Source organism: Moschus berezovskii, chromosome 4 (genome assembly GCF_049115385.1).
Source record: "Moschus berezovskii isolate FMDL1 chromosome 4, NW_MosBer_1.0, whole genome shotgun sequence".
NCBI classification, from domain to species: Eukaryota; Metazoa; Chordata; class Mammalia; order Artiodactyla; family Moschidae; genus Moschus; species Moschus berezovskii.
In genome coordinates this window covers 94,916,058-95,060,236 of record NC_142463.1, presented here as the reverse complement: position 1 = coordinate 95,060,236, position 144,179 = coordinate 94,916,058, and the positions used below count along the sequence as shown (strand labels likewise).

At 44.1% G+C, this 144,179-nt stretch overlaps 1 long non-coding RNA gene and 1 pseudogene across 1 annotated transcript; one reads left to right on the top strand and one right to left on the bottom strand.

Annotated features, from left to right (window-relative positions):
* The first annotated feature begins 44,452 nt into the window (after window positions 1-44,452).
* Window positions 44,453-115,045, top strand: LOC129540895 (uncharacterized). Its single transcript, XR_008682723.2, has 3 exons — window positions 44,453-44,531; window positions 53,666-53,874; window positions 112,939-115,045. It is a non-coding gene; the product is annotated as an uncharacterized LOC129540895 (long non-coding RNA).
* Window positions 115,046-123,576: 8,531 nt separating this feature from the next.
* On the bottom strand, window positions 123,577-125,563 carry LOC129540409 (ATP synthase F(1) complex catalytic subunit beta, mitochondrial-like; annotated as a pseudogene).
* Between the last annotated feature and the right edge of the window lie 18,616 nt (window positions 125,564-144,179).

The following is a 144,179-nucleotide window of genomic DNA, read 5'->3' as shown; positions in this document are numbered from 1 at the left end:
ACATGCAATAAATGCTGGAGAGGATGTGGAGAGAAAGGAACCCTCTTACACTGTTGGTGGGAATGCAAACTAGTACAGCCACTATGGAGAACAGTGTGGAGATTCCTCAAAAAACTGGAAATAGAACTGCCATATGATCCAGCAATCGCACTCCTGGGCATACACACCGAGGAAACCAGAATTGAAAGAGACACATGTACTCCAATGTTCATTGCAGCGCTGTTTATAACAGCCAGGACATGGAAGCAACCTAGATGTCCATCTGCAGACGAATGGATAAGAAAGCTTTGGTACATATACACAATGGAGTATTATTTAGCCATTAAAAAGAATACATTTGAATCAGTTCTAATGAGGTGGATGAAACTGGAGCCTATTATACAGAGTGAAGTAAGCCAGAAAGAAAAACACCAATACAGTATGCTGCTGCCAAGTCACCTCAGTCGTGTCCGACTCTGTGTGACCCCATAGACGGAAGCCCATCAGGCTCCCCCGTCCCTGGGATTCTCCAGGCAAGAACACTGGAGTGGGTTGCCATTTCCTTCTCCAATGTGTGAAAGCGAAAAGGGAAAGTGAAGTCGCTCAGTCATGTCCGACTCATAGCGACCCCATGGACTGCAGCCCACCAGGCTCCTCCGTCCATGGGATTTTCCAGGCAAGAGTACTGGAGTGGCTTGCCATTGCCTTCTCCACCAATACGGTATACTAACGCATATATATGGAATTTAGAAAGATGCAAATGATAACCCTGTATACGAGACAGCAAAAGAGACACAGATGTATAGAACAGTCTTTGGGACTCTGTGGGAGAGGGTGAGGGTGGGATGATTTGGGAGAATGACACTGAAGCATGTATGTTGTCATATGTGAAACGAATCACTAGTTCAGGGTCGATGCATGTTATAGAATGCTCGGGGCTGGCATGCGGGGATGACCCAGAGGGAGGATAAAGGGAGGAGGGAGGTGGAAGGGGGGTTCAGGAGGGGGAACTTATGTAAACCCGGGGCGAATTCATGTCAATGTATGGCAAAACCAACCAATATAATATTGTAAAATAATTTGCCTCCAATAAAAAATAAATTAATTACAAAAAAAATCATCATAATAAAAATAAATAAATAAATAAAAGTAGTCTTTGGAGACTAACAGGCTTCGCTGGTGGTTCGAATGGTAAAGCATCCTCCTGCAAGGCAGGAGGCCTAGGTTCACTCCCTGGGGAGATCCGCTGGAGAAGGAAACGGCAACCCATTCCAGTATTCTTGCCTGGAGAATTCCATGGACAGATGAGCCTGGTGGGCTACAGTCGTGGGGTTGCAAAGAGTCGGACACAACTGAGCAACAAACACTTGGAGACTAACATATCCGAATTCAAATCCATGAAGATGTTCTCTTTCTCACTTCCCCTATCCAGTCAGACTCAGCTGTGTGACTTCGCCTCTGTTCTCCCTCTCCCCCGCTGTCCCCAGGCTGCCACTGTCTTCCCCTGGACTTCTGGAACAGCCAGCTCCTGGTCACCCAGCCCCGCTCCCGCCCCTCTTCCATCTGCTCTCCCTGCGCCACTCGGTGTGATCTTCTTAAATTACAGTCTAGATGCTGTCATGTTGCTTAAAACTCAGTGGCTCTTCATGGATCTTAGCGAAAGTGAAAGCCACTCAGTCATGTCCAACTTTTTGCAAGCCTATGGACTATACAATGGCACCCCACTCCAGGACTCTTGCCTGGAAAATCCCATGGACGGAGGAACCTGGTGGGCTGCAATCCATGGGGTCGCGAAGAGTCGGAAACGACTGAGCGACTTCACTTTCACTTTTCCCTTTCATGCATTGGAGAAGGAAATGGCAACCCACTCCAGCATTCTTGCCTGGAGAATCCCAAGGATGGAGGAGCCTGGTGGGCTGCCGTCTATGGGGTCGCACAGAGTCGTACACGACTGAAGCGACTTAGCAGCAGCAGCATGGACTATACAGTCCATGGAATTCTCCAGGCCAGAATACTGGAGTGGGTAGCCTTTCCCTTCTCCAGGGCATCTTCCCAACCCAGGGACGGAGCCCAGGTCTCCCACGTTGCAGGCAGATTCTTTACCAGCTGAGCCACAAGGGAAGCCCAAGAATACTGGGTAGCCTATCCCTTTTCCAGCAGATCTTCCTGGCCCAGGAATCAAACTGGGGTCTCCTGCATTGCAGGCAGGTTCTTTACCAAATGAGCTATCAGGGAAGCCTCTACTTAGGATAAAGCCTAAATAAGCCTTTACTTAGTGTAAAGACAAATTCTCAAAGGCCTTGAGAGGCCTGACCTTTTTCTTCTTGAGAATTTTCTGGACCAATCTTTCTGTTCACTTTGGCCTTACTGACCTTTCAATCCCTTGACTGGGTCATGCATGATGCATCCCACCATGAGCTTTTCACATACTGGTCCCTCAAATGAGTCTCTTCCATACCCTCTTAACCTAGTTACTCCTGGTCACACCTCAGTCTTCTAAGAGAAGCCTTCTCTAACCATCTTCACTCATGTGTGTTTGCCCTGGCCTCTGTCAGGACGGGCTCTCTCTGCACTCTGCACACTGTTGTTTCCAGGAGAGGGTCTGGCAGAAGGCAGGTGTTTAAAGAATGCTTGTTAAATGAATCAATAAATGACCCCCACGTCTAGCTGTACGAACTTGGTACTTAACCTCTCCAAGCCTCAGTTTTATCATCAGGAAATGGAAGTGATGACAGTGTCTGCCTCACAGGGTGGTCACATTAAATGAGGAAACTGGAGAGGTGTGTTTCATAGACATTAGCTGTCATCATCACTCTCACTATCAAGGGTTCTCGCTGGCCAGGTGTGTGCAAGAAGGCTGAGCAGGGCATCAGTGCATCATCTGAAGAGACAGGAGAATCTCTTTTCCTGATGCTCAGTATTACAGGAGAGTAATAACCCAGAAACCTCTTCTATCATCCAGCTGCATGTGCCCCTGGGGGACAGGGGAGGGGTTGGACCCACACATATGTGTATGTACTTGTGACTGATGTGGGATTTGTGCAAGATACATAGCCCAGTGAGATGGGTAGATATTAGGGAGACAAAACAACTTAATGGGAGAAATGTTGGTCCCTCTTTTCAGAAACACCTGGATTCAAATATGAGATTTGTCAACCTTGAAAAGTTGCACACTTGCCCTGAACATCCATTTCCTCATCCATGAGGTGGGGAGAATAATTTAACTTGTTTGACAGCACTGTGTTGAAGGCTAAGTGGGAGGTAGCTCCATGGCCTGATATGTAACAAATACTCAATGAATGGCAGCCAGTATTGGTTACCAGCAAAAACCACAGTCACAGTCCTATTTGAGAATCCCTCTCCTTTCTGGGATGATGAGGCCAACGTGAGGTGCTGGGGTGCTGGCAGACAGCACATGGGGCAGTAGAGAGAGGTTCTGCTCTTAGCAGCATGCCAGTCAGTCTCTCGGGATCCAGGCCAGTCCTGTGCTGGGCCAGGGAAGAGAGGCTCTGATGAACGAGGTCATGACAGGAGTTCATCCCACCAGGGTCTGGCCTCTGCCTGCATAAGCAGCACTTACTCCTGTGCTTGGGGAATATTTGAGGGCCATTCTTATCACCTCTCCTAATCAAAGTTTATTCAATCCCAACATTCACAGTCTTTTTCTATGCTGTCCCCTGGATCTTACCAGAAACAGTAATAAATTACACCAGAGCTCTCTCTCCCCTGAATCTTTCTAGGTCCTTTCCTAGAGGAACCAGGAGAAGGCAGATGATAAATAGTAGACACAGGCCTGCTCTGCTGTGGAGGACCTAACCAGGAGCCACCCTGCCCTGCCCACCACTGAGCCAGAGCACCTTCCTGGCCCTGCAAGTATGACTGGAGACATACTTTGTAGACTCCTCATTTAAAAATTATTAGGCATTTCAAGATGGTGATAGCAGAGCATTGAACCAAGCACGGCCTATGTGATTGCACAGGTCACATACGCAGGAAGTCCGTCCTGACCAACAAGGCCATGAGATTATGACAGCTGTTAAGTGAGACTGCCAGAGAGACTCTGGGTGAGCAGGAGAGCCTCCTGGGCCCATGTTTATGCTTGGCTGCAGCAGAAGGAGCAGTGAAGATAGAGGGTTGGATAGTCTTGGGAAAACTTTGTGAAAGGCAAAGCCTGGGTGTCTGCACGCCCATCTGCCTGCTTGCCCAGACTGGGCCCACCTTCTCATGTGGGTGACCTGTCATTACGGGCATCCGCATTTATCACAGTGGGGTGGGGAGAACACAGGTTCTGGCTGGGGGAGACTGTAACACCCATGTGATTTCCCTTTCCTGCTGGGATTTTTGATATCTCTCTTTATCCCTCCCCAAAATAAAATGAAAAAAAAAAAAAGAATGAAACCAACCAACCAAACCTCAAGACAGACTCCTTCACATTCCCCAACCCAAGGGGTGGCCAAGGTCTTTTCGAAGGCATCCATGTGTAACTCTTTGATTTAGGGTCAGCCTTAAAGTGAAACTTATGTCTGTATTGAGGGATTGTAATCCTCCAAAACACTTCGAGAGAATTGAAGATGTAAGGGGGCTACACACATGTGGAATAATTGCAAGCCATCGTTTCACATGATCCACAATTTTTAAGATATAACAGAAATCAAATAGCCAATTGTTGGTCACAGTACAATAGTAAAGAAAACAGAAGAGACCCACTAGCTTCCCAAACAAAGATCTTATTCAGCTTCCCGATCACACATGTTGAAATCTCCATTCTCTCATAACGCTTGAAGCTGCTTCAACCCATTATGGGGCCAAGGATCACTCCCTCTGGAGGCTTAGACAAACAGCCAAGTTCCTTAGGTGAGGGTCATCATCGGATCTGTTTCCCTACCAGATGGTTTCCAACCGCCTGGATGTCATCCCTCCCACTCCAGGCCTGCAGCTGGGGTGACCACTCTTACAGCCAATTTTATTCTGTCTCTTGTGAGCCTCACCCTTGGCAAATCTCCCAAGAAAAGTGAAACTTGGTGATGGAATTTAAAGTCTTTTTTTTAAATAAGTAATTTTTATTTTAGCGCTAAGTTTGAAATATTTGATCACACAGCCATAGATAATTTTTTAAAAATATTTATTTATCCATTTTTGACTGCTTGGGTCTTACTTGTGGTACTTGGGCTCAGTATTTGCACAGTGTGTGCTTAGTTGCCCTTGGCATGTGAGATCTTAGTTCCTCAACCAGGGATCAAATTCCAGTCCCCTGCGTTGAAAGGCGACTTCTCAACAGGACCACCAGGGAAGTCCCTGGAATTTAAAGTCTTTAGAAATAGAAATTCAAGTTATTTGACACAAAGCAAGTGCTGGGTAACAAGAGTGAATGAATGAGTGAATCTACCACGTGAACCAACAGCTTCACTAATGAAGCAGGTAAAAACTGGGCTTCAAGTTTGTTCCTCAGGCAGGGGGCGCTAGTGGTGAACAACCCACCTGCCAGTGCAGGGGACAGAAGAGATGGGGGTTCAATCCCTGGGTCAGGAAGATCCCCTGGAGTAGAAAACTAACCCACTCCAGTATTCTTCCCTAACCCCATGGACAGAGGAGCCTGGCAGGCTAAGTCCATAGAGTCACAAAGAGTTGGGCATGACTAAAGCAACTTAGCACTCATCAGTTCAGTTCAGTTCAGTTCAGTCGCTCACTCGTGTCCGACTCTCTGCGACCCCCTGAATCACAGCACGCCAGGCCTCCCTGTCCATCACCAACTCCCGGAGTTCACTCAAACTCATGTCCATTGAGTCGGTGATGCCATCCAGCCATCTCATTCTCTGTCGTCCCCTTCTCCTCCTACCCCCAATCCCTCCCAGGATCAGAGTGTTTTCCAGTGAGTCAACTCTTCGCACAAGGTGGCCAAAGTATTGGAGTTTCAGCTTCAGCATCACTCCTTCCAATGAACACCCAGGACTGGTCTCCTTTAGGATGGACTGGTTGGATCTCCTTGCAGTCCAAGGGACTCTCAAGAGTCTTCTTCAACACCACAGTTCAAAAGCATCAATTCTTCGACGATCAGCTTTCTTCACAGTCCAACTCTCACATCCATACATGACCACTGGAAAAACCATAGCCTTGACTAGATGGACCTTGGTTGGCAAAGTAATGTCTCTGCTTTTTAACACACTGTCTAGGTTGGTCATAACTTTCCTTCCAAGGAGTAAGCGTCTTTTAATTTCATGGCTGCAATCAGCATCTGCAGTGATTTTGGAGTCCCCAAAAATAAAGTCTGACACTGTTTCCACTGTGTCCCCATCTATTTCCCATGAAGTAAGTGATGGGACCAGATGCCATGATCTTAGTTTTCTGAATGTTGAGCTTCAAGTCAACCTTTACACTCTCCTCTTTCACTTTCATCAAGAGGCTTTTGAGTTCCTCTTGACTTTCTGCCATAAGGGTGGTGTCATCTGCATATCTGAGGTTATTGATATTTCTCCCGGCAATCTTGATTCCAGCTTGTGCTTCTTCCAGCCCAGCGTTCCTCATGATGTACTCTGCATATAAGTTAAATAAACAGGGTGACAATATACAACCTTGATGTACTCCTTTTCCTATTTGGAACCAGTCTGTTGTTCCATGTCCAGTTCTAACTGTTGCTTCTTGACCTGCATACAGGTTTCTCAAGAGGCAGGTCAGATGGTCTGGTATTCCCATCTCTTTCAGAATTTTCCACAGTTTGTTGTGATCCACACAGTCAAAGGCTTTGGCATAGTCAAGAAAGCAGAAATAGATGTTTTTCTGGAACTCTCTTGCTTTTTCCATGATCCAGCGGATGTTGGCAATTTGATCTCTGGTTCCTCTGCCTTTTCTAAAACCTGCTTGAACATCTGGGAGTTCACGGTTCACATATTGCTGAAGCCTGACTTGGAGAATTTTGAGCATGACTTTACTAGCGTGTGAGATGAGTGCAATTGTGCGGTAGTTTGAGCATTCTTTGGCATTGCCTTTCTTTGGGATTGGAATGAAGACTGACCTTTTTCCAGTCCTGTGGCCACTGCTGAGTTTTCCAAATTTGCTGGCATATTGAGTGCAGCACTTTCACAGCATCATTTTTCAAGAGTTGAAATAGCTCAACTGGAATTCCATCACCTCCACTAGCTTTGTTCGTAGTGATGCTTTCTAAGGCCCACTTGACTTCACATTCCAAGATGTCTGGCTCTAGGTGAGTGATCACACCATCGTGATTATCTTGGTCATGAAGATCTTTTTTGTACAGTTCTTCTGTGTATTCTTGCCACCTCTTAATACCTTCTGCTTCTGTTAGGTCCGTACCATTTCTGTCCTTTATTGAGAGCATCCTTGCATGAAATGTTCCCTTGGTATCTCTAACTTTCTCGAAGAGATCTCTTGTCTTTCCTATTCTGTTGTTTTCCTTTCTTTGCACTGATCGCTGAGGAAGGCTTTCTTATCTCTCCTTGCATGCAAATCTGTTGCAGCCTCAGTAGGTCTGTTAACACTGCAAATTTCTGGGTCCTACCCCAGACCCGGTGGGTCAGAATCTTTGGGAGAATTTGACTCAGATTTGGCATTGCTAGTAAACTTTTCGAGGAGTTTCGAGGATTAACAAAGTTGGACTAGCAACGTAACCCAGGCACTGTAGTCACTGGACTAGCGTTATAGTCCACAAGCACTGGACTAAAGACTGTCAGGGAATTCTGCCATCGTGATAAATGTCAAGTGCTTCCTTTTCTTGAATAGCAGTCAGGGGAAATATTAATGGATACTTACTTTGGTTTGTGCGCTGAGCTAAAGTAAAGAAGAGCCTAGAAGAGCCAGCTGCTGCTGCTGCTGCTAAGTCACTTCAGTCGTGTCTGACTCTGTGTGACCCCATAGACGGAAGCCCACCAGGCTCCCCCGTTCCCGGGATTCTCCAGGCAAGAACACTGGAGTGGGTTGCAGGACTCATAAAACCAAGTACCTGAAATATACTACTTTGCATCTCTGCAGTGAAAGAGATCTCAACACCACTATGACCCAGACAAAAGCAAATAATGTTTAACAGTGCTTTAAAATGGTGCCTGGTTCCTAGTAATTTCACAAGGAACCCTGAATTTCAGTTCAGCCAGACAACAAGCAGAGTGGCTTCAGAACACTCTGATCTCAGAAGACAGGAGGGTTTTCCTTGAACAATTCCGTTCCTTTCCCTCGCTCAGTCGTGTCCGACTCTTTGCGACCCCGTGGACTGTAGCCTACCAAGGCTTCTCTGTCCACGGGATTCTCCAGGCAAGAATACTGGAGTGGGTTGCTATTTCCTTCTCCATTCTACACTTTTACACGTTATCAAAACATGATTTTTTTTTTTTTTTGGTCAAAATGATGCAGGAAGCAATTTCGAATGAGATCAAGGAGCTTATGTTCTCTAGAAACACATTTTCTGGTTTTTGTACTGAAGGTTACATAAAAAATAAGGAAGGCTGGACTCATAATTTCTTGGAGCCCAATGTCATTAAACTCCCCATGTCCTCATGCTAGGAAAGGATATGGTATTTAAGTACACTATTAAATTTAAAAAATATGTTTCCAGTTCTAAAAGAAACATTTTTTAAAAAGGGCTGAGGCAGTGCCCTTCACTTAGCGGAGACCAGCCACTGACTTCCTTCCTTTGCCAGCTTTCCAAGATGACACCAAGTGCGTTTTTGCCCTGATGTTTTGGCCTCGGCTCTTGTGGGGCTTCTCTTCTTTGTGTACCTTCACGTGCTGCCTGAGGTGGGAGCTCTGGCTGAAGCATCGGCCACACTCATCGCACTGGTAGGATTTCTCCCCGGTGTGAATTCTCTGGTGCTGAATGAGGTTTGAGCTCTGCTTAAACCTCTCCCCACACTCGTCGCACTTGTAGGGCTTTTCCCCGGTGTGGACGCGGCGGTGCTGAATGAGATTAGAGCTCTGAAAGAAACTTCTCCCGCAGTCCGCACATTTATGGGCTTTCTTTCCAGTATGGATCTTCTGGTGCTGAAAAAGAGTTGAGCTGCTCCTCGGCAAATACCTAGCACCAACTACAGAGCTGATGTCTAGACTCAGCAGAATGTCGCCACCAGCTGGAAGGTCTGTAAGGAATATTTCATGTCTGCTAATAAAGCCTGTGATGTTAACACAGCTCAGTTGCATTCAGTAGAGCTTGCTTCCCATAATTTACCTTCCTGAATAAAAATTTATCACTGCTCCACAAAGGGACCATCTGCAAGGAGTTCCCAGAGTCTCAGAGGGGTTTCCCTGTTGACCAGTGTCCTTGCTTTATTCAGAAATTTTAGGGACACAAACCATAAGTTCCTACTTGCTTGACAGAGAAAAAGCACTGACCGCTTAACTTCTAGGGAGCAGAATATTGTGAAGTTTCATAAAGGCATAAATTCCTACTTAAACTTCTCTCGCCTGTTCTTTGCACTGCTCATTGATTCTCCACCACCCCTCCCACCCCCGTATCTCGGCCCTACTCTTTCTTCTGTGGATTTCTCACTTTAGACAAAATTGGGAAATAGGTGAGCTTTGCCTTCAGAACTCCTCACCACCCCTCCTCTCCCGGTTTCCTGCCTTTCTTCAGGGCTGGAAGCCCTCGTGTTCTCCCTGTGTTCTGCCTCCGTCCCTGAGGCTCCGGTCCTCTGAGTGGCTCACAGCTTGCTATATACTGCTGTCCACTGTATTTCTTGAGGACAGGGTCTAAATGTTAGTTACCACCCTCGTTACAAGGATGAGTTCTAAGTCACCCGTGCCCTGGCCATCCCTCTACATCTCAGATACTCAACCACTCATGGCACACAGGTGAGCTTGAAAATGGGGCCAAATTAAAGCAGCCTCCCCCACCCTTAGGAACACCTCCCTGACGTCACTGTTGGCCACTGGCAACGATGTGAAGAATCAGATTATTTCCATGTTTTCCTCTCCATACGCCCTTCCTCCCAGCTCTAATGCCGTCTCTCTGGTGGTCTCTCCACTCTTGCTCCACTTCACTCACCATAATACCTGTTATCTTGGTGTCTCACCTGCGTAGCACCCCTTTCACCCTTGGAAGTGATGAAACAGATAGCTATCCTACTTATAAGAAAGGATCTAAAAGATGAGTCCTTTGACCTCAGTGTGAATTCGAAATAGTTCTCATTGCATTTGTACTTGAATCTTTTTCTGTATTTGTAAACGGAAATTAATTCCTGCTTGACAAAAAGGCAGACATCAGTAGATTGGATGAATAAGCATTTTGAGGTACAAAGAAACAGGTTGTTCACGGTGACTTTAGAGGCTATTGGAAAATGAAACAGGCCAATCATAGCACTTGTCATACTGCAGAATAATATCTGTTTACTTGTTGATGTCTCCTCTTTGATGTAGCACTTGACGGCAGGGACCATGCTTATTTCTCTATCTCTTTCTATATATAGACAACTGGCACATAATAAGCACTCATTAAATATTTGTTGAGTAAATGAATAAAGCAATGATCAAAGGAATGGAGAGGGGAGCAGAATGAGTCTACTAGTCATTAATATGACTAATGTAAATAATAGTCTCATCACATAGAACTTAATCAAAGGCATAATGGAGAGTTGCCAAGAAACAACAGCTCTTGCAGGTATGAAATGGACAGATATGTACATAAATGGCAACAAGGCCTTTCTATTCCTACAGGCCTTTAAAGACAGCTTTACACACAGAATATATGGGCTAATCATTTGAAATAGATAATGCTTTAAAGCTAATGTAAAAGCAATTTTTTTGAGTAAATAACCAAATTCCAAACATTAAATGTCCCTGATAATTGAGTATCTGTTATTCAGAATGCCCTCAAAGAGTACCTTCTTATCTTCCTTTTAATGTATTCCTTCTCCCCATAACAATCATAAACTTTGGATAGGATTTGCCATTTTCTTTCAGAATTTGTCATTTTCACCACTGATCATAGTGATTGCTTCAGAGGTCAATATCTAGCCTGAGCCAGGCCAACCATGTCACCCCTCTTCCTTGGCCACTAGGGGTTATTCAGAGGCAGACACGAACCAAGTCTAAGACGGGTCAATGAGAGCCCTTTGCTTGGGAGGTCTTACTTGGAGGAGTTCCTTGGAGAACCTCATATCTCTGGGGGTGGAGATGTGAGCCAGTGGACTGACCACACTGCCCACATGGCAGAAGTTGCTGTTCTCAGCTGGAGAGATGGATGCTGACTTGAAAAGAAGCGGAATCAGAGATGGCTGGATGTGTATCCCTGGGTGCTTCCTGCAGTACACGAAACCTCTGTCTTCCAGAAAGTTTGAATAGGTTTCTGTCATCTGAAGAGACCTAATTCACTCTGCTTGATGCTCCAGACTCGGTGATTTCAGGTGAGGTTAATGCTATTCTTGATCTAAAAAATGGTTTTCTTTCATATACATGTGTTAGCATTGTCCTCATGCAATCATTAGCATCCAGTTGGTAAAATGAGTAGTTCTCCTTGTAATTCAACTGCTTGTGAAACTAAACACGAATGACTTATTTTCAAAATTTGGTTTTGTTTGTTTTGAAAAACACAGCTTTATTTCTTATGTCACTGCAACATTTTATTTTGATGGTTGAAAAATTCACTTTAAAACTTTCAAATGACTCTTGTCTACATTAAAATATTTCCTAGACTACATCAATCAAATCTTGATTTCTGTTTCTTATGTATCTTTTGTCCTCTAGGAACTTCTGCAGCTGGCTGTTTCAGCTTAGCTACTTTACCAAAAAGAAAAAAAGAAAGGTAATATCCTCTCATGGATTTCTTAGATCTGGGCCACACATTCCTGTTTCATTTCTGTGAAAGACAGGAGAAAACTAGAGGTAGTGAAATAAATAATACCGAGATGTAGAGGATAAAATTTTTTGTTTGCCTACAAGATTAATGCACACTATCAATTATTGAGAGTCAAGAAAGCTAACTCATTCTTAGGCAGAATAATGAAAGAATATTTTCTACAACAAGAAAGAAGGCTGATAGTTCTCTACTTTTCATTAATCAGTTCCCTGTATACTGTTATGATATGCAATTCAGGATGCCATGTCTGAGGAGGGATATTCACAAATAAGTGATAAAGGGCCAGTATCTAGGAAGTTACAGATCTGAAGTATGTGACATTCTGAGGAGTGATTGAAAACATAGAGGATGAGCCAGAAAAGAAACTAAACTGTACTAAAGTGAATACAGTGGTCCTGTCAGATGGAAGAGAGTAACTATGCATCAAGGGCCTTACAGAGGGCCTTTGGACAGAGTGTGACTATTGCTTGTGGAATCCCTCCCGCCTGCTCTGAGTTGTGGCTGGCACAACATAGTGAGAGGCAAGGAGAGACCAGGGCTTGGGACTTACTCTGCCACATTATTTATGTAGTTCCAGGCAAGTTTTTATGTGTTGGGGAGTATCTACTTTTTCATATATTAAAATAGTAATAATAATATTAAACCACTGTGATTTTGTGACAATTAAAGAGGATAAGGGGACTCCCCTGCTGGTCCAGTGGTTAAGAATCCGAATGACAGTGCAGGACATGAGTTCGATCCCTGGCCCAGGAAGATTTCCCATGCTGCAGGGAAACTAAGCCTGAGTGCCTCAACTACTGCCCCAGAGGCCATGCTCTGCAACAAGAGAAGCCGTGGCAATGAGAAGAACATGCACCACAACTAGACAGTAGCCCCTGCTCATCGCAGCTAGAAAAAGTCCAGGCGCAACAACAAAGACCCAGGGCAGCCAAAAATAAATACATAAATAAAATGAAAAATAAACTAAATAAGGCAAGTATTACCCCCAAACCCCCAAGTTTGTTCAGCCTTCTGGGTCCTTCATCCTTCCCTTTTGCCCAAGTATAATTTTCAAAAGTTAAAAACAGGTCTTTCGTGCAGATATAAAATGCACACACATCAGAGACTTACATAACTCACTGACGAGGGAAGCACCGGGATAACAAAGCTGTTTCAAAGGAGCACAGTAGAGACACATATTCACAGTCACTTAAGGGAAGACTGGTGAGTTAGACTGCTAGATTTGTGACAAAGCTGCTTCATGAGCCACAGGGAAACAAAATGGTAACCTTTAGGGAATATCTTTGCTCTGGGTGGAAATATTTTCATTTCTTTGTGTAGGGAGGAAAAAAAATCTTTTCCTCCACCCATCTTAGAATATCCAGCTGAGGCTCTGTAAAGGAGACTGTTCAAAGAGATTAGCGAGTGAAAAACAAACAGAGGTTTATTAGCCCATGGTTGTGCTTACACATGGGAGTACCCAGAGATGAGTAACTCAGAAGGGTGATTAGAACTTGGGTTTATATATCTTGTTAGGGTATAACAAAGGAAAAGGGGGTTGGGGCTTCTGGGTGGTTGGGAGATGGGGAGGGGAGGAGTAGTGGGAAGGTGACCAAGAAAAGCATGTTAAGTAAGGGTCACGTCTTTGTCAAAGAGGCTTATTTTGGAGTAGCATCTTCTTGTACCCCTCATATCAGCCAAAAAATGTTTGCATTGCAGTTAGATAAGAATCATCTTCAGCAAGTTAATGCCCCCCCTTCCAGAGTTGTAAAATAACCGAATCAATAGTAAATCATGAGTCCAATACTTTGAAGCCTGCAGAGAATGAGCTAATCTTTGGGTGGAGCTGGTGGTGCTTCAGGATGATACTCACAGGACATGCAGTCATCTGTTGCCTATTTCCAAACTGTTTATCTTTTTTTCCTTACTACTTCAATAGACAAACTGTCTCAGACTCCATCCCACAAAAGTCCAATTTCATTCTCAATTTTCTGAGGTTCCTGGGGTCTCAGAGCCTTAGGTCATTTCGATTTCCAGCCTGTGAGGGGCAGCTCTGTGTGTGACCCTGGTCAGATTATGGTTCGTGATCAATCAAACATGAATCTACGAGTTGCTATGAAGGTGTTTTGCAGATGTGGTTAACATCCACAGTCAGTTGACTTTGTGTGGATAAGATGAGTGGGTCTGATGCAATCAGATGAAAGGCCTTAAGAGGTAAACTGAGGTATCCCCAAGAGAAGAAGGAAATGTGCCTCAAGACGGCAGCATCAGCTCCTATCCGAAGGTGCCTGGTCTGTGGGTCTGTTCATAGGTCGTGGACTTGACAGCTCCCATAACCATATAAGCTAATTTCTTGAAAATATATTTATGTCAAGTATACATACATGTATATGTTCAGTTCAGTTCAGTTCAGTTCAGTCGCTCAGTCGTGTCCGACTCTCCGCGACCTCATGAATCACAGCACGCCAGGCCTCCCTGTCCATCACCAACTCCCAGAGTACACTCAAACCCATGTTACTCTTGTTTAATTGCTCAGTCATGTCCAATTATTTTGCCAGCCCATGGACTGCAGCCCGCCAGACTCCTCTGTCCATGGAATTTCCCAGGCAAGGATACTGGAGTGTGTTGCCATTTCCTCCTCCAGGGGATCTTCCCAACCCAGGGATTGAACCCGCATCTCCTGCATTAGCAGACAGATTATTTACCATTCTTTCCCAATATATATACTGAATTCTCTATTTATAAATATATATTTATATATTATTTGTCTGTCCATATAAATATATGGGCTTCTCTTGTAGCTCAGTTGGTAAAGAATCTGCAGTGCAGGAGACCTGGGTTCGATCCCTGGGTTGGGCAGATCCCCTGGAGAAGGAAATGGCAACCCAATCTAGTATCCTTGCCTGGAAAATCTCATGGGGCAGAGGAACCTGGTGAGCTGCAGTCCATGGGGTTGCAAAGAGTCAGGCACGACTGAGCGACTAACACTTCAGTCAGTCAGTCAGTCACTTCAGTTGCTCAGTCGTGTCCGACTCTTTGCGACCCCATGAATCTCAGCACACCAGGCCTCCCTGTCCATCACCAACTCCTGGAGTTCACTCAAACTCATGTCCATCGAGTCAGTGATGCCATCCAGCCATCTCATTCTCTGTCGTCCCCTTCTCCTCCTGCCCCCAATCGCTCCCAGCATCAGAGTCTTTTCCAGTGAGTCAACTCGTCGCATGAGGTGGCCAAAGTTACTTACTTATAAATATATAGATAGATAGATACCGACATAGGTATGGAAATATTGAGCCACTGGTTCTGTTTATCTTGCCAGCCCCCTGGCTCCCTGTGGCTGCCGTCCTCACTCTACAAAAGTTTGCTTAACACATGGCCACTGTCAAACTTCACTAGTCTAAGGCTGAGTATGTCACTAAGTTTAACAGAAGCTTTGGGGATAATGGAGGAAAATGCAGCAGACCAGGCAACTGGACTGCTGAAAATCATTTTTCTTAATAGCTGTCAGCAACACAAAAAGATTTCCCAATGATCAGCATTTTTCGATTCCAACCTGCTACTATATTGGAACCCACTTTCCTAAGACCTATCTTCCTTAGCTCTCTTCTTGGATGCTGGACCTCAAAACTTTAAACCTCTTGCAGCTTCCAAAAGAATATTCACACACATGCATACAAGGAAACTCACAACTGTCACCATTCATACAAATAATAAAAACTCCATGGAGACAGGAAACTGGGTCTGTTTTGTTTCCTGGTATATGCCAAACACCAAAAACAATAACTTGTAGTAAGGCATTCAGTCCTTGTTCAGGAATGAATTGAATGAATTAAATGAGTGCAAATTATTCTTCTGCCAATGACTCCCATTCTAGTTTAATACCAAATGGGCTATTTTGCATAACTAAAGATACATATACAATCTTTGCAGAATAAAATATTGGCTTTTGTTAGCGGTAGTAGATGTGATGGTCAGTTTTATGTATCAGTTTATCTTAACTATAATCCCCAGTTATTCAAACACCAGTGTAGGTGTTGCTGTGAAGGTATTTTGTCAATGTGATTAAGGTTCACAATCAGTCCATTTTGCAAAGGAAACTATCCCTTAGCTCATTTGAAAGGTTTTAGAGCAGAACTGAAGCTTCTCTAAAGAAGATGAAATTCTTCTTGTGATAGCAGCTTTGGCCCATGCACAAGAGTTCCAGCCTGCCTCTCCTGAAGGCATGCCTTATGGATTTCAGACTTTCCTTATCAGCCCCGACAATTGCATAAGCCGTTTCCTTATATTAAATCTCTTAATATACATCTCCTGCTGGTTCTGTTTCTCTCATTGAAACTTGACTGAAAATAATAGGGTTGAAGTTGGTGGCCACAGTAATATTCTTTAAGACAAATTTTCTTCCCCTTTTCATGTATAAACACTATACGTGGTGTTCATGTATAAACACTCCTGTCAGTGCAGGAGAGGCAGGATATGCAAGGTTTGATCCGTGAGTTGGGAAGGTCCCCTGGAGAAGGAAATGGCAACCCCCTCTAGTATTCTCACCTGGTGAAACCCACGGACAGAGGAACTGGGTGGGCTACAGTCCATGGAGTCACAAAGAGTTGGGCATGACTTACAACAATTAAATGGTAGCTATCATGACAATTCTTGAACTGAGAGAAAACCATCTAAATCCAGGATATATTTGGATTTCATCAGACTTTGGAGTTCTAAATATTTCTGCCAGAGAAGCTTCTCACATGTAATTCGCAAATTGTTAACTAGGGATGGTGCAGATCACTGCTCCCATTCATTTTCAGTGTGACACAGCAAATTTTGGAATAACTTTTTTTCTCTGATAAAGTACGTTTAATTACTAGGATCCCAGAGGAGGTAATCTGTAGAACCGTGTAGTGGATGTCTATCATAACTGCCTTCATCTTTTTAATTGCATCTCTCGACATCTTGATTTTTCCCACATCGTGAATTCTACCTTTCTAAGGAAGGTTTTTTTTTTTTTTTTCTTTTCATCTTTATATTTCCTACCTCCTTGCTAGATGACAGACATGTGACTGAGCCATAGGTCATGGCTGACTGAGTGAGAGGTGGTTTGGAGTGAGTTTCAGGCTGGGTCTGGGCCTGGACAGTGAGGGTAGTAGCAGTTCCCTCATCACAAATCTGTGGCTGTAGGAGTCATTCCTCAAAATCTGGTCTAGAACCCAATGCTCCATGCCTTCCAATGATTCTGTGAGTTATCCAGTATCTCATAATAAACGTATTGCTAGTCAAGTAGATTTTCCTCCTGAGAAATCTGTATTCAGGTCAAGAAGCAACAGTTAGAAATGAACATGGACTAACAGACTGGTTCCAAATGGGTAAAGGAGTATGTCAAGGCTGTAAATTGTCAACCCGCTTATTTAAGTTCTATGCAAAGTACATCATGCTAAATGCAGGGCTGGATAAAGCACAAGCTGGAATCAAGATTGCTGGGAGAAATATCAATAAACTCAGATGTGCAGATGACACCACCCTTATGGCAGAAAGTGAAGAGGAACTCAAAAGCCTCTTGATGAAAGTGAAAGAGGAGAGTGAAAAAGCTGGCTTAAAGCTCAACATTCAGAAAACGAAGATCATGGCATCTGGTCCCATCACTTCATGGGAAATAGATGGGGAAACAGTGGAAACAGTGTCAGACTTTATTTTTGGGGGCTCCAAAATCACAGCAGATGCTGATTGCAGCCATAAAATTAAAAGACACTTACTCCTTGGAAGGAAAGTTATGACCAACCTAGATAATATATTAAAAAGCAGAGACATTACTTTGCCAACAAAGGTCCATCTAGTCAAAGCTATGGTTTATCCGGTGGTCATGTATGGATGTGAGAGCTGGACTATAAAAAAAGCTGAGTGCCCAAGAACTGATGCTTTAAACTGTGGTGTTGAAGAGTCTTGAGAGTTCCTTGAACTTCAAGGAGATCCAACCAGTCCATCCTAAAGGAGATCAGTCCTGGGTTTTCATTGGAAGGACTGATGCTGAAGCTGGAACTCCAATACTTTGGCCACCTCATGCAAAGAGTTGAATCACTGGAAAAGACTCTGATGCTGGGAGGGATTGGGGGTAGGAGGAGACGGGGACGACAGAGAATGAGATGCCTGGATGGCATCACCGACTCGATGGACATGAGTTTAAGTGAACTCCGGGAGTTGGTGATGGACAGGGAGGCCTGGCGTGCTGTGATTCATGGGGTCACAAAGAGTCGGACATGACTGAGCGACTGGACTGAACTTTGATGGGCATTTACATTGTTATTAACTTCCTACTTTTTCAATACTGCTACAAAATCAATTATAGGTTGGTATAATGATGTGTGTACACCACACACACACACTTGCATACTTGTGCACATTTATCTATAGAATAAATTTGCTAAAGTGGAATTGATATTTCAAAGAATATTTAAATTTTATATGTTGAAGATATTGCCAAATTCCCCTCCAAAAATGCTACTAAAATGTATTTTATACTCAGCAGTTTTCCCCACAAGCATTAATGAGCTTTAAACCATAGCAGCTGGATTTTTGTTTGTTTGATTGTTTTTAGAATTTTGCCTCTTAAACATTGCTTTCTGGATTTATTCTCCTATTCAAGCAAAAGGGCAGAGGCAAGGAGATGGAAATGAAGCAGAATGAAGGGGAGACAGACAGGTTTGGACCCAAAAGCTGAGGAAAGCACAGTCTTAGAAGCAAGGTTCAGGCAAGGAAGCTTGTGTTTGTAACATGGTAATCAGGAAATGGGTTCCTCAGACAAGGGGGCAGTCTGTAGGGCTTGCTTCAAATCATCACGTGTAGTGCTGCAGACACAATAGGCTTAACTATGTGAAAGATATTGGTGCATATGATATAGGAGCTACATGAAAGCAATCCACACTTACGTGTCCTATCCCATGGTGTGATCCAATACTCTGTAATGTGAACAAAACAAGCTATGTGTGTCCCGTGCCTTTGGTGAGATACCCGAAGCCTGGACTGTATGAAGTGCTGTTACTGAACTCAGGTTCAATTACCCACCTCTTGAAAGCCAGTACTTGAGACACAAGTGTTGGTAGGAAAGGAAATCTTGCCTCGTTGTTCAGGAGGCTGGTAACCTGGGGAGAAAGCAGACTCATGTCCAAGAACCATCTCCCAAGATTTTGCTTGACTACATAGGTTTTTAAAGGGAGAAAAGGGAAGTTAATCACAGTTAATCATGTGGGCTTCCCAGGTGGCCAGTGATAAATAATCTGCCTGCCAATGTAGGAGTGGCAGGAGATGCCGACTAGATCACTGAGTTGAGAAGATCCTTTGTAGGAGGAAATGGCAACCCACTCCAGTACTCTTGTCAGGATAATCCCATGGACAGAAGAGCCTGGTGGGCTATAATCCATGGGGTCACAAAGAGTTGGACAGACCGAGCACACATAGCACCTGGGGAAGGGGTCAGATTTTGTGTTATCTTCCCCTGTGTGCAGATTTTCTTCTGATTGATTGGTGGTAAGGTAATAGGGTGGTGCTCCAGGAATCTTGTGCTCAGCCTGAAATTATCATCCTTCATCCTTTACCTGGGTGGTGGCCTTAGTTCTTGCAGAACAACTCAAAAATGTTGTATATGTATATATATTAATATATATATATCCCTTGGGGAGGAACCAGCGTCCTTCTTTATTGCTGCAAGAAACTGTTGTTTCTGGATTGCTCCTCCCTTATTTCTGCATTCTTTCGCTTTTCTGATTAGCGACTGTTTGAATCTGAATTTTGGACCTCAGGCAAGGTCAAGGAGACTGAATGAAGCCCATTTCCCACAAACAAGAAATGAGAGACACGAAAAGGATCTGTAGCCTGGAGAACCCCCACAGGGTCCTGTTTTGATTCCGTGCCACCGACCCTCCCACATCGCTCACATCCAGCTGGTGGGTAAAATTAACACTGACATCCGTGTTTCTCTGTCTCTGGTGCTTTCTGCTTTCTAGTAAGACTACCTTTTCTCCACTCATCACATGTACGGTACAGCCCTTTTTATTGATTTGGCTGCTTTGAGTCTTGGTTGTGGTACGTGGGATCTTCGATTTTCGTTGCAGCATAGAGGATCTTTAGTTGCAGCATGTGGGATTTAGTTCCTGACCAGGGATCAAACCCAGGTCCCCGCACAGAGAGTGTGGAGTTTTAGTCACTGGACCACCACAGAAATGCCCTCCAGCCGTTCTGACTTCCTCAGGCATTGTCCACATATACTCAGGAGAATAACTCTTTACATACATGGAATCATCTTAGAGCCTCTTCTGATTCTCTAGGGAACTGTGATGGTGTCTTCTCTGGCTGTCAGTACCCAAAGACGTGATTATATTATCTGATAGTAAAAGAAACTAGAATACGTTACCCCCAGATATGCTACTTTGGCATAAGATTACTTTGAGCGGGAGGTAATGAGAAGTAGATATAAGAAAAGTGCCTTGTCCTTCCTCTATTTGCCTAAAAGCAGGTTATAAAAATACAAAGATATCCCTCCTTCTCTGTACCAGGGAAAATAAAAGTTAATCACTAGGAACAATTTACCAGCCTGAAGAAAGGATGAGAGGAGGACCACATAACAAGCTTTACTGATTAGCCTTTATCTACCACTGGATCCCCGGATATTGACCTACCCACAGTTTGCTGCTCTTGAAAGCCTCTTTCCTTTGTTCTGTCATTTCTCTACACAGTTATTGTTCTTTATTGAAGACACTTTATGAGCCTGAATTCTAAACTACTTCTTTGAGTCACTTATCTCTGAATACTCCCATTCGTTACAGATGCTAATAAACTTGTTTTTCTCTTGTTAATCTGTCTTTTACATAGAAGCCAAGACCTTAAGATGGAGAGAGGAAAAAATTCTCTTCCCCTCCAGTAGAAAAACTTCTGGGTAGTCTTTCCAGAGCACAGAATTACCCTCAAGAAAACCCCCATCACTACAGCTGACTCATAGAGGTGCAGATGTAGAAAACAGAATTTGTGGCCAGGAGAGCAGGCAAGGGGGAAATGGAGAGAGTAGCACTGACATACACACACTACCACGTGTAAGGCAGACAGCTCGCAGGAGACTGCTGTATAGCACAGGGAGCCAGCTTGGTGCTCTGTGATGACCTAGAAGGGTGGAATGGGGAAGTGGAAGGGAGGCTCAAGAGGGAGGGGATGTGTGTATTCAGATGGCTGATTCACTTTGCTTTTATAGGAGACACTGTACTCTTGCCTAGAAAATCCCATGGATGGAGGAGCCTGGTGGGCTGCAGTCCATGGGGTCGCTACGAGTCAGACATGACTGAGCGACTTCACTTTCACTTTTCACTTTCACACATTGGAGAAGGAAATGGCAACCCACTCCAGTGTTCTTGCCTGGAGAATCCCAGGGACAGGCGAGCCTGGTAGGCTGCTGTCTACGGGGTCACACAGAGTTGGACATGACTGAAGTGACTTAGCAGCAGCAGCAACACTCAATTTGAGTGTAAAGCAATTACACTCAAATAAAAAGAAATAATATCCCCAAAGTTCACATTTCACAGTTTGCAATTTCTCACAGTTTCCTGGGATGGGAAGCCAAGTCTAATGTAGAGGGTGGAGGCATTTTTTTTTTTATTAATTTTGTAATCTTTCAAAGACTCTTATCCCTTCCAAACAGCTAATTTTCAGCACAGAAAGGATTCTTTTAGACAGGGAAGCAGAAATAAAACAGGATCCAAGGAATCCCACTGTTTCTGGATTGTCCATCAGCACTGCACTATGGGAAATGGAGATATCTTACTCTCATGAAACTTCCATGGAAGGTGGGGAGGAGAGGCAGAAAATTAACAAAGTAAACAAGTAAATTACTATGTTGGAAGGTGATAATTTCTATGAAAACAAATAAAATGGGGGAATGGGATAAGAATGAATTTTAAAACAAGTGCAAAGAAGACTCCACAGAGAATGTAAACACATTTAAATATTTTATTATTTTTTCCAGCTTTATTGAGATATAGTTTACATATAACACTGTGTACATTTCAGGTGTATATCTGTTGATTTGATATACTTATATATTGCAAAATGATGACCACCATGGTTACATAAGCACCATTTTTCTCTCGTGGTGAGAACATTAAGACCTACTCTTAGCGATCTGAAGTATATGACACAGCATGATAACTACAATCTCAATGCTGTATATTAGCTCTCCAAAACATATTCCTCTTGTAACTCTAAGTCTGCATCCTTTGACCCACATTGCCCAATTTCCTCCTCCTTTCTCTGCTCTTGCTACCCTTCTGCTCTCTATCTTCTCCCAGATTTTCTTCATCCATCCACTGATGGACACTGGGTTGTCTGTCTCTTGGCTATTGTGAATAATGCTACAGTGAACACAAGAGTGAAGTTATCTCTTTGAGATCCTGTGTTGATTTCCTTTGGACATATACCAAAAAGTGTGACTATTGGGCTGTATGCTCTTCTGTTTTTAATTTTTTGAGAAACCTCCATACTGTTTTCCACAGTGGCTGTAATAGCTTACATTCTCACCAATATTGCACAAGACTTTTCTCTTCTCCACATACTCACCAAAACTTGTTTTATCTTGGATTATTGTTTTACATGTGAATATCCAATGTTCCCATCACTATTTATTGAAGAGGCTGTCTTTTCTTCATTGAGTATTCTTGGTTTCTGTGTCAAATACTAGTTGGCCACAAGTGCATGGGTTATTTCTGGACTCTCAGTTCTGTTCCACCAAACTATGTCTATTTGTATGCTGTGACCACATTGTTTTGACTACTGTATCTTTATAATATAGCTCAAAATTAGGAAGTGTGATGGTTCCAGCTTTGTCCTTTCTCAGGATCGTTTTGGCTATTTGGGGTCTCTTGGAGAAGGCAATGGCAACCCACTCCATCTTGCCTGGAAAATCTCATGGACAGAGGAATCTGGTAGGCTGCAGTCCATGGGGTCACGAAGAGTTGGACACGACTGAGCGACTTCACTTTCACTTTGCACTTTCATGCGGTGGAGAAGGAGATGGCAACCCACTCCAGTGTTCTTGCCTGGAGAATCCCAGGGATGGGGGAGCCTGGTGGGCTGCCATCTTTGGGGTTGCACAGAGTCGGACACGACTGAAGTGACTTAGCAGCAGCAGCAGCAGCAGTTCCATATAAATTTTAGGACTTTTTTCTTTGTCTGTAAAATATGACATTGGAATCTTGGCAGGCATTATATTGAATCTGAAGATGGCTTTGGGTAGTATGGACATTTTAACAATATTAATTCTTCTGATCCATGAACATGGGATATCTTTCGATTTGTGTCTTCTTCAATTTCTTTCATTAATGTCTTATGATTTTTAGTGTACAGGTCAATCACCCCCTTGGTTAAATTTATTCCCTAAGTATTTTATTGTTTTTGATGCCATAGCAATGGAATTTAAAGTTTCCTTTTTCAGATATTTTACTGTCGATGTATAGAAATGCAATTTTTTTTAATGTTGATTTTTTTATCTTGTGACTCTGTGGACATGAGTTTGAGTGTACTCCAGGAGTTGGTGATGGACAGGGAGGCCTGGCGTGCTGTGATTCATGGGGTCGCGGAGAGTCGGACACGACTGAGCGACTGAACTGAACTGAATTGAACTGAACTTTACTGAGTCCATTGATTAAATCTAAGAATTTTTTGGTGGCCTTTTTAGAATTTTCTATATATAAGATTGTATTTGCAGACAAAGGAAATTTTACTTCTTCCTTTCTAATTTGGTGGCCTTTTAATTTTTTTCTTGTTTGCTCATTCTGGCTAGGACTTTCAGTACTACACTGAATGGGAATGGTGAGGATGGGCCCCCATGTCTTATTCATGGTCCTAGGGGAACAGCTTTCAACTTTTCACCATTGATTATAATATTAGTTGTGGGCTTGTCATACATGCCCTTTATTGTGTTGAGGTATGTTCCCTCTGCACCCAGTTTGTTAAGCGTTTTTATTGTAAAAGTCTGTTTATTTTGTCAAGGGATTTTTCTGCATCTGTTGAGATGATTTTAAGATTTTTATCTTTTATTCTATTAAAATGGCATATTCCATTTATTGATTTGCATTGGTTGAACCATCCTTGCCTCCAGGGGTAATTCCCAGCTGTTCATGGTGCATGATCTTTTTAATGTACTGTTGAATTCAGTTAACTAAGTTTTTTTTTGAGAATGTTTGCATCTATACTCACCAGGGATATTAGTCTCTAGTTTTCTTCCCTTGTACTATCCTTATTTAGCTTTTGTGTCAGGGTAACGATGGCCTCATAAGATGAGTTTGGGAATGTTCTTTCCTCTTCAGATTCTTGGAAGAGTTTGAGAAGGGTTGACATTAGTTGCTCTCTAAATGATTGGTAGAAATCACCAGTGAAACGATCTTATCCTAGGATTTTCTTTGTCACGGAGTTTTTGATTACTGATTAAATATCCTTATTCTTACTGAACTACCCAGATTTTCTCTTCCTTCATGATTCAGTCATGGTAAGGTGTGTGTTTCTGGGAATTTATCCATTTTTCCTAAGCTGTCTAATTGTTGGCATGTAACTGTTCATGGTACTCTCTTATGACCCTTTGTATTTGACCCCCTTTTATTAGTTGTAATGCCTCTTTTTTCATTTCTAGTCTTATTTATTTGAGTCTTCTTTCTCTATTTTTCCCTACAGCAAAGGAAATAAAAGCAAAAACAGTAGCTAATTAAACTTAAAAGCTTTTTCACAGCAAAGGAAACCATAGACAAAACAAAAAGACAAACTACTGAATAGGAGAAAATATTTACAAATGATATGACTAATAAGGGGTTAGTATCTAAAACGTATGAACAGCTCATACAACTCAACATCAAAATAACAAGCAATATATTAAAAAATGGGCCGAAGAACCAAATAGACATTTTTCCAAAGAAGAAACACAGACGGCCAACAGGCACATGAAAAGATGCTCAGCATCACTAGTCATTGGGAAAATACAAATCAAAACCACAGTGAGAAATCACCTCACACCTGTCAGAATGGTTTTCATCAAAAAGAACACAAAAAATGTTGGCAAGGATGTGGAGAAAAGGGAACCCTAGAATACTGTTGATGGGAATGTAAATTGGGGCAGGCAGTATGGAAAACAGTTTGCAGGGTTCTCAGAAAACTAAAAATGGAACTATCATATGATCCAGCAATTCTGCTCCTAGATAAATATATGAAAAAAGAAAACACTAATTTGGAAAAGTACAAGCACCCTAATGTTCACAGCAGCACTATTTACAACAGCCAAAACATCATATGTTTACACACACACACAGGAATATTACTCAGCCATAAAAAAGAATGAAATTTTGCCATTTGCAACAACATGGATGGACTCAGAGGGTATTATGTTAAGTGAAATGTCAGACACAGAAAGACAAATACTGTATGATTTCACATGTGGAATCTAAAAATAAGACAAACCAGTGAATATAACAGAAACAGGCTCAGAAATAGAAAACAAACTAGTGGATAAGACAGGGATAGGAAATAGAATTTATACTATTCCGTATAAAATAAATCAGCTACTAGGACTTTACAATACAAGGAGTATAGTCAATATGTTATAATATCTATAAATGAAGTATAACCTTTAAAGTTGTGAATCACTATGATGTATACCTGAAACTTACATAATACTGGACAACAACTATATTTTGATTAAAAATTCTTCCCCCACCAAAAGATGCTAAAGAAGTATGGTACCCAAAACATACAAGAATAATTTTTTCCCTGAAAATAACTTTTGGGGTGCGTGATTTTTCCTGAAAAAAAAAAGTAGTTAAGATAATCTTACCTTTCATGCAATTATTCTTTTTTCTTCATAAATTTTATTTTATTTTATTATTTTTTTTAAATGAGGCTTTTAATTAATGTTTGACAGAGCTGATTCAAGTTGAACAGACTAAATTTCTTTAAACAAACTTACTTATACTCCAGAGTCCTTTAAAAACTTAATAGCATTTATACATTGAAGGTATTTGATTTTCTTGTAACTAGCACTTCAAATGCAACAAGCATTTGAAGCAACAAGCATTTGACCCAACAAGTAAAACTTTCTACAGTTCATAACTTTTACAAATAAAATAAATTAAATGAATTCCCTCAGCTTTTTCTTGTCTGTAAAGCTTTTGATTTCTCCTTCGTATTTGAATGAGATCCTTGCTGGGTATAGTAATCTGGGCTGTAGGGTATTTTCTTTCATCACTTTAAGTATGTCTTGCCACTCCCTTCTGGCCTGAAGAGTTTCTGTTGAAAGATCAGCTGTTATCCTTATGGGAATCCCCTTGTGTGTTATTTGCTGCTTTTCCCTTGCTGCTTTTAATATTTGTTCTTTGTGTTTGAGCTTTGTTAATTTGATTAATATGTGTCTTGGAGTATTTCGCCTTGGGTTTATCCTGTTGGGGACTCTCTGGGTTTCTTGGACTTGGGTGATTATTTCTTTCTCTATTTTAGGGAAGTTTTCAACTATTATCTCCTCAAGTATTCTCTCATGGTCTTTCTTTTTGTCTTCTTCTTCTGGGACTCCTATGACTCGAATGTTGGAGTGTTTAACATTGTCCCAGAGGTCTCTAATATTGTCCTCATTTCTTTTAATTCATTTTTCTTTTTTCCTCTCTGTTTCATTTATTTCTACAATTCTATCTTCTAGCTCGCTTATCCTGTCTTCTGCCTCTGTTATTCTACTGTTTGTTCCCTCCAGAGTGTTTCTGATCTCATCTATTGCATCATTCATTGTATATTGACTCTTTTTTATTTCTTCTAAGTCCTTCTTAAATCTTTCTTCCATATTCTCAATCCTTTTCTCCAGGTTATTTATCTGTAACTCCATTTTGCTTTCAAAATTTTGAATCATTTTCACCATCAAAATTTGAAATTCTTTATCAGGTAAATTCCCTATATCTTCTTTTGTTTGTGTTGGTGGGCAATTATCTTGTTCCTTTACTTGCTGGGTATTTCTCTGCCTCTTCATCTTGCTTATATTGCTTTGCCTGGGGTGGCCTTTCCCTCTTCTTGCAGTTTGTGGAGTTCTCTTTATTATGTAGTTTCTTCGCTGTGTGTGGGGTTGGACGGGTGACTTGTCCGGGTTCCCTGGTTAGGGAAGCATGTGTCGGTGTTCTGGTGGGTGGAGCTGGATTTCTTAATGGGCTGCTTTTCTGGGAGCCTGATGTCCTCTGCCAGTATTCAGAAGTTGTTTTGTGGACTTTACTCCGCGTTCAAATGTTCTTTTGATGAATTTGTGGGGGAGAAAGTGGTCTCGCCGTCTTATCCCTCCGCCATCTTGTTCCTTCCTCCCCAGAACACTGGATTCTTATATTCCACTTGGTCGTGGAGTATCTCTTCCCAGCTGCTCCAGCAAGGTGCAGCCGCTGTACCTTACTTTGGACGAGGGGTATCTCCTCAAGGCTGCCCCTCCTGCTTTGAATGTGGATCAGCTCCTCTCGGCCCTCTGGTGCCCAAGCAGCCACCGCCTCCTGGACATGGTACAGCTCCTCTCGGCCACCGCCCTAACCCTGGGCGCAGGGTAGCTCCTCTCAGCCACGATTCTGCACGTGGTCGGTTGCACCAGAGCTGGGCATCTCTCGCGTCTGCCTTCATAAATTTTAAAAAGTTCACAAGGCAATGTAATAAATTTCTGTTATACAACTAGCTTATACCAAATTGTGTAATTTAATTTTAATTATAGATTTAACTTGAAGGTTGTTTTCTAAGTTTAATTACTGTAATTGACAATACAAAATTTTATTAACTATGTTGAATAGTAAAGCTACTCAAATAATAAGCCAAATAAAAATACAGCCTAAGACCACTTTATACAAGACTTTGAAAAAACATTTTCTTATTGAGACATGATCAGACTCCAGACTCAAAATAGGCCTAGTTTTTATAATATTATTATGTTGCATTTTTGGCTTAAAAGTTGTCTCTTCATTCTCACAAGTCATCTTCAAATATTGTCATATTGGACAGTCAGCGATATTTATAAAACAGATACTAATGATAAATACTTAAAATGAGAAAACTGTCAAAAGTACAAATATTTTACAATACAGTTCATTTGTAACTTACAAAAACCATGGTTTTCCATATTTACAGCAATAATCAAACAGTAGGGAGGTAGCTGAGTACATAAAAATTCCTCCTTAAAAGAAAGACTCCCCTCTGATTTGCTTTCACACCTGTAGGGCATGCTTGCTCTGATAAGCCTGTGGCTGGAAGGTTGAGTCTTCAGGAGGTAATTCAGAAGGGAGAGGTTGAGGTCAAGAGCCTATCCTCCTTCTCTCTGAGCAGTTCAAGACTCACCAGTTATCTGTCACGCCCAAACCTGAGAATGGACTCAACCACAGGAATATGTACACTGTCCCATGGGGCTGAATGACCTCTAATGAAGCTACTACCTGGGCTGCTCAGTCACGGTTAATCAATCACTGTGAGTACTAACATTCGGTTACACGATCAGTTAAAAAGAGGTGGTTTTCATTTTCCAATCTGGTTCTAGTTTGAAACAGTGCTAGGGTTCCGTGGAACCCTGTTTGAGAAACCCTTCTCCATAGTGTTACTATGAAGGTCAAACAAGTCCCTCTTTTGTGCAAAGGTCTCAGAAGATAGTCTGGGGAAGAGTGGTTGGTAGCTACTGCTTCACTGAGAACAAAGGGATTTGCCATAGGAAGGAGACTGGCATTAATAAAAAATTAGGATATAGCAAGATCATTGCCATAAAGGAGGCATGTAGACAGTTCTCTGGACACATTGAGAAGCAGCACCTGTTTGTTCTAGAGTTAAGAGATAGTTTTACTTAGTAGATAGCATTTGACTGAAATTCAAAGAGTGATTAGGTGCTTTTCTAGTTAGACATTAGAGGGAGAGGGTGCTCTAGACAGAGAAATCATATGAATAAGTAGCTTCATTATTCATGTTGTGAATAATCACCAGAAAGGGAAATGTATGTATTATGCTTCATTTTGTCTTCAGTTGGCACAGGCAATCATTTTCACAGACCATTTTGCCTTAATTAGAATTGCTTTAATTAAAAAGTATATGCTCCTAATCTTATACCACTAAAAATGTAGATCACAGCAGGGTTCTGGCTTATTTGCCTTCTTATAGTCTCCTGTCTGAAAGATTTAAACTATATACCTTGTACAGAGCATGCATGCGTGCTCAGTCCTGTCCAACTCTTTGCTGCCTCATGGACTGTAGCCTGCCAGGCTCCTCTGTCCATGGAATTTTCCAGGCAAGAATACTGTAGCGGGTTGCCTTTCCTAGTCCAGGGGATCTTTCTGATCCAGGGATCAAATCCATGTCTCTTATGTTTCCTGCATTGGCAGGTAAATTCTTTACCACTGAATCACCTGGGAAGCCCCTTGTATATCGCACTCCTGCTCAATTTTGACTTCTGAGATGAAAGTATTAATATTTACTAAAATAAACAAAGAAACCCAGTTAGCTTACTTTTTTCCCCTAAGCAATGAAAGATTTTAAGTATATATTTAATAATTGTAAACATACTAATAATTACTTCAAGAAATAAAAACAAATGACTTTGTCCTAGTATGACTCAGAGAATACATTTGTATTAAAGCATAAAGGAGTGCTAATATAATTTTTTTCCTGATAGGTTATAAAAGCATTATGACTTGTGACAAATTTTCTTATGCATCATTTTCAAACAGGTTTCAGTTCAGTTCAGTCGCTCAGTGGTGTCCGACTCTCCGCAACCCCATGAATCACAGCACGCCAGGCCTCCCTGTCCATCACCAACTCCCGGAGTTCACTCAAACTCATGTCCATCGAGTCGGTAATGCCATCCAGCCATCTCATTCTCAATCGTCCCCTTCTATTCCCGCCCCCAACCTTTCCCAGTATCAGAGTCTTTTCCAGTGTGTCAACTCATCGCATGAGGTGGCCAAAGATCGATCTCCCTTAGAATGGACTGGTTGGATCTCCTTGCGGTACAAGGGACTCTCAAGACTCTTCTCCAACACCACAGTTCAAAAGCATCAATTCTTTGGCGATCAGCTTTCTTCACAGTCCAACTCTCACATCCAAACATGACCACGGGAAAAACCATAGCCTTGACTAGACGGACCTTTGTTGGCAAAGTAATGTCTCTGCTTTTTAATATATTATCAAGGTTGGTCATAACTTTCCTTCCAAGGAGTAAGCATCTTTTAATTTCATGGCTGCAATCAGCATCTGCAGTGATTTTGGAGCCCAAAAAAATAAAGTCTGACACTGTTTCCACTGTTTTTCCATCTATTTCCCATGAAGTGATGGGATCAGATGCCATGATCTTTGCTTTCTGAATGGTGAGCTTCAAGCCAACCTTTTCATTCTCCTCTTTCACTTTCATCAAGAGGCTTTTGAGTTCCTCTTCACTTTCTGCCATAAGGGTAGTGTCATCAGCATGTCTGAGATTATTGATATTTCTCCCAGCAATCTTGATTCCAGCTTGTGCCTCTTCCAGCCCAGCGTTCCTCATGATGTACTCTGCATATAAGTTAAATAAGCAAGGTGACAATATACAGCCTTGACGCACTCCTTTTCCTATTTGGAACCAGTCTGTTGTTCCATGTCCAGTTCTGACTGTTGCTTCCTGACCTGCATACAGGTTTCTCAAGAGGCAGGTCAGGTGGTCTGGTATTCCCATCTCTTTCAGAATTTTCCACAGTTTATTGTGATCCACACAGTCAAAAGCTTTGGCATAGTCAATGAAGCAGAAATAGATTTAGAAGACATAAAAATGTGTTTTGCTACATGTTATATTTAAATCTGTTAATATTTTTGCACTGCCTTTTTCTATAAATGCACATAATGTATAAGAGATTGGATAAATAATTTTCATAACTTAAAAATACTTGCTAAATTTAACTCACCTAAGTGAACTAAACAATTTGTAAAATCCAAATTTTAGTTTCCAGATGGCCATAGTCAGAGCACAAGTGTGTACTGAGTAATATTTGGTTTAGGGAAAAGACAAACAAGAATGTAACTAGTTCACATTTCTAGCTCTTCCCTGTGCAGACTGAAACCGGGATTCAATGAGCTGTTGGGAAAAGCAGAAACACACACGTGTGTGGAAGTGATGCCCTCTAATAATGGCTCAGGAAATTCATGATCCTGTTACAATGTTCCCACTGAACTTTCAAAACTGCTTTACACTGAACAAATTTGAAGCTATTTCAAGTGTAACTTGTTGGGTTTTGAAAGCAAATCAGCTCTTGAGAAGAATGAGAGATTTAAGAAAGTATGGAGAGAATGCTGAACTGGATCCAGAATATCTTTTTAAATGTATATTGAAAAAAATAATTCAGCATTGTTTTCCAGTCATGATTTCTGGAATGAGGAGTAGAAATTGGCCAGCCTTAATACAGGCTTGGCCAAAATTGTCCTCCACTCTTTGAAGAGTGGGGTTTTTTTTTTTTTCCCCCGTCTTAAGTGAAATCTCTGCTGCTGTCTCGAGCTTGTGAGTTCTTTGAGTGGAGTTCTCTCTCTGGTTAGAGAACAAGTAAGGAGTCACAGTGGAATTCATACTGGAGAAAGTGGGCCCCAGGGACGTGGACAGAAAAGAAGTGTGGCTGCCCCTCTCTTCATTAGCCTGACGGCTGCCGTGGTGGCAGCCAAGGGCCTGCTGTCCATGGCACCACGGTGGGCCCTCATCAGGGCCCCTGCAACAGCATGGCTGGGACAGTCCAGGAGCTTCCAGTGTCATCCAAAGGAATCAGCAACATGGAGCACGGGAGGCAGGGCGAGAGATGTTTGGGAATGTTCAATATCTGACTTCCCACAGATTCATCCTTTTGTCCAAAGCCCTGAGGACCCCACTATGAAACACACTGCACCAGGAAGAGGAGATAGAGGAAGAAAAAGGCAGAAGGGTGGGGTGGGAAAGGACATGGTGTGAGAGAGAAGGGATCGAGGGACAGATGAGCTAGGGGAAAGGGCAAGAAAGGGACGAGGGAATTCTGCTGCAGCAAAGGGCCTCGTGGAGATCACCATTAGCTCGGAGCATGCTTGACCCTAGGTGGCGCTGTGGAGTTAGCAAGTTCGGAAAAATAGACCTCAGAGCGCAGAACCCCATCTTTCCCATTGGTGCCTATTCTGTATTTGGTGCTTGATTGGATCAGTTCCCCCAGGCAGCTCCCACCCCCATATTAACTTCTAGATGCTGCTCTTAGTTCCTGTCTCCCCGTCCCCCCAAACCCCTCTCCATGCCCCCCCCCGCCCCCGCAATTCTCTGCTGTTTCTCAGCTGCTGTGCGCTATGCTGGGTACTCAACTGTGCTGTCTCCTGGATGCTTACATAGGAAGCATTATCTATTTTATAAGCAAGAGCACTGACACTCAGATATATGAACTTAGAAGCCCAAAGTCTCTTATCTGTAAGTTCAACAGCGGGAGGCAGGGCTTGAATCCGGATCTGTGGCACTGCAAGGTCCGTGTGCCTAGGAGTCTCCCCATGGCCATCTCTGTCTGATTCTGAGTGTGGTTGGGGTCCTCTTCACTGCACATTCACCAGGGGCCAGTCTGGTGGCCGTCTGGCCCCTCAGTCAACCAGCACTCTTTGTTGGTTGAACACTACGCTGTGTACAGAGCCCCCTTCTGAGCCCACGGCAGTGAACAGCACAGGCGGCTTCCACTGGAGGGAGGTGGATGCTCTGAGTCATGGTTTCCCCCAGAAGGACCCCAAGGTGGGTGCCCGGCTCATGGGTCATCAGAGTTGACACAGCTGAGTGTGAGTAACAAGAAACAGGGAGGGAGGAAGTAAGGGAAGAAACAAAATAATCTAAATCATCCTTTCTTCCTTCTGTTCTGACAAAGACTTTATTTTCCATTTAGAGTTATACCTCTTTAGACACATGGGAGTAACAGGTTAAGGATCCAAAAATAGATCCTATTCTCAAACAATTAGTAGTTAGTGATTCAGTTCAGTTCAGTTCAGTCGTGTCAGACTCTCTGCGACTCCATGAACCACAGCACGCCAGGCTTCCCTGTCCATCACCAACTCCCGGAGTTCACTCAAACTCATGTCCATCGAGTCGGTGATGCCATCCAGCCATCTCATTCTCTATCATCCCCTTCTCCTCCCGCCCCCAATCCCTCCCAGCATCAGAGTCTTTTCCAGTGAGTCAACTCGTCGCACGAGGTGGCCAAATTATTGGAGCTTCAGCTTTAGCATCAGTCCTTCCAGTGAACACCCAGGGTTGATCTCCTTTAGAATGGACTGGCTTTATCTCCTTGCAGTCCAAGGGACTCTCAAGAGTCTTCTAAATTATAAAAAACTCAAAACTAACTAGTCAGTGTTATTCAGGTGATAATAATCTTGGAAAAGAAAGCATAACCATTTGATGCCATTATGTAATTTAAGTTGAGACAGTGAAAAGGAAAAAGAGGGAGAAATTAAGAGGAAACAGAAGCAGAGACAAAAGAGAAATGAAAAGAAAATGGAACAAGAGTTGAACACAAAAGTCCCACTTGGGAAGTTATATCTTTTCTCAGGATCCTTTGACCTCCATTTTTGTCTGTTTTTTCTCGTGTTTCCATGTCTTTTTTCTCTGCACGTATTTGAAAATGAATACGGAAAGAAAATAGAATTCAAAGGTAATTTTCCCTCCACATCTCATTGTTCAAATATTAACTACATGGCCACTTCACTGCATTGAAAATTGATCAATTATCAATTCAGGCAACAAAATAAAATTAAGAGTACTGTAGCCTGGGCTAACTGGCTGTTAAAAATTTATGAAGTAGTTGAATGAGTTTTGGGTAGCTGAGTAAGTACAGAAGAAAGAAATGAGTATTGCGATTTTGGTGGTGGTAATGACAAGAAGACAGTTTTTAAAAAAAATGTCTCCTATGTGTCTGGTACTGTAAGAAGCAACTGACAAGTTACAGAAGAGAATAAAGTGGAAAAAGTTAAGAGAAAAAGCAAATATGAGATGATGAATTATTAACATGTATCCTTACCTGAAACTTCTTTATGGTTCATCAAAACCAAAGGCAATCTTGTCTTCCCTGAGGGGAAAAAGAACCACTTCTGTTACATCTGGTAAATTCATCTGTTGTTGAAGAAGGTACAGACAAGTGTTCAGAGAAATAACCTTCTTCAGGCCCTTCTGTAAACTGTCTGGCTTTTATCAATAGTCTTGACTTCATAGAATAGGACAGTGTGAGAGGCAGGCATCCAAGTGGGTTAGCTTCCAATTTTCAGGATATGGAGAGGCAAACGTCCTTGAGTCAAGCAGCTGTGACGCATGAATAGAAGGCCTTCAAAATCCATTTGGTTAAAGTGTTAGATCAAGTAAGAGAACAGTTAACTTTGTGTCAGTGCAATTGCAAGCTCAATGAGATTTTATCTTTGGAGTGAAAGATTAGGGGAGACTAAATTTATTGTCATTCAGAGGAAGTATTTATATATTTGGCAGAGCCTCATGTGAGAGCAGAACAAAGGCTGCCAAGGAGGTTCATAAATCGAGATGGATGTTCTGCAAGTATTTTCCACATATGCTGCACACATATGATGATATACACACTGCACGGCCCAAGCTCGGGGTTGAATTGCCCTGCACAAATACCAATGTTGTCTCCTTTACGGGCATGGAATGATGGGGTAGGGAGGGCAGGTGGAGCTTGAATCAGTGTCAGGGTTAGAACTGGGATGGAGAAGAAAGAATGTTCTGAGGATGAGGCTGCGTAGTGGGTTGAGATGGGGGAAAGAGGAAGATGGCAAGGAAAGGGGGTGGCAGTGAGGGCAGAAGTCTATTCGTGATAAGTCATGTGGAGGAGAAGAAAAGCCACGAATGTAGGGCTGGGGGAGAAGATATGAGAGGGGATGATGGGGTATGCAGCATAACACAGAAGAAAAAATAATACCATAAAGGGAAAGGATTCAGTAGGGGGAACAACGGTCTTGATCAAGCTTGACCAAGCTTTCCCTTTTATGTCTACACAGTAGGACAAACCAAAATTGCTTTATTGTCTTTCTAACTCAAATTCATCTTGAAGGATTACTCATAAGCTGTAGAAGTCATGAACCCACTTTGAAGATGTCATATCCATTAGGGATGTGATTGCCAAAAGGAGTCTCAGTAAGGCACATGGGCCAAATTTGGCCTGCTGCCTGATTCTGCAAATAAAGTTTTATTGGGATACAACAGTCCTCCTTAGTTTATAAATTGCTTATGGTTGCTTTCATGTTGTAGCAACAGCAGATGAGTAGTTATGTCAGAGATCATATAACCTGCAACCCCCCTAAATATTTACTATCTTGTCCTTTACTGAAAGGGCTTCCCTGATATCTTAGTTGGTAAAGAATCAGCCTACAGTGCAGGAGACCCTGGTTTGATTTCTGGGTAGGGAAGATCCCCTGGAGAAGGGAATGGTTACCCACTCCAGAATTCTTGGGCTTCCTTTGTGGCTCAGCTGGTAAAGAATCTGCCTGCAATGCGGGAAACCCGGGTTCAATCCCTGGAAAAGGAAAAGGCTACCCACTCCAGTATTCTGGCCTAAAGAATTCCATGGACTGTGTAGTCCATGGGATCTCATTTGCCCAGCCATAGCCTTTACTGAAAGCATTTGCCCAGCCATAGCCTTGACTATGGAGTCTGCACCCTTCTCTGCCACTCAAATGCCCCTGACCTCTGCCAGGCTCTAGTCACATCAGTGGCAAAGCCTGATTCTATTCTACATGGCATCCATTCATATTTATTTTGTATATGTTGAAAGCTTTGATAGATTATTCTTGGGAAAGGAAAGGATTGTGATATTATGGAAAGTAAGTAGGAGCTGCTAAGGGACAGGAGAGCATATATAAGAGGCCTCTAATGCTGTGTCTCCTGAGGACGCTCTTTCATTAGACAATGGCTCATTGCAAATTTATATGCCGAATTCCTAGCCCCCAGGACCTCAGAATGTGACCTTACTTGAATATAGGGTTGTTGCAGATGTCATTGGTTAAGGTAAGGCCAGGTGGCACAATGGTAAAGAATCCGCCTGCCAGTTCAGGAGATACAGGTTCTATCCCTGGGTCGGGAAGATTCCTTGGAGAAGGGAATGGTTACCCACTCCAGTATTCTTTCTGGGAAATCCTGTGGACAGAAGAGCCTGGTGGGTTACAGTCTATGGGGTCGCAAAGAGTCGGACAGGACTGAGTGACTGAGCACACACACAGGTCACTAGAGCGGGGCCCTAATCCAGTAAGACTGATGTCCATATAAAAAGGGTGGATTGGACGATGTGTATAGGGAAAATACCATGTGAAGATGGCAGAGATAGGGTGATGCAACCAAAGCCACAGGACACCAAAGATTGCCTGCAAACCACTAAAAGCTAGGGGAGAGGTCGGGCACAGATTCTCCCTCCCAGCCCTACTAACACCTGGATCTTGTACTGCCAGTCTCCAGGACTCTGAGACAATAAATTTCTGTTTTAGCCATTCAACGTTGGTACTTTGTTACAGTAGCCACAGCAAATTAATAAACACAAGTACAGAGTTTCCCACATAGACGTTCCTTGCTGGCAGCGACCATCTCCCTGTGGACCACTTTTATTCCTAGAGGGACAGAACTCACGGTCTCAGAGTCTTGGTTTTTCTTTCTCTCAAAAAATTCCAACTCGACAGGCAAGGCTTCCAACACCTAACCTTTAGCTCTGGGATTGCCTGTTTCCAACAATTCTTCTTCCTTTGACAAAGACTCTAGAATGGTCACAAGATTTATTTTTTATGTCCACAGAGTGGACAAACCGAAAATGCTTTATTATCTTTCTAACTCAGACTCATCTTCAAGGTTTACTCATTAGCTGTAAAAGTCGCTAACCTGCTGTGAAAATGCTGTATCCATTGCAGTTGCCAACAGGAGTATACCAGACTCCCAAGAGGCCAGGAGTTACAGCCACTGACCTAAAAATCTATGTGCTCATCAAACTTTGTGTGTTGATTCAGTTCTGTTTGGGCTTCCCTTATGGCTCAGACAGTAAAGAATCTGCCTGCAGTGCGGCAGACCCAGGTTCAGCCCCTAGGTCGGGAAGATTCCCTGGAGAAGAGAATGGCTACCTACTCCAGTATTCTTGCCTGGAGGATTCCATGAATGGTAGAACCTGGCAGGCCACAGTCCATGGGGTCACAAAGAGTTGAACACAATTGCATGACTAATACTGTCACACTGTCAGTTCTGTTTAAAAGTACTATACTTCTAAGACCATCGGGTCACAATAAAATTTTTATCTTCAAATATTAAAAATTAAACTAGTGGTTTGCATGTGGGTCCATGAAATTGTTTGATTTTGAAAGAGAGCTCCTTATACTTAAGCAAGGCCTCTATTTTAAAGGAATGACTAGCAATCGTCATTTTAAAAATTATTGATTCTCCCAACCCTTCCCTTATTTGTATGTATGATAAACATCCTAAACATAGGTAGCAGGCACTCTGCTAGACACTAGGACAAGAAAGGAATGGGACACTGTCCCCAAGGGTCTCAGAGTCTAGTGGGAAGGAAAGATAAGGAAGTCGAGATGGACCACAGAGAAGCCAGTAGTGGGTTGGAAGCCTGTGCCATGGGAGGACAGAAGTAAAAATCCAACTCGGCAGGAAATGGCTAGGTCAGCATAAGGCACTGGAACAGGCTTTAGAGTTATAGATGTTTAAATGGGAGTTACTTTGATAGCAGAGCAAGGGCTTTACAGAAAGAAAAAATTTTAACAACTTTGTGAGCACCTGCTCTATGCCAGCATCGTGCCAAATATATTTCAAACATTTATGTATCACTTGACCTTCTGAGACAGGTACTGCCATTAAATTTTTTATTGCAGTAAACTGTAGTAAAATGTACACAACATAATACAACTTTAAAAGGTATAGTTCAGCGGCATTAAGTACATTCATACTGCTGTACAACCATCCCCGTTCAGTTCCAGAACTTGTTCATCTTCCCAAACTGAAACTCAGAACCTACAAAACCACTAACTCCCCACTCCACCACCCTCCAGGCCCTGGCAACCACCATGTTACTTTTGGTCTCTGAATTCGACCACTCCAGATAATTCACAGAAGTGTAATCATACCGTATTTGTTTTTTCATGACTGGCTTATTTCAATCTGCATAATGGCTGCAAGGTTCACCCATATTGTAGTGTGCCTCAGGATTTCATTCCTTTTTGATCCCATTGTATGTATATGCCCCATGATGTTGATCCATTCATCCGGCAATGGTTGCTTAGGTTGTTTACACCTTTTGGTTTTTGTGAATCACACTGCTGTGAAAATGGATGTCCACATATCCAAGTTCCTGCTTTCAATTATTTTGTATATTCCCAGAAGGGGGCTTCCCTGATGGCTTAGAGGGTAAAGAGTCTGCCTGCAATGCAGGAGACCCAGGTTCGATCCCTGGGTTGGGAATATCCCCTGGAGAAGGAAATGGCACCCCACTCCAGTACTCTTGCCTGGAAAATCCCATGGATGGAGGAGCCTGGTCGGCTACAGTCCATGGGGTCGCAAAGAGTCAGACATGACTGAGCGACAACACACATGGCAATTCTGGAATTACCTGCAAAAACAGATTCTTAAGTTTTTTCAAGAACAACCATACTGTTTTTTCAGAGGCTGCCACTATTTTACATTCTCAGAAGCAATGCCCACTTTCTCCACATTCTTGCAAGTGCTTGCTATTTTCTATTTTTTGGATATTGGCTATCTTAAGGGGTGTGAAGTGAAATTACACTATGGGGAGACAGGTACCATTATTATTAGCTTTTTTTTTAAGATGAGAAAATGAAAGCTTAGTAACTTGCTTACGGTCGTCTAGCCAATACATGGCACATGCAGAATTTTAACCTGAGTCCATTCTACTTTGGCTTCGTGTCCAGATTGCCTGGTGGGGACCCGGGAGAGAACCCAGGAAGCTTGGGGAATGTAAATAAGGGAGACGGTGTTGGGAGGGGAGGTTGTGAATAGAGCTGAGACTACACAAGTACACAGGGGTCAGATCATAAAGACATTTGGGTTTTTTCCTGGAAAAAATTTCAGTTCATATAAACAACTTAGAAATGTAAAATGTATATGGTAATCATATAAATCTAAGGATACATGAGATGAGCCCATAAAAAAACCCAAAAGGAAATATGAGATGAGCCCATAAAAAAAAAAAAAACCCAAAATCTGTGTTTCTCAGAAATGTAATCAGAATAGCTGTAGGTTAAGTCCTAATGTAAGGAATAACTTATTTTTCCGTCAAAGTACAACTGAAAATAACCAAGAATAATAAGATGTTGGCTTCACATTTTTCCGTTTGTACTAAGTAAGGATATTTTGGGGCATCTTATGGAAAATATAACCTCAAGGGTTAAAGGGGCATTCACCAGGCATCTCAGCAAATTCCTGTTGGGAATCTTGTGCTTGTATGAGGCAAGGAGGCCCCCAGGCTGTGATCCTGGATGAAGGACCTAGAAAGAAGGAAACCCCGCTGTATACTTTGGGTTTCAGACTGTCTAGGCATGCATAGACGGTGTGCACCATGGAGCAGGGAAGAGAGGGATCTCTGTATGGGAGGGTCTGGAGCCTGCTGGTCAGAAGTCAAGGTGGTCTGGGGACCTCTGAGCCTGTGGCTGGTGGATTGAGTAGGAGGCATTTGCTACACTAATAGTGTTATCAGCAATCTAGCCCAGAACAGTGACCAAACCTGACGTTCCTCAGCAAGGTGGAAATATATATGTATAAATGCAGAGACAAAGGAATAGTAGCTGAGAGTACAGGCATTAACTAAATGGTTATACTCCAAGGCAGATCTAATACAACATGTTGTAAGAGAGCTCAGAGCAGGTGGTGATGTTATCTCTTAGCTCAGTTACATGAGATGCCAGAATAGGTGGAGCCATATATCGTTGGGACCAATCTTGCTTTTGGAACCTGCCACAAATAGGCTTCCCTGGGGGTTCATTGGTAAAGAATCTACCTGCCAATGCAGGAGACGTGAGTTTGATCCCTGGACTGGAAAGGTCCCCTGGAGAAGGAAATGGCAACACACTCCAGAATTCTTGCCTGGGAAATCCCATGGACAGATGAGTCTGGCGGGCTGCAGTCCATGGGATAGCAAAAGAGTCGGACACAATTTAGTGACTAAACAACAACCACAAAATGATCAAATGGAAGTCTGAAAACCTGAATGATATTTTGGTCATGTGACATGACAGTGAAGTGGGTTAACTGCTAATGAGTGACTGGGACTCCGGTAATGTGCCAGCGTCTTTTTGTCCAGTTGTGTCTTCTTGGTGAGATGATAATGCTGATGTTGATGCTCCAGTGTTTTGGGAAACTGAGTGAAGCCTCCTCTCCTTGCCCTACGCTGGATCCTCCAAATCCTAGGCATATGAAAATGACCATGGCCAAAGGCTGTGTATTGTGAAGATTTAACTTTACCTAAAGCGAGGTCTCATGTCTCCCTTTGGCTTCTGAGCTTCTGGAGCAGGAGAGTTGTGATGCTGACCTTAAAAATCTTCTAAGAACCCACATGGAAAATTGAAGAAGCATAGGACATGCTTTGTGGGGACTTCCCTGGTGGCTCGATGGTAATGAATCTGCCCGCAATGCAGGAGATGAGTGTTCAGACCCTGGGTCGGGAAGATCCCCTGGAGAAGGAAATGGCAACCCACTCCAGTATTCTTGCCTGGAGAATTCCATGGACAGAGGAGCCTTGGGGGCAAGTCCATGGGGTTGCAAAGAGTCAGACACGACTTAGGGACTAAAACCACCGCCACCACCCAGGACATGTTTTGTAAAGAAGGAGTAAGGGAATTTGAGAGTTTTTTAAGTCTCTGGAAAAGAAGAGACTTGGGGAGAACTCCAACAGGGTCTTTAAATCCCAGAACTATGGAAAATACTTTTTCTATGTCTTGAGGTGAAAACAAAAGGAAGTGGACTTGCTTCGTTGATGGAGGGCTTTCAGTCACTCATAGGAAGAGCTGAGATGCAAGGAAGAGGCAGCCGAGGATAACTGGGTATGGAGAGTAGGATTGTGGGGAATAACCTCAGAGCCCAGCAGCTGATAATGACAACAGCAGTAGACACCACCTGCCCTATGCTATGCTGCTCAACTGCATTTACTCTATTTCTCTGTGAATATTTATCGAACATCTGCTATGCTCCAGAGTTTATGCTAGACTCAAGGGCTACGATGATGAGCGAAAATAAGTATATTTCCACCATACTCTGGGTGGGGTGGGGCAGGTCCTCTGGGTGACTTATGGGATGAGTCAGAAATAAATTAAGTGTGTAAATGTATGATTACAATGTCCATGAGAATGTACAAATGCCATTAGAGTGTAAAATAAGCACAGCTGATAGGCTTTGGGATGTTAGGAATGCTCACTCTTCTCTATTATTTTTTCTTATTCTCATTCCACTGAGGAGGAAACTGGGGCTCAGAGAAGTTAAGTCATTTTCCCAAGAGTGCACAGCAATCAATGGGCACAGCTGAGATTTCTATCTACCTATCCAGGTCTGTCTGATCCCAAAGTCTTTTCTCTGAATCTCCTGACTCTAGACTGTCAGTTTAGAGACTGGAGAAAGGCACAGTTGATCTGTTTTACCCTGGTGTGACCTGAAGACCTTCTGATCATTCATAATCTACCTTTCCTGCCCTGTCTTGGAGTGGATTATAAGGCCCCTCCCAACATGCCTTCAGACTGTCATTCTTTCTTCCTCTGCCCCTCCTATACCTATATGACCCTGCCAGGAGTACACAGCCCTTTCTCCAGGCCCTGTCAGGTTGTAGATTAAGCTGAGTTCAGCAAACCTGGGCAGCTTTCCCAGCTCACAGCAGTCCTCAAGCATCTCTGTTCCCAGCCTGTTCAAGGCAGACAGCACCGATGTCCGTCTGAGTCAGTGTTTGCACACGTGTAAAGTGGCCCTTGTGTGTGCATCCCACCTTGCTTGGGAGGTGCTTGCTGATATCTGCATTCAGGACAAACATGCAAATGCTTTTGTGCACACATGGAAAAGTACACATATATTCAAGCACATGATAGTCATCCATGCTTGTGACAAGTGTTTGTGGCAGGAGGCCAAGGGTCATCAGTCTATGGGCCTGTTTTGTGAAGGGCTTAGGCAGGAGGCTTGGGAGCCCATTCAAAGCAACACAAAGTATTTTCTCTTCTGGGGATTTAGGGACTGGGCTTGTCCTTGGAGCAAAAGGAAGCTGGATCTGGAAGGGAGAGAAGACTCCATGTTCCTTACGGGGCCACAGGCCGTTTTGGGGTTGTGCTGGGAGAAGTGGCTGTAAAGTGGGGAAGAGCAGCTGATGAGAAAACCCCAGGGGCTGTGCCCCATTGCCACTGTGATGCTGCCCTTCCCAGGTCAAGGTGAAGCCCAGGACACAGCTCCTAGGATATCCCAAATGATGGCGGGTGGCTCTGATCTGCCATACTTCACCTCCCAGTATGCAGGACAATAACTTACTGGATGCTCACGTGTAATATTAACTCCTCACAGACACTGGTGAGGTCTGGGTTATCGTGCCCACTTTACAGATGAAGAAACAGACTCAGCGAGCTCGGTTTGCCCTAGGCCACTCAAGTCAGGCAGGCAGGGCAGGAATTTAAACCCAGGCTTGTTGGACCTAAAAGGCTGTGAGTCATCTAAATTCTGTTCCATGGACTCCCCCAAATAGCCCCTGTTCATAGAAGAACCTGCAAGGGGTGCTGTGACCTGTGCAGGGACAGGCAGCTTCTAAGTGATGGAGCAGGGACAGCACGAGGACCCCTTGCTTCCACCCACTCCACTCTGGCCCCTCATTTATTCTGTCACACTTCGCTCCTGCACCTGCTCCACGGCTGGGACACCACGGTCTAGAGCCCACTGCTGATGCTCCTCATGGAGGGTCTCCATCTAATGGGCTCCTGATGACCTCCTCGAAGCTGTCAGCAGGCAGGGAGCGGCTTTGATCTTCTCCAACAAGCCTGTGCTTGGGGAAGGAGGGAGGAGGCCCTTCCCTTCTCTGAGAGGGACCGGTTGGGTCTGGGATGTTGTTCCTCCAGCAGTAAATGGGCTGATAAGCGACCGCCTGAGAAACAGTGTCCAGTGCCTGCAGGTGACTCAGAGCCTGTGGGAATGGAGGGGCCTGGGCCTGGGTGGCAGGGTTTGGCGGGGTTGACTGGTGGGTGCCAGGCCCTCGGGAATTGAGCCCTGCAAGCCAACTTGGCTGATCACCAGAGCTGTTTTCTTTGTTACCAGGTGCTATGCTGGAGGCCATTGTGGCTCAGCTGGTAAAGAATCTGCCTGCAATGCAGGAGACCTGGGTTCGATCCCTGGGTTGGGAAGATCCCCTGGAGAAGGGAAAGGCTACCCACTCCAGTATTCTGGCCTGGAGAATTCCATGGACTATCCATGGAGTCGCAAAGAGTTGGACACGACTGAATGACTTTCATTTCATTTCATGCTGGAGGCCAGAATGAGCCATCAGAGTCCAGAAGGCATCCACTCACTATAAAGATACTATGGCTGGAGGTACTGTTGGGGTTAAATGTGACTAGAAATAGCCATTGAAGTGCAAAGGCAGGAGATGTCCTAGTGCAGTGCTGTCCAACAAATAGAATGCAGATCACATGCATAATCTTAAATTTTCTAGCATGTGTGTATATGCTAAGTCGCTTCCATTGCGTCTGATTCTTTGAGACCCTATGGACTGTGGCTCACCAGGCTCCTCCATCCATGGGATTCTCCAGGCAAGAATACTGGAGTGGGTTACATGCCCTCCTCCAGGAAATCTTCCGGACCCAGGGATCGAACTCATGTCTCGTACATCTCCTGGCATTGTCAGACGGGTCCTTTACCACTAGCACCACCTGGGAAGCCTCAAATTTTCTAGCAGTCACACTTAAAAAGCGTAAAAAGAAACAGGTGAAATGAATTTCAATATTGTATTTTATTTAAATGGATGGATCCAAAATCATATAACTACAACATGTGATCAATCACAGAAATTACAAATGAGCTGCTTTACATTCTGTCTTCATATTAAGTCTCTGAAATCTGGTATGCATTCTTCACTTACAGCTCATCTGCCCTCAGACCGGCCAGGGCTTAGTCAGAATCTCCTTGGCCCCCACCTCCGTTTCCCCTCTCCAGAACCAATCTCATGGGCTTTGTGTCCCTGCTGGTCCAGTCAGGATTCCTGCTGCCCCCGGGGCCTCTGGGCTGTGTGGGGAAGAGAGTTTGAGACAGGAACCAGAAGGCCATGAAGTTGGGACAGATTGGTATGAGGAGTCTGGGACAAATGGGGAAAACACATGGGCCCCGAGTCCTGGCATGAACAGACGACCTGGCGGCCGCCCATGCCCAGTGGGGCGGTGGGAGAGGGACACAGTGGTCAGGAGCCCACAGGCCCGCACTACCTGCCTGACACACTTCCTTTGACCTTTTTACTTTCATCTAACACCCTATAGTCTGGTTAACTTTTATCCTCTCACCTCAGTGCTGCTGACTGTTTTGTTTTTATTTCTTTTGTTTGACGTTCTAGAGAGGATAGTTTTGTTTTCAGTGCTTTGATTAAGTCACAGCCGGAGCCCAGGGTTTGTTTGTTAGGAGACTGCTGCTCTCAGGTTTCAGGAAACTACTCCCTGCACCGCGCTCCTCACCCCCATTAGCCACTCCTCCTGTGCCTGAATGGGCTGAATCACCTGGTTCCCAGGGCACCCTCCAGGCCCTTGGGGGATGAGAAAGGGAGCCTCACCTCAAAGTCCAAAGGTAAGCTGGGGGCCTCTTCTTTTCTCCTGACCTAGGTGGGAGGGGGCCGGTGTGCTTAGGGTCAGCTATGTAACTCTCTCTTCACTCTGCAGTGTCCTGTCCTGGGTCCCACTGCAACCCCCAGGTCACTGTGCCCTTTGAAGGTGAGTGGGTAGGAGAGTTTAGTCCGGTCTGATCTTTATGGTGGAATCAAATGAACTATATAGATATTGTATATTTTTAATATATAATATTTGTTTATATTAATTTTATATTATGGAGAAGGAAATGGCAACCCACTCCAGTGTTCTTGCCTGGAGAATCCCAGGGATGGGGGAGCCTGGTGGGCTTCCGTCTATGGGGTCGCACAGTCGGACACGACTGAAGTGACTTAGCAGTAGCAATTTTATATTATACATTTATATTATATGTATCTATATAATATATATTATATAAATATAATTATATGTCAATATATTTTTTATTTATATCAATTTATATATATCAACTATAATGCTCTTGCTATTTAACTAAAAACATTGTATATGTACTCTATTATATATGGCACTGTAGCACTGCATTCTTCATTATCTATGTTATAAGATAGATTTTACTATACAGGGTTGATATAAATATACAAATGTAGTGCACCTGCAGTTTAAGGGATGTTTCACTGTATCTCACTTTTGGCCTTACATTCTCCCTAAAAATTTATTCCTCACATTAAAAAAGTTATAAATTGTATTCAACAGTTCCTCTCAAGCTAGTGGTATCAGAATCATCTGGAGCACCTGCTAAAACAGATTCCTAAGCCCCACCCCAAAGATTTTGACTCGGGTGAGACTCATGACATGTTTCTAGAAAGCTCTAGAATGCTTGCAGGTGACGCTGAGGCTCTGGGTCCTCGGAGAGCAGTAGCAGTGTTTTAGCTAACGTCCACACTGTGGTTACTAGTGTCATGCTCTTCTTTCTAAACACTGCAAATGTCAACCACCAGTCCTTGGGACCACTCTGGGAGGTAGGGACTCCTTATCCTCATTTTACAGATGGGGAAACTGAGGTGTAAAGAGGCTAAGTGACTTCCTGCAGGTCCCATAGCCAGGAGTCATTCATACTTGGAACCTGTCATGTGTCTCCATAGGAATCCAAGCCTCCCTGATCATGTCCCTGGATGCTTGCCTAGGACTCTGGAGTGTAGAAAGGCGAGCTCTGGGCATCTATTGCGCTGGCCCCAAAAGTTGGCATGAGCACTGGAAACCACTCCCCTCGATCTGGTGATGGCTCAGTTTCTCTGGATGTCCAGGCCTGTAGTGTGGCAGGAATGAAGCGGTGTTAAGGAGCAGTTGAGGCAGAGTCTCTGCAGGGTTGGCCTGGTGTGCTGTGAGTGCTAAGTTGCTCCAGTTGTATCCGACTTTTTGTGACCCTATGAACTGTAGCCTGCCAGGCTCCTCTGTCCATGGGGTTTTCCAGGCAAGAATACTGGAGTGGGTTGTCATGCCCTCCTCCAGGGGATCTACCTGACTCAGTGATCGAACCCATTTATCCTGCAGCTCCCTCTTTGTAGGCAGATTCTTTACCATTGAGCCACTAGGGAAGGCCCTCAGCCAGATGTAGCTGCTGCTTAAAACAAAGATTACAAATTCATATACTGACAGTGTGCAGACTCTAAATAAGAGACTCCAGTGAGATTTAAGAAAATGCTTTCCTTTGAACCACTCCTCTCTCAGCCTATTTGTTTTTCCTCTTTTGATAGATATGTAGACAGAAGAAATATTTCACATTTATTTCAACTCTATTATAGGAAAAGCAAAGCATAAAAACCTATTATAAAGTACAGTGAATACTTGGTCTCCTTTGGGAGTGGATAGTAATTAGGGAGCGGTAGGGACGAGGACAAACTGACCTGCCTACAGGGAATGACAGCTGCTCACTTCCAGTCAATTGTTGCCAAAGACCAATTTCAACAGAAGTTGAAATCCAGATTTTTAAGGGACATATCTTGATTTTTAAATTTTGGTAACTAAAAATACATACACAGGTACACACACACACACGCACACGTACATATATATAGGGCTTCTCTTGGTGGCTCAGAGGGTAAGGAATCCATGTGAAATACAGGAGACTTGGGTTTGATCCCTGGGTTGGGAAGATCCCCTGGAGAAGGGAATGGCAACCTACTCCAGTATTTCTTGGAAAGTTACATGGACAGAGGAGCCTGGTAGGCTATAGTCCGTGGGATCGCAAAGAGTCAGACATGATTGAGCATACACACATACACACACAACCTGCTGGATGATGGAGCAAAAATGAATTTAACAATATATGACTAGATTATAGGAGGAAAACTGCAAAACTCTGATGAAAAGAAGTCAAAGATTTAAATAAATTCAGAGATATTTTATGTCATGAATAGGAAGACTCAATATTGTTAAAATGTTAGTTCGTCCCAACATGATCCCTAAATTCAATGCAATATCATTCAAAATCTTAGCAAGTTATTTTGTGGGCTATTGACAAACTGATTCAAAAGTTTATATGGAAAAGCAAAAGCCTCAACACAAAATTAAAGAACAAAGCTGGAGGAATGAAACTTCCTGACTTCAAGATTTATTACAATGTGACAGAAATCAAGACAGTGTGGTACTGGTGAAAAAAACAGACAATAGATCAGAAGAGTGGAATACACAGCCCAGAAATACACCCACACAATATAGTCAACTGATCTTTAACAAAGAAACAAAGACAATTCAGTGGAGAAAGTCTTCTAAATAAATGATGCTGGATCAAATGAGTATCCACATGGAAAAAAAAGCATCTAAACACAGACCTTAAACCTTTCACAAAAATCACTTCAAAATGAATCACAGACCTAAACACAAAACACAAAATTATATAGCTCCTAAAAAAAAAATCAAGGTTACCTTGGGTTTGGTGATGACTCTAAATATAAGAAAAACACAATCCATGAAAAATTAATAATTTAGACTTTATTCTCTTTTGCAAGTTTCTCTGTAAAAGATACTGTTAAGATAGTGAAAAGACAAACCAAAAACTGAGAAAAAAAGTCTTTTTAAAACACATATCTGATAAAGGACTTTCTATGAAAAATCTACAAAGAACTCTTAAACTATGAAAATGTTCCTCAACAGGTGAATAGATAAACTATGTATATCTACACAATGAAATTTTACTAAAAAAATTAGCTACTACTCTGTTTACAATAGCTAGGACATGGAAGCAACCTAGAAGTCCATTGGCAGATAAATGGATAAGGAAGCTGTGGTACATATACACACAATGGAATATTATTCAGCTATATAAAAGAATGCATTTGAGTCAGTTCTAATGAGATGGATGGAACTGGGGCCTATTATACAGAGAGAAGTCAGAAAGAGAAACACCAATACAGTATATTAATGCATATATATGGAATTTAGAAAGACAGTAATGACAATCCTATATGCAAGACAGCAAAAGAGACATAGATGTAAAGAACAAACTTTTGGACTACATGGGAGATGGAGAGGATGGGGCTATTTGAGAGAATAGCATTGAAAGATGTATATTACCATATGTAAAATAGATGACCAGTGCAAGTTCGATTCATGAAGCAGGGCACTCAAAGCTGGTGCTCTGGGACAACCCAGAGGGATGGGGTGGGGAGGAAGGTGGGGAGGAGGTTCAGGATGGGGGGACCCATGGCTGATTCATATCAATGTATGGCAAAACCCACAACAATATTGTAACGTAATTAGCCTCCAATTAAAATAAATTAATTTAAAAAATTAACTACTAAAAATTAACACTAAAAAAATAGCTATTAAGTCGTGAAATGGAGGAAACTTAATGCATGTTACTCAGTAAAAGAAGTCAGTCTAAAAAGGCTACATACTGTATGATTCCAAATATAAAATATTCTGGAAAAGGCAAAACTACAGAGATAGTAAAAAAAAGAAAAAAAAAATCAGTGGCTATGTGGATACAGATGTGAGTGTGTCCCTGGCTATCAGGGTGTCAACTGCGAGTATGAAGTGGATGAGTGCCAGAACCAGCTATGCCAGAATGGAGGCACCTGTGTCGACCTTGTGAACCACTTCAAGTGCTCCTGCCCACCAGGCACGCGGGGTATGAAATCAGCCTTACCTGTCTTCCATCCAGGGCATTCTCTAAGTTATAAATGCATTTTTAGTCTTGTGAAGGGATTTTTATTTTTTATTTTTTTAATTTTTATTTTTATTGGAGGCTAATTATTTTACAATATTATATTGGTTGGTTTTGCCATACACTGACATGAATCCGCCCCGGGTGTACATGAGTTCCCCCTCCTGAACCCCCTCCCACCTCCCTCCTCCCCTTATCCTCCCTCTGGGTCATCCCCGTGCACCAGCCCCGAGCATCCTGTATCATGCATCGACCCTGAACTGGCGATTCGTTTCACATATGATTATATACATGTTTCAATGCCATTCTCCCAAACCATCCCACCCTCACCCTCTCCCACAGAGTCCCAAAGACTGTTCTATACATCTGTGTCTCTTTTGCTGTCTCGTATACAGGGTTATCATTTCCATCTTTCTAAATTACATATATATGTGTTCAGTTCAGTTCAGTTCAGTCGCTCAGTCGTGTCCGACTCTCTGCGACCCCATGAATCACAGCACGCCAGGCTTCCCTGTCCATCACCAACTCCCGGAGTACACTCAAACTCATGTCCACAGAGTCGGTGATGCCATCCAGCCATCTCATTCTCCGTCGTCCCCTTCTCCTCCCGCCCCCAACCTTTCCCAGCATCAGAGTCTTTTCCAGTGAGTCAACTCGTCGCATGAGGTGGCCAAAGTATTGCAGCTTCAGCTTTAGCATCAGTCCCTCCAATGAACATCCAGGATTGATCTCCTCTAGAATGGACTGGTTGGATCTCCTTGCAGTATAAGGGACTCTCAAGAGTCTTCTCCAACACCACAGTTCAAAAGCATCTATTCTTCGGCGATCAGCTTTCTTCACAGTCCAACTCTCACATCCATACATGACCACAGGAAAAACCATAGCCTTGACTAGACGGACCTTGGTTGGCAAAGTAATGTCTCTGCTTTTTAAAATACTATCAAGGTTGGTCATAACTTTCCTTCCAAGGAGCAAGCGTCTTTTAATTTCATGGCTGCAATCAGCATCTGCAAATAAAGTCTGACACTGTTTCCACTGTTTTTCCATCTATTTCCCATGAAGTGATGGGACCAGACACCATGGTCTTTGTTTTCTGAATGTTGAGCTTCAAGCCAACCTTTTCACTCTCCTCTTTCACTTTCATCAAGAGGCTTTTGAGTTCCTCTTCACTTTCTGCCATAAGGGTAGTGTCATCTGCATATCTGAGGTTATTGATATTTCTCCCAGCAATCTTGATTCCAGCTTGTGCTTCTTCCAGCCCAGCGTTCCTCATGATGTACTCTGCATATAAGTTAAATAAGCAAGGTGATAATATACAACCTTGACGTACACCTTTTCCTATTTGGAACCAGTCTGTTGTTCCATGTCCAGTTCTAACTGTTGCTTCCTGACCTGCATACAGGTTTCTCAAGAGGCAGGTCAGGTGGTCTGGGATTCCCATCTCCTTCAGAATGTTCCACAGTTTATTGTGATCCACACAGTCAAAGGCTTTGGCATAGTCAATGAAGCAGAAATAGATGTTATATGTGTTAGTATATTGTATTGGTGTTTTTCTTTCTGGCTTACTTCACTCTGTATAATAGGCTCTAGTTTCATCCACCTCATTAGAACTGGTTCAAATGCATTCTTTTTAATGGCTGAGTAATACTCCATTGTGTATATGTACCAAAGCTTTCTTATCCATTCGTCTGCAGATGGACATCTAGGTTGCTTCCATGTCCTGGCTGTTATAAACAGTGCAGCAATGAACATTGGAGTACATGTGTCTCTTTCAATTCTGGTTTCCTCGGTGTGTATGCCCAGGAGTGCGATTGCTGGATCATATGGCAGTTCTATTTCCAGTTTTTTGAGGCATCTCCACACTGTTCTCCATAGTGGCTGTACTAGTTTGCATTCCCACCAACAGTGTAAGAGGGTTCCCTTCTCTTCACACCCTCTCCAGCATTTATTGCATGTAGACTTTTGGATAGCAGCCATTCTGACTGGTGTGAAATGGTATCTCATTGTGGTTTTGATTTGCATTTCTCTGATTATGAGCGACTTCGCTTTCACTTTCCACTTTCACACATTGGAGAAGGAAATGGCAACCCACTCCAGTGTTCTTGCCTGGAGAATCCCAGGGACAGGGGAGCCTGGTGGGCTTCTGTCTATGGGGTCACACAGAGTCGGACACGACTGAAGTGACTTAGCAGCAGCAGCATGAGGTGTTTGGAGTGAGAGAGATCAACAGATGCAGCAGAGGGAATTTTTAGGGCAGTGAAAGTGTTCTATATAAAACCATAATCACAGGTACCTGCCATAATACAGTTGTTGAAACCCATAAACTGTGGACTTTGGTTATAATGATGTATCAGTGTAGGTTTATTGAGTGTAACAAATGGACCCCTCTGGTGGGAGATGTGGATGGTGGGAGAGGTTGGTGGGAACTCTGTGCTGTCCACTCAATTCTGTTGTGAACCTAAAACTACTCTAAAATGTAAAGCACATTAATTTCTAAAAATTAGAAAAGGCTCTCTGACCTTTTTACTTTCTTTTAATAAAGAGGTCTAGAGAAGATTGGGCCCCACCCTTGGCACTCCCTGCCTGTTGCTCTGTTGGGTCTATGGTGATGAAGAGTTTATGTAGTGAAGTTATAGACAGTTAACTGGCTGTTTCTGAGCCAAATAGAGCTAAAGATGATTACACTGAACTCTAGTTATTTGTGGCAGCTGTGTTCTAGAGAGTCACTATTAACACTGAATTAGTGAATACTGAATCATTGTTCTTAGGAGAAATATACATACTATTATAGACATATATAGTAGGTGAGAGATGGAGGCTGTGTTTTCAGAGGCTAGAGGATCTGGGGTGAGCAGGGAGCCCACCAGGGTTTGGGTAAGGCAGAAAATCAGATCTGAAACCCAAGCTTTCCCTTCCCAAAGAACGCATTTCTTTCAATAGCATTAGGGTTGTTCCCTAGACTAGCGATGAGAGTAACTCCAGCACTCACCATCTGTCAGGCATCTGACTCTTTGCTCCACCTCTTGCTCCAACCAGGAGGGTCCTGAGGTTGGCACCCACACTGAGGCTTTGGCGGTCAGAGGCCCTCACAGCTCCCATGAGCTCTGTACCAGAAGAGACGTGAGGCAATGGGTTGGAGAGCAGGCTCTCTGGGTAGGGCGATAAGGAGAGAGGAGCCGTGGAATTAGCGGGTCTGGAGTGTGACAGAGCTGGAAGCGGTCTTAGCAGACCTCCAGAAGGATTCCACATGGGGGAAACTGAGGCCCAGAGAGCAGGGGGACTGACAGAAGGCATATTAGGGCAGTGCTGGAATTAACCTCGGGCTAATTAACCTGGCGGTTCAGTGGTAAAGAATCCGCCTGCAATGCAGGAGACAAAGGGCTGGATCCCTGGGTTAGGAAGACACTCTGGAGGAGGGTATGGCAACCCACTCCAGTATGCTTGCTTGGAGAATCCCGTGGTTAGAGGAGCCTGGCGGGCTAGTCCATAGGGTCACACAGAATTGGAGATGACTGAAATGCCTTAGCATACATGCACGGAATTGACCTCTGACCTACTAGAAACTTCAGCAGTGTGCTACCAAGCCAGGCCTTTTGTTTTGCAAATGTGACTCTCCTCTCTTACCAGAAGGCTCTGTCAGCCTCCCCACTGGGCCCTGAATTTCCCCAGGACTTTGCTTTCTCATCCAGAAGGTCCATCTACATGGGACACTAACTCCTGTCCATCACAAGCTGAAAGTACCCAGGGAAGTTACAACCCCCTCATGGGCAGGGTGTTGGGGGTGGTGGGCATGTGAAGGTTTCTTTTCTGAGAAGGCAAGTCAGTCGGGGAGTCCACTGTGTCAAGGAGACTGCACCGGCTGGGGTGGGAGGGGCCTTGTGCAGGGCTACAGCAAAGGCAAGGGCTTGTGTCCAGTGCAGACTGGAGCTGGCTGGATTTCCACAGAAAGCAAGGGCCTGGAGCTCTGAACTTGGAGGCTTAGCTCCCACCACTGCAAGAATCGGGGGCAACAAAGTGTGTGTGATGGAGGGGGCTTTCTCCAAAGGCTCGTGTCCCCACTCTCGGGTAGTGAGGGGCCAGGCTACGAAGTCAGTTTGGGTTTGAGAGGAGTGCACAGGTGAGGGAAGGGTGAGTGCAGCACTGCTTAGCAGCCAAAAAAGACGGGGAAGTAAATACACAAACCACCACTCCAAACCTCTCCTGCACTGGAGCCTTGCATCCCGGGGACCGACCCCTAGAAGGATGCTCACTGTCGTCTATAACATCCCAGCTCCAGCCGGGCCCCCGCGCCTGCTATGCTGATTGGCTCTGAACTTGTTCTGGCTTCTGTCACGGGCGCAGCTTCTGGATGGTGGATCCAGGCCCATGGATCGCCTAAGCCAAGACAGCAGCCTTGGGAACCTGACCTGCTTGCCCCTGCCTGTCAGAGAGTGTGTGCTGTCACTGTCTCCAGATGCAGTGGCTACTAACCTCGAGCATGGGCTGCGGGCTACCAAGAGTCCAGTGATGCTGTGGCAAGCAGGCGAGCGACTGAGCACTCACGCATGCACGCAGGGGACAGTAGCATTCAGCCCAGTTTGACAACCACTACTCTAGCATGTCATCTGTGTATAATGACTTACCCGCTTCAGGGAGCCCCACCCACCCTTCCTGTCTGCCACTGAGGGGACTCACGTGCAACACATTGTCTGTACAGTGAATGTGTGATTCTGCCCCCGAGGTGAGGGGAGAGGTCTCAGAGGCTGGGCACCTGCCTACAGCCATCGACTCACGGGGAAGCGGCAAAGGGAGCCCACTTGACGTCTGAGTGAGTAGTGCCCTCCCTCCCTGGGGATCAAGTACACAGGTGAAAAGCATGTGGGAGATGAGGCTACTCCAGATGGTCTCGTTGGACCTGGTGCCGCCTGGGATGATTTCGGGGCTGATGTTCCCCTGGCACCTTCAGCTTCCTTGTGGCTTCTTCTCATCTGTGCTCAACTCTTTGTCCCCAGGTCCTCCATGAACAGCTGGAGGGAGCTGGTGGGACCTGAGATGAAGGATGCACTCGTGTCTGCTACTACGCAGCACTCTGCACAGAGCCGGGTGAGGCCACAGTCAGACAGTTGACAGACAGAGGCTGATGGACCAGCCTGCATGGCTTTCCTGAATGAGAGTGGTAATTGGAGCTGTGTTGGTGGTTGGCTGCTGCAGTGGGTGATGGGTAAGTTGTGAGTTGGGGAGAGAAGGTGCTGCCCCCTCGCTCAGCTTAGTGACCCTCCACTGCCTATCACCAGAAGCCCTACCCCAACTCTCATATCTCCATGCTCCTCCCCTGGACAGAGCAGGCAGGGAGCATACGCTGGTTGTGCCTTAAGAAGTGACTGTATTTGGGGTTGGAGCAAGAGGATGGCAGCAGTGTTTTTGGAGAGTGGGGACAGTTGAAGACCCCTGACCCTTTCGTTTTAATTGGCCGGGAGCCAGTCTTGCTGAGCCTCACGTGGTGGAAATTCCCTTGCTAATACTGGGAGTTGCTGCCTCCCAGCACCATCTCTCCCCCCCCCCCCCCGCCCCAGCAATTGGGAAATGCCTACAGAAAAAAATTAGAATCTCATGGAGATCCATAACCTCCAAGACCCAGGGGCCCCAGCATCAAGGGGAATTGGGCACAGGTGCAGGGCCAGGCTGGGTTGGGAAGCTTCCTCATAAAGCTTGCAGAATCCACAGCTTTTCCACCTTTCTTGCTTCTCCCCATAAAGTGGCTCTGGGATAGTCCAGCCTCACTCATAAAGTAGCCCAGTGAGGTCACAGAAAAGAGCAGGCACATGGACAGTGAGTGGGAGAACGCAAGCAAGGCACAAGCTGGCTCCACCCTCCCTTAGGTTTGTATGGCCTCGGGTGGAACAGGTGCCCGGGAAGTGACTCTGGGGCTTGTTGGATGGGGGTGGGCAGGGACACCAGGTGAGCATAAGGAGGGGTGGAGCCTGTGTGAATCTGGCCAGGTGGTCAGGGAGTCCTGGCAGGTCTAGACCACGTGGGGCTCATCTCCTTGGAATTTCTGCAGAGAAAGAGCCAGCGATGAGGAAGCTTTTGTTCTGGGTCAGCCTCTCCGGCAGGTTGCTTGTTGGAGTGGGTATGATTCATTCTCATTTGGCCTTCAGTCCACAGAGTCACCAAGAGGTGAAGTCACTTCCTGAAGTTAAGCAGGTTTAGTGGAGGGAGGAGGAATTGGAGCCGCGGCTCCCATGACCCATCCCATGCCTTCCTCTCCTCCACGCTGTGTGATACCTCCCACAGCTTGGGGCAAGCTGGGCTGGTTTTCCAGAGTGTGCGTGTGTGCGTGGGATGTGGCTTTCTCCCATTCATAGGAGAGAAACACACCCACCTGTGGCAGAGGGTGAAGGTGTGCACATGTTACTTTGCACAAGTATAATTGTAGGTTTATGCAAAAATCAGCATAGAGGTGCATGAGTTAGCACAATTCCCCCCACCCGCCCCTCCCCTGAAGCCCCAGGATCCCAGGATATGTTCCCTCCTCTTTGTTGAGGTAAAGAGGAAAGCCCTCCCCTCCACCAGGCCTGCCTTCCCCCATTTGCTGGATTTTCATCCCGCCCATAGCTTCCAGGCTCCTGTGCCCCCTGTGATCTGCTCTTCCTCCCAGTTTTCAATCTCTCTTTCCACTGGCTCTTCCCTTCACCTACAGAGCTTGCTCAGGGCTCCACTGGCATTGAAGAACACCCACCCTTCTTTACCCAGCTTCTCCTGCATCTCCCCCAACCTCCCATCCCCGCTTTCCCTACCCTGTTGAATTTCTCAGGACAGCCTATGTCTATCATCTCCACTTCCTAACACCAATGTCTTCCTCTTAGCGGCTTGCCATCTGCTTTCTCTAAAAGAGTTTCTCCCAAGACCACCCCTGAGTGTGGAGTCACCAACTGCTGGCCTTTTCTCTATACCTCCCTTTCTCTCACCAAACCAGAGACTTCATCTTGTGCTTAGTCGCTCAGTCATGTCCGACTCTTTGTGACCCCATAGACTGTAGCCTGCCAGACTCCTCTGTCCATGGGTATTCTCCAGGCAAGAATACTGAGTCGGGTTGCCACACCCTCCTCCAGAGAATCTTCCCAACCCAGGGATCGAACCCAGGTCTCCCGCATTGCAGGACTTCAATGGGCAGTGTTACTCTGATGAGCCCTCCTCTCCTAAACCAGAAGCTCCCGCGAGACTTGCTGACCCTCACAGAAGCTCCTCTAGGAGCTGAAAAGGCATCTCCAGTTTTCAGCCCTGTATCTCCTGTGTGACTGTGACACTCATCACAGGGTAGGGGTCTATATCTTGCCTGTTGGACTGTGAGCTCTGCTGGGACATGGACTCTGTTTTGGGCACTGTGTTCTTGGCTGTACGCCCGGGGCCTAGCACTGTGCTTGACACATAAGCACCCAATATCTATTGAATCAACGAGTGATCAAATGAACGAAGGCATGAATAAGTGAAGTTGGCTGTCTCTGTGTGAGAGAAGCCATGGGCTTCACGGGAGAGTCCTCAGGTCAGTGGCCCTACGTACCAAGATGCGGAGATCTTCAGAATCCCCAGTTTGGAGCTCAGCTAGAAGCAGCACAGCAGGGTGCTCTCAACTCTCAGGCTCCAGAGTGGAGTGGAGTGAATCTTCCCCTATATGTTATTTTTGAAGGGGCCAGAGAGGCTAAGGACAAGAAGGGCATGGGGTCAGATGACCTGGCGTGACCCCATGTCCTGGCTCACGAAGACATTGACCTTCTCTGAACTCTAGTGAATACTGGGTGGTGATTTCTACCCGATTTTCATGTAGCCGGAGGAGTCCAAGGAATTGTTGTGACTGAATCTTCGGCGGAAGGACATAGGCTCAGGTCTGCCCAAGGGAGGCCCGGGCAGTGTGGCTGGGAGACAGGCTATGAGTGGGTATGGCCGGTGTGGTTGAAGACTTAGGTGCTGCAATGGGCTTGTCATGGAGCTGGGTGCTTGGGAAATGTCTTTCATGGATCAAGGACTGTGTTTCTTGAACACTTATTCTGTGCCTATATCTCTAAAGATTTTGTGTTAAATGACACAGTTTAATTGCTAACACTGAGTTGGGGAGAAGATTCTGGGCACAGGGTCTTTAGTTAGAAGCTATGAAGAGGGTGGGCATGGAGGAGCTCAGGTACCTGGGTTGGGTGTGAGGACTCAGCCGTGTCTCGGTCTCAGGGGAGCTGGAACGTGGTCTTCTGGGCACGCCAGGAGCTCCTGGAACCTGTGACTTTATCCTGGTGGCCGTCTCTAGGAACTGGGTGCCCTCTTTTTTCTTTCAGGGCCATGGGAACAGAGAGGAAGCAGTTCACACAGGATCAGGGGGGCTTTAACTGGGTATGGGTCAGGACCACCCAAGTGAGGGAGGGCAGGAGGCTGGGGAGAGGCCCAGAGGTCCCGGCACTCACCACGAGCAGTGAAAAGAGAGCTGCTCTTGCTGGGGGTGGGGGGTACCTAGGGATTGGCCGAACCTATGTCAAAGGTGATTCCGAAGTTCTGGGGTAGGGGGCTTCTTAATCCACTTAAGCTGCTGTAGCAAAGCTGAGAGGCTTATCAACCACGGAAACTTACTTCTCACGGCTCTAGAGGCTGGAAGGCCAAGGTTGGGGTGCCAGCATGGTTGGTTCCAGTGAGGGCCCTCTTCTGGGTTACAGTCTCCTATCATGTGGGAAGAGGTGAGAGAGCTCTCTGTGGGGTCTCTTTGATAAGAACACAAATCACGTTCACGAGGGCTCTGTCCTCATGACCTAATCAGCCCTCAAAGGTCCCATCTCCTACATTGGGGGTAGGATTTATCAATGGATTTTGGGAAGACATTCAGTCTCTAACAGGTAGAGACTGGCGTTGCCATAGAACTGGGTCTGTAGGGATGAAAGAGGTTGTTTGAGGGGCTGGGAGGGGGACTTGGGCTTTGGGGTCTTGCTTGGGCTCCCCCCATGGAGATTAAGGTGGAATCAGACTCTCTGGGCTTCCATTTTCCAGTAGGGACTGGATAGGAGGCTTCCTGTTTTAAGACTTCCAAGGAAATGGGAGACTTAGTGAGAGAAAAGCCAAAACAAGAGCATTGAAAGTAAAGCAGGAACATGCCCAGAAGTTTGATGAACCACTAGTGTGGTAGAAGGTCAAACTGCTGAGCCCGGTCACAGAAACCCTACCTAAAGTCACGCACGCCTCCCACACTCCAGTGACCCCTGGGCTTGGAGCTTCTTCCTGCCCCACGCCTCAGGCCTTTCAGCTACAAAGTGGGGGATTTTCTGAGGCTCTCATGTGCTCCTCAGCAATTCAGCCCAAGACAGCAAGGAGAGAACAGACCTGGCAGGAAAGAAAATCTTATGTCCAAGAGAGAAAGGAGATGGGGAGGAGAAGTGGGCTGAGAGTCCAGGTGCTTGATGAGGGGGGCAGAGCAGGTGCTGTTACCGAAGGACAGCGCTTGGTGAACTGACTGCACTCATCACCGAGCCCGGCTATGCTCTGCCTCCTCACTCCTTCCAACTTTTCTAGACTGAGGGCATTTTCTAGAGGGAGGTCCTGGCCCAGGGGGAGGAAGGAGAAATAGAAGAAGCCTGTACTCCCACAAAAGCAGGTCCCCCAAACCACCCTCTGTTTCTGCTGCTACTCCCCCACAACCTTAACCCAGGCACTGAAGACTCACTTTTGTTCGCTGTGGCCTCCAAGAGAGGATTTCCAAGTCTCCATGAGTCTACTGCACGGGCATTAAGTAAGCCTCCACTAGCCTCTTGTCTATGACCTCTATCACTGCAAGGCCATGCGCTCAATCATCCATTCCATCATCTCGTGCCGAACACTTACTCTGTGCTGGCACTGTGCTGTGTGCTGGAGATATAGATAGAAACAATTACTGCTGCCTTCAGGGAACACCAGCAGGCTGGGACACAGGCAAAGAAATATGCAGTGACTTCTCCAAGGAGATGAAGGCTCCGGTGTCCTGTGATGCTGGACGGGGGAGGCAATGCCACGTGGGGCCTATAGGTGGCAGCAGATGCCCATCACAGCCCACAGGGGCACCTGGACACCTGGGAGCAGGTACCTAGGCCAGCACCAGGGAGTGAAGTGGACTTATGGAACTGGGTTTGGCAGGGAGGAAGGACCCCATCTTCAGAGAGACTGAATACCTCGTCCTTAAACAGATGTGTTTGAGCCTAACTCCCAAGTCTTAGTGTCTTGTCCAGACACCTTCCTATAACTTTGGGGAGGTGGAATTAAAGTGACCTGGGAAACTCACACCATCCTGGACTGTTGCTGGGTGAGTGCCGACATTATACACATTGTTATGGAGCCTTCATAATAACTCTGCAAATTAGCTGTCCTTACCCTCCCCATTTTGAAGACATGGAAACTGAGGATGTAGTGACTCCGAAGTGATGGAGGAGGGATTCAAAGCATCTGTGTCTGACTCTATTTCCATAAAAGCCCCCTGGGCCCTGCTGACACAAAGACTATTCTCAGATGCCTCCAGGAAGATGTCCCCAGCAGTTGTGGGTGGAGGGGCAGGAGCCCAGCTTAGTTCAACTTTGCAATAGACTTTCCCCGTCCAGCTGGAGACTCCCACTTTCCTCTCAGCTGTCAGCCCTCTTTGACTTCCACTCTCCTTTCTTTCCCATTCTACTGACTGGCCCACCGTCGTGTCAAAGAACATGGATGGTACTTTCACCCCTATCCATGTAATACAAAAATGGAAGCAACTTGTTGCATTTACTTTCTAGCTTACTGGTCTCAAAGTATTTCCACAATTATGATCTTACTTGATCCTCTGCCTTCTTATGAGGTTGGTAATTTTACTATTCCCATTTTACAGATGGGAAAACGTGGAACCAGAGGTTTGACCTCAGAGAAGGTGCATCCCCCACTATTGATACCAAAGAGCTTTCTGCTCTGGAACTTAACTTTTACCAATACTCTTTCAGAAAGATCACTTCCTTCTGCCCTTCCTTTTCCCACTCAGGTCTTCAATCCTTCAAAGCCCAGCATGTGCCCCTTGTCCAGGAAGTTTACCCCAAGACTCACAGTCTACACTGGCCTCGCCTTTTCCCCTGGGCACTCACAGTCACTTCATGACCTGATGCTTTGGAGGCAGTGCGATATGAAGGGAGGGAGGGCAGAGTGGCTGAGGAGCTGTGCCTGAATCCAAGTGTCTCCGCTTACTACCTGTGTGATTCTGAGCAACTGGCATGCCCTCTCTGGGCCTCCACTGGGCACCTCTATAGAACGGGCTTAACACTGCCTCACTCAGAGGGTCTCTATGGATTAAGTTAGCTGCCCGCTGGCCAATAAATGTACATTGCATGTGTATAAGGCAATGAAAGCAGCTTGAGAACGGGGATCATGCCCGTAGGGCTCCCCAAATGCCTTGTGGAGTGTGCTGCACAGAACAATTGGTAAAATTCCCATAACTGTGTTTGAAAAGCCTGAGAGCCCTCTCCACCCTGGCCAGTTCCCTAGTCTGACTTCTCCTCCGGAGGAGAACAAGGGAGGGAAGTTTTAACTTCCTTCTGCCTTTCCCTTGGGGGTGGGACTGCCCCTACCATGGCCTAACTCTATCTGTGCCCTTGTTCTATCCTTCCAGTCCAGCAATTTCTCACCAGGAACTTGGGGAAGGGGAAATAGACATTGGAAACAACCCATCAGGCATGTGTCCAAACTCAGCCTCTGACTTACGGCCTCAGATTTTCTACTCAACCTCCCGGAGCCCCAATACCCTTATCTGTACAATGGGACCCTTGAACTGTTGGTTGGGGGTAATGATTTGAGATGAGACATGGAAAAGATCCTGTGAAATCCCTCTTGATGAAAGTGAAAGAGGAAAGTGAAAAGGTTGGCTTGAAGCTCAACATTCAGAAAACTAAGATCATGGCATCTGGTCCCATCACTTCATGGGAAATAGATGGGGACACAGTGGAAACAGTGTCAGACTTTGTTTTTTTGGGGCTCCAAAATCACTGCGGATGCTGATTGCAGCCATGAAATTAAAAGACGCTTACTCCTTGGAAGGAAAGTTATGACCAACCTAGATAGTATATGAAAAAGCAGAGATATTACTTTGCCAACAAAGGTCCATCTAGTCAAGGCTATGATTTTTCCAGTGGTCATGTATGAATGTGAGAGTTGGACTGTGAAGAAAACTGATCGCCGAAGAATTGATGCTTTTGAACTGTGGTGCTGGAGAAGACTCTTGAGAGTCCCTTGTACTGCAAGGAGATCCAACCAGTCCATCCTAAGGGAGATCAATCCTGGGTGTTCATTGGAAGGACTGATGATGCTACAGCTGAAACTCCAATACTCTGGCCACCTCATGCGACGAGTTGACTCACTGGAAAAGACTCTGATGCTGTGAGGGATTGGGGGCAGGAGGAGAAGGGGACGACAGAGAATGAGATGGCTGGATGGCATCACTGACTCAATGGACATGAGTTTGAGTGAACTCCAGGAGCTGGTGATGGACAGGGAGGCCTGGCGTGCTGTGATTCATGGGGTCGCAGAGAGTCGGACACGACTGAGCAACTGAACTGAACTGCTAACAAAGCCTGCCCTCCTTTCTTTGGTGCTCTGGTCCCACCTGCACTTTCCAAATGGAAACCTCCTCCCTCCTCATCATGAGGCCCCCTCTCCCAAGCCTGTTCCTCCCCTTCTGCAGCTGGAGAGAATTGCTTGTTCCCACAGGGCTTGGCACAGAATAGGTGCTGTCTTTCTCCTCCTTCCTCTGGCTGCCTTAAGCTTTGCTTTTGCCCTTTTGCTGCCTTTTAGGTCTTAACATTTATGACAATCTGCCTCGTAGTACTAATAACAGCAGAGTCCTTACAAGGTTCCCTGCTCCACGGTAAGAGTTTTGCAAGCATCATCATCTCAGTAAATCTTCTGAGCAACCCTCTGCCATTGGTCCTGGCATAATTCCTATTTTAAAAATGAGTAAACTGAGACTTGAGAGGCTCCTTGACAAGAGATAACTTGTCCACGGTCTCAACTTGTTAGTTCTGCTAGTGGAGCAGAATTGCCACCAAGAGAATCCAAGAAACCCATTCCAGTGGCCTCGGTGGCTTCCCTGGCTGAGCCCACTGTGTCCACATCTGGATACTTCAGCTGTGAAGCCCCTGAGGGCAACAGCCTGTCTTCATCACCTCTGAGTTCCATACTGGGCCTAGTGAGAGGTACCTAATGGGGGCCCTGGGCAGGAGTCACATGACATGGCTTCAGGGCTTGACCGATGTCTGTGTGAATTTGGGCAAGTTACCTGCCTCTCTGAGTGGGACCATCCCTGCCCAGCTAGCTGGTGGGGAGGACCAGATGACATCACATATCTGAAAGCCAGCAGTGATGGGTAGGGGAACCCCTTTGCCCTCCCTCTGCCTGAAGGCCCTGGGGTCCGTGTGGAGACTGAAGGTGCAGGAACCCCAGAGCACCAGCAGGAGTCACCAGCGAGGCATTCTGCTTCTGAAGGTCCATGCCATTCTTCTGGGGCTCTCTCTGGGTTCCACTGAAGACTGTAGCCACAGAATCCTTCTCCCTTTGTGCACTCCACACACTGGGAGGTTGTGATTCTCCTATGCATTGATCTATTATCTCGAGGCAGAAGGCAAGAGAGCCAGTAATAGTTCTATCCCTGGTACCTGGCTAGGCAGAGGAAAGGGTAACCAGCAGGGGGGATGGAGAAAGCAGGGCTAAGGGAGAGGAAGGCTGTGCCCAGTGATGCCAGCAGCCCCCCCATCCCAGACTGGCCCTGAGCTCCTCAGAGGGGGTGGCTGCTTACGGGGAAGTTCACCACAGTTTGGCTTGAGAAAAAGTACCTGGTGGAACCTTCTGGAAGCAGGGAGCTGGGGAAAGAGGGACTGTCCATCCTCAGTTTTCCTGGTAATAGTGGGAAGGATGGACACCCCTTGGGGTTTCAGGAGGCTGCTGCAGACAGGAAGCAGTGTGGTCAGTCTTCCTCCTTCTCTCTGCTGCTGCTGAGTCGCGTCAGTCGTGTTGGACTCTGTGCGATCCCCCCGCCTCCATAGATGGCAACCCAGCAGGCTCCTCTGTCCCTGGGATTCTCCAGGCAAGAACACTGGAGTGGGTTACCATTTCCTTCTCCAATGCATGAAAGTGAAAAGTGAAAGTGAAGTCGCTCAGTCGTGTCCGACTCTTAGTGACTCCATGGACTGTAGCCCACCAGGCTCCTCCGTCCATGGGATTCTCCAGGCAAGAGTACTGGAGTGGGTTGCCATTGCCTTCTCCGCCTGCTTTTCTCTACTTGGCCCTAACTCCTTTGGGGCTCCATCTCTCTGCTTCTTTTCCTGGTAGCTTTCAACCAGTCTTGAGTAGCTTCCTAAACAGACACCTGCTCCCTAAGCTCAGGGTGAGTGCTGTTTATTCAGCCTATGTGGCTCTCATTTGCCTTCATTCTGCTCCTTCCAGGGTTATCATCTTCAAAATCACCATCTCCTCGGTAGTCGGTCCTGACTCAACCTGGGATTGACCACTGCCTGCTGTGGCCCCCATCTCACAGGAATGAGCCCTTCCTTGAGAGCACTGACCTCAGTTATTTACATGTCTAGGCATTTGCTTTTCCACTCAGCACAAAAGAGGGAATAATCCTTATTAAGTGAGTGAACTAGTGGACTGTGATGGGCAGTACAAAGAGCCCTGAACCAGGTGTGAGGCCCTGATTTCTAGTCCTGGCTCCACCATGGACTTGCTCTGTGGTGTTGGGCCCATCCCTTTCCCTCTCTGAGCTCAGTTTCCAAATAAGCTCAATGAGGCAGAAGGTTAGGCAGCCTCTAAGGTGCTCCCCAGCTGAAGCCTCTTAACATTCTTGGTTCTGTGCCTCCAGGATGGGTCTTTCTGAGAGGGAAGAAGGAACATCCCAAAGGGCGTGACATTGCAAAGAGCCTGTGGAAAGAGGGCAGAGAGAGAACAAAGGCCTGAGACAGAACCAGCATCAGGCTGAAGTGGACTGATGAGAGGGAAGGGGAGGAGAGGAGAGACCAAGGAGGCAGAGGATGATGAGAGCTTCCTGTGCACCAGGCCCCATTAGAAGTGCTCACCACATGCAATTCACAACCACCTTAGGAGACAGGTACCATTATTGCCTCATTCATGATGAGACTGAAATACAGTGCGGCTCAAAGGGTAACTTGCCCAAAATCAGACTGATGGGAAGTGATGGGAGTGTCAGGCTGTAAATTTTGGCAGTATGACCCAGAACCTACTACACAACTGAGATGAGTGCTGAACTGTAAAGTTTCTTGAACCCTGTGTTAAGAAGTTCTACGTTTAGCCTACAACCAACAGGCAGGTATTGAAGGCTTGTGCAGGGGATGATGTAGTTAAATATGTTTTACAAAGATCACTATGACTGCGGTGGGTCTGGAATACTGTAGCATATACCGGTTAGGAAGCCATGGCATTTGAACTCGAGAGTTACAGCAGAAGCTTGGACCTCTGTAGGTGTGCGTGGTGGAGACTGAGGAGATCGGACTGAATTGAGAGAAAGTGAGGAAGTAACATTCACAGGGTTTGGTGGTTGGTTGGACATAGAGAATGAGGGAGAGAGAGGTTTGTGAATGCTTTGTGATAGATGGGGTGCGGTGAAAGAGAACCAGGATTCCAGAAGGGGAAGAAGGCTGCAGAGACCGTGAGTTCAAGGACCTACAAATGTGGGACATCTAATGAGACATCCCGGGGGTGATACCAAGTGGCAGGTGGATACATGCATCCGGTGAAAGATTTATGCATTATTTCCAATGGGTACTTAATGCCATGCGTCCGAATGAAATTAGCCAGGGAGAAAATACAGAGCAAGGTCAAGGGTCACAAGCTTTCATGGATCAGCAGGGAACAGAGTCTACACAGGAGACCCAAAGGGAGTAGCCAGAGAAAACCAGCGGGTGTCCTTGAAGCCAAGAGAGGAGTCGTGAACAAACAATCGGTGTGGCTGCAAAGTCAGGTATGACTCAGGGGAACAAGTGCATGTGCAGCCATGAGTGCTCTGAGCAGGAGCTGCTCAGGGAAGCAGAAGGGCTGAAACCACGATGGGAGGAGGGTGGCATCATATAGGTGGGGCAGGAGGAAGGCAGGAGAGGAAGAAGTAGCTATTTTGAGAAGCTGGTCTAAAAAGAAGAGGAAAGAAGGCGATGGCTAGAGAGGCATGAGAAACAGATGAGACGCTTTCTCTCCCTCCCTGCCTCCCCTCTCCCCTCCCTCCTTTTCTGTCCTGGCTCTTTCCTTCCCCTTCTTCCTTCCTCCTTCCTTTCCAATGAGGGGAGGGAGCTGAATATATTTAAAGGCATAGAAAGGACTCAGTTGAAAGGAAGGGATGACTAATACAGTAAGATTCCTGAGCTGCTAAGCTTGGGCCAGCACCCCCTGCACTAGAACAGCTAAAGGAAGACAGGATGCGTGTTGCGTTGGTTGGTTGATTTGCTCTGTACTGAAAACTGGGTGGTGGCTGTTATCTACCATGACAAATAAGAAGCAAAGATTTCTGTTGAAAGTTGAGGATGGAAAGGGGTTTAGGGGTGTGAGGAAAATAGAGAAAGTGTGAAATAGTTGTAGAAAGTAGAAAGGAACTGTCCAGGGAAACCAAGAGGATGCGATCGTGGCTCTATAGGAAACCAATCCATCCTGTTCTCTGATGCCCCCTACCACCACCAGAGTGCTTGGCTGTTTGAATACAAATGCAGAGAAGGTGCACGGTTGGATTCTTCCAGGGTCAGACCCTTTGCTGGGTTTTTGCCAAATGTGACGATAAAATGATAGAGGACAAAGAAATTTAGGGTCTTGAAAGAAAAAAAAGAAAAGAAATGTTATTGGACAATACACTATGGAATGTAAGTTGGATGTAAAAGAAATGTCAAACCAGAATGGGCGGGATGAACTTGAAGAAAGCAGAGAGGACCATGGACAGGTGGGAAGAAAGAGGAGCCTGGTGGGAATGTTGTTGCTTAGTCACTAAGCATGTCTGACTCTGTGACCCCATGATCTGAAAGGAATAGTTGACCTGGAAAGTGGGAAGATGAAGAGCAGATTGAGGTGGAATATTTGAGACGGTCTTTTTGAAGGCGGAGCAGTGGCAAATGACAAAGTCTAGCAGCACATGGGAGTGGGTGGCTGGAATGGAGTGAGGGTGAGGCCCACTGGCAGGAGGGCACCCCAGGAACGGAGGGGCCAGGGTGCTGGCGGAATCAATATCTGTGTGGATGGTAGTCCATCTAGGACAACCTCGGGAAGCTTGGGGTGGGGGAAGTCTGCAAGTCACAGGCCGAAGTCTTTGATTAATGATGTGGTGGGACCTGAAACCCAGTAATGAAGGTAGTGAGCTGGTGGAGAGAGCCCAAGGAAGGAAAGTGTGAACTTGAAAGGAGTCTTCTCCCAGGGTCACAGCAACCCAGGGATGTGAGGGGAGTGGACTGTATACTGTGAAACAGGAGGAAGCCAGGACCTCAGAGTTAAGTAGCGTGTCTTAGTCAGAAGCGGTGGGCACCCTGCCCCAAAACCTCACTTCTCCCTCCAGTGAGGCATCTGCTGGTGGAGAGTCAGTCATGAATCTCAGGAACTCAGGCGAGTGATGTTGTGTCCTTTCCCAACAGCAGGTCTGACAAGGTTGTGGCAATCATGGCCAGTGGGAGAGACTGCCCATCATTCCTCTCCCTCTTCCCCCGACAAACCCTAGAGCAGAGGGAGCAAGAAGCAGGGAGGGAGCAGGAGTGCAGGGATGCTGGGGAGATGGGCTAGCCCAGGGACTGCCGTAGAACGTGAGTGACACCAGCCACTGCAGAGTGCTGTGAAGTTCTTTGAATAGTATTTCATTCTCTGGGCAGCCCTATTACACAGGTACTCTCATTTCCACTGTTCAGACGAGAATGCTGAGGCTTCAGGGAACTTAGAGAAGAATGGGCTGAGGGCTCCTCCTCTTGACCATGGGTCCCCTTCTGTGACAACTGGCAGAACCAACGGGACTCAAAAGAGAGGGGTGCTGAGGTATGGTGGACTGTGGGGAATGAGGCCAGCAGGCCAGAAGAAACAGCTTTTTGTTCCTGCAACTGCTCCATACGGCTTGTGGGATCTTAGTTCCCTGACCAGGCTCAACCTGTGCCCCTGCAGTGGAGGTGCAGAGTCCTCGCCACTGGACTGCCAGGGAGTTCCCAGGAACAGCTTTCTAAAGCTTCACAGTCAAGTCTTCGGACTCTTACGTGATGAAAGCAACCTTCTGGTTTCTTTTCCTGTTTCTTTTATTTTATCCCTTGATGTCTTTTTGTTGTACTTCCTAAGAGAACTCCTTAACTTTGTTTTCCAACACTTTTATTACCTTAAAACATTTTTTTGTTCTCATATTTTTAACTTCAAAGGCCCTTTCTGACTCTCTGATGATTTCTATTTTTATTGCACCTACTACTTGTTTTATGGATGCAAAATTTCCTCAGATGCCCCTGGAAGAAACTGATTACAGATGGATTTTCTAAAAAGCATTATTTCTATATCCTGCATTGTCTCTTTTTCTGTGTTTGTTTGCTTTGGTCTCTTCTTCTAAATTAGAGGCTTCCCTCAAACTCCCGTGAACCCTTGGCTCTTCTCTCTGTTCACGGTTGAGAAGTAAGAGGAAGGGCCAAGAAGGTCATGTGTGGGCAAACTCATGACCTGGTAGCACAAAGTACCCCATAGAGGAGGCTCTGAGTTGGCTTTCCCTGGGGCACCCTCCAATGTCAGTATCTGAAGATCTTTTCGTTGAGATCGCTATCTCCCATCTGGGGAGACTATACCTTTCCACCTCCTTTCTGGGGCCAGAGGTTGCAAAGGAGCTGAAGGCTCCCCATTTCATACACAGACTTACCCACAGTCTATTTTTCCAGCCCCGTCTTTGTTCCCACCATCATTATGTTGAGCGCATCTCTAGTGGACACGATCGGAGTGTCTCTACTGCAGTCTTCAAGAAGGGAAGCTTCTAGCCTCTTCCCTGCGCATTAGTGTGATGGCGTGATTGTGTGTGATGGCTGGGGAGAGGGCACAAGGGAAGTCTGACTTCTCCACGACAGATTCTCAGCCAGTCCTCCTGTTTGTACTGCAGTCTTCATCCCTTCCAGACACATTCCAGCCCTGAGACCTGGTCCCAGGGTGCATCCATCCTGTTTCTTCCACATAACCCTTTGCCAGCTCTGCTTGCTGGCAAGCCCCCCTCTAATTTTCATCTTCAAAATCTGGTTGTCATTTTTCATCAGCTGCGGTTTCCTCTCCCTGCTGTTTGTCCTTGAGGATTTATACGTTTCTTGTTCCTTTGCTGTCTTTTAAGGAGCTTAGAGAGAGAACAGACATAAATGTGTCAAGAGTGGTACTTGGTAACATTTTATGAAGGTAATCTGTTGAAGGAACTGTTGTTAAGACCATATTGGAGAGAAGTTAGAGAAACCACAGGAAAGCAGAACAGAAAGGTGGTGGAAGTGGGGACTGTTTGTCCTGTCCTAGTGGAGACGGGGATGGCAGAGAATGAGATGGCTGGACGACATCACTGACTCGATGGACATGAGTTTGAGTGAACTCCGGGAGTTGGTGATGGACAGGGAGGCCTGGCGTGCTGTGATTCATGGGGTCGCAAAGAGTCGGACACGACTGAGTGACTGAACTGAACTGAGCTGAACTGAAGTGCCCCCAACTCTGAAAGGAAACCCCACCCCAGACTTCCAGCTCTGAGCCAAGCACAGAACCACGTTGGGCTCTGGTGTCTTTTGAAACTGAAGGTGGGGATTGGGCGGAGGCACTAAAGGTGAGGAAGGGCATGCTAGCTCTCTCTGGAGTCCCACCCCTAACCTCCCTGAGACCACGCTGGGACCCGGAAGCTCAGATGAAGGAAGAAGTGGTTGCGAGTCAGGTGGGGTGGGTGAGGAAAAGCTCCATGCCTGATGCCTGGTGAGGGCTGAGGGGAGGGGGACTGCTCTGGGACGGGTGGCTTCACCTATCCTTTTGCCAATCAATGGAGTGTGAAAAACTGTGAGATTAGAGTTAGGTTGACGCCAACCCTGCCTCCCGAGACAACTCATTCAGTAAAAGAGTTGGCTCTGCTTGAAAAGGTGAAGGCCACACAAGGTGAGACCACACTGTGTTGGGAGTTAGACTGTGTGACTCTGCCTCTCGGGGCTTCCTAGATAGTGGTGGTGGTAAAGAACCTGCCTGCTAATTCAGGAGACATGAGACCTGGGTTTGATCCCTGGGTCAGGAAGATCCCTGGAGGAAGGCATGGCAATCCACTCCAGTATTCTTGCCTGGAGAATCCCATAGACAGAGGAGCCTGGCGGACTACAGTGCATGCGTTGCACAGAGTCAGACAGGACTGAAGCAACTTAGCATGCAAGCACTCCAGCTCTTGGCTCTGTGTCTTCTCAGCTATGTGGCCTTGGGCACACCGCTCAACGTCAGTTTTCTCTTCTCTACCAGTGGGCATGATGTGCCCTCCTTGCATAGTTATTGTGAGGATCAGGCAGCCTGTGTTTGGCACACAGTAGGCACTCAAAAATTGACTAAAATAAGAAGAGTGAAGCTTGAATCACTCCCTGCATCCCAGCCCTCTCCATTCCTCCTGCTTGTATTCTTCCGCAGTGGATAAGACCAGCCCACTACTATTGTCACGGACTCACCAAGAAGGGTGGTCCTGGAAGAAGAGCCTCCCCCTCTCCCTTCTCCCTTCAAGAGATGCCCAGGCCCTCCTGGTTTCTTGTACCTTGGACACTATCCAGAGGTTCCAGGAAGAAGTGGGTTTGGGTTTGGACGCCTCTAGGTGCCCAGCTCTCTAAGTCCATCCAAAGTGAAGCTGGGGAGAGGCTTGAGGGTGCATGGGGCAAATAGTGTCTATAGCCCTCACTGCCTCCAGTCTTCCCTGTACCTTCTCTCCAATCATAGTCAGGATGGGAGCCGCATGAGGCAGAGAGATTTGTTTTATCCCATTCACATTCCCACGTCTTCCCAAGGGCTAGTGACTGCAGAGCCTGGAGTCTTGCAAGCAGCAGTCCTAGGCCAAGAAGCATAAGCCAGCGGACTGCTCCCTTCTGGCTTGTCTGCTGAGGCAAGGCCTCCATGTAGCTAGATCCTCGAGGGCCCTTGGGCTGCAGTGGGAGCTGACAAGGCCTGAAATGTAGTTGGAGGAACCCACACCCCACACAAGGTCATGCGGGGACATGTGCATGAACACACGTTTCTCCTATTCGTCATCACATTCACATACCCTCTCCCGTAGACATGCCTGCCTCTTCTACCAAAAAATACACTGCACTTCCCTACTGCTTAAGCTCTTGAGAGTCCCTTGTACCGCAAGGAGATCCAACCAGTCCATTCTAAGGGAGATCGATCCTGGGTGTTCATTGGAGGGACTGATGCTGAAGCTGAAACTGCAATACTTTGGCCACCTCATGCGACGAGTTGACTCACTGGAAAAGACTCTGATGCTGGGAAAGGTTGGGGGCGGGAGGAGAAGGGGACGACGGAGAATGAGATGGCTGGATGGCATCACCGACTCTGTGGACATGAGTTTGAGTGAACTCCGGGAGTTGGTGATGGACAGGGAGGCCTGGCGTGCTGTGATTCATGGGGTCGCGGAGAGTCGGACACGACTGAGCGACTGAACTGAACTGAACTGAACTGCTTAAGCAGTGCGCACACACAGACACACACCCTTCCTATCTGCCTTAACTTGTGAGGAAGGGACAGAGAGGATCATGGGGTACTCGGTAGAACGAGGCTGGTTAAGAGCACGGTTTAGAGACCCATCAGCCTCTTTCTACCCACAGTCATCATCCGAGAAAGGCGTGGTCCAGGGCCTAGGAGAATGGCTCACTTTATAGGATAGGTATTGAGTTTGTGATTCTTTACTCAGAAGGACAGAGACATGGGCTCCCCAGGCGGTACTAGCGGTCAAGAAACTGCCTGTCAATGCAGGAAATGTAAGAGACGCTGCTTTGATCCCTGGGTCAGGAAGATCCCCTGGAGGAGGGAATGGCAACCAACTCCAGTATTCTTGCCTGGAGTATCCCATGGACGGAGGAGCCTGGTGGGCTACAGTCCCTAGGTTCGCAAAGAGTCAGACATGACTGAGCACACACACACAGAGACATGGCTGTTTGAGGATAAAATGCCCTCTCTAAAATCAACAGCATCACCCCTGTCATGACATGCTATGACATGAGCTCAGGGCAGTATGGATAATTTTGTGAGATTCTGAGGGCAGTTTCAAGGGTAGATTTGGAGGTGGAGCAGTTTATCACACTCCCATCCCAGCCTATCTCATCATCACAGCATCACAGCTCTGGCTTCACCCCTTGTAGATCTAGTTTCTGTCATGGGTGGAACTGCAGCACTTCACTGTAAGGCAGTAGGCCCCACAACCCCTCTGGGAAAGGACACTTCCATCCTCAGCCAAGCAGGGAAGGGGTGACCTCAGGCTATCAATAGGGCTGGGCTTTCTTGTTTGGGGGGATGCCGGTTTCCTGGGGTTTCCCTACTGACAAGCTCTACTCCTTCCTAAAACTCCAACTAGCCCAGCTGTTGGGCCTCTGGAAATGTTCCTATAGGCTGACTGCCCTTTCTCGATCTCCGCCACAGCTGACTCTAATAAAAACCCTGTGGTCTCAGAAATGTCACAGTGCCACGAGGGAGCCAGACTCTGCTGTCAGGACCCTAGGAGCCAATATTAGCATTGTCACTCATTGGCTGTGTGCTCTGAGTTATCTTTCTCAGTGCTCAGGGGTTTCACCTATAAAAACAGGGATAACCTGTCCATCTCCCTGGGTGGTTACGAGGCAGTGACACATGTAACATATTGCACCCATTCTGGGCTCCAATCCAGGAGGGTGGATGGCCCAGGCCACCACTGGTTTGTCTTGCACATAGAGGGGGCTTCAGTGCCTTGAGGCTGGGCACCCCAGCAGAGGGCTGACTGTGAAGGTAGGATGATATTTAAGCCTTGGTGGACAGGTTGGCTGCTATGCGTGGCTGGCACCATCTTCCAGAGCATGCTGTCCAACTGGCTGCCAAGTTCCTGGGACAAGGAAAGGTGTTATAGTGGTCTGCTTCCCAGAGTCTATATTGGTACTACTCAAAGTGTGGGCCATGGCTCATACTCCTCTGCAAAATGTGTGTCACCCCACAGTAGTGAGATAAGCATAGAAGTTAAAAGGAAATTTGCAGAACAAATTTTTTTTTTTAAGTAATTTGACATTGCTGAAACACAAGTGGCATCAAAGTTGGGCTTCTTTTTACTTTCTAAGATTTCAGTTTGCTAGTGATTGACTTTTTATCATCTTTTTTTTTTTTAAAAAAAGCATAGATCTGGAATTGATTGGGAGAAAAATACTATTTCTTCACCACTCATCATTTGGGAAGCACTGACATTAATAATGTCAAAGCCATCTTAAAATCAGCTCCAAGTCCAATTAAGGAGAGAAGAGAAAAAACCTCATCTGATGGCAGAAATTAGCCACAAATCACACGTTGATGAGTTGGTGGCATTTCCACTGAACTATGAGCTCCTCAGGGTGGGTGGGACTGATGTTAAAGCTGAAACTCCAATACTTTGGCCACCTCATGCGACAAGTTGACTCACTGGAAAAGACTCTGATGCTGGGAGGGATTGGGGGCAGGAGGAGAAGGGGACAACAGAGAATGAGATGGCTGGATGGCATCACCGACTCGATGAACATGAGTTTGAGTGAACTCTGGGAGTTGGTGATGGACAGGGAGGCCTGGCGTGCTGTGATTCATGGGGTCGCAAAGAGTTGGACACGACTGAGCGACTGAACTGAACTGATCTGAACTGATGAGCTCCTCAGGGTGGGTGGGGGTCATGTTCATTTATCTGTGCTCTTCAGGGTGCTCAGTGCCTTGCATATAGTAGAGGCTCAGTAAATGCTTGTGAAATACATAAAAGCTAATGAAAAGCTTATGGTAACAGAAATCAAGGAAGTAGAACTAAGGTCACCACGTCTTCGCCTACCTGTGATCAACTCTGGTCTCTGAGGATGCTCTGGTCTCTGAGGACACTCATTACTGAGGACACCTCAGTAAGCTGTGCAAAAGTGAAGAAGAGAAATGATCACCTTAAACCCCCATCTTCCCCACCGGTGGGAAGTTTCTTCCCTTTACAATGAGAGCTAACAAGGCCAGTCTGGAAGGTGCTTTACACAAAAGGCTGAATAAGTTACCCACAGTTTTGGGCACTTACATAGTGCAGCTAGATCTGAGCGGACAATGAGCCTGGCCGATTGTGATGGGAGATCAATGGAAATAAGACCTGGTGTGAGTGTGTGTGCTAGGGGTGGCAGGGTTCCTGGCACATTTGGGAGAAGAGGAGAGTGACATGGTCCAGAGGCCATGAAATTGGTCGGGGGTGGGGGGGCCCTTCTCACCCACTACCCGGCCTGGGGCCTTTGATTATGGTCTGAAGTTAAATCTCAACTGGAATAAATCCTTAGTGTGAGGAATCTAAAGCCTTTTACCCTTGTCTAAGCTGCTTTCAGTTTATCCATCCAATCTTCTAATTTGCTTTGGGTCCCTGGTCTCACATTATGTCTGAAGGATGAGTTGCTGCAGACACTCACTCCTCTTTAAAGAAAGAACTTAGAGAAATGTGAACAGGGGTATGGGGTAGGAAATGCCATGCTGGGCCAGGCTTCGGGCTTGGCTCTGTGATTGCAAAGATGAGTAAGCCCCCATCCTACCCAGCGGGTCTCACTGACTGTCACCAAGAGATGCATGGGTGACTTGGGAGGACACAGTTCTGAGGACGTGGTGTGTGGCAGGATCCAGAAGGTGAGGATTCTTCCAGGTGGAGAAGGAAAGAAGGATCCCGTAGGTATGGACAGGAAGAGCACAAGTAGGGGATTGGTGAGGTACCTGTAGTTTCCCAGGGACTGGTGACCTGCCCAGGGTTACTCTTCAATCAGAGACATTGAATAGAGACCTGTCTACAACTGTCTACAGTGCTGCCCGGTGTGGTCTGAGACCCATAAATACCAGAATCAGCTGGTGTGCTAGCTAGACATGCAGATTCTAGGTCACTGTAGAGGTTGAGCACCTCAGCCAAGGGGCTTACTCCTGCCTCCAGCCTCACCTCCAACCGTCCAGGGGCTGAGGGGTAGATCCGGGTAGAAGACCTGAGGCACGCCCAGGGTTTCACGGAACGGGGCTCCTCCAGCTGTGCCGGAAAACCAAGACAGGAACTTCCATTGGTAGTCCAGTGGTTAAGAATCTGCCTGACAGTGCAGGGGACACGGGTTCGATCCCTGGTCCAGGAAGATTCCACATTCTGCTGGACAACTAAACCGTGTGCCACAGCTACTAGTCACATGCCTAGAGCCCATGCTCCATGACAAGAGAAGCCACCTCAATGAGAAACCCTTGCACCACAACTAGAGAGTAGCCGCTGCTCCTTGCCGCTGCTCCTTGCAACTGCAGAAAGCCCATAGGTAGCAGTGGAGAAGACCCCAAAATTAATTAATTAATTAATTTAAAAAAACTAGGATAACACATACGCCCAGATGACAAGTGATGAGGATAGTGCTCCAAAATCCTGCATTTGCTGGTGGGCTCTGTCACAGTGCAGAACTGAATGATCTTAATCCGGATCGTCACCCAGACAGGCTCGATTATCTCTGAGCCTGTAAAAGTTGGACTGTGAAGAAAGCTGAGCGCCGAAGAATTGATGTTTTTGAACTGTGGTGCTGGAGAAGACTCTTGAGAGTCCCTTGGACTGCAAGGAGATCCAACCAGTCCATTCTAAAGGAGATCAATCCTGGGTGTTCATTGGAAGGACTGATGCTAAAGCTGAAACTCCAATACTTTGGCCACTTCATGTGACAAGCTGACTCACTGGAAAAGACTCTGATGCTGGGAAGGATTGGGGGCGGGAGGAGAAGGAGACGACAGAGAAAGAGATGGCTGGATGGCATCACCGACTCGATGGACATGAGTTTGAGTGAACTCCGGGGTTTGGTGATGGACAGGGAGGCCTGGCATGCTGTGATTCATGGGGTCGCAGAGAGTCGGACACGACTGAACGACTGAACTGAACTGAGCCTGTGGTGAACAAGGGACAGACAGTTTATTTCTCAGCTTCTTTTTGGGACAATTGACTAGTTAATCAAGAATATCCACAGCTGTGCTGTCCAGTATAGTAACCACTAGCTTCCATGTGGCTGTTTAAATAGAACATTTTCATCACAGAAAGTTCTATTGAATATTGCTGAAGAGAAAACAAATTCTATTCTTATGTGTATTACTCAGCCATTTGACACTGGGGCTCTTTTGTGTGCTGGCCCAACGTCAGCTCCAAATGACAGAACTCAAGGTTTGTGTCAGATACCTGGATGGTCAGTCTACCTGGCCGGTCCGTTTGGTGGAGAAAAGAAATGAAACTGGTTAGTAAACATCGTCTGTTCCAGAGGTGACATCGAAAGCTTATGAAAAGATTCCCTTTTCAGCGACTCAGTCATTCTCCAAACATTTGTGGGGCACCTGTTATGTCTCAGCACCCTGTCTAGACACTGGGGACGCAACGTGACAGGACAGATGTGGCTCTGATCCTCGTGGAACTTGAAGACGTGTGACTGAGCACACGCATCGCAGATGAAGCATCGAGCATTACAGAATGGCTTCACAGTTCTTTCCCAGGATGTATGCCCAGCAACTGGAATTTTCAAAAAGAAGAAACTGCAAAATTCTCAAGATCCCAAATTGTTTTTCAGAGTGAGCCATGTACCACTCTACCCCTAAAAATGTCATAGGCTTTCTCTGTGGGGGCTCTGAAACCCCGCTGGCAAGCCAAAGCCATCTGGACACGTTTAGAGCAAGGGAGGTGAGAGAAGGGTCCTAGAGGCAGCTTGGGAGGCCCCCCAAAGGGAGCTCCCGGGGGCAGCAGGCATAAACACATGCCGAGTGGCTGGTGAAATGGTTTGGCTGTAGAGGCTAATGCACTGAGGTTCAAAGCTTTGAAGAGAGTCTGCGGGCAATAATAACAAACGACTTTGATTTAATTATGTACCACAGACTTTCTAACTGACTTTTGAGAGAGACAGTGCTTCTGAGATCCAAGTCTGGCAAGAATTTGCCATAGGTGATTTTTTTTCAGGTTATTTTACAGACTGACATTTTTGTGAGACTCAGGAAATAAACAAGCTCTTTGAAATCAAGAATGTATGTGTATGTGTGTGGCACTGGTTTTTTCTAATTTTAAAATAGCATAGTTTGTGCTTGATCAGAGTGTGTCTCAAATCACAGCTAAACGTCTTTTTGAGTGCCACTCATCTGCTCTCGGAAAAATGTAGATAGAGGTATGTTACAAAGTGTTCTATGAAAAACACAGGGGTCCTTTGGGGGAGGAGGAGGGATCTCGTTTAGTTTATATTTCAGGCAAGTATTTAGAGGACCGAGTGGTGAAGGATGGGGCTTCCCAGGTGGCGCAGTGGTAAAGACTTAGCCTGGCAACGCACGAGATGCAGGAGATGCGGGTTCGATCCCTAGGCAGGGAAGATCCCCTGGATGGGAAATGGGCAACTCACTCTACTATTCTTGACTGGAAAATCCCATGGACAGAGGAGCCTGCTGGGCTACAGTCCATGGGGTCGCAAACAACTGGACATGACTTAGTGGCAGCACAGCATACAGTGGTGAAGGGTGCGATTACTTGTGTTGAGAATGGGACTACTGTTACCTAAATGTCCTATGTGCCTTCTGAGCATTTTTGGAGACTTACTGTATGCTCGTGCCCATCTGGCCACAGGGGAAATACACAGGGGAGTAAGAAAAGTGTGCCTTGGTGTCCACAGCTTGCAGACTCCTAGCATAGACACAGGTCAGGATGAATAGGTGAGAGAGTTTTACTCTCATGGTGGGAATCTGGAAAGGTTTCCAGAAGGAGGGTTTTGAAGCTGGGCCTGGCATGTACAATGTCAGCTTGCTCGTCGCACCATGGAAAGGAGTTCCTCAGACTCCAGGAGCTTGTCCAGGCCTATAGGTACCGTCTTATGCACTGGAAATTGTCCTTAAATTGAACTTTGTTTTTTCGGGTTTTTATTTTCTTTTGTGTTTGCAATTTTAAGAATTGAGTTGGGACAGGTAGAGATGAACAACAAAACTCTAAAAATGTCATTTGTTTCTCTAATAGAGTTGTTGTCTTTCTTGGAGTGAAATCATCATCAGTAAACTATATGGTACAAGCCTGAGCTTGGGGAGAAGATATTAGAGGTTATAAGCGCTGTTGCGTCAAAGAGACCTTGGCTCACATCCTGGCTCCACTCCTGTGAGATCTTGAGCGAGTCCTGAACCACTCTGAGCCTTAGTTTTCTCATCTAGAAAATGGCAGTCAAAATGCCTGTCCTATGAAATCTGTCTGTGGTTAGGGTTCAATGAGCTACTTCAGTGAATTTCTCAGTATTCCGTCAGAGGTGGAGGAAGTGCTCAGTCAGTGTTGGCCAATGTCCGATGACCCCCTGACATCTTGGTTTACCCCATCTTAACTGGCCTATCAGGTCCTGTGGTCACTTACAATCTAGAACCAACTGTGGGAGACAAAGTGTTTGGGGTAGGGGATAGTTGGGGGAAAAGGCTATTTCGTGGAGTTGTCTGAACTAAAAGTCTGAAGGGAGTGACTTTGTGGGAGGAAAGTTGTGGTTTATCTTCTTAAACACACCCTCTCTAGGCAGCCCCACTGATGTAATGGGCCAGGTTTAACCTCTCCACTTTCAAATAGCTTGTGCTCATCTCAGTTCAGCCCTTATTACATGGTGTTGAATAGCCTGTTTACAGGTTGGTCTTCACTATTTGAGTATGAGCTCCTTAAGGCCTGGGACTCCGTCTTATTAATTCAGCAGCAAGACCAGAGCCTGGAAGGAAATTGGTGTTCAATACTTTGTGAACAGACAGACAGCTGAACCAGAACTCTGGCCAGGCACCGATACCTGGATTCTCTTTCAGTTCACTGAAATGGCAGATAGGAGGCAAACTAAAAATATTTGCTCAGTATGTTATAAATTACTGTCCTAGAAGAGCTAGTAGCATTTCCTTAAATGGGCAAATCTATAAAACCCAGATAACTGTAAGGTTGAGTGTTAGCCTCATTCTCTTTGGCTATTGCCCTTGCTCATCCAGATTCTATATTTAGGTGACCAAGAGAAGTTCTCTAAGCTTATGGAGAATGAGTCATCCTATCTGCCTGTCCTCAACTGTTAGACCTGGGGTAGGGAGGAGAGGAGGATGTCTGGGGAAGGTTAGCTCAGGTTGGGTGTTGAACCAAGGAGCAGAAGAAGGAAAAACTTTCAGGGTCAGGGAAAGTCATTAATTGATGAGTCTCCAAAGGAAGAAATGCCTTCATGGCCACATGTTTACGTAAACCCATGTCAACACTTCCTGCTTTCCTCACTTGGGTAGGTGAACTCATCAATGGTTGGTCACTCACTGATTCACCCTCTGTAGTAACCAGTAACCATTATTCATTCATTCAACAAATATAGGGGGGTTTCTGTGTGTGGCATAGAGGTATAAAAATACCATATTAGGCCACATAAGGGTATATCCTACTTTATATCTGACCTCAAGGAGCTTTTGGTATAATAATACAGATTCCTGGACAGACACATAATGGGAATAATAAAGGGTAGAAATTGTTTAAAAAGAGTCAAAGGGCCATGGGAGTCCAAGAGAGTGGTATATCTCCACTGAAAGGCAACTTTTCAATGGGGTTGAGAGGTTTTGGAAGTAAATAGGTTCCAATCTTGGAATTAACCACTTACTGACTATATGACCTACAGTGAAGTACTAAACCTCTCAGGGTCTCAGTTTCTTCTCTTATTGGATTTTTGTGCAGGTTGAATGAGAAAATGTATGTAGAGCCTTAGCATAGAACCTGATGCACAGATGGCCAGGGCTTCTCAGCTCAACTCCACAGGCCAGTGATGCAGAACTTTAAAAATCTCAGAAGTCCAGGTGTGGAAGCCAGAGTTACTTGGTTATAAACATGAAACTTACTTTGGCTAACATTAAGCAAGTAATAAATGTATTGGGAATACACAGAATGCTCACAGAATTGATGGAAAGTAGAAGCACTAGTCCTTGGAAAGGATGAAACTGGTGGATCTGAAGTGAACTGCCTGTGGACGGAACAGGCAGTTAACTTCAGGGGCAATGAGTTTTCATTCCTGTTTCCTCCTTCCAGGATTTGGATACTGGAAGAGTCTGGGTGACTTGCTTGGTTCCAAGCTCATACCTCGCTTAGGGTGGTAGAATATTGACTTAACACTGCCTCCAAGCAGCATGGGGGGATGGGTGTTGTTTCCCAGGGGAAAATGAGGTGGCTTCACCCGAACTGATCATGAGTCCTGGGCAAATCAGAGACCACAGCTGCTCACAGCTCAGTGCTCCCTCTAGATCTACACGGTGGGCATCTGTGAATGGAGCATGGGCAAGTTTACTTTTAAAAAAGCTCCACAAATAATTCAGAGATGCACCAAAAACTAAGATTCACTGAAAACGCACTAGAAAAGGGAGGAGTATCATTAGTTCTTAAAGCAGGCAGGAGAGGCAGGTACCAAGTTGAATAACATAGATCTCTTCAGAACTTAAAGTCCACTGTGATAACTGGCAGGATTCTACTAAGTGTGAGTCAGCCCTCTTATCTTCTAGAGGAGAAGATAAACAATATTCTCACAATACAAGACGTGTGCAAGGTTTTGAGGGAGCATGGACATCACCAGATGGTCAATACCGAAATCAGATTGATTATATTCTTTGCAGCCAAAGGTGGAGAAGCTGTATACAGTTAGCAAAAACAAGACCAGGAGCTGACTGTGGCTCAGATCATGAACTCCTTATTGCGAAGTTCAGACTTAAATTGAAGAAAGTAGGGAAAACCACTAGACCATTCAGATATGACCTCAATCAAATCCCTTATGATTATACAGTGGAAGTGAGAAATAGATTTAAGGGACTAGATCTGATAGAGTGCCTGATGAACTCTGGATGGAGGTTCGTGACATTGTACAGGAGACAGGGACCAAGACCATCCCCATGGAAAAGAAATGCAAAAGAGTGAAATGGCTGTCTGAGGAGGCCTTACAAATAGCTGTGAAAAGAAGAGAAGCGAAAAGCAAAGGAGAAAAGGAAAGATATAAGCATCTGAATGCAGAGTTCCAAAGAATAGCAAGGAGAGATAAGAAAGACTTCCTCAGCGATCAATGCAAAGAAATAGAGGAAAACAACAGAATAGGAAAAACAAGAGACCTCTTCAAGAAAATTAGAGATTCCAAGGGAACATTTCATGCAAAGATGGGCTCGATAAAGGACAGAAATGGTATGGACCTAACAGAAGCAGAAGATATTAAGAAGAGGTGGCAAGAATACACAGAAGAACTGTACAAAAAAGATCTTCCCGACCAAGATAGTCACGATAATGTGATCACTGACCTAGAGCCAGACATCTTGGAATGTGAAGTCAAGTGGGCCTTAGAAAGCATCACTACGAACAAAGCTAGTGGAGGTGATGGAATTCCAGTTGAGCTATTACAAGTCTTGAAAGATGATGCTGTGAAAGTGCTGCACTCAATATGCCAGCAGATTTGGAAAACTCAGCAGTGGCCACAGGACTGGAAGAGGTCAGTCTTCATTCCAATCCCAAAGAAAGGCAATGCCAAAGAATGCTCAAACTACCGGACAATTGCCCTCATCTCACACGCTAGCAAAGTCATGCTCAAAATTCTCCAAGCCAGGCTTCAGCAATATGTGAACCGTGAACTCCCAGATGTTCAAGCAGGTTTTAGAAAAGGCAGAGGCACCAGAGATCAAATTGCCAACATCCGCTGGATCATGGAGAAAGCAAGAGAGTTTCAGAAAAACATCTATTTCTGCTTCATTGACTATGCCAAAGCCTTTGACTGTGTGGATCACAATAAACTGTGGAACATTCTGAAAGAGATGGGAATCCCAGACCACCTGACCTGCCTCTTGAGAAACCTGTATGCAGGTCAGGAAGCAACAGTTAGAACTGGACGTGGAACAACAGACTGGTTCCAAATAGGAAAAGGTGTACGTCAAGGTTGTATATTGTCACCTTGCTTATTTAACTTATATGCCGAGTACATCATGAGGAACGCTGGGCTGGAAGAAGCACAAGCTGGAATCAAGATTGCTGGGAGAAATATCAATAACCTCAGATATGCAGATGACACTACCCTTATGGCAGAAAGTGAAGAGGAACTCAAAAGCCTCTTGATGAAAGTGAAAGAGGAGAGTGAAAAGCTCAACATTCAGAAAACAAAGATCATGGCATCTGGTCCCATCACTTCATGGGAAATAGATGGAAAAACAGTGGAAACAGTGTCAGACTTTGTTTTTTTGGGCTCCAAAATCACTGCAGATGCTGATTGCAGCTATGAAATTAAAAGACGCTTGCTCCTTGGAAGGAAAGTTATGACCACCCTTGATAGTATATTAAAAAGCAGAGACATTACTTTGCCAACCAAGGTCCGTCTAGTCAAGGCAATGGTTTTTCCCGTGGTCATGTATGGATGTGAGAGATGGACTGTGAAGAAGGCTGATCGCCGAAGAATCGATGCTTTTGAACTGTGGTGTTGGAGAAGACTCTTGAGAGTCCCTTATACTGCAAGGAGATCCAACCAGTCCATTCTAAAGGAGATCAATCCTGGATGTTCATTGGAGGGACTGATGCTAAAGCTGAAACTGCAATACTTTGGCCACCTCATGCGACGAGTTGACTCACTGGAAAAGACTCTGATGCTGGGAAAGGTTGGGGGCGGGAGGAGAAGGGGACGACGGAGAATGAGATGGCTGGATGGCATCACCGACTCTGTGGACATGAGTTTGAGTGTACTCCGGGAGTTGGTGATGGACAGGGAGGCCTGGCGTGCTGTGATTCATGGGGTCGCGGAGAGTCGGACACGACTGAGCGACTGAACTGACTGAACTGGATGTTTTCTCCGGATGACTATTTTGGTCTTCTTGACAACAGATGCATCAAGGTCAGTCCAAGGCCCCCAGCAAGTGAGTGATCTGAGAGGAAAGTGTGCTACCAGTGACCCAGGAGAGGTGGCCATCTCTAATTGGGGGTCATTGCCTGACTCCTCAGATGACAAAGAGAAAACCTACAAGTCATTCCAGGGAATATTCCACTTGATCTCCCACAGTGGGACTGGGCATCTGCCAGGTGACCCATGGGAGTAACCTGTACTTTCTGAATTTTTTTGTGGTGTTGGGGAGGAAAGAGGGAGCAGCAGGCCTGGAAGTCTGCCAAGAGATATGGAATCATGAGAATGTGGCTGACCAGCTCTGGGAGGTTGCCCAGCCCCACTGGATGTGAGCTTCAGGGTCTTTGAAGGACCAAACATTGCTCTCAACATTTTGCTCCAAGTCCATTAATCCTGATGACAAGTTCCAAAATTGCAAAGGGATTGCCCTTTGCCAGATCACATGGATCTATGGTCTGACATTAACAAACTGAGTTTGTCTTTTCTGTGTATAATTGGCACACAAATATAGCTAAAAGGAAAAAAAAAGAAGAAAAAAAAGAGGGAGAAAGAGGATTTTTGGCTTCTTCACTAGTTTAAAAATTATACTATGACATTTATTGCTTCCATTATCCAAAAATGTCAGTTTGTTTGAAGCAGATTTCCCTCTGTCTTTGGAGCCACCCACCTCCCCACCCCGCACCCCAAAGTCTTCCCATGCTGCCCTAATCAACACTGAACTTTTGTGTCTGGATGGCCCCGTGTACTTTCTGTACCCACCAGGAGAGACCTTGGACAGGATTAGATCACAGGAGAAGGGTGCCTTTGGCCACTTCCAGCCTCTTTCTTTATATGGCCTATAAAAGTTCAGAAAGTGTATGTAGATTATTGTTCTTGGAGATATTTATCTTTTCATTCTTATCTCTCAGTGTCCAAAAAGAAAGGGTTTGTCCCTTATTAGATGTTATTAGTTTCCCTCTCTGGATCCCATTTTATTGAATAAAGTTTTAGCTAAGTCTTTAATGTGATCATGTTTATCTTCCTTAAAATGAAGGAGAACAATGCTTAATCGAAAGAAATATTTAAGTCATGGAGTTTCAGACAGCGTCACTGGTGTGGAAGAAATACTTTGCCACATGCATCCCAGTGTTCATTGAAGCACTATTTATAATAGCCAGGATGTGGAAGGAACCTAGATGTCCATCAAAAGATGAATGGATAAAGAAATTGTGCTTCATATATACAGTGGAATATTACCTAGCCATAAAAAGATATGAATTTGAGTCAGTTCTAGTGAGGTAGATGAACCTAGAGCCTGTTATACAGAGTGAAGTAAGTTAGAAAGAGAAAAACAAATATAGTATATTAACACATACATATGGAATTTAGAAAAATGGCACTGGTGAAACTATTTGTAGGTCAGCAATAGAGATGCAGACATAGAAAATAGACTTTGGACAGCGGGGGAAGGGGAGGGTGGGACAGATTGGGAGAGTAGCATGGAAACATAATATTACCATATGTAAAATAGCCAGTGGGAATTCGCTGTATGATACAGGGAGCGCAACCTGGTGCTCTGTGACAACCTAGAGGGGTGGGATGGGGTGGAAGGTGGAGGTTCAAAAGGGAGGAGATATGTGTATACATATTCCAGACTTTGTCTGGGAAGGAATATTAGAATACTGATTTGGTTACTGTAGCAAAGGCCAAGATGGTGGTGACTTCATCAAGGCAGAGATTTCTTTCTCACAGAAAGTTCAAGCCTGGGCATCCAGGGATAATATGGTGGTTCACATCATCCAGGACTAAAGAGCTTTCCATTTTATCAGTCTGCCATTGTCAAAATGCACTTCCACCTTATGGTCCAGGAAGCCTGTCCCAGCTCCGGCCACCACATCTATGCTACCACTTTTAAAAAGAGCTTGATTGTGCAATTCTTCTCTGTTTAAAATCAATTCCAATTTTTTGCCCATTCCCCTTTATAATTAATGTAAAAGAGGTAGGTACTCAAGAATTGAATAAATAATATGGCATGAGTACAAACCAACCAGTAGGTAAGGCAGTGCCAGCATGGGTCAGTGAACTAGCCCTGCAGGGAGGGATCCTCCTCCTTTGACCTCAAACCTACACCTGCTTCAAGCCCTCATGTGCTCAAGCTCCTCTCAGCAGCTTTCTGTTCTCCTAATATGCTGTGCTCTTTCGTGACCCTACATTTTGCCATGCTGTACCTTCTGACAAGAATGTTTTTATTCCTTTAGTGGCAAATTTTCATCCACCTCTCCTTCATCCTCTCTGGATATTGATATTTGATAGTTGGTATTTCTTGAATAATCTCTACCTTTAAGGCACTATTTCAAATACTCCACATCATGTAAAAACTTACTTGATTCTCAAGTCCATAGTTCTTCCATAAATTAATTCCATTTCAAAGATGAAGAATCAAAGCCCAGGGAGGTTAAATAAATTGTCCTTGTGACCCAGCTCAACTGTCATTTTCTCTGTGAAATCTTTCCAGACAGACCTAGGAAAAGCTAGTTTCTTTGTGTTCCCATAATACTTTGTTTTCTAAAGTTTGATTTTATATCAGGGTATAGTCGATTTTTAATGTTATGTTAGTTTCAGATGTGCCAACAAAGTGATTCAGTTTTCACATACACATATATCCGTTCTTTTTCAGATGTTTTTCCCATATAGGTTATTACAGAATATTGAGTAGAGTTCCCTGTGCTTTACAGTACATCCTTGCTGATTACCTATTTTACTTATCAGTTCAGTTCAGTTCAGTTGCTCAGTCGTGTCTGACTCTTTGCAACCCCATGAATCATAGCACGCCAGGCCTCCCTGTCCATCACCAACTCCCGGAGTTCACTCAAACTCATATCCATCGAGTCGGTGATGCCATCCAGCCATCCCATTCTCTGTCGTCCCCGTCTCCTCCTGCCCCCAATCCCTCCCAGCATCAGAGTCTTTTCCAGTGAGTCAACTCTTCGCATGAGGTGGCCAAAGTATTGGAGTTTCAACTTTAGCATCAGTCCTTCCAATGAACACCCAGGATTGATCTCCCTTAGAATGGACTGGTTGGATCTCCTTGCAATCCAGGGGACTCTCAAGAGTCTTCTCCAACACCACAGTTCAAAAGCATCAACTCTTAGTGCCCCAAAATACTTTGCGCCTATTTCTATTAGGTACCACACTGTATTGTAAATCATCTGTTTACATACCTCTGTCCTCAGTGGTAGATGATAAGATTTCAGGGTTTGGCACACCACTCGGCATGTGATAGGCATTCAGTAAAATCTCTGAATATTGAAGAAATGAATAAAGTTATCATCTTCTTGGCATCCCAAGTTGCTCAAAGGTAGAAAATCCACTTGCCAAGGAGATGTGGGTTCGATCCCTGGGAGGAAATGGCAACTCACTCCAGTATTCTTGCCTGGGAAATTTAGAGCAGGGAAAAAAAAGAAAAGGAGCTAGCCATTGTTGACTTTCACGTGATCAAGAATCTCGCATGGCTCTTTTTCTAACCTTGGAAATCTCTCTCCATTGCTTTTTTAAATAGTTTAAATGGGTATAGTTATCACTTTGCTGACAAAGGTCCCTATAGTCATAGCTATGGTTTTTCTAGTAGTCATGTACAGATGTAAGAGTTGGACCATAAAAAAACTGAATGCTGAAGAATTAATGCTTTTGAATTGCGGTAATGGAGAAGACTCGAGAGTCTCCTGGACAGCAAGGAGATCAGACCAGTTGATCCTGAAGGAAATTAACCCTGACTATTCATTGGAAGGACTGATGCTGAAGCTGAGACTCCAATAATTTGGCCATTTGATACGAAGAGCCAACTCATTGGAAAAGACCCTGATGCTGGGAAAGATTGAGGGCAGCAGGAGAAGGTGGCAACAGAGGATGAGATGGTTGGATGGTATCATCAACTCAATGGACATGAGTTTTAGCAAACTCCAGGAGATAGTGAAGGACAGGGAAGCCTGGTGTGCTGCAGTCCATGGAGTCAGACATGACTTAGCAACTGAGCAACAAAACATAATGAGGTTCACAAGAGATAATCTGGAGTCCTCCTAAAGGCCTGAAGCACCTTCAAGGTGATGTTGAACACTATGCTTGAGAAGATCTCTGTCCCCTAAGAGGACCCAAGACAATGCCTGGGACATGGTGTCATCAGTCTTGATTCTTTCTGACAAGCTGCTCCAAAGACCAATCAACAGGAAAATGAGAAGTGATGTAGAACTGATTCGTTATTTAAGATGGCACTATACAACCAGTCGATTCTAGAGGAGATCAGTCCTGGGTGTTCATTGGAAGGACTGATGCTAAAACTGAAACTCCAGTACTTTGGCCACCTAATGCGATGAGTTGACTCACTGGAAAAGACTCTGATGCTGGGAGGGATTGGGGGCGGGAGGAGAAGGGGACGACAGAGAATGAGATGGCTGGATGGCATCACAAACTTGATGGACATGAGTTTGAGTGAACTCCGAGAGTTGGTGATGGACAGGGAGGCCTGGCGTGCTGTGATTCATGGGGTTGTGAAGAGTTGGACACGACTGAGTGACTGAACTGAACTGAACTGATACACACAGACACACATACATAGCCCCCAGTGTAACTGAAGTCACCGTGAAACCACAATTATGTATCTTCATACTCAGTAGAAGTTGCAAACTCTTTTTATTTTTATGATCTCCATAATGGTAATTGTAAATGACTAACTATTCTATCCAGAAGATGTTCCATGACCAAATTAGGTATTCCCTGATAGCTGAACACTAGGCTGTTTACATTTTTAAAAATAATTTCCAGATTTCTTTTTAAAATGTAAACAAAAAGGCATTTCACTGCTAAGTACTTCAGTTTGCATCTCTAAATTACAAGAACTTTTTCAAATGTCAGTATCAGATGCTATTAACAAAAATGAACATTTGTTCCTTAATATTATCTAATTTTTAGTCAATATTCAAAATTCTCAATAGTCCTCACTATTTCTTCTGTTTATTTGCTCAAACCTAAATTGGAAGGACTGATGCTAAAGCTGAAACTCCAATACTTTGGCCACCTCATGCGATGAGTTGACTCACTGGAAAAGACTCTGATGCTGGGAGGGATTGGGGGCGGGAGGAGAAGAGGATGACAGAGAATGAGATGGCTGGATGGCATCACCGACTCGATGGACATGAGTTTGAGTGAACTCCAGGAGTTGGTGATGGACAGGGAGGCCTGGCGTGCTGTGATTCATGGGGTCGCAAAGAGTCGGACACGACTGAGCGACTGAACTGAACTAAAATCTGAATAAGGTCCATGCAATGCATTTTGTACTTGTGGCTTTTGACTCCCTTTTAACCTAGAATACTTCCTCTATTCCCAGTCTTTTTCTGTTCCATTGACTTGTGGAGGAAACTGGGTCAGTTTTCAATTAGAATTACCTTCTGAGTTGCTTTCTGGAAGTGTCATTAAACATATTCTCTTAATCTTTGCATTTAAATTAAAAGTTGAATCTTAATCACATTTTTGGTAAAAAATACTTCACAGGGGACCATAAATGTACATAATATGAAAGTGTTCCACCAAAAAATGATAAGATTAATTGATCAGTGAGTTTAAATAGTGACAGTCTGATCAGTCCATTTTGAAGTTGTGTTTTCCCCCCTTAGACCAGCAAGTAATCAGTGGGATGATGTTCTAAATTGAATATCTCACTAGGAGTTGCAATATATTAATTTCTGTTTTTATCACTTCATGTTATTTACTATAATTCTACTGAGACTTTCTCTTCTTTTCCAACTTATTAATGGGACTAAAGAGCTATTTAGTGATCCTGCGTCCTGGTTAATATCAGTGTGCAGCAAGCCTCCCAGACAGTGGTGTAAAACAAAAATGTTATCATGTTTGTGGATTCTGTGGGTGAGGAATTCAGACAGGGCACTGTACAGATGACACGTCTCTGTTCTGTACTGTCTGAGCCTCAGCTGGAAAGACCTGCAGGCTGGGATGACTCAGCAACTGGATGTTTGAATAATCTGGAAGCAACTTCACTCTAAGTTTTTCTTGGGCCAAAATGGCTTGAACCCTCAGCTCAGCTGGGACAATTAGCCAGAGTTCTTGCATATGGACTATCTGTGTGGCTTGGGCTTCCCCACAGCATGGTGGACTAGGGGAAACTGAACTGTGTTACTTAGATGGTCAGGGCTCCAGAATAAATGTTCCAACAGATATGGCAGAAGGTGAATTGCCCTTTCATATATCCCCAGAAACTACAAAGCATCACTTTTACCACAATCTGTTAGTCACAGCAGTCACAGCTTTCCCAGATTTAGGGGCAGAGGGCATAGACCTCCCTCTTGATGGGAGGGTGGGATGGTCACATTGTAGACGAGCACATGGGGTGAGAGACATTGTGGACATCTTTGGAAAGTACGATCTGTCACAACCTAAAATTGAGTTCCTACAGAAAAAGAAAAGAAATGTTTAATTCTACCTACTTACTTGTCAATATTCAGAGCAAAAAGCCAGTGGAATAGATACCTTGAATGGTGACAAATTAAGGTATTTTTCTGAGAGATGAATGTGAGGTTTTCTCACACATTAAAAAAATAGTCGATGTGTTCTAATCTGTTCTTTTGATACATAGATTGTTCTAAGTTTAGCTCATAGGAGCCCCTTCAAGCTGAATTCTGTGTCCTTTTGATAGTATACCATTAACCGTCAATAGCTTTGTTGCTTTCTAACAAGATGTGTCAGTCTCATACTATACATCCCCTGCCCCACTCCTGGAGTTAGCCGTTTCTCCTAGGAACTCCAAGCCCTTTTAATGGAGAATGATAGAAACCAAACCTGGACATTGAAGATGTTCATTTATACAGGGCTGATGTTGCTTCCAGGGTCTGTTATAAGACAGAGCAAAGAAAGAGCTTTAGATTCCTAAAAAAAAAGAAGAAAGAAAAAAAGCAGTATGTATAGGTGTAAATTTACAAGTCTACATTGATAGTAATACTTATAATTCAAATTTAAATATTATGAAATTTTATCTAATACCCTTGATTTTGTGCTTTTATGTCTTTTATCCTATCTTACAATATAAACCTTACACTGTAAAACTCTTAGAAAATAGAAAATAGCTTCAAAATGCCAATGCTAATATCACTTCTAACAATAGGACATAACTAAAAATAAAGCTTAAGATTTCTTTGAAGTTTTTTGTTGTTCTTTGCTTATTTTATGTTCTAATTTTGTGCTTAGAATAAATCACACTCAGTTTGTCTAGTAAATAAGCTATATGTTGTTATTGTTTAGTCACTAAATCATGTCCAACTCTTGCCATCCTATGGACTGCAGCCTGCCAGGCTCCTTCTGTCCATGGGATTTCCCAAGCAAGAATATTGGAGTGGGATGCCATTTCCTGCTCCAGGGGATCATCCCAGACCAAGGAAACAAACCCCATCTCTTGCATTTCCTGCACTAGCAGGAAGATTCTTTACTACTGAGTCACCAGGGAAGACCAAGTAGAGTAAATGTATACTAAATGAATGTTCAGAGTGCACTCAGGTGAATCTTGCTTCCTTCCTAGCTCTTCACCATATTCCCTCTCATCCCATGGATAATCATTTTATTAGATTTCAATTTATGCTTCTGGTATTTCTTTTTACAAATGTTAACAAGTATGAATGTTCGTTTATAACATGACCTCTTTTAAGACAAACAGAATATTATTTGTATTTTTCTGCATCTGGTTTTTTTCACTTAAGAGTGAATCCTGAAGATCATACCACAAAACTACTAGAATTCTTCCTCATCCTTTTCATGGCTACATGTACTCCACTGTGTGGGTTTACCATAGTTTACTTAATCGGTCCTCTGAGAATGGAGATTCATGTTGACTCCAACCTTTTTATTTTAAATAAGGTCACAATCAATTTTGTATTTATTTTGTGTCTGTCTAGTCAAAGCGATGATTTTTCCAGTAATCAAGTATGGATGTGAGAGTTGGACTATAAAGAAAGCTGAGCACCAAAGAATTGATGCTTTTGAACTGTGGTGTTGGAGAAGACTCTTGAGAGTCCCTTGGACTGCAAGGAGATCCAACCAGTCCATCCTAAAGGAAATCAGTCCTGGGTGTTCATTGGAGGGACTGATGTTGAAGCTGAAACTCCAATACTTTGCCCACCTGATGTGGAGTGCTGACTCATTTGAAAGGACCCTGATGCTGGGAAAGACTGAGGGCAGGAGAAGAAGGGGACAACAGAGGATGAGATGGTTGGATGGTAACACTGACTCAATGGACATGGGTTTGGTTAGACTGCAGCAGTTGGTGATGGACAGGGAGGCCTGGCATGCTGAGGTTCATGGGGTTGCAAAGAGTTGGACACAACTGAGCGACTGAACTGCAATTGGAACTATATCTTCAGAGCAGATTGCTGTAACTAGAACTGCCACATCCCAGGGTCAGTGCATCTGTAATTTTGCTTGATGTTGCCAATTCCCTTCCATAGGGGCTGTGCTATTGCTTTCCTAAGAGTAGTGAAGAGGATATTGGTTCCCACAGACTTGTCATCAGAAAATGTCATCAAACTTTTGGACTTTTGTCAATCTGATAGATGAAAAATGGTATCTCATAGTTCTATTATTTTGCATTTCTTTAATTATGAATGCACTTGAGTAACTTTAATATGTTGAAAGGCCAAACTTACTTCTTTTTATGAGTCTTTTCTGTTCATGTCTTTGGCTCACTTTTTCTATTGAGCTGTTGATCCTTTCTATTTTCCAATATATAGAAGTACAGTTTTGGCATGCAAAAAATCTATTTTTCCTTTTGACGTCACTGAATTTATCACTTTGCTATTTCCTTATATTGATTCTGGATTTAAATCATAACTAGAAAGGTTCTTTTCATTTTCAGGTTGTAGGAATCCATGCAATATTTCTACCCTTGAACAAGTTTGTCTACTGAAGAATTAGACATGGGAAATCACTACAAGAGCAGGTGAGAGTCCATCATCTCTGAAATTAGAATTTATTCTGGCAAAATTTTAGAGATTAATGCCACATGAGACACCAGGACTTAATTCTTCAGGTGGAGTGTGGTGAGAATGAACGACAGTCAGTGGGGAAGAAGGTTGATCGGATATGTAAGATAAAGAGAGGGTAATTACTGACTTTGGGTGTCAGTCTTGTTAAAAACTGATTTTGTCTGCTTATAAGAATGTGAGTTTAATGAAGAGTTGGAGCTTTTTCATATGGGCAACAAATAGAATCTTAGCCTTGCGCTTAATTAATGTTGGCCAAGCTCCCTATCAAAGCAGCAAGAGAGCTGCAGAAACCTGCTCTGATGTTACCAGAAATGGTCACAGAGGGTGGAACCAAAGTCCTCATCACTGGCAGGAAATCATTTTGTTTTTTCTCCCATTTATTTTCAGTCTTCTCTTCTCTTGGTAGAAAGTCACTTTCAGTCCCTGTTGGGTCCTTCTGTGCTTCATCCATGTCTTTCAACCTTGTTATATTTAGTGTGTGCAATACACGTGAGATCAGACAAATGCAGGCAGGCATGTTTGGTAACCTTGAAGTTGGCCATCACTTGTCCAGGCACAAGACGTCCCTTGGGACAACCCATACCAAGGGCAGAAAGAAAGAGACATAAAGAACATTGCCAGAACAACAACAAAAAAATTAACCTTGGCACTGAGGAGCATTTGAGAGAATAAGTCAATATCTGTCACTCACATCTCCCAGTCCAGCTTCTATAAGATTAATGTCTGAATTCTAGAAAAAGCAGAAGAGCTAGAACCCAGACAAGCTGTTGGACTTAAAAGTCTGTAGGACTTGGGGCAGGAGCAGCACAGCCCCCAGCATGCTACTAGAAAGAGAGAAGGCATGGTCTCCCCGTTCACCTCTCACTATTTACTAGTATTGATCCTGAGGGTCCCATTGCTTCAGACACAGAGGTCCCAGTGGACAAGTCACCAGGCCCAGAAGACACTGTCTGCTGCCACCAGAGCCACTTGGAAATAATTATGGGGACTACAGGATCTGAGCTATGTATGTGGATACAATACGCCAGTGAAATTTGAGTCATTTCTATAACTCTAACCACTGCCCACAGTCTGGTCAGACCTAGAAACATATTTTCAGTTTTTCATTCAACAAAATTTGTGTGTGTGTTTTGTTTGTTTGTTTTTAAGCATGTAATGACATGTTAGTTGCTGAATAGACTTACACTAAACCAAATCTACTTCTCTGTAACTTATGCCTCATGGTCCTAGTTCTGCTCTGCCCACTACAGCTCCCTTAAATGTTTTTGGTAAAAATTCCCTGTAGTCCTTTTTTTGCAAAATGATAGACCCATTTCAAAGTGGCTTAAGAAAAAGGGGGCGTGCAGTGGCTCATGTAACTGGAAGGGCAGGGAGCACAAGTGTTCCAAGAGTCAACAGTTTCACCTCTCCCCACTCCCCACTCAATTCAGGTTTTCTCTGTATTCACTTTATTCTCAGGAATGATCTCCCTTCATAATAATCCCTTCAAAATGGCTCTCAGTGGCTCAAGATTTTATGTCTCAGAGCACCTTTGATCTGAGAAGGGAGAGCTTTCCTCCCAGAATCCCTACATATTTCTGAATTCTGATTGGTCCTTCTTGATCAACTCCCACCAGCAAATTTCTTAGGTAAGGTGCTCTGATTGGCCAACTGGGCCATGTGCCCACCCACTCTTCCTTAGGGAAGGTAGTACCATGTGACTGACAGACTGTTTGGAGTTTTGCAAACATTTTTCCTCTGTTCACACCCCTAAATACACCAGTTTGCTAGGACTCTGTCCTTTGTCAACATTGATTCTGTAGCCAAACTGCCTTGCCTTAGATTTTAGGTTCAGTACTTATTAGCTGTATGACCTTGAGCAAATTACCCTCAGTCTCAATTTTCTCATCTGTAAAACTGGTATAATAGTAGGACCTACCTCCTAGTGTTACTGAGAGGTTTATTTGAGATATGTATAAAATACAGTGTCCAGCACATTGTAAATGCTATGTGCTAGCTGTTGTTGCTGCTGCTTTTGTTGTTGTTATTATTATTATTACCATACCTCCAGGGCTGGCAGAATTTGACCAAGAACCTCAACTCCATGTATCTGAAAGTGCAGAAAGAAAAAAGTGTCATGGTTCATACTATTATACAAACTTTGAATGTATCTTTCTCAGAGAGAATACTGACGCCGCTTTTACCAGGAGAGCCACAAGGAATTTACCACTGTTGCACACAGTTAAGGATCAGTAGATAGACTGTTCTGGTCAGAGAGTTTGGGTTTTAGACTTCAAAAAGGATCCCTTCTCATTAAGTGAAGATGAATGGCATTTTCTACATTTGCCAAAGTATAGATCAGCATTCTGAAAAGACTTGCATGCCTCTAGCCCTCACCCTGATTAGTCATGGCACTTAAAAATCCCAGCAAGACAAGCACTCTTTGTGAACTTTTACATTATAGCTCTTTCTGTTAGAGTTTGGTACAACTGTATCGGCTTTGAGAAATATAAACCCAATTAAAGCGTGTCTGGCTTTTTAGAAAGCAGCAGGGGGATAAAGCCTCTGAGAGCAGCTTTCTCATTTTCTGTTCTTCACCGAACCACTTGACTTTTTGCCACCTCATTCCTAGCAGCTAAATATTGGGTCACATAGTGGGGTGACCTATGGTGAGTTCAAAACACCCCAGCTTGCGTTGGAAAGCAAGCTAATTTGGAAATAAAACCCACACAGACCTAGACATATGCATCTACTCAAGGCCCATTTCTTCAAAGACGTGTTTTGGGAGTTAAGAGTACTAGTCAGGGCATTTGAGGTGATCAGCTCCGTGTCCTTGACCATTTCTGCTTTCTGCAATGAAACCATGAGTAGTGCTCATATTCAAAAATAGAAAATGAATGGGCTATTTTGGTAACATCCCCTATAACTAAATACCACTCAGACCTTCAGCTATCTGACCATTACCACAAGTCTTCTCCCTGACTTTCCACCAAGGTGTAACAATAACTTTACAATATTTTCTTTTTTTCTTTTTTCCTCTTCAGTTCAGTTCAGTCACTCAGTTGTGTCCAACTCTTTGCGACCCCATGAATCACAGCACGCCAGGCCTCCCTGTCCATCACCAACTCCTGGAGTTCACTCAAACTCATGTCCATCGAGTCGGCGATGCCATCCAGCCATCTCATTCTCTGTCATCCCTGTCTCCTCCCACCCCCAATCCTTCCCAGCATCAGAGTCTTTTCCAGTGAGTCAACTCGTCGCATGAGGTGGCCAAAGTATTGGAGTTTCAGCTTTAGCATCAGTGGGAGGTACATTCAGCAGCAATTATTTGTCATTTACTGAGCAGCCATTGTATGAGCAGTCTATTTAGATATTCTGTATCTTCTACTACAATCAGTAATTGATCACATGAGAAAAATGGAGGAGTCCCAACTGTCCTAGCTCCCCAGTTTAAATCTTCCTGGCCTGGGCCCCAGACACATGGGCAAGTAAGCAAGGCTCCAGGTGACTCTAGGTCCCAGGTTTGAGCCACAACATCCCATACTGAGTAGGGCAAGAGCTGAGCTGTCCCTTCCCAGGGCAGATGGAAGTTTCATTCATAAAGTGAATTTGTTGTTGTTTTCTCCTACTTGGTTTGAGAGCATTTGTTATATTGTGATAGAGAATAAGAACAATAAAGGATTAAAAAAAATACCTGCTTTACTTATAAAGTTGTGAAGCAGAGAATGCAGATGAAACACTTTGTGTGTTCTAAAAATTATGCAAATGCAAAGAGTTCTGGTAGGAAGATTCAGGTAACACACAAGCATATCTCTGATCATGATGGATCTTCCAGCTCTGTCCCATGAGGCGGCAGGATTTCTAAATCTTCTGACCCTGACTGGAGCTCCTCAGAGGCTCTTGATACAGTGAAAAATGAAGACAGGACAAAACATTCATAAAAATTCTGGCTCATTTTCAGCATTTTGTAATTAAAAATCAGTATTTTTATTGAAAATATACTTGGGATACCCACAATATGATCAAAGGGTTTATAAGAAGGGAATTTCTAGTGCACTAGAAATAGGCACAGTCTAATGAACTTGCTCTGTCATATCTCTGTGACCCAATGAATTCATCTGGAAATAGCATCAAAAGTCTATATTTGAAGCCATTGTGAATGTGAGTCCTGGGCAGTAAGGCCAGGTCTGTGTTGGCCCTGAGCTGGACGTGTTGGTCTGGTCCTCCCAGTTCCAATGGGCTTGTGCTCTGCCGCTGGGTGACTATGGGACCCTCCCAGAATTTGGTGTCTTTGTGGTGGCACCTGCTACCCTCAGGCTCTGGGCTTCCTCAGGCTCCCCCACATCTGAGAGCTGTCCTCCTTTGCTGCCCAGTCTCTAAGGGGGCTAATCTCCCCCCACACACCCCTTTTCTGGTCTTTCTCCCTTCCCAGTCTCTCTCCTTGCAGGCCTCAGAGGTTCCTCTTGGAGCCAAGGAGCCATTGTTGTCTCTCTGTAGCACCATTGCATCTCTCCTACTGTAAACTGTAACAGCCACCAGAACAATTAATGAATTGCAGTTTGCAGAACATTTTCACAGACATCCTTGCCTCCAAGCCTCACATCAAACAAATCGGTATTATTCTGATGTGGTTATCATGATGATTTCAAGTTTGCATGAGGGGAACAAGGCTCTCAGAGGTGAAGTGATTGTCTGAGATCAAACGACCTGTAAGTGGCAGTGCCTGGGCCCAGGTATTTGGAAGCTGCTTCCCACCTTCCTTCCGTTCTGTCAGGCCAGGTCCCTGTGGGCAGACAGTGCGGCACCGCTTTATACACAAGGCATTATCTCGGTGATCTGTGTCACTGTTCACCAGCTGGGGTTCACTCACTGGGCCTTCATTTTCTCTTCTGTGAAATTAATTTATACTTACAGAATAGGATTATGTAATGGGAACATTTTGGGAATAATTATATATTCTAAACCTCAGTTAGCCTATTTGTCCTTAGTTTTTCTATGTTTAAAATATAACAATACAGCAATTACTGTGGTTACGATAATAGTAAACTAAAAAATTTATAGATGTTGGTACTTAACAGTTTATAAGGTACTTTAACTTGCATCTATGTATCTGATTTTCACAACTGCCCACTAAAGTTAATTAAGTAGACAGTATGCCTAGTATACTATTAGTATAGAACAAATGACTGAACCTCTGAGAGGTTAAATGCTGAGTCCACCTTCTCGCAACAAATGAAAGTTGCCCTGTAATTTGTACTCAAGATTTTAACTTGTTCTGTACCTTTTCCAGTTCCTCCAGCTTGGCAGAACAAGGTAGGAGAAAATATCACTTATTCTGTGTCTAGGACAGAGCTTCTGAAACTTTATTATGCACAGAACCACCTGGAGAGCTGTTAAAACTCAGGTTCCTGGGCCCAACAATCCTGATTCAGTAGTTCTGAGATGGGGCCGGAGCATTTAAACAGCTAACAAGCTTCCAGCTTCTGTAGCTACTTCCTGTCTGTGGACAATACTTTGAACAGGTCTGAGAGAGAGTTAAGTAACTCAGGCCTCAAACCCTAGTTTCATCATCCCTAAGAGGGGTAAATAGCATTACTCACCTCACAGGCTAATAATGAACGCGTGTGTGGAAGTCTTCTTTAAACTATCAAAGGCTACCAATGTTGTTATTGTGATCATCCACTACTTCTAATGTATAATGCAAAACATACCTGCAAGTTGAAAAAATTCATCCAAAATATTCTTACACAGACCTCAGTGGTGCTGCTCACATGATATCCTATCCCCTGGATCCCACAGAGTTGGGCAACATGGTGGTGTTGGCTAAATGAGAATCTCCTCCATTCAACTCATTGTAGATGGGGATCCATTCCAAACTCAATCCACACTAAGGACACCTACATGCCCAATGATAAAGGATGTGTCAGCATAGCTGGTTTCAGTGGGGAGTGCTCACAAGGAGCAGGCAGAAAGAGAGGAGAGAAAAAAAACTGGGAATCCCCATCCTTACACACTGCTATCATGGGCTTCTTTTTTTACAGCTGTTGCTGCTGCTGCTGCTGCTGTTTAGTCACTAAGTTGTGCCTGACTCTTTGCAACCCCATGGACTGTAGCCCACCAGGCTCTTCTGACCATGGGATTTTCCAGGCAAGAATACTGGAGAGGGTTGCCATTTCCTTCTCCAGGAGATCTTACTGATCCAGGAATCGAACTCGAGTCTGCTGCTTGGCTGGTGGATTCTTTACCAGTGAGCCACCTGGGAAGCTCTGTTTTCACAGCAGCCTTGGTTAAAACAGCCAGACTGAAGTGCAAAGTTTTTCTTCCCTTGCTCACTCTGGTACAGGACTTACTGGAGCCTAGGGAATGCCAGCTCCAGTTAGGGAGAGGGAGAAGGAGCTGGGGCAAAGGACCCGTCCAACCACATGTTGGTTCATCAGCCTCTGAGTGAGAGATAATCAGATCCATAAGGATCCACTTATTTCTGAGCTCTGGAGTCAGACAGTGTCAGGTTTAAATCCAGGCTCTGTCAGTTCTTAGCAGTGTGGATTTATGTGGGTTACTTTACCTCCTCGAATTGCAGTTTGTTTACTGTAAAAGAAGGTTAATAATATCCCAAGGCCCAGTGCGCTCAGTAAATGACAACTGTTATTATTTTCTATTAATATTCACTCAACCAGGATTTACTGTACGTGTTCTATGTGCCAAGCATTATGTTGGGCACTGGCAATACAGAGATAAATGTAACATCATGCCTGTCCTGGAGAAAACTACAGTTTTCTGGGGGTGACAGCAGTTAGCACAACACACGTCACAGGTGCTGCTTTCAATAAGGCCCAGAGTAAGTTACAAGGAAGGGAAACGGACAGAGTGGTGGGAGTGTTCTCCCCTGCAACTAGCAGCTTTCTGAGTCTTAAGTTCTTCCTTTTCATGTACCCTTCATGACCCAAGGAGGCAGATTAAGATGTCCACAGTTTAAAAGACAGCCCTGAATCATTGCCCTCAATCAGTATTCCCTAAGCATCTCTGATCTGTTGCCCAACTGAGCCCTTGCTGGCCAAAATCGACATCAACTGGGGTGAATTTACACTATCCACTCAGCATGCTCTGTCTACACAAGGCATTTCATTCAGGTTTGGAAAGTTACAGGCTGACGCAGCTCTGGAGGTTTGTTTGACTTTTTTATTTTTTTTCTCAAATGTTTCGTTTCTTTCCTCTTAGGATCTGTGCCCTAGTTGTTCTGGGAAACTTGTGACCTCTCTGTGTTTTTAATTAGAAGATGTCATTTTTCCATGGCAACCTATCTTGATGTCCTAAATAGAGAATCTGTAAAATCAGTTTCTCTATGAAGGGCCAAGCAATTGGAAAGGGAGGCTGCCCAAGGAGCGCCAGTACTCAGGTCCAGTGGCTCTACCACTGGGGAAGGTCCCCCAAGTAGAGAAACACCACCAGGGACTCCTGCTTCAATAGACCTGTGCCATCATGGTCCAGCCAGGACCTCTTGGTTTGGGGCTCATAAAACCCAGTTCTTGACAGTTGTGTGGGGGAATTTGTACTCTCTGACTGGCGTGGAAACAAAACCATGTCTGCTGTGAGTTATGGTGTCTCCAGGGCCAATAGCCCATAGGTAATAACACGAAAGCCAGAAAAACACTGATGGGAAGTCACTGAAACCAATCCAAGCTCCATGGTGGCCGAATTTGAACTGACCCCTTTGTAGCAGCTTTTCACCTCCTAAAGGGAATGAGTGTCTTCAGGAAATGATGAAGGCAACAGAGATATTATGCACCACACTTCTCAAGTCAGCACTGAGGAAACAGTAGTTAAATCATTTGGCAAAAACGTGCCCCAAGTGTTGTAATTCTGTTTTTTCTTTTATTTTTTAAAAGCATCATTTCCATTCAATAAGACAGACATGTTGATAAACAAAAGCCACCCTGACCATGGAGATTATACTGATGCATTTGTAAATGAAATCCTAAAATGATATGAAGAGTCCTCCCTCTACATTCGATCTAGATGGAAGGGTACCATGAGAAACCCCATTCAGTGCACATGTTATTGATAACACACCAGGTGTCAGGCACCAATAGCAACAGCTCATGCTTGTTGGGACTTCCCTGGTGGCTCAGATGGTAAAGAATCTCCCTGCAATGTGGGAGACCTGGATTTGATCCCTGGGTTGGGAAGATCCCCTGGAGAAGGAAATGACTACCCACCCGTATTCTTGCCTAGAGAATTCCATGGACAGAGGAGTGGGCTACAACCCATGGGGTCTTGTTGACAGTTGATTACTTTTAGGAACTGTTCAAGTGCTATGTATGTATTAATTAGGACTTGTAATAATAATATTCATCAGTTCAGTTCAGTCCCTCAGGCATGTCCGACTCTTTGTGACCCCAAGGACCGCAGCACACCAGGCTTCTCTGTCCATCACCAACTCCTGGAGCTTGCTCAAACTCATGTCCTTTGAGTCTGGGATGCCATCCAACCATCTCATCCTCTGTCGTCCCCTTCTCTTCCCACCTTCAATCTTTCCCAGAACCCAGGTCTTTTCCAATGAGTCGGTTCTTCTCATCAAGTGGCCAAAGGATTGGCGCTTCAGTTTCAGCATCAGTCCTTCCAATGAATATTCAGGACTGATATCCTTTAGGATGGACTGGTTGGATCTCCTTGCAGTCCAAGGGACTCTGAAGACTCTTCTCCAACACCACAGTTCAAAAGCATCAATTCTTCAACGCTCAGCTTTCTTTATAGTCCAGCTCTCACATCCATACATGACCACTGGAAAAACCATAGCTTTAAGTAGATAGACCTTTGTTGGCAAAGTAATGTCTCTGCTTTTTAATATGCTGTCTAGGTTGGTCATAGTTTTTCTTCTAAGGAGCAAGTGTCTTTTAATTTCATATTAATAGTTTTCCCTTATTGACTGCTCATTATGTGCCAAGAACTGTTATGGGTCTTCATATCTAACTACATTCATATTCACTATTGTTTTTCTAATTTTTCAAATTAGAATATAGAAGGTTGAGTGACTTTTCCAAGGTCACAGTCTGGGTATGAAACCAAGCAGTCTTGGCTCCGGTGTCTGTCTGCACTTGTAATGACTATAAATACTTCCTACTGGTGTAAGGAAATTTCTGGAATCAGGAAAGCATATTTGACACGCTGAGATCATTCCCACCTCAGGACCTTGCACTGGCTATTCCCTCTGCCTGGCCTGCTGTTCCCCACATCTATGCTCAACTGGCTCCTTCTCATCATTCAGGGCTCAGCTCACAAGTACTGAAATGCTTCTTGAAAATAATTTCCTCGACCTTTAATCTGAAGCAGCCCTCCCCACCCCAAGCCTCAATCACTCCATCCCAGTTTCTTGTTTTAGTTGCTTCAGAGTGCTTTCCACTGCTTGAAGTCACCGTGTTTCTTTATGTGTTGAGTCTCCCCCTGGATTAGGAGGTCAGCTCTGTGACAGGCAGGATTGCCTCCCAGGCACTGCTATCTCTCTCGTATGTAGGACAGTGCCTGCCACAGAGCCAGGCCCTCAACTACTGCTGAATACACGACTGGAGAACACTGGTATTGAATTTTATCTTGAGTACCAGTGATAATGACAGGAGCACTGATTATAACAGCAGCTACAACAATTGCAATAGAGAACAGTGATTAAATGTATGTTATGAATCATACATACATACATACATACAGTGTGTGGAATGTTTCTTATCAGTGTGAGAAACATTGACGAGGCAGGTATTATTATTGCCTCCATTTTACAGACTAGGAAACTGAGACTTAGAGAGGGTCTGTGAAGCTGGTGTCAAGAGGCAGAGAAACCCTCAGGAACACATTTATACCCCAAACACATGCATGCATGCTAAGTTGCTTCAGTCACGTCCGACTGTAACCCACCAAGCTCCTCTGTCCGTTGGGTTCTCCAGGCAAGAATACTGGAGTGGGTTGCTATGCCTTCCTCCAGGGGATCTTCTCGACCCAGGGATTAAACCTGCTTCTCTCTTGCATTTGCAGCATTGGCAGGCAAGTTCTTTGCCACTAGTGTCACCGGGGAAGCCCAATTATATGGTTACTTCCCTAAACTCAAACAACATGAAATTATTGTCAGTGAAGCGTAGGGTGCGACCAGTCAGCACACACCATGGTGAGTTTCTAAGTCTCTTGGGGTATCTAGTTGCTTCTCAATTAAAGAGGGAAAGTTGAAGCTTCATAATTAAGAAGTGTCAAGTTCTAGAATTACAGTTTGGTGCAGTGGACAGAAACTGGGCAGTGGTTCTAGAATACCTGGGATTGAATTCTGGCTTTCTTCCTGCCTAGCTGTGTAAGCTCTGGCTGTGATCTCTTTAAACCTGTTTCTCCTGTAAAATGGGATCACAGTACTGCCCTGCCCACCCTGCAGATCTGCTGTGGAGCATATGTGAAGCAGAGTGTGTGAAAGTTACCAGCACTGTGACTAGTGCACAGTCAGCCCTCAATAAATATCTTTTCCTCCTCCATTCCTTTGCTGCAACTCAGTCAGTATTTATTCCCTGCAAAAAAGTAAAAAAAAAGCCTGTGCTTTCTGGATGTGTGAATTTCATGTCCTCAAATTAAGCCAAATACTCTACAGGTCATGATCAGATGGCTCTCTTTGACCTCATTAGAGAAAAGATGGCTGGAAAGTAAGAGGAAAAAACAGAGGGAGAGAAAGAAGGAGAAGGAGAAGAAGAAGAAAAAGGTTTTCAAGGAAGAAGATAGAAACTTTTTCTGACAGAGGAAAAATGTGTGGGAGGAGAGGATATTGTGAGAGCCACATAGCAAGAAGCACCTCGCTGGAGAAAACAAATATTGCTGTCTGTCAACAAATCACTGAGGACACTGTGTTTCCTTTGTTCCATTTAGAGAACACTCCTGGGAGTGTCTCTTTGCTAAGGGCGCCCAAAGCCTGCAAGCCTATTGTCCCCTCCCCAAGCCTGGGAGTGGATGTATCTCCAGAGGGGACATGGGTCCAGGAGTCCAGTGGGGCTGCTCAGTAGCCTCACCTGACAGGTAAGCCCTGAACCTGCGTGCAAGCACAAACGGGCCAGGATCCTGCCCAGCACTCCCTGCCGGGCCTCAGCCACGCTCAGCTGCTTTTCAGCTTCTAAAACACCTCCCAGCCCTATTTTAGGGTCGTGAAAATGTGAAGCAAATAGATAACTTTAGAGGTCAATGGGCTAATCGGTTCTCTTACTTATTTCACAGGATGGCTGTGACAGATGTTTAGTGAATATTTAACTTCTTTCAAAGTAGATTTTTTTTTCTACAGGGAGAGAGATTTGGATAAAACAAGGAAATGACAACCACTCCAGTATTCTTGCCCAGAGAATCCCATGGACAGAGGAGCCTGGCAGGCTAGAGTTAATGGGGTCACAAGAGTCGGACACGATTTAACAACTAAACCACCGCTACCAAACTTCCCATCCGCCTGCAATGCAGGGGACCCCGGTTGGATTCCTGGGTGGGGAAGATCCGCTGGCAAAGGGATAGGCTACCCACTCCAGTATTCTTGGGCTTCCTTGTGGCTCAGCTGGTGAAGAATCTGCCCACAATGCCAGAGACCTGGATTCAATCCCTGGGTTGGGAAGATCCCCTGGAGAAGGGAAAGGGTACCCACTCTAGTATTCTGGCCTGGAGAATTCCATGGACTATATAGTCCATAGGGTTGCAGAGAGTCATACACAACTGAGCAACTTTCATTTTCTTTTTTCAAGCCTTTTTCAAGACCACTGTGAAGCAGTTGTCCCTGGTCCCCTCAGACACAGAGTATTAGGAACTGCTGAACTTCCAACCCCACCAGCCATCTGATGGTAAGGTTGCCCTGGAGGCACAGTGGGGTGACCTTGTTGGTCCTCCAGGGACTCAAAGAGGTGGAGGTCTGCAGCAGTAAGATGCAAGATGCTGATGTACCCCTGGTCCTCACTGCATTTCAGCAAGATCCCACCTCAGGTCATGGGTATGCACATTCAGTTAGGAAAGCACTGAGCTAACATTCTCGCCTCCCTCAAGCAATCCCTGAAATTCTGGGCAGAGAAGTTTTCAGGTGGAAGCAGCCCATCCACAGAGTGACTCTCCATTCTCACCACCACCATTCACACTTCTTTCATTATGGAGAATAAATCTAGTTCTCAGGCTGAACTTCAAAAAAAAGCTCTTTCTTTTCACATGCTACAGACACTCTCATGATTTCCCAATAGATGAAGTTAAAGGGAAGTCAGTAGATGAGTTCAAAAAGCAGGCTTTGAAATCAGAAGAACTGGGTTTCTGTCTTGGTTCTGCTTTTCTTCTTGGCTGTGTAAACCTAAGAAAACTTTTATACTCTTGATCCATGGCTTTCTTATCTGTGGAATGAGAATAGTAAGAGCAACTATTTCATGAGATTATAATAGGGATTAATTTTTTTCCTGCTCTTTCTAAAATTTCTATTTTATTAAAGTATAGATGATTTGCAATGTTATGTCAGCCTCTGGCATATAACAAAGTGATTCAATTAGACATATATATATATATTCTTTTTCATATTCTTTTCTGTTATGGTTTATTCAGTTCAGTTCAGTCGCTCAGTTGTGTCCGACTCCTTGCAAACTGAACTGAACTAAATAAACCATAACAGAAAAGAATATGAAAAAGAATATATATATATATATATGTCTAATTGAATCACTTTGTTATATGCCAGAGGCTGACATAACATTGTAAATCAACAGGATATTAAATATAGTTCCCAGTAGGACCTTGTTGTTTATCCATTCTATATATATAACAGTTTGCATCTGCTAACCCCAACTTCCCAATCCATCCCTCCTCCACCCACCCTTTGCCAGGATTAATTTCTAAACTATGTGCCAAGTGCTGTCACAATGTAAGTGCCCAGCAATCAGCTGCTATCATTGCCATTATTCAGTTCAGTTCAGTTCAGTCGCTCAGTTGTGTCCGATTCTTTGCGACCCCATGAACCACAGCATGCCAGGCCTCCCTGTCCATCACCAACTCCCGGAGTCCACCCAAACTCATGTCCATTGAGTTGGTGATGCCATCCAACCATCTCATCCTCTGTCATCCCCTTCTCCTCCTGCCCTCAATCTTTCCCAGCATCAGGGTCTTTTCATAAAAGTCAGTTCTTCGCATCAGGTGCCCAAAGTATTGGAGTTTCAGCTTGAATATCAGTCCTTCCAATGAACACCCAGGACTGATCTCCTTTAGGATGGACTGGTTGGATCTCCTTGCAGTCTAAGGGACTCTCAAGAGTCTTCTCCAACACTATAGTCAAAAGCATCAATTCTTCAGTGCTCAGCTTTCTTTATAGTCTAACTCTCACATCCGTACATGACTACTAGAAAAACCATAGCCTTAACTAGATGGATCTTTGTTGACAAAGTAATGTCTCTGCTTTTTAATATGCTGTCTAGATTGGTCATAACTTTCCTTCCAAGGAGTAAGCGTCTTTTCATTTCATGGCTGCAATCAGCATCTGCAGTGATTTTGGAGCCCCCAAAAATAAAGTTTGACACTGTTTCCACTGTTTCCCCATCTATTTGCCAGGAAGTGATGGGACTGGATGCCATGATCTTAGTTTTCTGAATGTTGAGCTTTAAGCCAACTTTTTCACTCTCCTCTTCCACTTTCATCAAAAGGCTCTTTAGTTCTTCTTCCCTTTCTGCCATATAGGATGATATAATCTGCATATCTGAGGTTATTGATATTTCTTCTGGCAATCTTGATTCCAGCTTGTGCTTCCTCCAGCCCAGCATTTCTCATGATGTACTCTGCATATAAGTTAAATAAACAGGATGACAATATACAGCCTTGACGTACTCCTTTTCCTATTTGGAATCAGTCTGTTGTTCCATGTCCAGTTCTAACTGTTGCTTCCTGACCTGCATACAGGTTTCTCCAGATGCAGGTCAGGTGCTCTGGTATTCCCATCTCTTTCAGAATTTTCCACAGTTTATTGTCATTATTAGGAAATAATAATATCATAAGTCCCAGATTCTGCTATCTACTCATTCATCCCAAGAACACATTTACACTTTAGTACTCTGTTGGGAACTCTCTGTGGCTATCTGGAAATCCTGCTTAATAAAAAATTAATCTTTTAACAATGTACACTATGAAGAGGAATATTTATTTGTCAAACATGAAGAAACATGCCAAAGAAATTGTATGGGAGTCCCAGGTGCAAAAGTCTCATTTCAGATCCCTTGCACTGTGCTGATTTAGGATATTGTTTTATTTGCAAAAGTATTTGATTTTTGTCAGTTACTGGGTGAATAACATACGGCCCAGTCCTCAGGCAGATCACAGGGTAGTCGGGGAGACAGACATATGGACCAGGAATGGGAGAAGCTGGGGATGTGGGCACTAGTGGAGCAGGACAAGGTTGAGGGCACAGACAGTAGCAAGGAGGGCCGACATCAGTGCTGGGGTGGAGGCAGGGAAAAAGTGATCTTGAAGATTGAATGAAGGTTTGAGTTCAGACAGACGAAAAGGAAGGGAAAGGGTATTATGGGAAGAAGAAAGAGAGGCATAAAATGTGTGTGTGTGTGTCTTACAAATTGCTGGTTAGTGGACCATGAAGACAGAGATCTCATCATGAAGAGCTCTAGCACTCACACACAGTTACTCTGCAGCCATGGCTGGCCACTGGAGTATTTAAGCAGTGGAATGTTGAGGTCAGATTTGAGTTTCTGTAGCATCCCACCAGTGACTCTGTGGGAAATGGCACAGAAGGGCAGGCAGGAGAGCGCTATAGCAGTGAATAAAGAAAAAGGGGGGAAATGAGAAGTGGAAGTGAGAGAAATAAATATGTTAAAGACGATTCCTGGAGTGTGAAATAGGTGAAAATGTTTAGCAAAGAGTTGGGTACATGAGTACCCAGATTGGCAAACACCAATCTTTGCTTCCTAACGACATCCCCTATGTCCCATTTTCATCCTGCTAGAACCCCAGTTGATTAAGAAACAGGCAGAGATTCTTTCCTATTAGAAAAGCAAACACCCTCTCCCACCAACACAAGAGAAGACTCAACACATGTACATCACCAGATGGTCAACACCGAAATCAGATTGATTATATTCTTTGCACCAAAGATGGAGAAGCTCTATACAGTCAGCAAAAACAAGACTGGGATCTGACTGTGGCTCAGACCATGAGCTCCTTATTGCCAAATTCAGACTTCAATTGAAGAAAGTAGGGAAAACCACTAGACCATTCAGGTATGACCTAAATCAAATCCCTTATGATTATACAGTGGAAGTGGGAAATAGATTTAAGGGACTAGATCTGATAGAGCAGTCGATGAACTATGGACAGAGGTTCATGACATTGTACAGGAGACAGGGATCAAGACCATCCCTAAGAACAAGAAAGGCAAAAAGGCAAAATGGTTGTCTGAGGAGGCCTTACATATAACTGTGAAAAGAAGAGAAGTGAAAAGCAATGGAGAAAAGGAAAGATATACCCATTTGAATACAGAGTTCCCAAGAGTATGAAGGAGAGATAAAAAAGCTTTCCTCACTGATCAATGCAAGGAAATAGAGGAAAACAATAGAATGGGAAAGACTAGAGATCTCTTCAAGAAAATTAGAGATACCAAGGGAACATTTCATGCAAGAATGGGCTCAATAAAAGACAGAAATGGTATGGACCTAACAGAAACAGAAGATATTAAGAAGTGGTGGCAGCAATACACAGAAGAACTATATAAAAAAGATCTTCATGACCCAGATAACCACGATGGTGTGATCACTCACCCAGAGCCAGACATCCTGGAATGCAAAGTCAAGTGTGCCTTAGGAAGTGTCACTATGAACAAAGCTAGTGGAGGTGATGGAATTCCAATTGAGCTATTTCAAATCCTAAAATATGCTGCTACTAAAGTGCTGCACTCAATATGCCCACAAATTTGGAAAACTCAGCAGTGGCCACAGGACTCAAAAAGGTCAGTTTTCATTCAAATCCCAAAGAAAGGCAATGCCAAAGAATGTTCAAACTACTGCACAATTGCATTCATCTCACACACTAGTAAAGTAATGCTCGAAATTCTCCAAGCCAGCCTTCAACAGTATGTGAGCCGAGAACTTCTGGATGTTCAAGCTGGTTTTAGCAAAGTTAGAGGAACCAGAGATCAAATTGCCAACATTCGCTGGATCCTCGAAAAAGCAAGAGAGTTCCAGAAAAACATCTACTTCTGCTTTATTGACTATGCCAAAGCCTTTGACTGTGGGGGTCACCACAAACTGTGGAAAATTCTTCAAGAGATGGGAATACCAGACCACTTTACCTGCCTCCTGAGAAATCTGTATGTAGGTCAAGAAGCAACATTTGAACTGGACATGGAACAACAGACTAGTTTCAAGTCGGGAAAGGAGTATATTAAGTCTGTATATTGTAACCCTGCTTATTTAACTTGACTTCCTTGGTGGCTCAGACGATAAAGCGTCTGTTTGCAATGTGGGAGAACTGGGTTCAATCCCCAAGTCTGGAAGATCCCCTGGAGAAGGAAATGGCAACACACTCCAGTACCCTTGCTTGGAAAATCCCATGCAGAGGAACCTGAAAGGCTACAGTCCATGGTGTCACAAAGAGTTGGGCACAACTGAGCAACTTCTCTTTCTTTCTTTCTATAACTTACACGCAAAGTACATCATGAGAAACGCTGGGCTGGATGAAGCACAAGCTGGAAAGATTGCCGGGAGAAATATCAATAACCTCAGATATGCAGATGACACCACACTTATGGCAGAAAGGGAAGAAGAACTAAAGAGCCTCTTGATGAAAGTGAAAGAGGAGAGTGAAGAAGTTGGCTTAAAACTCAACATTCAGAAAACTAAGATCACGGCATCTGGTTCCATCACTTCATGGCAAATAGATGGGGAAGCAGTGGGAATAATGACAGGCTTTATTTTTGGGGGCTCCAAAATCACTGCAGATGGTGACTGCAGCCAGGAAATAAAAAGATGCTTGCTCCTTGGAAGAAAAGCTATGACCAACCTAGACAGCATATTAAAAAACAGAGACATTACTTTGCCAACAAGTTCTGGCTAGTCAAAGCTATAGTTTTTCTAGTAGTCATGTATGGATGTGAGAGTTGAGATTAAAAGAAAGCTCAAGAAAGCTGAGCGCCAAAGGATTGATGCTTTTCAACTGTGGTGTTGCAGAAGACTCTCAAGAGTCCCTTGGACTGCAAGGAGATCCAACCAGTCCATCCTAAAGGATATCAGTCCTGAATATTCATTGGAAAGACTGATGCTGATGCTGTAACTCCAATACTCTGGCCACCTGATGTGAAGAACTGACTCATTGGAAAAGTCCCTTGTGTTGGGAAAGATTGAAGGCGCTAGGAGAAGGGGATGACAGAGGATGAGATGGTTGGATGGCATCACTGACTCAATGGACATGAGTTTGAGCAAGCTCTGGGTTTGGTGATGGACAGGGAAGCCTGGCGTATTGCAGTTCATGGGGTCGCAAAGAGTTGCACCTGAGTGAGCAACTGAACTGACTGACTTGTGCTAATCTCATTCCCTTTGGCCATTTAGTCCACTGAAAGCAAGTGACTCATTTATTCCAGCTAGTGAAACATAATGAGGGGCTTCCCTGGATGAATAAAAGACCACCTGGGGAAATAACCCTCTGCCTGGAGGTGAGCATAACTATCCAACACGTCCCCTTGCCTCTGCCATCTTGTGACCATGAGACAAGAGTGTGAGAACAAAGTCAATACCCAGAGGTTGGTGGGGAGTGATACCTGGTTCCTGACAGCACATTAAGCATCTGAAAAAGTCTACATCAGATAGCATCTACTGTCATTGAACATCTTGTTAAAAATGTTCTGCAGTTTTAAGACATCTCTTTTACTTAGGATAGGCTATAATGGGATAATAAATTGACTCCCAACATAATGGCCCAAACACAATAGACATTTATTCCTTGTTTTCGAGTGGTCAAGGCTGGATGTTGCAGGTGGATGGTGGTGGAAACTCAAGGACCCGAGCTAATGTTGGCTCTGTTGTTTTCAGTATATGGCATCTAGTGTGTCTCTGAGCATGGAATCAGTCAGCCAGAGGGAATAACAAGACAGAGAAGCCCTGTAGGGAGGTTTTGTGGGCCAGGCCTATAAACAGCATGCACAACTTCCATTCATGTTCCATTGAAGAGAACAGAATCACACGACCGCCTCTAACTGTAAGTAAAACTGAGAAATGTAGGGTAACTAGGAAACCGCATATTAGCTTCTGTATATGAAAGGATGGATTTTGCCAACAGCTGAGTGTTCCACACCATTGTAAGTCGAATTCTATTGTTGCTGTTACTTGCAACTAAAAGAATTCCTAACTGTTCCAATGGATCTGGAGCTTAGGGGAGTTGTTGTGGTGGGTTATACAGTTTTTCCTTGACTATAGTATCTGTAGTTTTCAAGACATACCATATGTGATAGGTAAGAGCAACAGAGTAGATGACATTACCCGGGAAGAATGCAAAAAGTCAGAAGAAACTCAGAGGTAGAGCCCTTTAAATTGTTCATGGGACTCATCTAATTATGAAGAATACCTCCTACTGCCTGTGAAAGAGCAACTCCAATATCTCGGCGGCCTAGAGGGACCTGCCTTAGGTTGAGTGGACTTGTGGCTGAGAAGTAAGAACAAGTCTATACAGGAATTTTGTTTTGGGGTGCTTCTGGATATTAAATCCAAGCACGCCTGTTTTTGCCTCTGTTTTCTTTCTATAAGGCACTAATTTTGACAAACAGACAATAAGAATCTTGAGCAAAATGTGTTCAACTTCCTCCTTCTCTGATGAAGATATTTTATGTGGACACCTAGCAACCAGATCCTAAAATAACTTAATGTGGGAAATGCTCCAAGTGCAATTCTGTTCCTTCTCTGCTTCTTTATCCTCACTCCTGAGGCCTCAAATTGGAAGACCCTGACTTTAGTTTTAACTGTCAACAGCCCCAGTAGAAGCAAGAAGCACTGGAACTTTCCTCCACCAGAAATCTGCCTTGGCACTTGAATTTCCTTGGAGGCTGTCCTCATTGGGCAGTGGTCTTTGGGGCTTACTTTAACCATTATAAGGAGTACTTACTGATGGCCCCTGAAACCTGACTTGATACAGCCTTCAGGTCTCCTAGATGTGTGGTCTATGTAGTCACAGAGAGCCTGTCAGATGTCCTCTGTCTAACTGGCCTCCAAACACTGTCCCCTCAAAACTCACAATCACAGTGAGGCAAAGCAAAAAGAGAACACTCAACTGGGGCCCAGTGGCTCAGCCTAGAAACTTAGAGATATAGAGGTCTATCATTTTGTTATTCAAATAAATTACACAAGGGCAGGAGCCATACTGTACACAATTACTTTATACCCCTCCCACCCTGTTAAATTAGGATAATAATAACTAGCATATATGGCATTCTTACTTTAGGCCAGGCATCACATTATGTGTTTTATCAGAGGTATCTCATTTAATCCTCACAAAAACTTCATCAGGTAGGTAGTATTATTATTATACGTTTACAGATGAGGAAACTGAGGCTAAAAGAGGTCGCATGGCCACTCAGGTAACAAAGATCACAAGTTGTTGAGCCAGAGGCTTGAGTAAACCCCACCCTCGACCACCCCCAATAATCCTTGTTGTAAGGATTGAAGACCTAGATAGAAGGTCTTTCTTCCTGGCACCCAGTGAATGCTCAATAAATGGTTGTTATCACTGTGTCATTGCCTCTACTTGATTGCAAAGGCGAGCTGTTTTGTTTATTGTGTGACTATGACAAAGCTGTGCAAAGCCGATTCCTTCATTAGGAAATGTGTGGATTTTGTGATATGTTCCCAGTTGAGGTCTTGGTGATAGGCAATATCTGAGGGTCCTGGCCCAGAGAAATAAAGGTCCCAGCAGTCAACCTCCTTGTGTTCACAGCTATAAGGCTTTACTTACAAGTAGTATTTATGATCCCTTGGAGGGCAACATTAAACTGACTCTATCAGTTGTTATTCTAATATTTTTTCTTAATAAAGCTACTTTTCCAATATAAAAGTAAAAAAAAGAAAACTTGGAAAATGCAACAAAGTAAAAAGAGGAAAAGTCAATGTATTTCTACGGTTTAGAGATAGTCCCGTTGACATTTTTGGGTTCCAACCAACATTTTATTCATTTTTTATTTGTTTGCTTTGTTGATAGCATAAGAGACCCTCAGATTCCCATGCACCTGAGTCATCAAATTTTCTAAATCTGGCCCCTTGGGCTTGAGACATGAGCAGTCCTGTTATTGGCTGGTTCCTAGTTTGAGAGTCTCAAGGGTGCATTAAGACAGATCCTGGCAGGGCAGCGGCCAGAGGGGCCCCTCCAGACAGGGTGACAGAGGCCCTGATATCTCAGGGAAAAGCATGCAGCTCTGAGCCAGTATTCTGCACAAGGGTCGAACCAGCCCAGGAGGAAGTTTTCCTGGGCTCGGTTCCCACCCTCATGGCCACATCACAGTGACGCAGCAGGAAGCCGGGGTCCCCAGAGCCCAGGTCTCTCACAGGAAAGCATTGTCAGAGGTTTCTGCATGGGCAGGCAGTCCATGCACACTAGGTTTGCAGCAGTATTCCCAACCCACAGGATTTGTTCACAGGCTGGAATGAGGCCTCAGGGCTGGGCTGTGGTGTTTCCCCAGCCTGGTCCCAATGCCTGTGGTGATGTCATAAATCAGCTCTGCTCTGCGCTTTCCCTGGGAGACTTCCATATGGTTGCCCTTCAAACAGGCGGTGTGTGATCCTTCTCTCAGGTGTCATGTACAAAACAGTGATTGACCAGAGAAAATGCATTTTCCTCTTGAGAAATGTAATATTCTGAAGACTTGGCTATGTTCTTCCTTTGGCTTGATGTTTTCTGGCGGCTGTGGAGAGGAAAGGAAGGTCTCCACCTTCATCTGCTCCCTGGATGGAATGTGCTTCTTGGCAGAGGAGATGAATGACAAGGCGATGCTGTCCTGTTAACATCTATTCCATTTTCTCATGTGATCTCCAGACCAATGATGAGCTCACCCTTCGAGGTTCTCTCCATAATGTACCCTTAGACAGAGGGAAGAGCCGAGGACTGGGAGTCCAGACATCTGCATGGCAGCTGCAAGGTTTGCCACACCCACTGCTTGTCATGGGGCAAATAAGCTTACTTCTCCAGGTCCTGAGCTTCCGCAGATGTTTATTCTCTTAACTGGGCAGCTTATTAACTAACGTTCCTTACAACTGTCAGTCCAAGAGCAAATGTTGCTCGTGATAATGATCCTGGGCACTACAAGATCTTTAGTCACCTTCCATGTTCCCTATAATCTCAGGAAAGTGAAAGTGTTAGTTGCTCAGTCATGTCTGACTCTTTGTGACCCCATGGACTATAGCCCAACAGGCTCCTCTGTCCATGGAATTCTCCAGGCAAGAATACTAGAGTGGGTTGCTATTCCCTTCTCCAGGGAATCTTCCCAGCCTGAGAATCATATCCAGGTCTCCTGCATTGCAGGCAGGTTCTTTACCATCTCAGCCACCAGGGAGACCCACTGCATGCATTTTATTATTCCAATTCCTTGAAGACTGGTAATCCATGTGCATCATTTATATGGATTCTAGTAACCAGAATGGGGACAACCAGAATCAGATATTGAGTATTAACCAAACTCTTTGTTCTTTACTTTGAAGATGATGTCATTGGATTTTGTTATAAGAATGCCAGCAAGGCTGAAGTGACACATGCAGGACCACGGGCCTGTCCTGGGCACTCCAGAGAGACTTGCTGTTGGTGTGAGGCAATGCTTGAGGCTATGAAGCCCACTCGACTCTATGAAGTGCCATCTTTTTGCTTCATAGACTTACATAACTTCCATTGCTCAAAAAGCTTCCTGAGCTTCAGATTGTTCTAGCTTGTTCTTCCTTCTGCTGTCCACTTGCCAGCTGTCCTATGGCATGGTGTGCCCTTTGAGGTCCAGTTTGTTCTGGGTAATTGCATTCAGCCTGTGCTAAACATGGTTCCACATGTGTCCCAACTGGTTGTATTACAATGAGGCCATGTCTTAGCTAGTGGGTCAGCCATGGATCGGCTCAAAACCCAAACTGTACATGAAGATAAATGTGATTTTGGGGATAAGCCTGTGTCTTAGAACCACTCCTTCATAGGTTGAGGGCATGGTTTAGAATACGGGGTTTCCTTCTCACTATGACAGAATATTAAGTGGAACTTTACCTATCTTTGCAGAGTTTCACCTGAGGACCCCAAGGAGACAAATAATTCTTTCTAAAGAAGTTGCTAGACCATCCACATAGGATGTGCTAAGAGATGGCCCAACACCAGTTCTATGGCCCTTGTCCCATCCCCCACCTCCAGCTGGAGCTTGTCTGAGGATGTCGGGGAGTCAAGATTCCTTTACAACAACTCATCGGAGTGTCCTGTGTATTCCCTACATTCCCTGTGAGAGCTGGAGGGAGGTTTCTTCTTTCTGCTTCACACCAGCGGTGCTGCCCCAGTGCCACTAGAACACAGCAGAAAGAGGTGGAAGAGTTCTTGAAGAACATGACTGTGTCCCTTGGATTTGGAAAGCACAGACACCAATGCCTGAATGTCCTCTGGAAAATTCAGAAGGAAAGAGAGGGACTAGAGCTGTATATGAGAATTGAAAGAGGACCAAGTGCTGCTGTTTGGGCAGGCTGCTCTTTCCACAGATATCATGGAAGGCAGTTGAGCTTGAACTGTCATGAGAGAATGCTGCCCAGCTGGGGCAAATGAACCCCAGCACGAGTGACCGGGGTGGGGGGGGGCAATAGCTGCCAGGAGCTGGAATCTCTCACCCTGAGACTGTATCACCCATGACAGAGGAACATCCATGGTCTTCTCAGAGCAGGGTCTCCGGAGAAGCCACATAGAGAGAAAAACCCACATGTGGGCATCTGCCAGGCAGACGACGCTCACACCTGACTCCAGCAGTTCTAGCCCGTAACATAACACTTAGCTCTTTTCCTTTAATTTTCCCTCATGACCCCCCAACCATAGAGGGTAAAGAAGCAACAGTCAGAGAACTGGAGAGAAAGCAGAGAGGCTTCCCTGATGGCTCAGCAGGTAAACAATCTGCCTTAAATGCAGGAGACACGGGAGATGCAGGTTCAGTTTCTGAGTTGAGAAGATCCCCTGGAAGAGGAAATGGAAACCCAAGAGAGTATTCTTGCCTTCAAAGAGTCAGCTACGACTGAGTGACTAAGCACACCCACACCCTTTTTTCTCCAGAAATGAAGACTGTTCACACTTGAAACTGATCTGAAAAATATGAGGATCTGCTCACCACATCATCCAGTGTACGGAGACTGGCAGAGTGAATTTGAAGGGTAGCAATAAAAGAAAACCAACTTACTTACTTTCTGATCCAGCCTCTTCAGTAAACCGGTCACTATAACATTTTGGAATCAGATTTCACTGATTCCAAAGTTAGGAAGATAGAGTAGATATATTTCTTTGTTTTTCTCTTTCTAGGTCAATTAAAACCCCTGGATTATATATAAACAAACAAAATAAGAGTCTGAAAGGTAGAGAGAAGAGACAGACTATCTAGGGATCTTGGGATGCAAAAAGCAACATAGAGGTGAGTTCCAAGGTTTTCTTTTTGCTTTCCATATCATAGACTGGGTGGTAGTGAGGTCAGTTCTGTGGAAGTGCCAGAGGCTCAGATATAAAAATTCCCAACAACAACCTTTTATCTCTAGTTAGAGTACCAGGAAAGAGCAGCCTAACTAGATATGAGCAGCCTCCCTAGATAAGAAGCTTTTAAACAAAAATTCTTTTACTCCAATCTAACCAAAGGAAAAACTGGTATGCCACATCCCCACTAATACAATCAAGATCAGGTGAGCCTAGACTTCCACCCTCTCTTCCACAATGGAAGTCTGGTTCATTATTTGAAAATTAGTCAACATAATCCACTTTATTAATAGGCTAAAGAAAAATCACACAATCATCCTAAATGGTGAAGGAAAAATATCTGACTGTATTCAATACCTATTCACAATAAGAAACATTGAGAAGACTGGGAATAGAAGGAAACTTCCTCATCTTGAAATTGAGCATTTATCTGAAAATTACAGATTGCCCGCCTTAAGATCAGGAGCAAGGCAAGACTGTCTTCTTTCACCTTTTGTACAACATGTTGCTGGAAGCTCTCGCTATTGCAACAGTTAAGGAAAGGGAATAAAATGTATACAGACCAGAAAGAAAGAAAACAATCCTTCTTTAAAGATGATTTTCTTTGTAGAAAATCTCAAGGAATCAATAACAAAAAGCATAGAACCAATTCATGTGTTCAACAAGGTTCAGTTCAGTTCAGTCGCTCAGTCATGTCCGACTCTTTGCGACCCCATGAATCACAGCACGCCAGGCCTCCCTGTCAAGCAATGGTTTTTCCCGTGGTCATGTATGGATGTGAGAGTTGGACTGTGAAGAAGGCTGATCACCGAAGAATCAATGCTTTTGAACTGTGATGTTGGAGAAGACTCTTGATAGTCCCTTATACTGCAAGGAGATCCAACCAGTCCATTCTAAAGAAGATCAATCCTGGATGTTCATTGGAAGGACTGATGCTAAAGCTGAAACTGCAATACTTTGGCCACCTCATGCGACGGGTTGACTCACTGGAAAAGACTCTGATGCTGGGAAAGTTTGGGGGCAGGAGGAGAAGGGGACGACGGAGAATGAGATGGCTGGATGGCATCACCGACTCTGTGGACATGGGTTTGAGTGTACTCCGGGAGTTGGTGATGGACAGGGAGGCCTGGCGTGCTGTGATTCATGGGGTCGCGGAGAGTCGGACACGACTGAGCGACTGAACTGAACTGAACTGAACTGAGGCCTCCCTGTCCAACACCAACTCCCGGAGTACACTCAAACCCATGTCCACAGAGTCGGTGATGCCATCCAGCCATCTCATTCTCTGTCGTCCCCTTCTCATCCTGCCCCCAATCCCTCCCAGCATCAGTCTTTTCCAGTGAGTCAACTCGTCGCATGAGGTGGCCAAAGTATTGCAGTTTCAGCTTTAGCATCAGTCTTTCCAATGAACATCCAGGACTGATCTCCTTTAGAATGGACTGGTTGGATCTCCTTGCAGTCCAAGGGACTCTCAAGAGTCTTCTCCAGCACCACAGTTCAAAAGCATCAATTCTTCGGCAATCAGCTTTCTTCACAGTCCAACTCTCATGTCCATACAAGACCACGGAAAAAACCATAGACTTGACTAGACGGACCTTTGTTGGCAAAATAATGTCTCTGCTTTTCAATATGCTATCTAGGTTGGTCATAGCTTTCCTTTCAAGGAGTAAGCGTCTTTTAATTTCATGGCTACAATCAGCATCTGCAGTGATTTTGGAGCCCCAAAAAATAAAGTTTGACACTGTTTCCACTGTTTCCCCATCTATTTCCCATGAAGTGATGGGACCAGATGCCATGATCTTTGTTTGAATGTTGAGCTTCAAGCCAACATTTTCACTCTCCTCTTTCACTGTCATCAAGAGACTCTTTAGTTCTTCTTCCCTTTCTGCCATAAGGGTGGTGTCATCTGCATATCTGAGGTTATTGATATTTCTCCCGGCAATCTTGATTCCAGTGTGTGCTTCTTCCAGCCCAGTGTTCCTCATGATGTACTCTGCATATAAGTTAAATAAGCAGGGTGACAATATACAACCTTGACGTACTCCTTTTCCTATTTGGAACCAGTCTGTTGTTCCATGTCCAGTTCAAGCTTCAGTTCAGTTCAGTTCAGTTTAGTCGTGTCCGACTCTCCGTGACCCCGTGAATCACAGCACACCAGGCCTCCCTGTCCATCACCAACTCCCGGAGTTCACTCAAACACATGTCCATCGAGTCGGTGATGCCATCCAGCCATCTCATTCGCTGTCGTCCCTTCTCCTCCCGCCCCCAACCTTTCCCAGCATCAGAGTCTTTTCCAGTGAGTCAACTCGTCGCATGAGGTGGCTAAAGTATTGCAGTTTCAGCTTCAGCATCAGTCTTTCCAACGAACACCCAGGATTGATCTCCTTTAGAATGGACTGGTTGCATCTCCTTGCAGTCCAAGGGACACTCAAGAGTCTTCTCCAACACCACAGTTCAAAAGCATCGATTCTTCGGCAATCAGCTTTCTTCACAGTCCAACTCTCACATCCATACATGACCACGGGAAAAACCATAGCCTTGACTAGACGGACCTTGGTTGGCAAAGTAATGTCTCTGCTTTTTAATATGCTATCAAGGTTGGTCATAACTTTCCTTCCAAGGAGTAAGCGTCTTTTAATTTCATGGCTGCAATCAGCATCTGCAGTGATTTTGGAGCCCCCAAAAATAAAGTCTGACACTGTTTCCACTGTTTTTCCATCTATTTCCCATGAAGTGATGGGACCAGATGCCATGATCTTTGTTTTCTGAATGTTGAGCTTCAAGCCAAACTTTTCACTCTCCTCTTTCACTTTCATCAAGAGGCGTTTGAGTTCCTCTTCACTTTCTGCCATAAGGGTAGTGTCATCTGCATATCTGAGGTTATTGATATTCTCCCAGCAAACTTGATTCCAGTGTGTGCTTCTTCCAGCCCAGCGTTCCTCATGATGTACTCTGCATGTAAGTTAAATAAGCAAGGTGAGAATATACAACCTTGACGTACACCTTTTCCTATTTGGAACCAGTCTGTTGTTCCATGTCCAGTTCTGACTGTTGCTTCCTGACCTGCATACATGTTTCTCAAGAGGCAGGTCAGGTGGTCTGGGATTCCCATCACTTTCAGAATGTTCCACAGTTTATTGTGATCCACACAGTCAAAGGCTTTGGCATAGTCAATGAAGCAGAAATAGATGTTTTTCTGGAACTCTCTTGCTTTCTCCATGATCTAGCGGATGTTGGCAATTTGATCTCTGGTGCCTCTGCCTTTTCTAAAACCTGCTTGAACATCTGGGAGTTCACGGTTCACATATTGCTGAAGCCTGGCTTGGAGAATTTTGAGCATGACTTTACTAGCGTGTGAGATGAGTGCAATTGTGCAGTAGTTTGAGCATTCTTTGGCATTGCCTTTCTTTGGGGTTGGAATGAAGACTGACCTTTTCCAGTCCTCTGGCCACTGCTGAGTTTCCAAATTTGCTGGCATATTGAGTGCAGCACTTTCACAGCATCATCTTTCAGGATTTGAAATAGCTCAATTGGAATTCCATCACCTCCACTAGCTTTGTTCGTAGTGATGCTTTCTAAGGCCCACTTGACTTCACATTCCAAGATGTCTGGCCCTAGGTCAGTGATCACATTATTACAGGCTACAAACTGAATGTTTAAAAACTAACTGCACTTCTATATGCTAGCAATGGATGCATGGACACTGAAATTTAAAACACCATAACATTTGCAACCACTTAGAAAAAGAAATACTTAGTTTCAAATGTAGAGGACTTGTATGCTGAAAACTACAAAACACTGATGAAGGAAATCAAAGGAGAGCAAAATAAATGGAGAAACATAATACCATGTTTATGAATTGGAAAACTTAACTTAGCAAAGAGGTCAAGTCTTCCCAAATTGATATACTGGTTTAATGAAATTCATTTTAAATTCCCTGCCAGATTTTTTTGCAGATATGCACAAGGTTATGCGAAAATTCATATGGAAATGCAAAGGAACTGAGCTCAAAAATTTTTAAGAATAAAATCTCCCCAATTTCATGACTGATATTATATAGTATGATATTATGATATAATATGATATGTTATGATATTATATAGTAATGAATATTATGTGGTATCAGCAGAAGTGCAGACACACAGATCAATGGAGGAGAATAGAGAACCCAGAAACAGACTCACACAAATATGTCAAGCTGATTTTTGGCAGGGTTGTAAAAGTAATCTAATAAAGGAAAGATAGCCTTCTAAGCAGTGTTGGAACAACTGGTCATCCAAGGGCAAAATAATGAACCTTGATCTAAGTTTCATACCTTATACAAAAACAAACTCAAAATGGATTACAGGTATAAGCGTAAAATGTAAAAATATAAAGCCTTTAGGAGAAAAGAGAAAAATCTTCGTGATCTAGGACAATGCCAAGTTCTTAGATTTGACACCAAAACCACAATCCATAAAAGGAAATGGCTTTCATCAAAATTAAAAACTTTGGCTCTGCAAAATATCTTATTAAGAGAATAAAGAGACAAGCAACAGGCTAGGAGGAAATACTTGCAAACCACAAACTTAACAAAAGACTAGTATCTAGAATATGTAAAGAACTCTGAAAACTCAATAGTAAAAAAACAAACAAACCCATCTGAAAATGGACAGAAGATGTATACAGATATTTCACTGACGAAAATGTGCAGATGAAAAGCAAAGTTGCTCAACATCATTAGTCATTAGGAAAATGCAAATTAAAACCGCAATGAACTATTACTAACTTTACACCTATCAGAATGACTAAAATAAAAAATAGTGACAACATCAGATGATGGCAGGGATGTGGAGAAACTGGATCACTCATATGTTGCTGGTGAATGTGTGAACTGGCACAGTCACTTTGGAAAAAAAGTATGGCAGTTTCTTAAACTAAGCATGTGACCTCCATCATGCAACCTAGCAACTGTACTCTGGGTATTTACTACACAGAAATTAAAATTTGTTTTCATGTGATATCTAGACACAAATTTTCATAGAAGTTTTGTTTGTATATTACAAAAACTGGAAACAATTCAGATACCTTTCAAAATGTGCCATGTTCATACCATGGATTACTACTTGGCAAAAAAAAAAAAATGCTTTATTGATGTATTGATGTAATTGAGAACGAATTTCTTAATTATATATTGAGAACAAATTTAAAGATGAGACTGAGTAAAGTGGAGACACTAACAAATTTTTTAAAGGAAGCATTTTCCATCATGAATTTTGTTAAGACAATTTCCTATAAGTGCTATTAAGCCATCACAAAATTTTCCATCACTGTTTAAAAATTTTATTAAAAGCATTTTATAAGGATTCAGCACATAAATATTTAATAAATATTTGATTTGGCAATTTGTTTTTGTTTGTTTTTATTTTTTCTGATTATAGCTGCTGCTAATTTTTTGGTGCCTTCCTGCTGGTGTTAAGTTTATAGAGGTAGATTTTGTCTGACTAATTTGATTTTTCCATTAGTTTTTCCCTAGTAACAAATCTTATTCTACAGATTGTTAGCCAATATCTGTTTTCTGGTGGTGGTTTAGTCACTAAGTTATGTCTGACTCTTGCAACCCCATGGACAGAGGAGCCTGGCAGGCAACAGTCCATGGGATTCTCCAAGCAAGAATACCAGAGGGAGTTGAAATTTCCTTCTCCACGGAATCTTCCTGACCCAGGAATTGAACCCAGGTATCTGCATTGTAGGCAGATTCTTTACCAACTGAGCTACAAGGGAAGCCAATTGTCTGTTTTAGCTTCAGACATAGTAGTTCAGTTCAGTTCAGTCGCTCAGTCATGTCCGACTCTTTGCCACCCCATGAATCACAGCATGCTAGGCCTCCCTGTCCATCACCAGCTCCCGCAGTTCCCTCAAACTCATGTCCATCGAGTCAGTGATCCAAGATGACCATCCAGCCATCTCATCCTCTGTCATCTCCTTCTCCTCCTGACCCCAATCCCTCTCAGCATCAGAGTCTTTTCCAATGAGTCAACTCTTCGCATGAGGTGGCCAAAGTATTGCAGTTTCAGCTTTAGCATCAGTCCTTCCAATGAACACCCAGGATTGATCTCCTTTAAAATGGACTGGTTGGATCTCCTTGCAGTCCAAGGGACACTCAAGAGTCTTCTCCAGCACCACAGTTCAAAAGCATCAATTCTTCAGCAATCAGCTTTCTTCACAGTCCAACTCTCACATCCATACATGACCACAGGAAAAACCATAGCCTTGACTAGACGGACCTTGGTTGGCAAAGTAATGTCTCTGCTTTTTAATATGCTATCTAGGTTGGTCATAACTTTCCTTTGAAGGGTTAGCGTCTTTTAATTGCATGGCTGAAATCAGTATCCGCAGTGATTTTGGAGCCCAAAAAAATAAAGTCTGACACTGTTTCCACTGTTTCCGCATCTATTTCCAATGAAGTTATGGGACCAGATGCCGTGATCTTAGTTTTCTGAATGTTGAGCTTCAGGCCAACCTTTTCACTCTCCTCTTTCACTTTCAAAGAGGCTTTTTAGTTCCTCTTCACTCTCTGCCATAAGGGTGGTGTCATGTGCATATCTGAGGTTATTGATATTTCTCCCGGCAATCTTGATTCCAGTGTGTGCTTCTTCCAGCCCAGTGTTCCTCATGATGTACTCTGCATATAAGTTAAATAAGCAGGGTGACAATATACAGCCTTGACATACTCCTTTTCCTATTTGGAACCAGTCTGTTGTTCCATGTCCAGTTGTAACTGTTGCTTCCTGACCTGCATACAGGTTTCTCAAGAGGCAGGTCAGGTGGTCTGGTATTCCCATCTCTTTCAGAATGTTCCACAGTTTATTATGATCCACACAGTCAAAGGCTTTGGCATAGTCAATGAAGCAGAAATAGATGTTTTTCTGGAATGGAAAAGAAATCCAAAAAAGCAAAATGGCTGTCTGGGGAGGCCTTACAAATATCTGTGAAAAGAAGAGAAGCAAAAAGCAAAGGAGAAAAGGAAAGATATAAGCATCTGAATGCAGAGTTCCAAAGAATAGCAAGGAGAGATAAGAAAGCCTTCCTCAGCGATCAATGCAAAGAAATAGAGGAAAACAATAGAATAGGAAAGATAAGAGATCTCTTCAAGAAAATTAGAGATACCAAGGGAACATTTCATGCAAAGATGGACTCGATAAAAGACAGAAATGGTGTGGACCTAACAGAAGCAGAAGATATTAAGAAGAGGTGGCAAGAATACACAGAAGAACTGTACAAAAAAGATCTTCACGACCAAGGTAATCACGATGGTGTGATCACTCACCTAGAGCCAGACATCTTGGAATGTGAAGTCAAGTGGGCCTTAGAAAGCATCACTACGAACAAAGCTAGTGGAGGTGATGGAATTCCAATTGAGCTATTTCAAATCCTGAAAGATGATGCTGTGAAAGTGCTGCACTCAATATGCCAGCAAATTTGGAAAACACAGTAATGACCACAGGACTGGAAAAGTTCAGTCTTCATTCCAATCCCAAAGAAAGGCAATGCCAAAGAATGCTCAAACTACCGCACAATTGCACTCATTTCACACGCTGGTAAAGTCATGCTCAAAATTCTCCAAGCCAGGCTTCAGCAATATGTGAACCGTGAACTCCCAGATGTTCAAGCAGGTTTTAGAAAAGGCAGAGGCACCAGAGATCAAATTGCCAACATCTGCTGCATCATCGAAAAAGCAAGAGAGTTCCAGAAAAACATCTATTTCTGCTTCATTGACTATGCCAAAGCCTTTGACTGTGTGGATCACAAGAAACTGTGGAACATTCTGAAAGAGATGGGAATCCCAGACCACCTGACCTGCCTCTTGAGAAACCTGTATGCAGGTCAGGAAGCAACAGTCAGAACTGGACATGGAACAACAGACTGGTTCCAAATAGGAAAAGGAGTACGTCAAGGTTGTATATTGTCACCCTGCTTATTTAACTTATATGCAGAGTACATCATGAGGAACGCTGGGCTGGAAGAAGCACAGGCTGGAAGAAGCACAAGCTGGAATCAAGATTGCCAGGAGAAATATCAATAACCTCAGATATGCAGATGACACCACCCTTATGGCAGAAAGTGAAGAGGAACTAAAAAGCCTCTGATGAAAGTGAAAGAGGAGAGTGAAAAAGTTGGCTTAAAGCTTAACATTCAGAAAACAAAGATCATGGCATCTGGTCCCATCACTTCATGGGAAATAGATGAGGAACAGTGGAAACAGTGTCAGACTTTATTTTTTTGGGCTCCAAAATCACTGCAGATGCTGATTGCAGCCATAGAATTAAAAGACACTTACTCCTTGGAAGGAAAGTTATGACCAACCTAGACAGCATATTAAAAAGCAGAGACATTACTTTGTCAACAAATTTCCATCTAGTCAAGGCTCTTGTTTTTCCAGTAGTCACGTATGGATGTAAGAGTTGGACCATAAAGATAGCTGAGCACTGAAGAGTGATGTTTTTGAACTGTGGTGTTGGAGAATAGTCTTGAGTGTCCCTTGGACTGCAAGGAGAGCCAACCAGTCCATCCTAAAGGAAATCAGTCCTGAATATTCATTGGAAGGACTGATGCTGAAGCTGAAACTCCAGTACTTTGGCCACCTGATACGAAGAGCTGACTCATTGGAAAAGACCCCGATGCTGGGAAAGATTGAAGGCAGGAGGAGAAGGGGACGACAGAGGATGAGATGGATGGATGGCATCACCGACTCAATGGACATGAATTTGAGTAAATTCTGGGAGTTGGTTATGGACAGGGAGGCCTAGCGTGCTGCAGTCCATGGGGTTGCAAAGTGTTGGAGACTACTGAGTGACTGAACTGATTATGCATTTTAACAATAATCTTTGCAAATTTGTTTTGCAATAGAATACATTCCATAAAAATTTAACGTGCCCAATTCAGTGGTTTTGAGTATGCTTGCGAGGTTTTTCAACCATCACTACCTAATTCCAGAACATTTTGTCATTCCCCCAAAAAATCTTCATGTCTGTTAACAGTCATTCTCCATTTTCCTCTCCCTCCAGTCCTTGGCAACCACTAGAAACCCTAAATCCTCTTCAGACAGAATACAACATCTTTAATACAGCCTCTCAAGTGGCCCAGAGAGAAAACTGTGATTTTTGGAAGTGGGCAAGGTGAGGATCAGCCTGGAGGATGAGTGCTTAGTTTGCTGAAAGGACACCCTCACCCATGCTTTTCAATGAGTTTATCAGCTTTTGTCACAGCTTCTTCAATGGGTCGTACCATAACGAGGCCCTTTCCGGGAGATGGTCATATTCACCTGCCAAAATCTGCTGGTATCCTTTGATGATCTCCTTGGAGGTACCAGTTTCCGCATATGACAGGTAAAGACCTCGGCCCCCTGGACTGAGACAAGAAAAGCTGTATTTTCAATGCACAGGACACAGTTAACTTTTCTTCAGAAAGTTCATCCATACCCAAGATGGCAATGATGTTCTGGAGGGATTTGTAATCCTATAAATGGTAGCCCACTCCAGTATTCTTGCCTGGAGAATTCCATGTTCAGAGGAGCCTGGCAGGCTGTGGTTCATGGGGTCGCAAAGAGCTAGACACGACTGAGTGACTAAGACACATAGGATCATTTGCATGGAAACAATTAATAGTTGGGAATAATGTAAAATGCTTGCCACACTACCTGGAATATGTTGAGGTTTCAATAAATACTACCTATTACCATAATTGGGTTTCCCCAGTGACTCAGAAGTAAAGAATCCACCTGCAATGTGGGAGATCAGGTTTGATCCCTGGGTCAGGAAGATCTCCTGGAGAAGGAAATAGCAAACTACTCCAATATTCTTGCCTGGGAAATCCCATGGACAGGGGAGCCCAGTGGGCTACAATCCTTGGGGTCACAAAAGAGTTAGACATGACTTAGCAACTAAGCAGCAACAACAGGATCTTTTGCACCTCAGAGGCAACATCATAATCTCATTGCCAACAATGGGATCCATGATGCAAGAGGTGGAGTCCAGAGAATCCATAGCTGGATAGATGCCCAGCTCAGCAATAATATGGGTGCACGTCCACATGGGCAAAAGTAGTGGCAGGGCCAGGGCCAGTCAAGTCATCAGCAGGCATGTAGATAGCCTTAGAGATGTGATAGATCCCTGCGGTTATTCTTTCCTGCATGGTATCCATGTCAGTGGCCAGGGTAGGCTGATAACCCACTGCAGAAGGGCTTCTGCCCTATAAAGCCAATACCTCTGAGCCAGCCTGGGTGAAACAAAAGATCTTATCAATAAGCAACAATACATCTTGACCTTCTTGGTCTCTGAAGTATTCAGCTACAGTCAACATAGTCACAGTTGCCCAAACTTGAGCACCAGGCAGTTCATTCATTTGATCATATATCAGTGCTACCTTGGAGGTAGAATTTTTTAAGTTGATATCACCAGACTCAGTCATTTCATGGTATAAGTCATTATCCTCTTGCATCCTCTCACCAACACCAGCAAACACAGAGTACCCACCACAGGCTTAACAACGTTGTTGATTAACTCTATGATCGGTACTGTCTTGCCGATTCCAGCACCAGCAAAGTGCTCTGTTTTGCCAGCTTTGGCATAGGGAGCCAGCAGATCCACAATCTTAATACCAGTAACCAGAATTTCCTGCTCAAAACTCATCTCCATGAATTCGGGAGATTCAGCATGAATAGTAACAAATTATTTGGTTCTGATAGGACTGCTCTCATCAGAGGTTCTCCAGGGACATTCACAAATCTACCCAAGGTCTCAGGGCCGACAGGAATTTTGATTGATACACCAGAATCCAGGGCATACCAGCCTCTAACCATGCTTTCCATACCACCCATGGCAATGGTCCTTATTGTTCTCTCACTCAAAGACTGGGCCATCTCCAAAACCAGCTTGGTCTCCCTGCCTTGCACTTCCAGAGCATTTAGGATGGGTGGCAGCTCCTCACCAAGTTGGACATCTACCACTGCACCAATGACAGCCACCATGTGCTCAGTGGTGGCACATGCCTTTGGCAATGGACGTGTTTGATCAGCATAGTCTCTGACAGCCTGGAGCACTACTGAAGTGACCCTCAGAAAGAGCTGGGCTTGTGGCAGCAATGCTGAAGGGCTGAGTCCCCATAAAGACCCTAAGGCCCAGGTAGCAGCCACACAACCCATGAGTCCCAGCATAGTGGTGCCTGGGTGGAGACTACTTATCTATTAATTTCTATCTCTATAAATTTCCCTATTTTAGACATTTCAGATAAGTGAAATCATATAATATGTAGACTTTTGTGTCTGACTTTTTTCACTTAGTATGTTTTCAAGGCCCATCCATATTATAGCATGTATCAATGCTTCAATCCTTTTTATCACTGAATAACCCATTGTATGGCTATACTGCTTTGTATATCCACTGTATGGATGTATCATTTTGTTTATTCATTCAACAACTGATAGATACTTGCAACTTCTACTTTTGGTCTATTATTATAATGCCACTATGAACATTTGTGTATAAGTTTTTGTGTTGACATGTTTTCAGTTCTCCTGGATATTTGCTCTAAATGGTATTCCTACTTTCTCTGCTTCCTAGTCAATGCTTGCTATTATCTGTCTTTTTGATTGTAGCCATCATAGTGGATACAAAATGGTATCTCATTGTGATTTTGATTTTCATTTATCTAATGACTAATGATGTTGGAAAAGGCAGAGGAACCAGAGATCAAATTGCCAACATCCGCTGGATCATGGAGAAAGTAAGAGAGTTCCAGAAAAACATCTATTTCTGCTTCATTGACTATGCCAAAGCCTTTGACTGTGTGGATCACAATAAACTGTGGAACATTCTGAAAGAGATGGGAATACCAGACCACCTGACCTGCCTCTTGAGAAACCTGTATGCAGGTCAGGAAGCAACAGTTAGAACTAGACATGGAACAACAGACTGGTTCCAAATAGGAAAAGGAGTACGTCAAGGTTGTATATTGTCACCCTGCTTATTTAACTTATATGCAGAGTACATCATGAGGAATGCTGGGCTGGAAGAAGCACAAGCTGGAATCAAGATTGTCGGGAGAAATATCAATAACCTCAGACATGCAGATGACACCACCCTTATGGCAGAAAGTGAAGAGGAACTCAAAAGCCTCTTGATGAAAGTGAAAGAGGAGAGTGAAAAGGTTGACTTGAAGCTCAACATTCAGAAAACAAAGATCATGGCATCTGGTCCCATCACTTCATGGGAAATAGATGGGGAAACAGTGGAAATAGTGTCAGACTTTATTTTGGGGGGCTCCAAAATCACTGCAGATGCTGATTGCAGCCGTGCAATTAAAAGACGCTTACTCCTTGGAAGGAAAGTTATGACCAACCTAGACAGCATATTAAAAAGCAGAGACATTACTTTGCCAACAAAGGTCCGTCTAGTCAAGGCTATGGTTTTTCCCGTGCTCATGTATGGATGTGAAAGTTGGACTGTGAAGAAAGCTGATCGCCGAAGAATTGATGCTTTTGAACTGTGGTGTTGGAGAAGACTCCTGAGAGTCCGTTGTACTGCAAGGAGATCCAACCAGTCCATTCTAAAGGAGATCAATCCTGGGTATTCATTGGAAGGACTGATGCTGAAGCTGAAACTCCAATACCTTGGCCACCTCATGAGAAGAGTTGACTCACTGGAAAAGACTCTGGGAAGGATTGGGGGCGGGAGGAGAAGGGGACGACAGAGAATGAGATGGCTGGATGGCATCACTGACTCGATGGACATGAGTTTGAGTGAACTCCGGGAGTTGGTGATGGACAGGGAGGCCTGGCGTGCTGTGATTCATGGGGTCGCAAAGAGTCGGTCGGACTGAGCAACTGAACTGAATGATTTTGGACATCTTTTCATGAGCTTATTGCCCATTTGCACAATTCTTCCAGAGTAGTTTCTATTCATAAATTCATTTTTTATTGGAGTATTTGTCTTTTATCCTTGAATTATGTATTGTTTATAGACACTGAATACTAATCTCTTAGCAGATATATGATTTGCAAGTATTTTCTTTAATCCTCTGAGTTGTCTTTTACTTTCTTGATGGCATCCTTTGAAGTATGAAAATTTTAAATTTTGATGAAATCCAATGTTTTTTGTGTATGTTTGTGCTTTGGTGATCCTAAATAATGATTATATAATCCAAATCGCAAAAACTTCCACCTATGCTTCCTTTTATTGTTTTAGCTCTTACACTGAGGTCTATAATCCATTTCCACTTAATTCTGTATATGCTTTAAGGCAAGGGGATCAACTTCATTCATTCTATGTGAATATCTAGTTGTCTTAGCCCCCTTTGTGGAAGATAATTGTTTACACATTGAATGGTTTGGGCACTCTTGTTCTTTGACATAAATGTAAGAGTTTATTTCTCTTCCATCAGTTCTATTCCATGGATCAGTATGTCTTTCATTATGCCAAAATCACACTGTCTTGATTACTGTAGATATACAGAAAGTCTTCAGATCAGGAAGTATGAGTCTTCTAACTTTGTTCTTTTTAAAGATTGTTTTGGCTATTTTGGATCCATTGATTTCCATATAAATTTAGGAACAGATTGTTAATATCTGGGGGAAAAAAAGGCAGCTGAGATTTTAATAGAATATGTCACATCTGTAAATCAGTTTGGGGGAGTATTGCTCTCTTAACAACCTTAAATCTTCTGATCCATGAACATGGGATTGACCCGTTTATTTAGGTCTTTAATTTCTTTCAATAATGTTTTGTATTTTCCACTTTTTCTATTTCTTTGCAAACAAATGAAAGACTGGTGGAATTTATTTTTTAGTTAACACATGAGAAGATTTTTTCACATTTGTAAGATGGAATGAGTGAGGCAGAAAGACGGATGCAGAGGGAGACTAAGAGTGAAGCTAGAGCTATTATGGTGAATCTCAAGTTCAGTGCTTGGGGGTCTGGCAATGTCAAGGTAAAGTGAGACTGTATCAGTGCCACAAAGGCAGAGTGCAAACTTTAGGCTGCAAGTATCCAGCTCTGACAGTAGGAAACGGAGTGAGGCAAGGAAGGCCTTTTACACACTTCAAATATCCCTCATGGTTTGTCCTTTCAACAGTAATCTCTCAGGGGTATGTTAATATTTCCATGAACTTCTCTGTTCTGTAATCACCTGAATTCTGTCACTAATAATATGGGATGGGAATGTTTCCTCCAGTTCTTCATGACTTGCCAAGCTGCAAAAGGCCATTGATGCCAAAAGTCCTCATTTAATCAGCAAATACCAGTCCAGGAATGGCCCCCCTTTCACTTCAGTGTGCTCTGGCAAAGGCAAGGAAGACAAGAGTGACTGGGGAAAAAATAGCAGCAGGGACTCACTTGAGTCTGAAACTGAGTTGTGGGGGAAAAAAGAGAGAAATCCCCTTGGAAAGAATGGGAAAGAATACACATAAAAGATTTTATTGCTTATGACAAACTCCTGTTGCTCACATAAATTTTTCTAGAAAGCATGCTCATATGATAAATATGCAATATATATGTGTATGTGTGTGTATACACACACACAACCTGACTTATTGACTAGGCTGCATTTATAGTGTGCTCCCAAGAAGAAAATGTTTACTTCAGTCTAAACATCTTTAAATGCAAATGGTAAAACAATTTCAGAAATCAGTTTTTCTGAAATGGACTCTCAGACCCTCCCTATTTCATTCAGGATAATTCTACCATCATAAACTAGAGCAGATATTTATATTTAATGTAATTTACAGATGTTTTACTTCTCAGCCTACCAGGATCTTTTTGCTACCACTCTTTTAAGGACTGGTGCTTCATAAGATACTCAAGATATTTTATATTTATTATATCATTTGTCTTCCCAATGTTCTTGGGAATAGATAAAAAAGAGGGCAGACAAGGTAAGAAGCAGGTTTATTCTCCCCATTTTACAGATGAGAAAACAGACATGCAGAAGGAAATGGACTTTCATTTATTCATCAGTTATTTATTGAGAGCCATCAGGCTCTGCCTCTAGATGTGACGGTTACGGTAAACTGTCTTGATTCCTCTTCTCGTGAATTTTAGTCTTATGGATTGCTGTTTTCAATAGCAAATCTGATCGTGTGGCATCTCTAAGTTATTTTGCGGGTTTTCCGCAGATTTTAGAATAAACACTAAAACTCTCATCCTGGCTTGCAGGGTTTACATGGGTCTACTTCATATCAACTAATACTAGCCTCATCTAGTGTCTGCCTGCATACCCACTACAGCTTAAATGTTTTTATTTTTTGAGAGAATGTTTGTTTAGTTTTAGTTTTTATTTTTTTTATCAAAGTTTAAAAGTCTTTACTTCAAAGAATTGATGTTTTCATAGTCTTGTTATAAAGAATATCAGCCCCCTTTTTTCCCAGACTCATTCACTTCTAAGTTTTCAATCAACTCTTTGATATTTATTTCCTTATCTCTCAGTAGCATTTGTGTATTGCTCCTTCTCCACTTTCCAGTGTTAAGCACTGTCTGTTGACTTCCTACTGAGGGATATCCCCGTGCCTAGCTCCATATACATTTTGTTCCCACCACTACAGGCTGTCAGGAGTTCTCATTCTAAATCCCGATTTTATAATCAAAAGCAGACTTTATGTGCTCTAAATTACAGCATAATGTTATATTTATTTGTTCCTGGTTCAGGCAATGGCAAACCACTCCAGTACTCTTGCCTAGAAAATCGCATGGACAGAGGAGCCTGGTGGGCTGCAGTCCATGGGGTCGATACTAGTCGGACACGACTGAGCGACTTCACTTTCACTTTACGCATTGGAGAAGGAACTGGCAACTCTCTCCAGTGTTCTTGCCTGGAGAATCCCAGGGATGGTGGAGCCTGGTCGGCTGCCGTCTATGGGGTCGCACAGAGTTGGACACGACTGAAGCGACCTAGCAGCAGCAGCAGCAGCAGACATATCTGAATAGAAGGCTCAGTTCAGGGAGCAGGAGGCCAGGGAGGGGAAGGAAAATGAAAGACTATAAGTAGTTTAATGGCTTTTTTCACTAGAAGGACTCTTAGGGACCATTTCTTCCTCTCGTTTGACTTCAGCAATATTGTTACCGAGGTTCGTGGTCGCGTGGCAAGTGGATGACTGAGGACCAGCAGGTGTTTCTCCCCACTCTGTTTCTAGTGCTCTCTGACACTTGCCATGCTGTAAACAAACTTATTTTTGGCTGTACTGCGTCTTCATTGCTGCTCGAGCTTTTCTCTACTTGTGGCAAGCTGGCTACTCTGCAGTTGCAGTGCACAGGCTTCTTATTGCGATGGCTTCTCTAATTGCAGAGCACGGGCTCTATGGCATGCAGGCTTCCGTAGTTATGATGTGTGGGCTCAGTATTTGCAGCTCCCAGGCTCTGGAGCACAGGCTCAATAATTGTGGTGCATGGACACGACTTAGCAGCAGCAGCAGCAGCAGCAGCAGCAGCAGCAGCAGCAGCGTGGGCTTAGTTGCTCCACAGCATGTGGGATCTTCCTGGACCAGGGATCAACCTTGCGTCTCCTGCATTGGTAAGCAGATTCTATAGCTCTGAACCACCAGGAAAGCCCTATAACCAAACTTTTAATTAAGATGAATTGAGGACTGGTCTTGGAGTAATTTAAGCTTCTGTGCGTGTGTGTGCTTAGTCGTGTCCAACTCTTTGCAACCCCATGCACTGTAGCCCACCAGGCTCCTCTATCTGTCTGCCTAACAGTCAATAAATGCTTTTGTTTCAGATATTAGACCCTGCTCTCAGCTGGGAACCTGGGGCCTCTGTATACCTCGCAGGAGCTGCCAAAGACTGCTGAACCTCTGATTTGCTCTTTTCTTCAGTTTTATTCTTCCCCAGAAAAAGAATAAAATTAGTTTCAGAAATGTTGGAAGAAGACATTGTATATTTAACACTATGGAAAAAATCACGGCAACTTGAGTTCATCTCTCATTCATCACTCTGAGAATATTCAGTTTAGGGGGAAGAGATAACTGAACACCTGCATATCTTTCTAATCAGTCCTGTAGTGAAATCAGAAAACAAACCTGTTGGCAAGAAAATGCATCTTTAGGGATGACTGCTCCTCTCTTCCTGCACCCCTAGGTCAAGTGTTAGCATCACTATGTTTTAGATTCTGCTATATCCTGTCTTCCTTAAACACCACTGGACTCAAAATTTTCCACTGTCATTATTGTTTCAAATACTTCATTGCTCAATAAAGGATGATAAAGAAGAAAGATGGGATTAAAGGGAGTACTGAGAGGGGAGGAAAGAGACAGGAAACATTAGATTAGCATCTGAATGGTCAGGCCACTCAAGATGGCTGCTCTCTTGCTCTCTGTACACCCCCTGCTTGACCAGTCCCTGCTTCATTAACATCGTACTCACCTGTCTGACCTTCCCTCATAATCACAGAGCCTAATCAGTACTTGCCTTCAGACCCAACAAGTGATGGCTTTAATCTTTAGATCAGAACCATCTCCACTATGATAGCCGTGAAGGGCATCTTCCTCTGTGGGCTTGCCTGGTAACAGACTCAACCTGACTGTCAATTCCACTTATAACTGAAAACATGCACACACTACCCTCCCTATCCCCCCACCCGTACCCCACCATGGAGCAAAGCCTGCTGCCATGTCTTGCCTGCCATCGGCCACACACAGTGGGATGTTGTTCCACGACCTTGCTTCATACATGTAAGATCGCCCCATCCATTAAACCATTGATGTCTCTGTCACTGACTCCAGGCTCTTTCTTTGGTCTTGAGGATAAGCAAGTATAGGGCTTGCAGGCTTGTGGGATGTAGCCCAACAGAACCCAAATTATCTTAGATCTTTCACTAGTCACTTAGTAAATGCTGTTCAATTGAATAATGGTAGTTCTGGAGGAGATCAATCCTGGGTGTTCATTGGAAGGACTGATGCTAAAGCTGAAACTCCAATACTTTGGCCATCTTATGCGACGAGTTGATTCACTGCAAAAGAGTCTGATGCTAGGAGAGATTGGGGGTGGGAGGAGACGGGGATGACAGAGAATGAGATGGCTGGATGGCATCACTGACTCGAAGGGCATGAGTTTGAGTGAACTCTGGGAGTTGGTGATGGAAGGGAGGCCTGGCGTGCTGTGATTCATGGGGTCGCAAAGAGTCGGACACGACTGAGTGACTGAACTGAACTGAACTGAACTGAACTGAATAGTCTTGTAAGGTAATAACCATTATTCTGCTTCATAGATGAGGAAGTGGAGGCTCAAAGAGGTTAAATTGTCCACCATTGCACAGTTGTGTTACTCAAGCAGACTTTAGTCAAGCTTTCTTTGGCTCCATAGCCTATCCTTTTTTTGTTGTTATTGTTGCTTTATTGACTATAGTGGTGGTTGTTTAGCTACTAAGTCCTATCTGACTCTTGTGACCCCAATTGTGATCCCATGTGTCCATGGGATTTCCCAGGCAAGAATACTAGAGAGGCTTGCCATTTCCTTCGCTAGAGGATATTCCCAACTCAGGGATCAAATCCAAGTCTCCTTCATTGCAGACAAATTCTTTACCACTGAGCCACCAGGGAAGCTCTTTATTGATTACACAGGGCTGCTAAACAAATTACCACCACACTCAGTTGGCTTAAAGCAACAAACATTATCTCACAAGTTCTATGAGTCAAGAATCTGGGTGCAGCTAGACTGGGTGCTTCTGACTCAGGGTCTCTCCCAAGGCTACAGTCAAGGTTTGGGCTGGGGGCTGCCAGCATATCCAGGCTCACTCATGTGGCTGTTGGTAGGTCTCACGTTCTCATTGGCTGTTGGCAGGAGACGTACATTTTTGTCATGGGGACCTCCCAACAAGGGCAGCTCAAAGCATGGCAGCTGGCTCCTCCAGGGTGAGTAACTGAGAGTGAGAGAGAACACTGGAGACTGAAGCCACTGTCTTTTTATAACTTATCTCGAGATAACATGCCATCACTTCTCCTGTGTTCTTATCTGTAGAAATGAGTCAGTAAGGCCAACCAATGATGCTGTGAAAATACTGTACTCAATATGCCAGCAAATTTGGAAAACTCAGCAGTGGCCACAGGACTGGAAAAGGTCAGTTTTCGCCCCAATCCCAAAGAAAGGCAATGCCAAAGACTGCTCAAACTACCACACAGTTGCACTTATCTCACACGCTAGCAAAGTCACGCTCAAAATTCTTGAAGCCAGGTTTCAACAATATGTGAACCATGAACTTCCAGATGTTCAAGCAGGTTTTAGAAAAGGCAGAGGCACCAGAGATCAAATTGCCAACATCCGCTGCATCATAGAGAAAGCAAGAGAGTTCCAGAAAAACATCTATTTCTGCTTTATTGACTATGCCAAAGCCTTTGACTGTGTGGATCACAATAAACTGTGGAACATTCTGAAAGAGGTGAGAATACCAGACCACCTGACCTGCCTCTTGAGAAACCTATATGCAGGTCAGGAAGCAACAGTTAGAACTGGACATGGAACCACAGACTGGTTCCAAATAGGAAAACGAGAATGTCAAGGCTGTATATTGTTACCCTGCTTATTTAACTTATATGCAGAGTACATCATGAGAAATGCTGGGCTAGATGAAGCACAAGCTGGAATCAAGATTGCCAGGAGAAATAACAATAACCTCAGATATGCAGATGACACCACCCTTATGGCAGAAAATAAAAAATACTTAAAGAGCCTCTTGATAAAAGAGAAAGAGGAGAGTGAAAAATTTCGCTTAAAGCTCAACATTCAGAAAACTGAGGTCATGGCATCCGGTCCCATCAAGTCATAGCAAATAGATGGGGAAATAATGGTAACAGTGTCAGACTTTATTTTATGGGGCTCCAAAATGACTGCATGACTTTACTAGCGTGTGAGATGAGTGCAATTGTGCAGTAGTTTGAGCATTCTTTGGCATTGCCTTTCTTTGGGATTGGAATGAAGACTGACCTTTTCCAGTCCTGTGGCTACTGCTGAGTTTTCCAAATTTGCTGGCATGTTGAGTGCAGCACTTTCACAGCATCATCTTTCAAGATTTGAAATAGCTCAACTGGAATTCCATCACCACCACTAGCTTTGTTCGTATCACTGACTCTGTGGACATGAGTTTGAGTGAACTCCAGGAGTTGGTGATGGTTAGGGAGGCCTGGCGTGCTGTGATTCATGGGGTCGCGGAGAGTCGGACACGACTGAGCGACTGAACTGAACTGAACTGAAAATCACTGCAGATGGCGACTGCAGCCATGAAATTAAAAGATGCTTACTCCTTGGAAGAAAAACTATGACCAACCTAGACAGCATATTAAACAGCAGAGACATTACTTTGCCAACAAATGTCCATCTAGTCAAGGCTCTTGTTTTTCCAGTAGTCATGTATGGATATGAGAGTTGGACTATAAAGAAAGCTGAGCAGCAAAAAATTGCTGCTTTTGAACTGTGGTGTTGGAGAAGAGTGTTGAGGGTCCCTTGGACTGCAAGGAGATCCAACCAGTTCATCCTAAAGGAAATCAGTCCTGAATATTCATTGGGAGGACTGATTCTGAAGCTGAAACTCCAATTCTTTGGCCACGTGATGTGAAGAACTGACTCATTGGAAAAGACCCTGATGCTGGGAAAGATTGAAGGCAGGAGAAGGGGCGACACGGGATGAGACGGTTAGATGGCATCACCGACTCAATGAACAGAAATTTGAGTGAACTCCAGGAGTTGGTGATGGACAGGGAGGCCTGGTGTGCTGCAGTCCATGGGGTCGCAGAGTCGGACACGACTGAGCAACTGAACTGATACTCAAGTAGACGGGTTATACAAAGACATGAACACCACAAAGTAGAGGTCATTGGGTGTCCAGTAGAAATCATCTCTCTGAGCTTGATTTTAAGTCCTAAGATATTCTTTGCTTTACAAAAATCATTTATAAACTTCGCCTTAAGTAAAACCAAACATTCTATCTGTGCTTCAGTATCAGTATCAATTGAGTCGCTCAGTCGTGTCCGACTATCCGTGACCCCATGAATCACAGCACGCCAGGCCTCCCTGTCCATCACCAACTCCAGGAGTTCACTCAAACTCATGTCCATTGAGTCAGTGATGCCATCCAGCCATCTCATTCTCTGTCGTCCCCTTCTCCTCCCGCCCCCATCCTTCCTAGCATCAGACTCTTTTCCAGTGAATCAACACTTTGCATGAGGTGGCCAAAGTATTGGAGTTTCAGCTTCAGCATCAGTCCTTCCAATGAACACCCTGGATTGATCTCCTTTAGAATGGACTGGTTGGATCTCCTTGCAGTCCAAGGGACTCTCAGGAGTCTTCTCTAGCACCACAGTTCAAAAGCATCAATTCTTCGGCAATCAGCTTTCTTCACAGTCCAACTTTCACATCCATACATGACCACGGGAAAAACCATAGCCTTGACTAGACAGACCTTTTTTGGCAAAGTAATGTCTCTGCTTTTTAATATGCTATCTAGGATGGTCATAACTTTCCTTCCAAGGAGCAAGCGTCTTTTAATTTCATGGCTGCAATCAGCATCTGCAGTGACTTTGGAACCCCAAAAAATAAAGTCTGACAGTGTTTCCACTGTTTCCCCATCTATTTCCCATGAAGTGATGGGACCAGATGCCATGATCTTTGTTTTCTGAATGTTGAGCTTCAAGCCAACCTTTTCACTCTCCTCTTTCACTTTCATCAAGAGGCTTTTGAGTTCCTCTTCACTTTCTGCCATAAGGGTGGTGTCATCTGCATATCTGAGGTTATTGATATTTCTCCCAGCAATCTTGATTCCAGCTTGTGCTTCTTCCAGCCCAGCGTTCCTCATGATGTACTCTGCATATAAGTTAAATAAGCAGGGTGACAATATACAGCCTTGATGTACTCCTTTTCCTATTTGGAACCAGTCTGTTGTTCCATGGCCAGTTCTGACTGTTGCTTCCTGACTTGCATACAGGTTTCTCAAGAGGCAGGTCAGGTGGTCTGGTATTCCCATCTCTTTCAGAATGTTCCACAGTTTATTGTGATCCATACAGTCAAAGGCTTTGGCATAGTCAATGAAGCAGAAATAGATGCTCTTCTGGAACTCTCTTGCTTTCTCCATGATCCAGCAGATGTTGACAATTTGATCTCTGGTGCCTCTGCCTTTTCTAAAACCTGCTTGAACATCTGGGAGTTCACGGTTCACATATTGCTGAAGCCTGGCTTGGAGAATTTTGAGCATGACTTTACTAGCATGTGAGATGAGTGCAATTGTGCAGTAGTTTGAGCATTCTTTGGCATTCCCTTTCTTGGGATTGGAATGAAGACTGACCTTTTCCAGTCCTGTGGCCACTGCTGAGTTTTCCAAATTTGCTGGCATATTGAGTGCAGCACTTTCACAGCATCATCTTTCAGGATTTGAAATAGCTCAAGTGGAATTCCATCACCTCCACTAGCTCTGTTCGTAGTGATGCTCTCTAAGGGCCACTTGACTTCACATTCCAAGATGTCTGGCTCCAGGTGAGTGATCACGCCATCGTGATTATCTTTGTCGTGAAGCTATTTTTTGTACAGTTCTTCTGTGTATTCCTGCCACCTCTTCTTAATATCTTCTGCTTCTGTTAGGTCCATACCATTTCTGTCCTTTATCGAGCCCATCTTTGCATGAAATGTTCCCTTGGTATCTCTAATTTTCTTGAAAAATCTCTTGTTTTTCCTATTCTGTTGTTTTCCTCTATTTCTTTGCATTGATCGCTGAGGAAGACTTTCTTATCTCTCCTTGCTATTCTTTGGAACTCTGCATTCAGATGCTTATATCTTTCGTTTTCTCCTTTGCTTTTCGCTTCTCTTCTTTTCACAACTATTTGTAAGGCCTCCTCAGACAGCCATTTTGCTTTTTTGCATTTCTTTTCCATGGGGATGGTCTTGGTCCCTGTCTCCTGTACAATGTCACGAACCTCCATCCAGAGTTCATCAGGCACTCTATCTATCAGATCTAGTCCCTTAAATCTATTTCTTACTTCCACTGTATAATCATAAGGGATTTGTATCTCTCATGAACTTCCCTTTATTGTAAATTTTTAGGAAAGATTTTGAGAGAAGTTACATGCAACTTTAAAACAGGCAGTCAAAGACTGAAAGTTCTGTTTGTATGTACGTATTATGTGGATATATATGCATAGACTTATATATATATAATAATATTAAAATGTTCTTTTCTTGCTGGTTGCAATTTTTAAAATATAAGAGTAAAATAAAGAGAGTGATAAATAACAGGGATAAGCATCATCTGGCACAATGTCCATTACTTTTACACAAGTATTATTTTGCAAAGATTTCTATATTGTGCAATTTGGATGAGAACCAAAAGAAACATCTTTGTGGGCCCCTGATCCATGCTATGTGAGCATCTGTTCCCTTCTAAGTAATGTCTAACTGATGTTCATAATTAGCAAAGTATGCTTACTGAATATATGCTAGGAACAGAGTCCATTCCTTCATTCTGATGAGCAGTTGGTAAAGTTTCTTTTTTTTAATTCCTGAAATACCTGAAGCTCCAAGGCCCTGATGGGGAAAGGCAGGATGGATAGACAGTAGGTCACTTGAACAAGGCCCTAAGGTCCTAGAGACCTCCCTTCGAAAGTCTCCTCTTCTGCTGGCAGTTCTTGGGCAGATGGTCTTGTCTGAAACAACACGCAGCCACCTGAGAGGGCAGCTGTGAGAAGAGCGAGGTAGGCAGGTGGTTTGGGTTCCATGTGCTCAGTCTATGTCTGAAAGCCAGACCGGGTTCATCTCCTGGCTCTGCCACTTAACTATGGAAAAGGCTCAACCTCTCTGCTCCACTTCACCATCTGAAAAGTGGCCATATGATGGCACCTACATCATGGTACTGTTGGGAGAATTATGTGCATTAATATGTGCAAAGCTCTTGGAATACTCGGTATTCTGGAAGTGTTAAGCCAAGGACAAACCAAGGACAAATGAAGTCATTTGTGTAAAAGCCCTATCCCAGCACCTGGCATAAGGTAAGGAAATTAATAAATTTTTAAACATTTTACTTCTTCATCTATAATATGGGGATATCAATGCCTATAGAGTTCTATTTTTTCTGGGTAGTAGAAATTTAAAAAAAATTTTTTATTGAAGTATAATTTACAGTGTTATGTTAATTTCAGCTATACAGCACAATGACTCTTTTCCCATATAGGTTATTACATAACTGAGTATAGTTCACTGTGCTATTCAGTAGGTCCTTGTTGATTATCTATTTTATATACAGTAGTGTGTATATGTTACACCCAAATTCCTGATTTACCACTCCCACCTTTCCCCTTTGGTAACCATAGCTTATTTTTCTATGTCTATGAGTCTGTTTCTATTTTGTAAATAAATTAATTTGTATCATTTTTTAGATTCCACATGTAATTGATATCATATGATACTTGCTTTTGTCTGGCTTATTTCACTTAGTATGATAATCTCTAGGTCCATCCATGTAACTGTAAATGGCATTATTTCATTCTTTTTTATGGCTTAGTATAGAGTTCTCTTATAGAGTTCTTATGAACATAAAATTATATGTGTCTGTGTGTGTGTGTGTGTGTGAAAGTTGCTCTGTCATGTTTGACTCTTTGGAACCCAGGACTATAACCTGCCTAGCTCCGCTGTGCATGGGATTCTCCAGGCAAGAATACTGGAGTGAGTTTCCATTTCCTTCTCCAGGGGATATTCCCAACCAGGGATCAAACCTGAGTCTTCTGCATAGGCAGATGGATTCTTTACCATCTGAGCCACCAGGTAAACCATATATATGTGTGTGTATATTTATATATATATATCAATATAGCATCTAATGGTTTGTGATCCAAATAAGGACTTAGTGAAAATGAAAGTCACTCAGTCGTGTCCGATTCTTTGTGATCCCATGGACTATATATACTCCATGGAATTCTCCAGGCCAGAATACTGGAGTGGGTAGCCTATCCCTTCTCCAGGGTATCTTCCCAAACCAGGGATTGAACGCAGGTCTCCTGCATTGCAGGCAAATTCTTTACCAACTGAGATATTAGGGAAGCCCCAAGGACTTAGGAAATGGTAGCTATTATTATTAGGAATATTCACAAACAATTACAGAGCTGCCAATACATGGGAGTTGGGAATGTCAAATAATTCAGTGTAAAACCTCTCTCAAGCCAGGAGGTAAATCTCTCAACTCTAAGGGGTGTTGTGCTCCGAGATGACTAAAAGATTTCCTTTTAGCTTGGGTAGTGCTTTCTGGAGTTCCTTTGGGGCAGCATATGTACAGGGAATTGTAAGTCTGAGAATGGTTTCTTCTGGTTTCTGCTTGGTATTTTAATTGACATATTAAGTTTCTTATCTACGTCTTTTTTGTGTTTTTAATAATATTCCTTTGTGGTTGCAGACTGAGTGCAGAAAGAATGTATTAGAAGGAGCTAGCAGAGATAAATGCTGTCCACACGCTGAGAGCCCGGAGCTCTGGGATCACTGGGTTCCAGACAGAGGGACTGGCGGTCAACCCTGTGAGCTGTTTTCAGAGGGCCCGGCTCATGGTGTGATGAGAAGGGAAGGCTTGGGGGCAACCAAAGAAAGGCCTGCTGAAATTCTTTTGTCTGCTTTCTCAAGGACTACCACTGTGCCTTAGCCCCTCTCTTGAGAACTCCACTCAAGAACGCTTGATGTCTTGAACCTCTCTTTCCAGGCAGAGAGGGATATTTCGTAGGTAGCACCAGCTTGGGTAAAAAAGAATGCATTTCTCAAAAACATAACCCTGTCTATGACCCTGCTAATGATAACCACAAACCAAGGGGAAAGAAAAGCATTTTAAAGCTAGTTCTGGGAAGCAGATTGCCCCCTGACCTCCTCCCCAGAGCCAGAGCTCTGAGTATCAGACTGAAGGCAAACATACCACAAAACAAGACAGTGGGAGACACCGCTTCATGACTAATTGGTTTTAAGAACACAGAATAAAGGAAAAATATATAAACAACTCTTGAGCTTTGAAAATAAATACTACTAAGGACCATGGATTGCTCATATAATTTCGTTTTTATTAGAAATACCAAACTCTGTGACCATCTCTGTCCCACCCTAATGTAGAGTTCATTAGGGCTGTATCATCTCTAATGATAATCTTCAACTATATTAGACATTTTATTTGTTTTTCTGGTCCCTCTTTCATTTCTTCTTACCTGGAAGCTTCAGAGAAGAAGTCTCGTCAGAGTTCACTTGGCAATATTTTATGGATCTTAAATCAAGTAAATTTCATAGAACTCCTAACTTTCATCACCTTTCAAATGGTATTAACTTGGCTTTAAACTCCTAAGAGGATCTCAAAGGATAAGTTCCTGGTATCTGTTATCAACTCCCTGTTTGGGGATTAGTCCTGTGTTTTCATGTGGGATAGAAACATATCTGGATAATTCTCCTGAGCTTCACTTGTTGAAATTTGACATTTGTCCTATCACTTAATTATGGCTTAGCTCCCAGAAAGCTTTGCTGTCACCTCTGAGACAGCTGCATGCCCCTCCCCCATAGCACATACACTCAGTCCAGTCCAAATCCACCCTTCAGCTAAAATAACAAAAATAAAACAAAAAACAAAGCTAATGACAAAATACAGAGTGGAAACCCTTCATCTTGAAAGGCTCTCTCAGCTTTGTGTGGCTTGGAGCTGTTAGCCACAGAGAGATCAAAAGATTGGATTTGGGTTTTTCTGTCTTGGCTTGGTAGGGCTTCCAAATGTCTGTCCCACCCTACCTCCTGGCTTCTCCCTCCAACCCAGCATTTTAACTTTCCTCACTGTCACTTTGTCTTACTGAATCCCAGGAGTACCTTTTTCTAGGGAGGCTTTGCTACCTTCAATGTTGCCAAAACAGAAGCTGTCACTTTAGATAGCTTAGAACTTTAGAACTTCACAATTGTGTGTAGAAAGAGAACTGGAATTAGTGGCAAAGACCTTCTCTGTGTGTGTTCCCTCATGTGAGATTTGCAACTTGAAAAGATCATTCTTCCATGTTATAACCCTTGTTCTACTGTCATTGAGGGTTTTCTCTCTGTGTAAAGTCTTCATTCTAATCCCAAAGAAAGGCAATGCCAAAGAATGCTCAAACTACCGCACAATTGCACTCATCTCACACGCTAGTAAAGTCATGCTCAAAATTCTCCAAACCAGGCTTCAGCAGTATGTGAACCGTGAACTCCCAGATGTTCAAGCAGGTTTTAGAAAAGGCAGAGGCACCAGAGATCAAATTGCCAACATCCGCTGGATCATGGAAAAAGCAAGAGAGTTCCAGAAAAACATCTATTTCTGCTTCATTGACTATGCCAAAGCCTTTGACTGTATGGATCACAATAAACTGTGGAACATTCTGAAAGAGATGGGAATCCCAGACCACCTGACCTGCCTCTTGAGAAATCTGTATGCAGGTCAGGAAGCAACAGTCAGAACTGGACATGGAACAACAGACTGGTTCCAAATAGGAAAAGGAGTATATCAAGGTTGTATATTGTTACCCTGCTTATTTAACTTATATGCAGAGTACATCATGAGGAACGCTGGGCTGGAAGAAACACAAGCTGGAATCAAGATTGCCGGGAGAAATATCAATAACCTCAGATATGCAGATGACACTACCCTTATGGCAGAAAGTGAAGAGGAACTCAAAAGCCTCTTGATGAAAGTGAAAGAGGAGAGTGAAAAGGTTGGCTTGAAGCTCAACATTCAGAAAACAAAGATCACGGCATCTGGTCCCATCACTTCATGGGAAATAGATGGAAAAACAGTGGAAACAGTGTCAGACTTTATTTTTGGGGGCTCCAAAATCACTGCAGATGCTGATTGCAGCCATGAAATTAAAAGACACTTACTCCTTGGAAGGAAAGTTATGACCAACCTTGATAGTATATTAAAAAGCAGAGACATTACTTTGCCAACCAAGGTCCGTCTAGTCAAGGCAATGGTTTTTCCCGTGGTCATGTATGGATGTGAGAGTTGGACTGTGAAGAAAGCTGATCGCCAAAGAATTGATGCTTTTGAACTGTGGTGTTGGAGAAGACTCTTGAGAGTCCCTTGTACTGCAAGGAGATCCTACCAGTCCATTCTAAAGGAGATCAATCCTGGGTGTTCACCTGAAGGACTGATGCTAAAGCTGAAACTGCAATACTTTGGCCACCTCATGCGATGAGTTGACTCACTGGAAAAGAGTCTGATGCTAGGAAAGGTTGGGGGCGGGAGGAGAAGGGGACGACAGAGAATGAGATGGCTGGATGGCATCACCGACTCAATGGACATGAGTTTGAGTGAACTCCTGGAGTTGGTGATGGACAGGGAGGCCTGGCGTGCTGTGATTCATGGGGTCATGACACGACTGAGCAACTGAACTGAACTGAAAGTAACCAGCTGAGTGGTACCCAGTAAGTGCTGGTAAATAGATTAAAATGAGCTCTTTGGTAGGGGGAGACTGTTCTTATTTGTAGTATTTGCCGATTTCCTTGATTTATATATATCCAGCTTGATTGATTTCAAGATACCAAAGTGAAGTCAGTGAGCAAAGATTTGGGAAGAAATGCATGTTACCAGCTCCACTGGCAGTGTGTCTGCTCCAGCACAGGGTTGAGGGGAAGGCTGGGGAAGGCTGGTAGAGCAAGCAGTACTTTAGCTTGAATCTAGAAAGATGAGTAGACATTTTCTAAATGGATAGAGACAGGGGAGAAGAAGGGAAGAATTTCTAGCAAAGAGTATGCTAGCAACACTGAGTTCACTCTGCTCTCTGCATGACAGACCAATAAACTGAGGTGTTACGGCTAGGAATACAACTTCCAAAAACTGGTTTCTCAGATGGCGCTAGTGGTAAAGAATATGCCTGCCAATGCAGGAGACGCAAGAGGCACGGGTTTGATCCCTGGGTCAGGAAGATCCCTTAGAGTAGGAAGTGGCAACCCACTCCAGTATTCTTGCCTGAAAAATTCCATAGACAAAAGGAGCCTGGTGGGCTACAGTCCATGGGGCCTCAAAGAGTTGGACACAATGAGCACACACACACCAGCAGACCAAGAAGATGGCAGACGAGTGTGTCCAAAAACCACCTTATTGAGGTCTGGATGCCAGTTTCCTTTATATAGCAGAGAGGGAAAGGAGGTGGGGAAGTAAAGTAAAAGACCATTTATCTTGCGAAATAGGAGGGGATGTGTTAATTTCTCCTTTTCTTCAGCCATTCACAGATGGGCAGGATCAGCTCTTTATGAGCTGAACTAAGTCATTTTAGTTTAACGGTCAGGCAGAGGGGTAAGGTTCTCTAAGACAGGCTATTATGTATGATTATAATAATAAAAGCAACAAAAGGCAGAGATTAAAGTCAAAGAAACAGATCCAACATGTAGTCAGAATTGGCTCTTCCTTGTTACAGGTGAACAACCTTTGCTGCATTCTAAGTGTTCATGGTGGAGCATGTATGGCAGGATAGACTGAAGAAAAGACTCCCTCTAGCAAGTCATCTTGGCTCTAGCAACATCCTCCGTCATCTACATAATTCCTGGGATTAAATGCAATCCACAGTATCCTCTCAAGACTATTAGTTCCAAACAGGACAGAAGATCCTCTCCAACTGGATTCCTTTCAAAAAAATGAGTAGTTTCAACTAATCCTTTGGTTACAATAGTCAGTGTCCTAGTGAAATAGTCATTATTCTAAGAGCCAACATCAATACGTTATTATTACAGAGAATGATCACACAACAGGGTGCCTCCAAGCCAAGAAAAAGGGAATTTTAGACTGAGAGGCTGTTAAAGGTCATGCTGTGATTTAGTTGCATAGGAAATGGAGAAAGT